This window comes from Hoplias malabaricus, chromosome Y (assembly GCF_029633855.1).
Source record: "Hoplias malabaricus isolate fHopMal1 chromosome Y, fHopMal1.hap1, whole genome shotgun sequence".
Taxonomy (NCBI): Eukaryota; Metazoa; Chordata; class Actinopteri; order Characiformes; family Erythrinidae; genus Hoplias; species Hoplias malabaricus.
The window spans coordinates 62456881-62593147 of record NC_089820.1 but is presented as its reverse complement, the minus strand read 5'-3'; the positions used below and the strand labels follow the sequence as shown (position 1 = coordinate 62593147).

General features: G+C 43.7%; 6 protein-coding genes across 7 annotated transcripts; 3 read left to right on the top strand and 3 right to left on the bottom strand.

Moving 5' to 3' along the window:
• Positions 1-18129: 18129 nt before the first annotated feature.
• LOC136678626 (E3 ubiquitin-protein ligase RNF31-like) lies at positions 18130-35193 on the bottom strand. Of its 2 annotated transcripts, none has more exons than XM_066656689.1 (23): positions 35152-35193; positions 33530-33729; positions 32990-33136; positions 32721-32876; positions 32542-32598; positions 32341-32464; positions 32021-32192; positions 31785-31930; positions 31456-31598; positions 30844-31077; positions 30202-30534; positions 29884-30069; positions 29431-29637; positions 27985-28158; positions 27739-27837; positions 25975-26064; positions 24556-24670; positions 22554-22666; positions 21907-22017; positions 20717-20765; positions 19102-19198; positions 18740-18905; positions 18130-18495 (listed from the first exon to the last, which is right to left on the bottom strand). In XM_066656689.1, the coding sequence occupies exons 2-23, from the start codon at positions 33725-33727 to the stop codon at positions 18445-18447; spliced, it is 3168 nt and encodes a 1055-aa protein (XP_066512786.1). In that variant the 5' UTR covers positions 33728-33729; positions 35152-35193; the 3' UTR covers positions 18130-18444. The 2 variants fall into 2 exon arrangements, with proteins under 2 accessions (XP_066512786.1, XP_066512787.1); XM_066656690.1 differs by having other exon boundaries at positions 32341-32461.
• Positions 35194-36338: 1145 nt separating this feature from the next.
• Positions 36339-40210, top strand: LOC136679587 (bucky ball-like). The gene is made up of 7 exons (XM_066658207.1): positions 36339-36404; positions 36530-36585; positions 36839-36994; positions 37081-38622; positions 38701-38817; positions 39576-39689; positions 39756-40210. Exons 2-7 carry the CDS (start codon positions 36579-36581, stop codon positions 39785-39787), a joined length of 1968 nt encoding a protein of 655 aa, XP_066514304.1. The 5' UTR covers positions 36339-36404; positions 36530-36578; the 3' UTR covers positions 39788-40210.
• Positions 40211-44522: 4312 nt separating this feature from the next.
• On the top strand, positions 44523-54459 carry LOC136679274 (E3 ubiquitin-protein ligase RNF152-like). Its single transcript, XM_066657711.1, has 2 exons — positions 44523-44632; positions 51858-54459. Exon 2 carries the CDS (start codon positions 52575-52577, stop codon positions 53154-53156), a length of 582 nt encoding a protein of 193 aa, XP_066513808.1. The 5' UTR covers positions 44523-44632; positions 51858-52574; the 3' UTR covers positions 53157-54459.
• Positions 54460-61130: 6671 nt separating this feature from the next.
• LOC136678109 (glutamate decarboxylase 1-like) lies at positions 61131-79284 on the bottom strand. The gene is made up of 15 exons (XM_066655957.1): positions 79206-79284; positions 75657-75798; positions 70815-71057; positions 70017-70107; positions 69789-69901; positions 68805-68920; positions 68495-68574; positions 68354-68408; positions 67038-67154; positions 66860-66924; positions 66452-66530; positions 66212-66361; positions 63794-63901; positions 62607-62696; positions 61131-62172 (listed from the first exon to the last, which is right to left on the bottom strand). The coding sequence occupies exons 2-15, from the start codon at positions 75781-75783 to the stop codon at positions 61993-61995; spliced, it is 1614 nt and encodes a 537-aa protein (XP_066512054.1). The 5' UTR covers positions 75784-75798; positions 79206-79284; the 3' UTR covers positions 61131-61992.
• Positions 79285-84683: 5399 nt separating this feature from the next.
• Positions 84684-85691, top strand: LOC136678386 (melanocortin receptor 4-like). Its single transcript, XM_066656439.1, has one exon. It carries the CDS (start codon positions 84684-84686, stop codon positions 85689-85691), a length of 1008 nt encoding a protein of 335 aa, XP_066512536.1.
• A 10925-nt stretch (positions 85692-96616) lies between these two features.
• LOC136679598 (UPF0489 protein C5orf22 homolog) lies at positions 96617-107515 on the bottom strand. Its single transcript, XM_066658224.1, has 9 exons — positions 107401-107515; positions 106560-106705; positions 105108-105257; positions 103895-104318; positions 103627-103689; positions 100953-101074; positions 100753-100819; positions 98714-98853; positions 96617-97115 (listed from the first exon to the last, which is right to left on the bottom strand). The coding sequence occupies exons 1-9, from the start codon at positions 107467-107469 to the stop codon at positions 96968-96970; spliced, it is 1329 nt and encodes a 442-aa protein (XP_066514321.1). The 5' UTR covers positions 107470-107515; the 3' UTR covers positions 96617-96967.
• Between the last annotated feature and the right edge of the window lie 28752 nt (positions 107516-136267).

The window sequence follows — 136267 nt, the reverse complement described above, 5'->3', positions numbered from 1 at the left end:
ACACACTCTATCAGATTAATACGTTGAAGCACGAGCATAGAAGGAACAGTGGCTTCAATTTCTCCTCAGTGCTTTGAGAAGAGCTTGGATGTGAATATTTTCTCTAATAAAACAATTTTGGTTTTGGTTCACAGCCGTTTCAGAAATGAAACGCGGTAGAAACCAGTTTCAGCACCACGAAACAGCTCTCCTCCATTCAGACAGGCGGAGAGACTGGGTTCAGCACCACAGACAGCTCCCACGCTGCCAAAGTGTGCAGCAAAACAAAGCACACCGCATTTAGACGCTCATGTGATCAGCGCTGGGGCTAACCTGCGTCATGATCAAATATATTGGCATCCCTGAGGAGCTATAGGACTCTGTGTGTTGTCGACACGCCCTCGTGCACGCGAGTACAGGCACACACACACACACACCATCGTTAGTGATTCGACTGCAAGAATAAACAGAGATGTTTTAATCTTAAACGATCATTGTTTTTGCAGGATCATCACCTCTGCTCTGAACCTCACTCTGAACCGTGAACAGTCGCACACTGCTAAATATGTTCCATATGGAAATTTGCATCCAACATTTATTTTGAACTCAAGGGCATTAATAGGCTGAATGTCCCCTATTTGTAGCATACGTTTCTGTTTTAAAAACAAATAAAACATTGTGTGAATGTGTGTGTGTATATGTGTGTGTGAGGGAGAGAGAGTGAGAGAGAGAGTGAGAGAGAGAGAGAGAGAGCTCAGTGTACAGTACCTAATATCCATGGTTCTCGATTGGCTCTTTTCCTCAGGCTGTCATTCTGTGCCACTGGTCAAGTTTCGGAGATGACACCATCTGTCATGATCAGCTGTGTCAGGCCCTGGCACTGTGGCTTGATTCGTGGGCTGGGCTTTGCTTTATCTATTTCAGGCCCCCGCTGGCATCCCACTCACTCAGACACACACACTCACACACATTGTTTTCATGCCAATACATCAATTATATGTATGTTATAAGTGAATGTCCTTTATTAGCTGTTTGCAGATCACTGTCCGGTTGAAAACATCATTTGAACACAGCAGGAATAAGCATCCATTCAGTTGTCTGCTTATTCCAGTTCAGGGCTGCGGTGGGTTCTGAGTCTATCTGGAATCACTGGGTGTCGGGCGACACACACTCACATGTATGGACACTTTTGAGTCTCCAATCACCTACCAACATGTGTTATTGGACCGTGGAAGGAAACCGGAGCACCCGGAGGAAACCCACACAGACACAGGGAGAACACACCACACTCCTCACAGACAGTCACCCGGAGGAAACCCACGCAGACACAGGGAGAACACACCACACTCCTCACAGACAGTCACCCGGAGGAAACCCACGCAGACACAAGGAGAACACACCACACTCCTCACAGGACAGTCACCCGGAGGAAACCCACGCAGACACAGGGAGAACACACCACACTCCTCACAGACAGTCACCGGAGAAACCCACGCAGACACAGGGAGAACACACACACTCCTCACAGACAGTCACCCGGAGGAAACCCACGCAGACACAGGAGAACACACCACACTCCTCACAGACAGTCACCCGGAGGAAACCCACGCAGACACAGGGAGAACACACCACACCCTCCTCACAGACAGTCACCCGGAGAAACCCACTGAGACACAGGGAGAACACACCACACTCCTCACAGACAGTCACCCGGAGGAAACCCACGCAGACACAGAGAGAACACACCACACTCCTCACAGACAGTCACCTGGAGCTGTGTGACTGCGACACTAACCTGCTGCACCACCGTACCCTATATTTGTATTACTATTGAAATATCATACGAACACATACAATTTAAAATATTTATATAATAGTTATATAAAACTTCTAAACATAACCTGATGATATGATTCATAACCAAAATAAATGTTTTATTCTTACAGTTATAATAAAAAAATCATAAGTAAATAAATAAATGATAAACATTTTCTGTAAATGTATTTTACAAAGTCAGAGCTGCTTCATCATCATCATTTTTATTTATGGTGCTGTTTCTATGCTCAAGGACGTTTGGCCAACTACGCTGAGCTTAGATCTACATTAACAACAATAAAGTCACGAAAGACTCGAAAGTCAGGGGGATTTACCAGTGAACACTGAACTGAAACACACACACACACAGAGAGAGAGAGAGAGAGAGAGAGAGAGAGAGAGAGAGAGAGAGAGAGAGAGAGAGAGAGAGGAGAGAGGGAGAGAGAGAGAGAGAGAGGAGAGTGAGAGAGAGACAGAAAAAAGGGAAAGAGAGGAGAGAGGGAGAGAGAGAGAGAGAGAGAGAAAAAAGGGAAAGGAGAGGAGAGAGGGAGAGAGAGAGAAAAAAGGGAAAGAGAGGAGAGAGAGAGAGAAAGAGACAGAAAAAAGGAAAGAGAGGAGAGAGAGAGAGTGTGTGTGAGAGAGAGAGAGAGAGACAGAAAAAAGGGAAAGGAGAGAGGAGAGAGGGAGAGAGAAGAGAGAGGAGAGTGAGAGAGAGAAAAAAAGGGAAAGAGAGAGGAGAGAGGGAGAGAGAAGAGACGAGAGTGAGAGAGAGAGACAGAAAAAAGGAAAGAGAGGAGAGAGAGAGAGAGAGAGGAGAGTGAGAGAGAGAGACAGAAAAAAGGGAAAGAGAGGAGAGAGGGAGAGAGAAAGAGAAAAAAGGGAAAGAGAGAGGAGAGAGAGAGACAGAAAAAAGGGAAAGAGAGGAGAGAGAGAGATAGAGAGAGAGAGTGTGTGAGAGAGAGAGAGAGAGGAGAGTGAGAGAGAGACAGAAAAAAGGGAAAGAGGAGAGAGGGAGAGAGAGAGAAAAAAGGGAAAGAGAGAGGAGAGAGAGAAAGAGACAGAAAAAAGGAAAGAGAGGAGAGAGAGATAGAGAGAGAGTGTGAGAGAGAGAGAGAGACAGAAAAAAGGGAAGAGAGAGGAGAGAGGGAGAGAGAAGAGAGAGGAGAGTGAGAGAGAAAAAAAAGGGAAAGAGAGAGGAGAGAGGAGAGAGGGAGAGAGAGAGAGAGAGAGAGAGAGAGAGAGAGAGAGAGAGAGAGAGAGAGAGACAGAGAGAGAGAGAGTATAGCATGGAGTATATACCCTCTCCACAGAAATGCATGGAATGAAATGGGGCACTTTGAAGCAGCTGTATAACATGTAATAACAGTATATGAACAGTGTATAACAGTGTAATTGAGTGATGGAGCACCATCCAATACAGTTGGAATGAGCTGAGACATCATCAATAATAGCGTGTCCCATAGGTATTACAAGTGTACATCAAGTACTTCTAGTACCAACATATACATAATAACATGTCTGACATGTATTACACACCGTAGCTTGTGGATGAGGCTCCATTCATGCGGCCTACCGGGGCTTGTGGGAAATATTTCAGCCTCTTAATTACAGGGTTCAGGCTTTTGGCTGGTGTTCTTTGCTGCGGTTTAAATTTGATTCAAATTAACACGAATATCCCTCCACAAATGCACATGATTTGAAAATGTTGGAGAGTATTGATGAACTTCCAGAACGATGAAGATAATGCCCTTCCATTGAAAAGTTAATGGGGGATAATTACAGAGACGCAGAAAGCCTCCTTTAATTCCCCACCAGCAATTAAGCCTCGGAAACACAATTATTATCCTAATTTACTTCCCTTTCGGAAACTGCCCGCTTCTGTCAAACCGTGGGCAACAGGCCATCCCTTATTTTTATTTAAGAATTTGCGCTCTACGATGATGAGCTGGGTTTTCGAAACTAAGTGTGTTAGCGATTCAGTGGAGCTGCTGCAGGCCTCCCACTGCAGCTGTAATATAATTACGGCTTCTTTTATTGATCTGAGCGTTTTATGACAGTGGGATTCACAACCCAACTGCCCTCATACACACAGACCTGTGTAGAACCATCTATAGCACAGACTCCATCAATCTACAGAACCCTTTCACTGGGCGAAGAACCGTTGAATTATGCAAGGGCTTCTTTGAGTGTTCAGGGTTCGATACAAATCCATTGTCTTTAGTTAATGCATCGTTAAAAGATTCCCCAGATTGATGGAAGATGTATTTTAAAACGGTAGATGGTTGAACACAGCACCAAACGTTTCTGCTGTTGTCAGGCTTTCTACCATTTTTTTAGAACCTTTTTTTTACAATACATGGTTATTTTACCAAGGAATCCTTGAAGAACCACGTTTTGTAAGAGTTTAATTCATGTAGACAGTCACCCGGAGGAAAACCACACAGACACAGGGAGAACACACCACACTCCTCACAGACAGTCACCCGGAGGAAAACCACACAGACACAGGGAGAACACACACCACTCCTCACAGACAGTCACCCGGAGGAAACCCACACAGACACAGAGAGAACACACCACACTCCTCACAGACAGTAACCCGGAGGAAACCCACACAGACACAGGGAGAACACACCACACTCCTCACAGACAGTCACCCAGAGGAAACCCTCACAGACACAGGGAGAACACACCACGCTCCTCACAGACAGTAACCCGGAGGAAACCCACACAGACACAGGGAGAACACACCACACTCCTCACAGACAGTCACCCAGAGGAAACCTTCACAGACACAGGGAGAACACACCACACTCCTCACAGACAGTCACCAGAGGAAACCCACGCAGACACAGGGAGAACACACCACGCTCCTCACAGACAGTAACCCGGAGGAAACCCACGCAGACACAGGGAGAACACACCACGCTCCTCACAGACAGTAACCCGGAGGAAACCCACGCAGACACAGGGAGAACACACCACGCTCCTCACAGACAGTCACCCGGAGGAAACCCACGCAGACACAGGGAGAACACACTCTATCAGATTACAGTCACCCGGAGGAAACCCACTCAGACACAGGGAGAACACACCACACTCCTCACAGAATGTCACCCGGAGGAAACCCATGCAGACACAGAGAGAACACACCACACTCCTCACAGACAGTCACCCAGAGGAAACCCTCACAGACACAGGGAGAACACACCACACTCCTCACAGACAGTCACCCGGAGGAAACCCATGCAGACACAGAGAGAACACACCACACTCCTCACAGACAGTCACCCAGAGGAAACCCATGCAGACACAGGGAGAACACACCACACTCCTCACAGACAGTAACCCGGAGGAAACCCACGCAGACACAGGGAGAACACACCACACTCCTCACAGACAGTCACCCAGAGGAAACCCACGCAGACACAGAGAGAACACACCACACTCCTCACAGACAGTCACCCGGAGGAAACCCACGCAGACACAGAGAGAACACACCACACTCCTCACAGACAGTCACCCGGAGGAAACCCATGCAGACACAGAGAGAACACACCCCCTCCTCACAGACAGTCACCCAGAGGAAACCCACGCAGACACAGGGAGAACACACCACACTCCTCACAGACAGTCACCCGGAGGAAACCCACGCAGACACAGAGAGAACACACCACACTCCTCACAGACAGTCACCCAGAGGAAACCCTCACAGACACAGGGAGAACACACCACACTCCTCACAGACAGTCACCCAGAGGAAACCCACGCAGACACAGAGAGAACACACCACACTCCTCACAGACAGTCACCCGGAGGAAACCCATGCAGACACAGAGAGAACACACCCCCTCCTCACAGACAGTCACCCAGAGGAAACCCACGCAGACACAGGGAGAACACACCACACTCCTCACAGACAGTCACCCGGAGGAAACCCACGCAGACACAGAGAGAACACACCACACTCCTCACAGACAGTCACCCAGAGGAAACCCTCACAGACACAGGGAGAACACACCACACTCCTCACAGACAGTCACCCGGAGGAAACCCACACAGACACAGAGAGAACACACCACACTCCTCACAGACAGTCACCTGGAGGAAACCCATGCAGACACAGAGAGAACACACCACACTCCTCACAGACAGTCACCTGGAGGAAACCCACGTAGACACAGAGAGAACACACCACACTCCTCACAGACAGTCACCTGGAGGAAACCCACACAGACATAGGGTGTCGTCTATGTAACGTACCAAAATGCTAACGACTATGCTTCTACCAAATGCTATGAGGTTTTATATCCTTCAAGGCTTCATTTGATTTTGACAGTGATTACAATATTGTGCTTTGGTTTTTAATTATAGGCTTCTAGGTCCCTTTCTCATTCAAAGAGATCGGAGCCTGGACTTGTACGAGGCAATGTAACCCTCCTGAACGCATCCCAGAGGTGGCTGCAAAGCAGACGGGTTTCTCTATAAGGACTCTGATGGAGCATCTCCTTTCTGGACATATTGTCTATAGCCGAGAAGCCTCCAGCTCCATCGGAGACGCAGGTGGTGGTTGCTCGGCAACCCAGCCGCATTTCTCCAGCTGTGTATGAAGTCCATGGGTGACAGACATAGGAAGTGATTCTCATGGGGGAGTTGGTCAAGCAGAATGTGGGACACGGTCCCCTCAAACAGACAGACAGGAACCGTGGAGCAGATAAAGTTACACATTAAAGCCTCTGCGACGGTCCAAATGCAGGCTGCCAGGAGAAAAAAAATGCCCAGTACATATATGAATATAGAGCTTTATGACTGACAAGGTTGTGGTGTGTTAATCTGCATTGTAATGGATGGGTGGATCAGACACAGCAGTAGCTCCTGGAGTTTTTAAACCCGGTGTCCACTCACTGTGGAGACACTCCTCCCTCGTTGGTAGATGTAAAGTCAGAGACAGTAGCTCATCTGTCGCTGCACAGTGTGTGTCGCTCGTCGTCTAGTCCTTCATCAGTGACACAGGACGCTGTCGGCTGGATGTTTTTGGTTCTTTGTTCAGCAGTGACACTGTGGGGTTTAAAAACTCCAGCAGCACTGCTGTGTCTGATCACACAGAACACACAGCGAGATTGATTGCAGCGGCTCTTGTCCTGGGTCAGCTTTTGATGTTTGGATGTTGGAAGCAGAAAAACGGGCGCGCACAAAGATCTGAGCCAATCGGAACAGGGCCTGTGTTGGTCATAATGTTTTGGTTGGAGCATATTCTTGTGAGGCGTCCAAAGCAGGAGCTCAGACATGCGAGAGGAGTGAAGGCTAACCCCCTGTAGCACAAACCGTGTGCCCATGCTGAGCCCTTAGGTCATTTACAGCCTTATGTAATACATATGGGACATATGTAAAATCTCCCTTACAGATATATGTCTTTCTAATAGACCCATGATTTTAATAAAAATACCTTCTAGTAAAAGTTATATAATAAAATATGAAATTAATCCATTTGCAAGAATGAGCGTTTTTTTTTCACGTCTGTCACTTTCATTCCATTTTGCCACCAATTATGATTTCTATTTCTGTCAATCTGTCACTCTGCTCTGTTTGTCTAACAAGTGTTGGCATGGAAACGGTCTGCAGGACTGGATGTGTGTGTGTGTGTGTGTATTAGTGTCATATGACCGTATTTGGGTATTTAAACATATGGGACGTATGACCTCATGCTGGAGTGTGTGTATAAGCCCCCGTCACGCTGAGACACCCTCCTCCAGCTCTGGGGCCCGATGTGTTGAGGCCAGTGGTCACTGAGCCAGGGGCTAGTTGTCACAGCGCCACTGGGGACAGCAGCGTCCAGCTGTCAGAGCCAGCTCAGCTTAAACCAGCACGACATTTCAAACCGAAACATCCTCCTCGTCTGCAGTGAATCATACACACACACACATATACACACACAGAAAGAGAGGCAGAGAGAGAAATGAGTGAGAAACTAAGAGACAAAGAGAGACAGAGAAACAGAGAGATAAAGAAAAAGAGGGAACGTATAATGGGTAACACCCCTACCCTCCTCATGATATGCTACACACTTAAAAATGATGGTTCTACAGGGCTTCTTTACTAAAGAAAACGGTTCTATACAGAACCCTGAACACTTGAAGAACCTTAGAACCTTTTGCATGATTAAAGCCTTCTTTGCATTGTGAAAGAGTTCTTCAGATCAATGGAGAATATGCTACAAATGGCTACAGATAGATCACCTTTCAGAAAATGGTTCCTCTACTGTTATGGTGTCATATAGGACACTTTTCTAAATAGGTGCTATATGTTGGACCATCTATAGCACATTCCCCATCAGTCTGAAGAACCCTGAAGTCATGCATAAAGTTCTCTGGGTGCTCAAGGTTCTGTAGAACCATTGTAGAACCTCCATTTTCAAGTGTGGGGCTTTTATTTCCAATTCAGACACAACAGACACTGCATGTTAAAGGCAACCACAGGCAAATCTACAGAACAACTAACTCCCGTCCTGTTTGTCGACCTTCAGAAGCTCTTCATCTTTTAAGGTGGAACCGTTTGTTTGAGTAAGACTCTGACTGCTGCACATGGCCGAGGTTTGACTTGCCTTTACATTTTTATTCACTGTTTGATTTACAACTTAATCTCGTTTGTAACCCGGGCCGTTTAGTTTTGTAGCGCTTTCGGTCTGTGTTTACTCTCAGCGCTGTCCTGATTTGGAGTCAGTTCCACCTTAAGTAGTCTCTGGTCTCGCATTGATACCAGACTCTCTACTGAGAGCATAACGTGGCCAAGAACCGCTTTCTACTGCTGGAAAAAAAAATTGACTGAAAAACCTGCCATTATGACATCATGTGTTAAACGAGGCTGCGAGCCAATCAGAATGCAGCTGACAGAATTCTGACAGTGAGGCCAATTAAATGCACTGAATGTATCAGTCAATCATTCTCTGTCAACTTTTTGCTGGAGCGTCTGTGGTTGAGAATGTACCTGTAAAAACAAGTCAATGTTGCCCACCCGAAGCAGAAATAGAGCAATACCTTCATCTCTTTTTTTTAATGCTTCTCAACATTTGGCGGTCTCTCCGCCATCTAAATGCCTCCGGATGCTGTTTCTAAGCCTTGGCTCCCCCAGCGACTCACAGAGGAAAAGCCAGTTTGGACAGAGACACTTTTATTTATTTTCCCAACTTACTGAGCTAGGGCTGCATACGAACACTGGAGCTTTTTCCCCAGTGTACAAACACACCAGTGAGGTTGCAAATCAAGAGAAAAAGAATCTATGTAGAATCTTTAATAGCTGCATGTGGGTTTGATACAGCCTGTGAGGTACTGGAGACCCTGGCCACTGCTTCCTGTGCGCACCATAAGCCATTTACTAATTGATTCTATTCTATTATGATACACACTTTCCTTACAATATCATGTCCTTGTGGGGCTTGTGTGTATAACCCATGTTTTGGGTACTGAACTGTTAAAGCCTATATTCAGACCCCGCTACGGGTGAGTTGAGAAGGTTCCGTAGTGAGAATGGTAATCCACAGAAGCTTAATTTAGTGGAAAATTAAATTGACATTGTGCAGACAGTCATAATAAGCAAGGCATTTGCATGTATTGCAGAACGAAGAGGGGAGAGTCACAACGTTCCAGGCAGCAGCTGTTAAAAACGTCAGGAGCTTCTGTCTGACGGAGGGAAAACAAACAAACGCAGTCGGAATTAAGCCCTGCTCACAAGGACATTTAGGAACGGTGAAAAAAAAAAAAAAAATCCTTAAATATAGACAGGTTATACATTTCAGGAGGCATTTCTGGGAAGAAGTAAGTGACACTTTATCCTGGTCAGGGCTGCAGTGGGTTCAGAAGCCTACCCGCAATCACTGGGTGCATGAGAGGAACACGCCAGTTCATCACACGGCACCACACACTCACCCAGTCACTCACACACTCAGCTGTGGGCAATTTCAACAGCCAATTCACCAACCAACGGTGAGAGGAAACCCACACGGACACAGGGAGAGCACCCTGCCCCCATCCCTCCACAGACAGTGACCCAAGGTGAGGATCAAACCCAGAGAAGAAGCAGGAATCTTCTAAACTGGTGTTGGGACTCAGCCGTCAGAGCTTTTATATTGGAGAGATGATAGAAGCAGGTGTGTGTTTATCCTTGTACTGTGAGAAGGCAGCTTAGCAACGTGGGTCTGAAAGGATGTGGAGCTAAAGACAAGCCTGCGCTGAGAGAAGGAACCTCGTGAAGTAAGCCGGCCACTATACCTCCCTCCAGCAGTGAGAGCTGAGGAGAGGAAGAAGAGGATTGATACGCCTGACTGGATCAGGGCCCTAGGGCAGGAGCAGGGTTCACGGAGGGCGAGAGACAGACAGAGAGAGAGAGAGAGAGAGTTTTACACATGACTCCATACCTCTCACACTCAGCACTACTGGAACACTTGGGAATGTGGGTCAGTTTACTGTTGGCAAAGAGAACTGTGACACACTACGTGGCCAAAAGTTTACGGACATCATCTCATCTGAAAATACCTCCTGAACATTAGCATGAGCATTAGCCCCCTTTTTGCTGCAGTAAAAACATCTATTCTTCGGTTAAGGCTTTACACTTGGATTTGGAAACATTGCTGTGAGCATCTGATTGCATTTGATGACCACTAATGAGGTCAGGACAGGTGCTAGACAGAGCTCCATCACTCCAGAAACTGGGGAAACTGTAGGAAACCACCCCAGTGACCGTCCCCTTGGCGTAGACTTCAAGACAGTGTTGTAAAAGTCAATAAAGCTCTGCAAATGCAGGAAAGCCAAGGAATAAGGCAAAAATTCCAAATATTACCTAGTGTTCCATTAAAGCTGAAGAACAGATGTCTATATTTCAACAGCAAATCTACCAGGTTAAGAGTTAACTGTGGGAACCCTGCAGCTTCTTTACAGGTTTTGAGGACTCCAGCATCTCCTAAGGGACTGGATGAAGCGCTCTCACTCGGATTAACTGCACCACTCTGTAAAGCTGGGGGACTTCATACCCCTCTATAGCCTCCACTTGGCCTCTGCAACAAATTGAAATCCCAAATTGAAATTACGCACCCAGAGAAATGAAAATGAACAAGTCGAGATAAATAATACAGAAACAAAGCCCTCTAACAGAAGTGGTGGATTTTTTATCCGCGTCAGAGATTCGGTTGCTAGTGGCAACATCCCCCCCGTTTATTCCTGCCTTGGCTTTGGCCAGCACTTGAGTGCATTGTGGGAAATAAGCATCCAGGACTGGCAGGCTGGGCTGAGAATAGTTACAGAGCAGCCTTTTAAATGAGCTGTTTAGAAAGCATCATTGTCAAGAAGAAACGCTTTTCATGTCCGGTGTTATCCAGAGAACGTCAGTCAGGAATCTAACAGGCGTGAAGCTGCCAGCCCTCCACAAGCCTTCCTATGAAAGTATTACAATTCATTTTCAGGTGCTGCACGTGCAGTAGAATGGTGGTTGAGTAATTAAAGGTAAGATACGTAGACGGTCCTCCACATTGGAGCAGGACCCTCACAAAGTATACCTCTAGGACCCCTCGACCTTAAATCCTTTTTTTAGTTGTCTGCAGTTCACCTGTCAGTTAGTTTCTCCTGGTCGTATCCCCCCTGGTCTCAGGAGGTTGGGGTGTAGCATGTGCCGCCTCTGAGACATGACACACACACAAACACTTGGGGGCAGTTAGGTAGGTGTTAGGTGCCTTATTCGAGAGCATCTTAGCTGTGAATGTTGAGGGAGGAGAAACACTGTTCTGAATCTGAATTTTGTGCATTTCAATTTAATTAGGGGCATCATGGTGGCACACACCATGCTCCAGGGACCTGCGGGTTGTGGGTTCGAGTCCTGCTCCGGGTGACTGTCTGTGAGGAGTGTGGTGTGTTCTCTCTGTGTCTGCGTGGGTTTCCTCCGGGTGACTGTCTGTGAGGAGTGTGGTGTGTTCTCCATGTGTCTGTGTGGGTTTCCTCCGGGTGACTGTCTGTGAGGAGTGTGGTGTGTTCTCCCTTTGTCTGCGTGGGTTTCCTCCGGGTGACTGTCTGTGAGGAGTGTGGTGTGTTCTCCCTGTATCTGCGTGGGTTTCCTCCGGGTGACTGTCTGTGAGGAGTGTGGTGTGTTCTCCCTGTGTCTGCGTGGGTTTCCTCCGAGTGACTGTCTGTGAGGAGTGTGGTGTGTTCTCCCTGTATCTGCGTGGGTTTCCTCCGAGTGACTGTCTGTGAGGAGTGTGGTGTGTTCTCCCTGTATCTGCGTGGGTTTCCTCCGAGTGACTGTCTGTGAGGAGTGTGGTGTGTTCTCCCTGTGTCTGCGTGGGTTTCCTCCGGGTGACTGTCTGTGAGGAGTGTGGTGTGTTCTCCCTGTGTCTGTGTGGTTTTCCTCCGGGTGACTGTCTGTGAGGAGTGTGGTGTGTTCTCCCTGTGTCTGCGTGGGTTTCCTCCGGGTGACTGTCTGTGAGGAGTGTGGTGTGTTCTCCCTGTGTCTGCGTGGGTTTCCTCTGGGTGACTGTCTGTGAGGAGTGTGGTGTGTTCTCCCTGTGTCTGCGTGGGTTTCCTCCGGGTGACTGTCTGTGAGGAGTGTGGTGTGTTCTCCCTGTGTCTGCGTGGGTTTCCTCTGGGTGACTGTCTGTGAGGAGTGTGGTGTGTTCTCCCTGTGTCTGCGTGGGTTTCCTCCGGGTGACTGTCTGTGAGGAGTGTGGTGTGTTCTCCCTGTGTCTGCGTGGGTTTCCTCCGGGTGACTGTCTGTGAGGAGTGTGGTGTGTTCTCCCTGTGTCTGCATGGGTTTCCTCCGAGTGACTGTCTGTGAGGAGTGTGGTGTGTTCTCTCTGTGTCTGCGTGGGTTTCCTCCGGGTGACTGTCTGTGAGGAGTGTGGTGTGTTCTCCCTGTGTCTGCGTGGTTAATTAATTAATTAATATATCGAAATTTTTTGTATTTACAATTTTCAAGTAAAACCTAGATAGTTGATTTCTGCCCTAAATCCTAACTCTTCCAATCTGAATTTGAAAAAAAAAATAAATTTAAGGATATGAACTGCTTTTAAATCTGAAAATATCACATTTTAAAATGCTATAAAAACATTATGTAAATAAAAATTCAGGAATTTAAATATAATTCAGATTTAAATAAGATAAATAACATTCAAATATACACCATTTAGATTCACATACATCTGTCTGTTATTTGGCTCCTTGTAGCAGCGTCATCATAAACACTCTGTACAGTCCTGGGGTTAAAATGCATCGCATGTAAAAGGTATATGGGGAATATGGAGAATTTACTGTATCAACATTTTGTGTTCCCAAGCCCACTTCTCTCACCTCTACGTCAATCAAATTTCTTCTATTTTCAACATCTGTGGTTTCCTGCAGTGTGCAAAACTCCATGGCGAAAGTAAAGCCTGTAAATGCAAAGTTTTCCAGTAGACTTGTATTGACATGAGACTTTGAAATCCACACATCGAGCAGTAGATTTGGTTCTGACGGACAATGAATACACTCGTCTTCGTTTGCCTGCAGGTGTCAATTTTATTTAGACACGCTCAGTTGCTCGGCCTTCCACTGACAGCTTTCGCCTTCCAGTTATGCAAGTCGATGAAGGTCAAAGGAGAGAGGGGCCGCATGTTAAAAAGCAGCGCTTCCTCCAGCCCTCACAGCCAGAGCCTTGACCCTCACCTGGGTCAAGCCGGACAGCTCTTCAAATAGCAGACTTGCATTAATAAAGGAAATAAATAAAATAAATAAAAGATTGGATGGTGTTTGCGATCCAGAACTGAAATATGCAACATCAGTACCTGCCCTCGCTGAAGCTCGCGGCTGGAGGCTGTCAGACCCTCGCAGAAATGTTCCAACTGTGGTGAAGCGTCCAGCTCCGAGAACAGTCTCCCTGATGTCGCTGCACTGAGGAGGATGGACAGTAGACACATCGCTGACCCCAGTGATATCTAACCCATTTCCTGGGGCCACTGCTGCCATCTGGCCACTCGGAGCATGCCACACACCCACACAGCAGAGGCATGGCGCCCGGCTTTGGCCAGTAGAGTCTCCAGATCCTGCGGGTTTCTCAGACACACCTTATGATCCTGAAGTCATTTACGTGTAACGTGGCATCGCAGACTGGGGATGTAGTTCCAAACCCATTCATAGATTAGCACTGGTCAGCAGAGTGTGTGTCTAGCGCTCTGGACTCCACCTCAGCCCCGTTCAGGATCTTCCCAAGAACAAGTCAAAAAATCCAAGAAGAAAATGAATAAATCAATTAATCAATTAACTAAAAGATAGAGATTTCCTTCTGATCTATTGGCAGCTTGATGATGCTAAACCCCAGTGATGTGAATAAGATTATCATTAGTGTGATTCATTTCAATCTGGGAGCGTTAATCACATTACAGTGAAACCTATTACGGCCAACACTACAGTTCAGTGTGAGAGCATTAGTCAGTCTAAGCCCTGGATATAAAGGAATATTCTACTGTTTTCCCCAAACAACCTGCGTGGAAATGAGAAGAAAACGTGTTGACTCAAAAACGTACTTATAATAGACGTCTATAGGCTGCTGCAAGTTCAGCATCTGTCCATTGCCTTCTATTACCAATTGATACCAAGAGCACAGCTTTATTTTTCAATGTATAAAGTTATGCATTGGGATTGCAGTCTGTTTGATTGTGTGTTAAAATGCAGCAGACATCGCAAAGTGTACCCCACTATTAACTGCTCGTAGCACCGGAGGCAGGGTCTCACAGACTGTGGAGAAAAAGAACTGCGATAACAAATAATGCCACTGTTGGAAGGCTCAACCTCCTTCAGTGTCCCAGCCAACAAGCCCAGTACATCCTCCCCAGAGACACACACACACACATAGTCAGCTGTCAAAACATGTTGGCTGTCATGTCTAGACCTGCTGCAGTAGCCTTGGTCAGAAACTGAAGGAATGGGAAAGAAAGAAGACGATGAAGAAGAAGAAAAAAAAAACACATTACCAAAGCACTTTACATAAGCCATAGCTAACTACAATAGAGTTATTACAGTGTTTACCGTGTCCACACTGTCTCTACTACAGCCAGGAGACTGCTTTTGTCTCTTTCAATGTATTCTGCAGCCTCACCTCCAAAGTTCAGTCTCCGAAGTTGCTCAGAGGTTGCATTCCCTGCTTCTCACGATTCCAAATCCCAAACACATCCAATGTCCATTTCCTTTTATTAGCAAGGGATTTATTCAGACAGCACACTGACATGTGAGGCAAACGTAGCTGAAACACACTAGTAACCACATGGAACAGTACCAACAAAAAAGGATCACCCTGGCAACCACCTTGGATACTGAAGCAGGAGGCTAAATGAACACATAGCAACAACCTAGCAACCACTTAATAACTTTACACTTAACAACAGCCTTAAACGTAGCAGTAACTAGGGCTGCACAATAAATCAATATCAATATTTATCACAATATAAAATGTTTCAATAACAATATGATTTTTAAACATATTGTCAACATTTCAATATACATCACTGATTGATGTTCATTAACATAATTTTAAAGTTAGAAGGTGATTGTGATGTCATAATGCTTTCAATTCTTGGCAGATTTTCGGTGGCATTTTTTTATTGTTCATATCGATATCGAAATTAAGAAATATATTGTGATATAAATTTTGCCTATATCGTCCAGTTTTAGCAATAACCTAGGAATACAGGTGAAACACCTACACCGTAAACCACTCCATATGTGGCAGCAAATGTGGTACTATATTAATCATTTTGCTACACCCTAGTAACCACAATAACCAGGCAACGAGCAAACAAGCAACCCCCTTGGATAACTTAGCAATGATCTAAAATACTAAAGCAACAGCTTAGCAATCACCTAGCACAATCACTTAGCAGCACCCTAAGAATGTGGCATAAAAATTGTTGAATTCATTTACACATTGTTTCTAAAATAAAGGGTTGTAAACGGGTTTCTGCTACATCTGTTTCCAGTGCCTCTGTCTCGGCTTTGATTTAGCCGTTCAGAAAGGTAAAATGTCAGATTCCTCCTTAAAAGTGAAGCAGTCATCTTCCAGCGAAAAAGGATGTGTGCGCTTGTGAGGAGTAAGTGCAAACGTAGCATGAAAATAATGCAAGCGGTGACATTTCTTGAGTCAAATGCATCTCTGCTGCCAAACACAGCATTTTGTCGAAATAATTGAAAAGAACTAAATGCCACTCTGTGGAAGCTCCCGGAACAACAGCAGCATGAACAACTGCAAGATTAAATGTTATCTTTTCTTTTAAGAGGGAGTACAACACAGCCGTCTCATTTCACAGCTCAGCTGACAGTGTTATGTTTTTGAAGACAAATAAATAGACATAAACTATGTTTCCAAAAGTATTTCCATCCAAATCATTGAACTCAGGTGTTCCAATCACTTTCATGGCCACAGGTGTATTACAGCAAGAACCTTGGCCTTCAGACTGCTTCTACAAACATTTGTGAAAGAACAGATTGCTCTCAAGAACTCAGTGAATTCCAGTATGGTACTGTGATAGGTTGCTGAGGGGCATAGTGCGCAGAGGCTGCCAACTTTCTGTAGAGTCAATCTCTACAGACCTCCAAACTTCATGTAGCCTTCAAATTAGTGCATAGAGAGCTGCATGGAACTGGTTTCCATAGCCGAGCAGCAGCATCCAAGCATTGCATCACCAAATGCGTTGCAAAGCGCCGAATGCCACGGTGCAAATCACGCTTCTCTTTGTGGCAATCCAATGGACAGGTCTGGGTTTTGGCAGGATGGTTGACAGGAGAACGGTACGCGTCCGACTGCATTGTGCTAATTGTAAAGTTTGGTGGAGGAGGCATTATGGTGTGGGGTTGTTTTTTTAGGTCCAACACGACTGTGCACCAGTGCACAAAGCAAGGTTTATAAAGACATGGATGAGCGAATTTGGGGTGGAGTCCTGACCTCAACCCGAAAGAAAATCTTTGGGATGAATCAGAGTGGCCTTCTCATCCAACATCAGTGTCTGACCTCATAGTTACGTTCATTCAAATGTTCTGTTGACCCCCACAGAACTTTACGTTCATTGGAACATTATGGAGCTGCCTCAACTACAACCAACACACCATGAAAAAAGTGACGGCAGCTGCTCCTCACAAGTAGCTATTAGGTAAAAATGCCCCAATATCCTTTATGTCCCACAGACCTCAGTTTGCCATCTCACCTGAAGGAAGACAACTGTACATGAGCCTACAGTCACCATGGCCAATGCCAAGGGTTTCCAAGAGAGGGACAAAGCCTCCCAGCCATGGGCTGTGGATCAGTGGAACTGGCATCTTTATTTGGAACCCTTGTGTGTGACTACACACCTTAAAGACTGTTACTATAAATACTTGCACTGCACTGACAGAAGCTACAACATCGTCAGACGTTTCAATAAAAGGCTGTTTAAATAGCAATTCAAAAGCCATCGAAAGGCTTTACTGAGATTGTGGACCTTCAATCAAGAATAAGTAAAGTGGCGCAGTTTGTACGTAACCTTTCCAACCCTGAATGCCATTGACTTGGCTGTTATTTCATCCTTTGTGGGTTTTATAGTTTTAGAAATTGATTCCTCTCTTGTGCGATTCTAAATGTCAAAGCACAAAATTCATACATTCAGGGAAATCTGTCTGTAAAGGCTGCTTTAGTCTAAAATAGTGTCCTAATCAGTGGTTTCCCTGACTACAGGCCCTCGGCGAAGCCAGCGTCAGCTCGGAGGAAAAGGAGCTGTGCTCAGAGGCATGTACGAAATGTGCTTTATTTATAATGCGCTCTCAACCACACGTTTTTCTCAGGCAACTACTGATACAATGGTAGGAGGTGCGACAGCAAGTGGTCAGCATTCGACCTGAAAGAGACGTGAGAACTGTACGGTCCAGTGACGTTTTTATTCACAAGTGATTTCACAGGTCTTAATTTCCCTCTCTCCATTTTCCATCTCTTTGTTTGGACTAATTTGCGTCATTGGACGCTGTGGTGCTTTGCCAAGAAACAAAGAACCTGCAGCAAGTGTGATGTTACAGAGTTCAGGAGTGTTGTATATTGGCACCGTAGGATCATAATCTTATATCGTCGTTATTCTCAGCTGTCTTGTCTTTTTTTTTCCATTAAAATTGCTTGCATTAAATACATACATATTTTTCCTTTTTCTCCTGCAAAGTTACCTCTTGGAGATACAAGGGTAATGTCTGACAGATCTATGTACAGAAGGATGCCATGCATTCTTGAACTGTTGTCATGCAGAAGGGGGCAGTTTAGGGCGACATTTGTTCTTCTTTTTTGAGCTGAAAGTAGAGTCAAGCGAAACAGACGTTCTCAAAACGTCTTCATTCAGTTGCATAGAAATCACAAGACATCAATCTGATTACCCACTGACACAATGACAGAATGCCTTCATTATTGATTACTGTTATGCCAACACACTGAAGATTAAATGTAAAGTGCACATAAAGATTGTCTGAGATGTCTCAGGAGGGTAAAACTCTTTTACATCTAAAACATATTAAAAATCAAACGATTCCTTCAAGTCTGTGCAAAAAGCAAGGGACTGGTTCACGATCCTCAGGCACACAGACAGTAACGATAATTAAAAGTCCAGGTAAAAGCAGTGCGGCATTATTGAATTTTTCACTTCTTTCTGGGCACCTTGTCACCCAGAGGAACGTCTTCTATTAGTTTCTGCCAAAACAAGAAAGAAAAGAACAATCAATAACTTCTAACTGCTCCCAGGGACTTCATAATGCCCACAGATATTTGGAGTACTTGAGTAACCCATGCAAATACACCACACTAACTAAAGAGGCCTTAAATCAAACTGTATGACACTGTAAAGAAGCACCACTATAACTTATAAAGTCATAGAACACCAAAGGCTGGGATTGCATCTAGTTGTAGCCTATATTTTCTGTTTTAAATCCTCAACCTTCAATAGACGAGTGAAGAACGGCCTGTCCTCCTCCCCTTCTCCCCGAGTGATGTTCACTTGGTATCTCTTGCAGGCCAGGACCAGCTCGTTTAAGCTGAACAGTGGGGCAGGGTCAATAGAGTGACCATTGATGAGGCTAACCAGGTACTCGCGGTAGTGTTTCCTATAAAACAAAACCAGATATTTACAGAGTCTTAGTGCCTAACTGAACTTATTTTAATGGGGAAAGAAAGTATCAAGACGTGATGTCATAGACAACAGAAGCCTGGAACATATTGATGTATCCTACTTTTAAATAAATAAATGTTTTTTTTATAAATAAGGTTATACATATACATTAAATGAAGGAAGTCACTCACTCGCAAAGTCCAGCTTGACCAGGCTGGGTTTGAGCTCCACATGCAGAATCTGTCTGATGAGCACCTTCATCCTTCTGTTCAATCACACCACACACACCTAACGCACAGGGAGAGAGAGAGTTGATGTGTGTGTTCGTAGAGAGAAATCAAAAAAGGAGGAGGAAAGAGTGGGATAATGTGTGAAAATAAGTGCTGTGAATCTGTAGGGTGTGTGTGAGAGAGAAAGAGAAAGAGAGAGAGAGAGAGAGCATGTTTATTTCAGAGAGTTTGTTTTTGTGGTCCTAATATAGCCTCCCATTCCGAGGGGGAATAATTGAACATCGGCTCTAAGTGGAAAACAGTGCTTCATTACGGCTTCTTTTAGACTTTCATTACAGGTGAAGTAATTTACTTCCGCTGTCCATGAAATGAACAAATAATACATGGCTGTAATGAGACACAGATTAGACAGACAGACAGACACGGACAGACACAGACAGACAGGCAAGTGAGCAGACAGATAAGAGGAGGAACAAACTGAAATGAATTTTCTTCCATGGACAGAAACACAAAAATGCTTGATTTCACAGAGAGAAGTTTGGAAATGCACAGAGAATCAGATTTAATTGTTTTACTTTTGTATTGTTATTGTTTTATAACAATAAAACTTATATAGCGACTTTCTAGACACCCAAGGACACTTTATAATCTACACTGCTCAGAACACTCAGTCCACACACACACACACACACACACACACACACACACACACACACACACACACACACACTGGTGAGAAACCGCATCCAAACGCACACAGAGTACTCTCGACCAGGAACGACCGTCCACCTGGAGGACTGCATCGGGCACTAGGGTTTAACCCAGGATAGAGCGCCAATCCATATCTGGGCACACACACATTCACACATTCATTCACATACACACCAGGATAGTTATTAGAGAAGCCAATTCACCTACCCTCCATGTTTTTGGACTGTGGGAGGAAACCGGAGACCCCGGAGGAAACCCACGCAGACACAGGGAGAACATGGAAACTCCACCCAGATGGGACTTGAACCATTTGATTCACTGATCCATTTGATTTAACGTTAAACGTTTGTGTGCTCGCTGCTACATAATGCTACCTGAATTGTTCTTAATTCCTAGTTTTGTTAATAATACCTACTTATATTTTTATATTCTCCGTACTCGTATTATAATTGTTTTGCAAATGCAAAAAATAAACAATATAAATTCCATACACTTCCATATAAACAAACAAAACACGCATTAATAGTTTCTAGGGAAAAAAAAAACATAATTACATTTGGGATGTGCACTTTTTAATTAAACGTCTCTCCAATAGCTGTCTCAAAAAGGTTTAAAATACTGGAGTCAGTCATCGCAATCTATTTTCCCCTCCTAATGGAATCTAATCCCCAAAGTAGTCAGTAACTCAAAGACAATCCCAGTCAAATGATGTGTTCTGTTGATTTTCTGTGTGAAATAAGCTCCTGTATCAACGTTAAGTGCACAGTTTCTACTTATTTGCCAAGCACAATTGCACACAACTGTAGCTGATTTGCAAAGGTTAACAGCAGCGGTGCGTGCATTCCTCCACCGCTGGAGTGCATACCTGTGTGCGTCCCTGGAGCTGTGTCAGTGTTAAAGGCCACCGCATTTTTCTGAAAAGAAACAAATGAAGCCACGAATAAGTGTGAAATCAAGATGCGAGTTTGCACCGAACAAAAACAGGCAGCTTTCCCAAGCTGTGAGTGGGAGGTTAACGCGTGTGTGTTGTTCTGAAGTGCCACATTCTTGTTCCTGCTTGTGTGCATGTATATGTTGAGTGGGTGAACCTGTCTGCAAAATGCACCTGTGTGTGAATACATCCCTGTTTACATGTGTGTATGAAGATACTCTCATGTGTCTGTGTTGGTTTGTACACATTCTCAGTATGTGATTGTATTATGATTATTAACAATTATAATGTAAACAATGATCTACAATAAATATGTATACATGAGTTTGGAAAAGTCATTTTTAATACATATACGTTTAATTTCCAGTGCTAGCAGTCAGTATGTTCAAGGCAGCTGAGGTGTGTGTGGGTAGTTGCTTAAATGAGTGAATGTCATAGTCTAAGGATCAGTGGCTCTGGGACCTGCTTTTGCTGTGATTGCCGGTCTTAGGATTGGTGACCTGTGCAAAAATTCATTCATTCATTATCTGTAACCCTTATCCAGTTCAGGGTCGTGGTGGGTCCAGAGCCTACCTGGAATCATTGCGCACAAGGCGGGAATACACCCTGGAGGGAGCACCAGTCCTTCACAGGGCAACACACACACACACACACATTCACACCTACGGACACATTTGAGTCACCAATCCACCTACCAACGTGTGTTTTTTGGACTGTGGGAGGAAACCGGAGCACCCGGAGTAAACCCACACAGAGAACACTGTGCAAAAATGACGGTACATTTTATATTATAATGTGTGTAGGTAAATTCTTCCTGGGTTTATTTGTTAAAATGAAAAAAGGAGGTTTTGATAAATAAATAAGAGTGTGTTCTCGTTTATTTGCACCTTATTTAAACACAAAAAGTTGTATATAAAACACATGGTGCATTATTAATATACACATTCAGTATTCATTTATAATATATTTCCTACAGGATATATGTATGACCCTTTGTTTTAGTATTATATACTCATATGTAGAGTGAAGGATTTGACTGGATATATGAACCTCTTTCCTAGTACTGTATTTAAAAAATAAATAAATAAAAGACAATGTTTGTGTGTGTTTAGGTGCATAAACACCTGCAGTAAAGCCTGGAGTCTGGCAGGTTCCCAGTCTCGGAGGTAGAAGAGGCAGTCTCTGGGGTGATGGGCATGGAGACCCGTCACACTGCACTGGGCCACTGCACACGTCTGCCACAGCCAGAGAGAGAGAGAGAATTAAAAAGAGAAAAAAAACAAGAAGAGGAAGATACATAAGAGAAGAAGAAAGAGAGAGAGAGGGAAAAATAAAACATGGACGCTCGTGTAATGGGTGCTGCTTTTAGCCGCTTTTAGTCAGTTCGGCCTAAATGTCTGATACACAAACAACCCAATACAGGGCCCAAAAATACACTCGCGAGAGCAAACAGGTGAAGTGGAAGAACAGAAATAAACACGGACCGGAGATGCAGGGGGAAAGTGTGGAGGAGACTAAAAGTGGGCGACGTGACGTTGCATAACGTGTTATTAGGGGGATAAAATTAATTCACTAAGCACTTTTCTGAGCATATGGTGGTCACTGTTGGTGCTTTCACAACACCCCTGACAGCAGGATTCAGTAAGGACAATGCATTGTCTGAAATGGTGCAGCATTTGTAGTTATTGATCGTATTTCCTAGGAGTGGCAGTACTGGGGAGTGTTTACCTCCTATGCGTTTCCCAGACTTCAGGTACTGAAGACAACTCACCGTGTGAAAAGGGTTGTTGCAGCCACTGCAGAACTGATATCGACACTGAGAGCAGCTGAAGTGCATACAGCCCCCACGGGCCAGCGCATACTGGAATCTACAGTTAGGACAGGCTGAGAGAGAAAGAGAATTAGAGGTAAGAAAAAGAGAGAGGCAAGAGACTTTAAATATAGTTCACAACAGTCAACAGACTGTAAAATAAGCTACGCTTTATATCTTAGTTACAGTGTGTCTTTATATATGTTTTTAAATGTTATCTGAAAGCAAATATCATTGGCAAATCAATTAGGATAATAAAATATAGTTCAGCACGTACACATATGTATATTACACAGCACACTGTCACCAAATCATACTAAAGAATGTATGCATGGAACATCTGATAAGTTATACTACATAATAATGTGTTGTTTTATTACACAGAGTGGGCCATTTATATGGATACACCTTAATAAAATGGGAATGGTTGGTGATATTAACTTCCTGTTTGTTGCACATTAGTATATGGGAGTGGGGAAACTTTTCAAGATGGGTGGTGACCATGGCGGCCATTTTGAAGTCCGCCATTTTGGATCCAACTTTTGTTTTTTCACTGGGAAGAGGGTCATGTGACACATCAAACTTATTGGGAATTTCACAAGAAAAACAATGGTGTAACTTTATTCTTTCATGAGTTATTTACAAGTTTCTGACCACTTGTGTTCAAAGTGCTGCCCATTGTGTTGGATTGTCAATGCGACCCTCTTCTCCCACTCTTCACACACTGATAGCAACACGGCAGGAGAAATGCTAGCACAGGCTTCCAGTATCCGTAGTTTCAGGTGCTGCACGTCTCGTATCTTCACAGCATAGACAATTGCCTTCAGATGACCCCAAAGATAAAAGTCTAAGGGGTCAGATGACCTTGGGGGCCATTCAACTGGCCCACGACAACCAATCGACTTTCCAGGAAACTGTTCATCTTGGAATGCTCGGACCTGACACCCATAATGTGGTGGTGCACCATCTTGCTGGAAAAACTCAGGGAACGTGCCAGCTTCAGTGCATAAAGAGGATATATCCACATATCCAGTGGCCTTGAGGTTTCCATTGATGAAGAATGGCCCCACTATCTTTGTACCACACCATACCATCAAGATGTGCAGCACCTGAAACTACGGATACTGGAAGCCTGTGCTAGCATTTCTCCTGAGGTGATGCCATCAGTGTGTGAAGAGTGGGAGAAGAGGGTTGAATTTTCAATACAACACAATGGGCAGCACTTTGAACACATTTGATAAGTGGTCAGAAACTTGTAAATAACTCATGAAAGAATAAAGTTACGTTAAAACTAAGCACACCATTGTTTTTCTTGTGAAATTCCCAATAAGTTTGATGTGTCACATGACCCTCTTCAAGTTGAAAAAACAAAAGTTGGATCCAAAATGGCCGACTTCAAAATGGCCACCATGGTCACCACCCATCTTGAAAAGTTTCCCCCCTCCCATATACTAATGAACCACAAACAGGAAGTTAATATCACCAACCATTCCCATTTTATTAAGGTGTATCCATATCAATGGCCCACCCTGTGTATTAATATATAACATCAAGTAAAATCAACTCTAATATTGCTACTACTCTGCAACAAAAAGTGCTAAACCCTACATTCCCCATAAAACTGTCACTGTTGTACTCTGAGGTACACACTCAGTACTGTTAACAAGGGAACATATTGGAACTTTAAAAAAAAAATGTACATTGACATGGTCTGTACCGTTATTGACCAAAATTGCACTTGTACAGGACCCTTTTATCCTGACAGTGAGGTTTAAAAGACCCTCCGCTATGGCACTGGGTTTCCCTTCAGCACCCAGTGCTCTGTTTGAACTGGGGTCTCCTCCAGGGCAGTGAGGGGGTTCTGAAGTGGAGGTCCCGCTGTTAGAATCATTAGAGCTGGATTATAGGAGTTTTAAAGCAGGTATGAGGGCAGCTCTGGCAGGTTAAAGAACAGAAGACTCACTGATGCCGTTATCGCGCAGGTATCCCGCCAAGCCCTGCCGCTGATACTCGGGGTCGTTCTCCCGCTTCCACAACTGGAACTGCTCACAGGACAGGCCTGTGTGCTGGGCCTCCCACTAAACAGACACAGCACAAAGTTTGCACTCACAAGTCTAGACGTTATCCTAAACAGATATGTATGTTATGGAGCTCATATAATGACCACATACATTTGATTTAGTCAGGTGTCAACTTGTAATGTGGATTCTAGGACTATGAAACAGATCAGTGTGAACTAATTTTAATCCTGTGCTCACACCTGCAGAAATGCCACGGGACAAAGCGAACAGTACTCACTCATTTTCAGGGAGTGCGAAAGTCAGGTCAATTTTATGCAAATTAGTAGCGAATCAATGTGTCAATAACCTCAGATGAAAATATAACATGCTGCAAATTACCCCATCCAGCTCCACTGCACGATAATGCTTTATTTGAGGCTCTGAGCTCTTTCTGGAGCTTCTTTAGCGTGATACGATGGCACTAAAGAACCTACTATTTGTTCCTGATAGAGATAGAAGAGAAGCTCACTGTCATGGTCCTAAACTTCCCTGTCCTGTATGATGAATTTATAATATAGCGAGACCTTTTCGTATGTATATTCGGAGTCCCACATTAAGAATTTTCAGTTTAGCCTAAAACACCACTGGAATCTAACATCATCAAACTGCAGTTCCTGCATTAGCCAGCAGTGCTCTGTACTCAGTTCAGGTCTCCGATATTTTTGTGCACCGTAATAGAGAAGTTGGCGCTGTTATCGCCATAAAAAGACAGCAGCAATTGACAATAACAAGCGCAGACGTCCTGTCATACTGACTGTACCTACAGTGGTGCCCTACACACAGATAGATTTCCCTGTAGAATTGTTATTTTCAGCAGGAACACTTTTGATTTGAGGTTTAAATCGGACGGGAAGGTGTGTGATTTGCTACACACTGTGAACCAACAAGAGCCGTAAAGTACTGAGTACTGCCATGGCATTTTATGACGTCAGTGAAACCATGGCAACGATAGATCGCCTCAAGCTTAGAAAAGCCCACAAGCGATGAGCGATCGGTGACTTGGGCGACAAGAGGCGAGGAATCGCTGCTGATGTGATTCTACAGTTAGGTGTCTGATGAAATGACACTCTAATATAAGACATTAATACGAGTCCAATATAGACACTACATTATACAAGTTTAGATTAATACCAACTGTGTAGGTTAGACTCTTCTCATATTTAATAACCACTCCAAATAACAACTGAACTGAGGAAGAAAAGGAGAAAGGGGTTAAACAGAAACAGCAGAAGTCAGCTACAGTGAAACAGAGCCGTGTAAACACTGACCTTCTCACCAGATGTGTGTGTGTGTGTGTGTTTCAACTCTGCACTGATACTCACAGGCTTCTTACACTGAGCACAGAAGCTGTTTCTGCACTGAAGACAAGTGACTTTGAGCTGATTACCATCGTAGATGAATCCATATGAGCACTGTGTGTGAGAAAGACAGAGAGGCATAAGAAAAGTTAATATTATTCCCTGCGCTCAGCACTTAGAAGGTCACTGTAACCCAGACTACAATTGCTCTGAAGTGTTGCCTTATATCTGATGGCATTAAAGCAGTGCATTAGGTTCAGAAAAGGCCAGCACGGTGCTGGATTTTTGAGACCATTTAGGTCTCAGGAGGAGCCCATTTTACCAGAACACCAAAGCCATCCAGGACATTATGACGTTACACTTTAACTAATATTTTTCCATCTGAGGGCTTTAAAGGCTTTTCCGCTCACTTAAAACGTATCTGTGATTATTAAAAACGCTAGAAAAGTTCCTGCACATTTATTTTTAAAACATGAAACTACATGTGCATTAATAGAAACTTATACAGTGGAACCTCTACTAACGAACTTTCCAAGATATGAACCGGGTATTTGAATATTTCTTGCCTCCACCAACGAACCACGACTCTAGAAACGAACCCGAGCCTCCGCCGGGAAATGGCCACTGACCCCAATAGGCGAGTCTCCCAGCGCCCCCCAGACTTGAGTGAGCTTTTAAGATTAGCACATTGTAGCCTTAGCAATTTAGCATTAGCGTAAATAGCAGACACTGAAATTCGTGCTAAGTTAAGCCGTATCTACGCTTCGTCTCCCCACATTCACCGCCTACTCTCCGTTATTCCACCCCCCCTCCTCCCGTCATACAGCCAGTGCCTGTGTTACTCCTCCAGCCAGTCGTCACGTCTTCAAGGTAGCGATGTGTAACCACTTACAACTTTATTATTTCTTTTTTATTACTGTTTCCACTGTATTTCTCTTTTATTTTTAGTAACGCTACATGTATTTTTTTTAATAATTTGAGAGTGTTGTAAACATATATCAGTGCAAAAAGGGTGACTTTCGGGGCGGGGGCTGGAACCCATTAATTGCTTTTCCATTATTTTAAATGGGGAAAATTGACTCGAGACTTTTCTACTTACGAACCGGGTCACGGAACGGATCAAGTTCGTAGGTAGAGGTTCCACTGTATTTTCATACAATGTTAATAGTTCCTTAAAATGGACTTGTTTTGTCTCTGACATGTTTTGGTCAAAATACCACAAGAGTTAAGCACCACAGCTCCATCCTTCCCCTGTCTGAACAGCCCTGTTCAAAAAGATCTGATTCAGCACTTGCTGAGAATGAGCCACTGTTCACCCAACTGTGAGTGCACAGGAATTACAAGTGAGCAAGAAGAAGCTCTGATGCTCGGCTCTCTTTATTCTCTGCACGTCTCTTTGCACTGTCACATAAACACAGGTCCAGTGCTGTGATCACATTTTATTCCGTGTTTTCCCACAATAAAAAACTGACTGGGTAAGTGGTATAATCACAGTTTGTGTGTTGGCAGGTGCTCAAGACTAGACCCAAACTAATGCACGTAACATGTCTTCTTTAAACCAACTCTAAATACTGTTTTCACTGTAAAGTCTTTAAAAAGCTCAAATAGAAAGTTGACAATTCATTAGTTAGTTTTTGCTGGTTCTACGTGTCAAAAAGCAGCAGGAATATTCCAATAATAAATCACCAAGACCCAAGAACACACTGTGATTAAAGCCTACTCTTCCTCAGACACTAGGAGATTAGAGCAGGGACATTATAAAAGAGCTTGAATGTAGTTCATACTCACATGGCTGCACCAGAGGAACTTAGGGTCTTTAATCAGAGCCTGTTCTGTCAGCTTCTTGTGGAAAAGCTCGTATACCTCTGGCTCCAGACACTCTCTCAGCTGGAAGTTCACACCCAAACACAAGCAACGTAAGATCCAGGCATGAGTTATCTCAAAAGGTACTGTGATAAACAGATTCTAAGACATTCGTGAAACATTCAGTTTCATGTGGTTTTGAAAAGACCTCCGGTCTCTGTGCCTCAGCACCTGAATATCCAATGTGGAGAAATAGCTGTTGAGATGCTCTGGGTCGTTGATGTCTGGCTCCCAGCAGACAGGGCACACCATGTCTCTGATGTGTTTGTCCCTGACGACGATGGTGAAGTGCTGCTTAAAGCAGCCGCTGCAGACAGAGCACTGACACGATGTCAAAGACTGCATCTGAGGCAAAGAGTAAGAGAGGAAGGACATCGGAAATAAATACTTTGTTCATTTCAGATATCCCAGACTGTGATGACCACCCTAACATTGATAATAAGAGATGGTGCACATCTGACATCAGGTTTTAATAGCAGGCCAGTACCAGCTGAAAATCTGGGACCCCCACAATACCAGCACATGTACAGGTTGTATACTCAGTCTAGTAGTGAGTGCAGAAACAAGGCGGTGGTCATAATGTTATGGCTGATCAGTGTATATATTCATTCATTCATTATCTGTAACCCTTATCCAATTCAGGGTCGCGGTGGGTCCAGAGCCTACCTGGAATCATTGGGCGCAAGGCGGGAACACACCCTGGAGGGGGCGCCAGTCCTTCACAGGGCAATACAGACACACACACACACCTACAGACACACACACACACACACACACCTACAGACACTTTGAGTCTCCAATCCACATACCAACGTGTGGTTTTGGACTGTGGGAGGAAACTGGAGCACCCTGGGTGACTGCCTCACAGACAGTCACCCAGAGGAAACCCACGCAGACACAGGGAGAACACACCACACTCCTCACAGACAGTCACCCAGAGGAAACCCACGCAGACACAGGGAGAACACACCACACTCCTCACAGACAGTCACCCGGAGGAAACCCGCGCAGACAAAGGGAGAACACACCACACTCCTCACAGACAGTCACCCGGAGGAAACCCACGCAGACACAGGGAGAACACACCACACTCCTCACAGACAGTCACCCGGAGGAAACTCACGCAGACACAGAGAGAACACACCACACTCCTCACAGACAGTCACCCAGAGGAAACCCACGCAGACACAGGGAGAACACACCACACTCCTCACAGACAGTCACCCGGAGGAAACCCACGCAGACACAGAGAGAACACACCACACTCCTCACAGACAGTCACCCGGAGGAAACCCACGCGGACACAGGGAGAACACACCACACTCCTCACAGACAGTCACCCGGAGGAAACCCACGCAGACACAGGGAGAACACACCACACTCCTCACAGACAGTCACCCGGAGAGGGAATCAAATAAATATATATATATATAGTTTAACAGCTTTTACAAAGTTAGAAATTCTATTTTATATATTATTAAGTCAAAAAAACTATAATCTGTATTTGTCACCACTTCCAAAAATCAAACTGGCCAACCCTTTTAAGGGTCCTGAGCTTCTGTGTCATTGTGCGGGTGTGTGTGTGTGTGTGTGTATCTGTGAGAGAGTGTGTGTTACCTTGCTGTGGGGAAAGACAGACAGGCAGATTGGACACTCTTTGGTCAGCACGCGGCGGATGAAGTCGCGGTCATGTGACTCCCGCACGGCCTGGACCACATCTTCCAGGGTGTAAGGGGCAGAGGGTTCACGAAGCAGAGACAAAACCAGCTCACAACGCCCCCAGCTGGGCAGATCATACACAGCAAGCAGTCTGCGACACACTCTCTGAAAGATATAGATTCAGTGAGTCAGGAAGGTGGGAGGAGGGGTTTGAAATATGTTAAACCCTGTTAACAATGAATGAAACCCAGGGGTTTCCACTACAACAAATGCTGCAAGTACGATCAGCTTTACCGTTACTATTAGCAACATTATCTTTGTTTTGGTCATTTGGATTCTCAGGGCACCGTCTCTAAAAATCCCACAAGCACATTCTCATTAACCACAGTTTTAAAGATTCTGAGCCCTCACCTGTTTGTCCGGGTGGTTGATGTCGATGGGTGGCTCGGGGTCTTCGCTCCACATGCGTTTGTGGAAGGGCTCCAGTAGGGGACGCTGCAGCAACACCAGTGCCCCTCTTACCTCACCCCCACTCTGCCTCAGTGCCTCTTCACAGGCAGCAGTATCAGTAAAGCCCAGAGAGGTCAGCTCCTTCACCTGCAATACCACACACACACACACACACGTCACAAAGTATTCAAATAATTTATCACAAATTTATATAAAGGCCTAAACAGGCATTTAAGCCTAAACTGAACTGTAATCTTCCAGCTTTACACCAAAACTCACTTTAATCCTGCGGTCTCTCAGGGCCTGCCTGGCAGCTTTCTCGCTGTCGCCCCCTACTGTCAGCCAGGCCTGCTTGGCCTCTGCTCTGGATATAGGCACAGAGCTGCTCTTCAGGCCCTCCAGGCCACCGTCCTGGCCAGTGCAGTTGAACAGTGCGGAGTGGAGCGGCTTGGGGCTGTGCTGGAAAGAGGCCGCTATGGCACAGATTTCATCCAGTCTGAGGGGCAGCTCAGTTTTCACCCAATCACAGGGGGTTCCGCTAACGTTACTGCTGCCTGAGACCCGCAGGCTCGTGTAAACCTCCTCTGGGCTCACACCCTTCATTTCACCCTCCTAAAAAAGTAAAAGAGGGATACGTTTGAAGAGAGGACGGTTATAAATAAACAAACAACAATAAAACATTTAAACAAGACATGCATCAGTTCCAGAAGGGATACAAAATAAAGAAACAACACGTATCGGGAACTTGACGCATGCTGGATGTGCTCAGGAGCTTCAAGGCTAATGTAGCTAACCAGTAATGGAAGCTTATAGCATAGCGACAGCTAGGGCTGAATGAGTTACAACATGGTATTAGGTGTACAAATGTATTTGTGTGATGTAAACACTGTAATTCAAACAATTAACTGGGGTAAGCCTTACTCTGATGAGCTGAATCAATTTAAGCCCCTCCTCTCGCATTAGTCTTTGTCTCTTCAGATCGGGGTCCTCTGAGGGTGTGAACTTGGGTTTGATTGACAGCGGATGGAACTGCTTGACCGGGGAAAGTGGGAGGACCTTGGAGGGTGAAGGGGCGGGGTCTGATCTCGCGAGGTCACATATTTCACAGCGTGAGGACGGCGTGTGGTTGGCGTATGTGCAGAACTGACAGACCCACTGACATGAGTGACATGAAAAAAAAAGAGAAATTTACATCTGGATGTTATATCTTCTTGCTTAAAGGATACTTATATTTATCTAACACGGTAAATCATTAAATGCATTTGGAAATGAGCGTAGGCTAAACATAAAACTGTATTGAAATTGTTTGTTTACAATAAATAAACCCACAAAATTTAAGTGAGAGGAACAAAGGCTCAAGTCAAAGGTTCTTCGTATCATGTTTTTAAAGACACCACAAAGTCATATCATCGTTGAAATACAATAATATCATATTAAGGAAGACACTTAAACCCCCAAACATGCAAAAAACGTGCTGCAACTGACAACACAAAAGCCATTTGTGAGTTCACTGTGGGCTCTTTGTGCAGGTACCTGACTGTCCAGCAGTCCTGCGGTGGAAGGGGAGGGGCGTGACGGTGTGACTGGAGGACGAGTCGCCAGACGAGGGCGCTCACACACCTCACACAGAACACTGCTGCCGGCATTCACCACAGTGCAGCTCTTACACTGCCACTCTGAGGAGAGCAGAAAGTCACAGCTCATGTAATAACAGCACACAACATGATGCTTCAGAAAATCAGTACTAAACATGGCCCGCTCTATGTGGCGGACCCATTTTATGAAAAAGGTTCTGGCTCATTCAAAGACTACAAAGTTTGTTTCTTCATCTCAGCAATGGTATGAACAACATGCTAACTGACCAGTTATGGTAGAGGGCTGTTGTGGCTCTTCCTGAACAGAGGGGGCAGCGGTGGCCAGACGAGGGCGTTCACAGGTTTCACACAAAACCTGCTTCATGGTGTTCACCGTAGTGCAGTACGAACACTGCCATGTGGCTAGTGACGCACTGCGACAGAACAAACATAGGAATGGGGGTATGTGAGACGACAGAACGTTTCTTCATTACTGCCACAGTTGTTAAGCCACGTTATTGTACCTGATTGACTTCGAAGGTCTGGAGGACGCCACCTGGATCCGGTTGTGCATGGCTCGTCCCGGGTGGGAGTGGTAGAGTCGATCACACTCAGAGCACAGGCGCTGGACACACGTGCTGCAGTGAGATGCTACCGGGAATATCCCACATATGCTACAGTTTTCTAAAGAGATACCTGAAAAAGCCATTGAGAAATTATCACCGTTCTATCAACATCCAAAACTGGTTCTATATTACTTCATATAACACATATAGATAGATTGTAAGGCTTAAATAAACTTACATCAGGACTAGGTTCCATCTTATCAACTGACACAACTCACCTGTTTGCTTTCCAAAGCTGAGGGAGGAGAGAGAGGCTATAGGCAGAGAAGGTCTGTCCCAGGGTATGTTACTGGATGGAGATATGACTGCTGCTGTATCAACGCAGCATTCCCCATCATCCTGCTGGAGCAGTATATAAAGTTTAAATAAAGAAAAGGACTTCCAGAGAAAATTGACAAGAAGCGCAAATCAGACGATACCTTACAACTGAGGGAGGGGACGATTCTCTCAAAGAATTCTGGGTGTGGGTGATCTTCCTATTAAAAAAGGCACAGTAACAAAAACGATTTGTTCAGGCGTGATGTTAAAAACCTACCTAAAAATATAACAATATTGTAGCATCTCTTATATTTTATATGATCAACGATGTATAACTAACCTTGATGAGCATGTCCAGTTCCATGCGCAGACTCATGACCTCGAGGGTCACTGACGCCACCTTTGCAATGTCTGGTTCTGTGACCTCATCGGGAAAGCTCAGGCCATCTGGCTGCTGATTGGTGTAGCCATAAAGACAGAGTACAGCTCGACCTCCCTGTTAGAGAGCAACATTTTTTTAAACACAACATAATTGCATATTATTAACAACACCCCCTTGTCTATACACAACTCAACATTTACATGCAAGCCCAGGAACCCATCACTCACATGAATAGCATCCACTGTAGCTCTGAACACAGGGTTGTTGTGTTTCACTGTGCGCCAGTACTTGGGTCTGTTAGAGCTAGTGAGATTGGAGCCATATTTTTCCAAGATGTTGAGGGCGGTGGACAGCTTCTGCAATGAGGCTAAAGTCTGACGACAAGAGGAAATAAAACCGACTTTAACTGACAGTGCATTGTATTTATTTACTTACTTACTTTTAAAATAAAAACACTGTGTGTGGATGAAGATTGTTCTTGAAATTGCAGATTTCAAGTTTCTGTTGAAAGTGTGTTTATGCGTATTATCAGATTTATTTTTTATGCGTATTATCAGATATCAGTGTCTTTGTTGATGCATTTGTCAGCCCCAGTAACCGCAGAACACATGGATGACGTGCCTCAATTCCTTTCAGTTCTATAGAACCGAAGCCTTGTTTTCTAGTCCTTGATCAGCCCTAACATACTGCTGCAAGCCTTTTATTTGCAAGTATCTATGCTGTGAGGATTTAATAAAAACGGTGGCACTTCCCATTCTTTATCTCACCTCTTTCCTGTTGTTTCCACCGCTATTTTCAATCACCATGACTTCAGCTGCAATGTGCTGGTATTTTGCTGATGGTGGGAGTGGGATGCTGGCCATAGTGGAAACACCTGTCCTGAGTTCTTGTGCAGAACCTGGAGAGGATAAACTCTTCTCTGCCTGGCTCCTCACTTCCTCCAGCTGCACTGACAGTGTGGCCATTGCTTAAACATTAAAAGACAAACAAAGAAGGACAGTTACCATATTTGAAGCTACCATGACTTACAGTGGCTACATTGTTACTAGGACTATGAATATTATCAAAGTTTAAGTCCAAACGTGCTGTTCAGTAGTTCTCAACTTATACGTATTATCAACTACATATATAACTTTTAATACATTTTTAATCCTTACTCAAGTGAGCAGTAACAAACCATTAACATTCAAAGAAATGAAAAATACGTTACGACCAGCTGAACTTCAAATATTCAGGGATTGCTTAATACTTAAACTTTTATTTATTTATTTATTTTTCCAATTAATATATATGGTGTTTTGTGAAATGCTAAAAACGTATTATCCGTTAAATAAGCTGTTACCACCACGGCTGAGAATTTTTACTTTGAAACTGCAGTCTCAAATTGACATCTCAAATGGGAGGAGTCAGAAAGCCAAGGTTTCTTACATCATAAAACTAAAGAAACCTTCGTGTGAAATTGTGAGCTTTCCAGCTGTTGAAAGGTGGTTGGGCGGGACTTATTCATATTCATAGATCCGCACGTACTGAAACCAAGGCAACAGCATAGAGTTCAATCTAACCCACTTTTTAAGGCATTAATGGATCATTTATTTATATTTTGGAATACATTTTTATTACGTAAATCTGCTCAATACAGATGAGTGTTTGGGGTTTAATTTTTGACCGAACGGGGACTTTAAATATTCATATAATTCCATTTAATTCAGTCCAGTCTGAAACTCTGTGGCATTAAGCTCTTTCAGTATCACATGTTAACAGTACACTGTCAAGCTACTTTAATTCATCAAATTATAAACACCACATTGCTTCAGTCGGTTCTCAGACGGTAGAAGTCAACAGAAACCGAAACTGTTGGCGCTGAGTTGTGACGTTTCATTTTTATAAGATTAAAAATCACTGAAAATGAACATGAGCATTAGATAATGGAGTCAGGTCCTCATACAACAGTAGGGGAAACACAGAGATGTCAGATTTGTAGGATGTAAACACACATAGAACAGGCTTAACAAGGTTTACTACACAATAACGAAGTAATGGCGATGTTTATAGTGACGAAACGAAATAAAACAATAATAATAAACACCAATAAATACGAACAACGATCTAGAATCACCAAAACATCATCTCTAATTTGTCATTTCAGTCATATTTTGGAATTTCCGGTTCCACCTTAAATCACGTAGCTGTTATACCATTTAAGGTGGAACGGGAAATTCAGAAAGTACCCAACTCCAGCTTCGTGTATTTAGATGCCGAAATAGCTTTAGTAACACGTAACCTGATACACTGACAGCTACACAAACGAGTAGAAATATTACTAATAACGACAAGTCACGCCGTAAATAGTTCGTATACCGCAGTTACATATATCTGTTTATATACTTACTGTCTGTGTTTAGATTCAGCCAGTGTTAGGCGTGTACTGAGAACAACTACGGTGGCCGTTAAAGTACCAATGCAGTCCGTGTTTTTTGGCGCCATCTTCTGAACGGTTCTGAAAATCGTCTGAAGGGGAATTCCACACATTTTATCCAGTCATTCATGTTATAGAAACTTCCAGACCCCCCACCCCCTTCTTTTAAAGAACATATACATCTTTTAAAGTTTATTTTTACCTTTAATGATATGTCTGAGTGGTGGTGTTAATGTTAGAAGAAATAATAACAATATTTTCATGTACATAATAATAATTAAACACCATTGTCATTACTGTTGTCTGCAGTTTTTGGCCCAAGGTTTATTAAGTCTCACCTGAAAAGTCTTCTTAATATTCCTTTGTCCAGATACAGTCATTTTCTGTACCCACTATCACTCAAACAAATCTTTAAATTTAAAAATATAACAGTATTGTTCACTTATTTGTTTCTAGCGTCTATTTGATCAGCTCCACTGTAAATGTAGGTGCACTGTGTATTTCTACAGTTACTAACTGTAGGCTATTTACGCTGTTAACCCCTTTTTCATCCAGTTGTTCAATTATAAATAGTACCACAGGACTATTTCTGTGGGGCATCACTCTCAGCGCTGCACTGACTCTCACTGATTGACTCTTTTGCTGTTACAAATGAGATGAGACACAGCAGTGCTGCTAGAGTTTTTAATTAAACGCTTTCCATTATTAGACACTCTGTCGTTGGTCTACTTTGTAGATGTAAAGTCAGCTCTATTTTCAGCGCAGCAGGAGGAGGAGGAGTGGCACAACATTGCAGGAGGAGCACATATAAATATAAAATAAGTAATTAATGTACTTTTTTGGTGCAGAAAACCACACAAACCCTGAAGAATGAAGAAAGAGGAATGAGGGAAGAAATAAAACAAGACAAATGCAAGACATGGGCTTTTTATCTTAATGTTTACAAATGAAACAGAGCTGCGTAGAATTTGCGCAGTTATGTCTCAGTGCCGCCCACACCCTGCGTCAAAGGACGCAGCCGGAGCTGTACAAAGGTACCAATTAAAGAGAGCGCGCGCTAATTGACTGCTGATTTTATGATGGCGCGCACCTGGTGACGTCACGCGACCTTGTGGCGCGTGTTGAGTTAATAAATGTGTTTGAGCGAGGGTGGTGTAGTAGTGTTTGTTGCTCTGACGCAGTGCACTTGTATTTCCACTTTGAACTGTCACTTTTTCACGTTTAAGGTTGGTATGTTTTTATGTTCTGATGTCTATAAATGTTTGGCTAATTTTTACTGGTGATTTTTGAGTTTCTGTCAAAACAAGGAGTGTCACATTTATTCCGTACCTTTTGTGTGTGTCTGTTGCAGTATTGCGGTGTTTTGTGTCCTGTGTTAAGGTACCTGTCCCTTCACTAAAATGGAAGGTTAGTGCCTGGTGTTATATGTTTAGTGTTTTATTGTACAGTGAAGTGAATGTCCTATAAAACATGTCTAGCTGTGTGAATGTTTATGATTAACTGTTTGTTTCCCATAAGTGTCATTTTTAATGCTTGTTTTCTTCATTCAATTGTTAAATGTGCTTCCAGCTACTTGGAACTTTGATTTGTCCTAACTTTAAGATTTGCTTGTTGTTGTTGTTTGAGCTGTTTCTCACTGAAATGCTTTTCCATTCTTCAGAAATGAACAATCCCTCACAACCAACAGATGTTGAGCAACCTCACCACCCAGCTAACCACAATAGACCATTTTTCTATGTTCAACCACCAACTCAACCTTATTTCATGTATCAATGGCCTATGGATCCCTTTGGACAGTATGGTTTCCCAGGGCCAGGTGAGACTCAGCCATGTAGGCCAGTCTTATTTGTTGCTTAGCTGTGTTGTCACAATCTGATATTGCTCTAATTTTGCTTTCCTTAGGTTTACCTTTTGGGCGCCCTTATCTGCCTCCATATCAGTTTATGCAGTACCCTAGCTATGTGGTTCCACATGCGCCCATGCAACCAACTGATTACAGAAGGGTAACACCCCTCTTTCCCTCTGTTAGTTCATATGACCTCCGTTTTCGTCAGCACTTCCAGCAGATGAGCGTCCACCGAGACACAACATCCTCTGAAGCCCAGACAGAGCCTGGAGATCCGGTCAGCAAATTCATAGACTGCTTTGATGGACACCAAGCCTGTGAAAAGTCTGGAGCTCTCAGAGAGTCCAAAGTAATGCTTTCCTCAACTCCTGGCATCATCTCCTATACCCATGAAGTGGAGGAGGTGAACTGTGGACATGCTAACCCTGCTTCGGAGCTTGCTAAGTCAGAGCAAGGTGAAAAGGGGAAGCCTGCAACCTTTGGAGACTCTGCTGTATATGATACAGAGGGAAGCCACGGTCAACTGGAAGAGTGTGCTCTGTCAGGTGTACTTCCCCTTGACACCTCTTCCGTCCATGAGGAAATTCAAAGTCGGGGAAGGGACAAACTGCAAGACAAAGATGTGCCACACTTCCAATGTGAGAAGCTTGATAGTAGTGGTTCTGCCAATGTTCTTGCCAATAAAAGCAGCGTGGGTGTAGCTGATGGCCAGGACTCGGGAGCTTGTATTTCTGATATAAGTGGGAAGTCTGATCCATGTGAAACCCAATTCTCTGACCAAGGCGAGCATGTTGATTTTTCTCCCAAGCCTGTAGAGGTTGCCGATCCTCTGATGCAGACAACCATAGACCAGGACCTTGCGTATCAAATCCTCCGCTTGCCTTGCAATAAGACCACCACGGGCTTAGCTCTTCAGAAAGAAGTCAATCCACTCATGTACATGGATGCTGCAGCTTCTCTGCTGCCTGGGACACGATACTCTTTTGGCAATTCATACTCGTATAGCTATTACCCTCAAGTTACCCAAGAGCGTCAAAGCGTCTTAAGCCCTTCCTTAGATGAACTTTCCTCCAGGGATGAGGTGTTCTCCACTGATGTGGAAGATGAACTGATGCCTGGGCAAGTTTACATAAGTGGTGGCAAACTGGCTGAAACCAGTGCTGTTCCCACTAGCTCCAAGAATGAGCACAGAGACAATGACTCTTCCTGCTCTATTTGTGCGAAAACCTGCGCTTGCTGTGGAGCAAGCCTGCCGGATGAAGACGAGACTGTCCTTACCGAGCGCTATGGATTTTCAGAGAAGAACGAGACACGGGATATGTCTGATCAAGACTGTGAATGTGAGTTGGTCGACGATAGCGTGCCAAGCCCCTGTGAATCTGAAAAGGCAGCATTGAGGAAACATGCTTCCAGGCATGTGCTGCCCTCTTGTGCTGCCAAGCGCTCAGGCAAAAAAATGCAAAAAGAGGGAGTGGAACTGAGTGAAAAGGACCAGAGCCATGGCAGAGGGGAATGTGGAGAGCAGCTGCATGTGGCTTTGAAAGCAGACCGAATCAGGGAAAAAGGCCCCAAGGGTGGACAGTCCAGGTCTTACATGGGTAAGTGGTCTTTGGCTGTTTAACGTTGTGGGGTATAGCCGCGTTCATCAGTCCTTTTGAACATGACTTGTTTTTCAGAACTTCAGTGGAGAGAAGGTCGACAAGGAGAGATGTTGTCCCAGGAAAGCTGGACCAGCTGCGGTGCCAAACAGAAGCCAAAGTTGTGTAGGTCAACAAATGGGAGTCAAGAAAAAGGTTAATTCTGTTGTTCCCTTTTTTCCCCCTCTACCTCTTCTTAAATAGGGACATACTATACCCCCTTTCCACAAGGTGACAAAAGTTCTGGCCTCTTAAAATGTATGTAAGATGCTTGGTCAAAATACCACTCAAACACCACAGCAACGTTCTCCAGCCTGGTTCAAAATGACCAGCTTCAGCACCTGTTCCTTTAAATGAGAATGAGCCACATCTTATTACGTGCGAGAGCCTAGGAGCAGAATCTTCACATCTTCTGTTCAGTACATGGTACTCTCTCTCTCAAGATGCAGAGCTAAATCAGAACGGAACCGTCCATGTTTTCTGACAGGGGTAGCCCACAAGAACCTCACTGGATGGTCTTACTTCACAGGTTGTGGCTTGTTAGATGCTCTAGATCCTTAAATCACTATGCTAATACTCTGGAAAACTGTCCATAACTTGTTCCCTTATAAAATTGTGCTTCATGTAGATGAAGGTCCCAGCTGGTTATGTCACAACTTGTAAACGTACAACATGGAACATGCCTGAGTTTACGAGTTGTTTATGATTTTCAGCCATTTGTGCGTCACTTCCTTGCAGATTTAAGAGTTTACAAGTTCAGAAAGTCCATGTGAGCACTGGCTCCTTCACTCGTGAGCATGTAATCACAACTTGCAGTGGACTAACCATCTAATGAGTCACACTGACAAAGAACAGAGCCTGGAAGTAGGGTGCATATAAGTCTCATGCCCGTCTTGGCTCTTGTACTTTTGAAGGGAGATCTGGACGTCGAAGGCCTTCCTGCAAGATGTTTGCGCCACAGAAACCCGGGAGAAATGCGTACGATGACAATGATGAAGCAGAGTTTTCCAACTGTCAAAGGGGCAGAGGTAAGGATGCGTTTGGTAGCCGTTCTTTCTAACATTTGAGTGTTTAATTATATCTTTCTTCACCAGGATCTGTGAAAAGAAGAGGCACAAGATACTAAAGCAAAGTTATGCACTGCATTAATACTTAAATGTATTATCTAATATTTAAGAACACTGTTGCACTATGGACCACACAAAGCACATTATAATAGAAGTGGACACTGGTGTTTGTGGATTGGTTGAACAGGTAATTTTGAGCACCTTGCCGCACACGACTGCCTTTCCAAAGCTCACCCTGCTTTATTTTGAGTGCTGTGCATTCATCTTAACTCGATCTGAGGACGGTGCCTCTGGGCCGTGTTTTGACATGCTCATTCATGCCTGTGTTCTCTTCTGTGGATCTGGGAGGTGTGGACCTCAGCCTCAGACGAGAGGGTCAAGGCATGGTTCAGTAGAAGCCGTTCTCAGTTTTCTTAAACCTCTGGGCTTGGGGAAAGGCAGCTTAAAATGTGATTTCAGAAGAGAAAAAAAGTGTGCGCTCTGGCCGGGCCTAGTTCAGACGCGTCTTATTTTTATTGTGCAAACCATTTTAACCTTGCAGTATAAATGTTGATGTGCATAAAATATGCATTTACTTGCACCGCGGTGTCATTAAAGAATTTGCATTGCACCTCAAGTCTGTGTTCTAATTATTTTTGGTGAAAAAAGAAAGTGGGGAAACACAATCGTATACAATATTTTTAAGCCATCATTTCATGCATGTGTTAAAGTTCAAAAATATATTAGTATTTCCCCTGTTAAAATGACTAATGTAAACATGAACTTAGTTTTACGTAACTCATTGCTACCACTAATGATTAGATGTACTTTAAAAAAAAAAAAAAAGGCCTAGGTGTGGCTCTTTTTAAACAGGCCATGGTCAGACTCTAGTTTTCCAGCAGATGGCGTGCTTTCGATTTCAAATTTAAAAGTAACTGCTGATCTCAATCTTTTGAATTCCCTACACCTTCACCTACACGGTGAAGTATAAAACCTCTTTAATAAAATATGAGCTCTAAATGTTAAGTTTAATCTTATCAGATTGTGTCCCAGACGCATAATGATCCCTAGTGCAGGGGAATGACGCATGCTGCTGTTGTGGGTGTAATTAGAAACTTAATAAAAGTCTTGGCCGAGGCAAATGCTTATCACTACAAGAGTTGAGTCATAAGTTGTAATGTTATCTGTGCAATTAAGTTAAGGACTTCAGTGCTGTCACTGTGGAGCCAAGAGGAAAGACCCGTGCTGTTGGTTTCTTTCAGAGCCGTGCTGTATGGGCAAAATAATTTTGCTGTGGTTATTAGCTCCTCATTGCTAGCAAATATAACACAAGCATACCACCAAGTAACCTCCATGGTCAAATACTGGCCACGTAAGTCACACACATCTCAGCATGTTGCTTTTCATAGCATGCAATGCTAATTAGCATAGCATGCAGTGTTAATATTGACAATATTAACTAACATATATAACTAAATACCTATAGTTTGAGGGTGGCCTTCCAAAGTCATGGTCCTGGATTTATTGTTGATGTCGTAATGTAAAGATGGCCGCTCTGTCATAGGAACTCAACCACAGGAGTCATGCTGTTTTGCTTCTTCATGCAAGAAGCACATTTGCATGAAGTTGAAGGTGTAAACACTGGGAGGTACCTGCACCACCGAGGCTCAAAACACAAGCTAGGAGTGCATGGCTGTCCCATCGTGTCATGTTTCAACATCACAGTATGTGGTGTGTCACTGTGAGCGACAGCTTCAACAGCTGGAGGATCTGTTTGACTGTTTTCTCTAAATATAATTGTCGTTTTGCTCCGAGGCTCCTGCTGCACAGAGTTGAGGAGCTGGAGAACTGTCTGAAATGTGTAGATGTTCTACAGGGAAACATGAGAAGGTGAGAAGGTAAAGTGTGGGTGAAGGCCAACTGAATTTGTGGGGGGTGGGTTATTTAGGAGAACAGTACATGTTTTAGATTGTAGATCAGACTTTTCGGTCTGATTTCAAGGCCTTTATCAAATACCGGATACAATTTTTAAAATATCTCCAGGTGGGGCCTTCACCTTGATTGCCCTGTGATGGACTCGCGGGTTGTACTTAGGCTAGGGTCAACTGAGAAGATGGACCTGCCCCCTTTTATTAGGGCCCAGACCTATTTTTTAATTTGTAAGTTGTTTAAAAAGTCATTTAAGGGCTTGCTTCATTAAAAGTGGATCAAAACTATGGAACTGGCTTGTAACTCACTTCCTACCCTCCTTGATAAGTTCCATAGTGCAGTTTCTGCTGTGCTGAGCCCAGATTAACTATTGTCCCAAGTCAGGAAAATATCACAATGGTTTTAAAGATGTAATTTTAAGGTAAAAATAATACCAAGTGATCTTTTAAAATAATCTGCCATATAGAATATATGCTGCACCTTTTTCCTTGACTGCTCTTCTATGCCATACATTGGACAAAGTACAAGGCTGGAGAGTCTATACGTGACAGCATATGATAACGTGTATTTTAAATATTAAAGAAGAAGTAATTTTTCCAGGTGAAATGTATTTTTATTGAGGCCTTAACGTTGCTGATTTTGTTCTTCAACCTTGTTCCTGGCTGAAATAGGTGTACGGTTCCACTGAATGAAATGCTGCTGTTTAGCAATGCCATTCTGACTGAGAGAAAATTGTGCTTGGCTTTAATGGTGTTTTTACAGCACACCGCACATGGGCACAATTAAAAGAGGCAATGCCAGATGTTTTGACCCTGTATTACACCTCCTCCGGTTTGGTTTACTCTAATCACCCTGTTGTTTTAGTTTCTACGTGTGAGTAAACAAGAGACTGGAGATGCAGAGGGTCAGGATTTCTCAGTTAGCCCAAATTACTGAAGTCCTCAATTGAAGATCGTCCAATAGGGATGTGCCTCAGCGCTTTCTCCTATTGGACAGATTTGACTTTGGGCTTAAAGGAACATTAAATAGTATTTTCATGACCTTAAAAATCATTGTGATGCTGCACTGCCCTGTAATATGGAAAATAGAGCCTCTGTGTTTGCTACTGCAGGCTCAGCACTGCAGAAACTACACTATGTAACTTTTGGAGGAGGGTAGGAAACCAACCCTCTTCCACCCCTCTCCCTCTTGATTTTAGGGCAGTGCTGTAAAATTGAATTACACTCTGCAACTTTAGGGGGAGCCCAAGAGCAAAAATACCAAATCTTATCTAGTGTTGTTTAACTAATCTGACAGATCTGAGAAATCCCCAGAGGATAGGAGGGTGAAGTTTGTGGTGGGCTGAGGACTAAAAAACAGACAATAATGTTAGTTTTAATAGTTAATAATAATAATAATAATAATAATAATAGGGCGGCACGGTGGTGCAGCAGTTAGTGTTGCAGTCACACAGCTCCAGGGACCTAGAGATTGTGAGTTCAAATCCCACTCCGGGTGACTGTCTGTGAGGAGTGTGTTGTGTTCTCCCTGTGTCTGTGTGGGTTTCCTCCGGGTGACTGTCTGTGAGGAGTGTGGTGTGTTCTCCCTGTGTCTGTGTGGGTTTCCTCCGGGTGACTGTCTGTGAGGAGTGTGGTGTGTTCTCTCTGTGTCTGCGTGGGTTTCCTCCGGGTGACTGTCTGTGAGGAGTGTGGTGTGTTCTCTCTGTGTCTGCGTGGGTTTCCTCCGGGTGACTGTCTGTGAGGAGTGTGGTGTGTTCTCCCTGTGTCTGTGTGGGTTTTCTCCGGGTGACTGTCTGTGAGGAGTGTGGTGTGTTCTCTCTGTGTCTGCGTGGGTTTCCTCCGGGTGACTGTCTGTGAGGAGTGTGGTGTGTTCTCTCTGTGTCTGCGTGGCTTTCCTCTGGGTGACTGCCTGTGAGGAGTGTGGTGTGTTCTCTCTGTGTCTGCGTGGCTTTCCTCCGGGTGCTCCCGTTTCCTCCCACGGTCCAAAAACACACATTGGTAGGTGGATTGGCGACTCAAAAACGTTCTTAGGTGTGAATGTGTAAGTGTGTGTCACCCTGTGAAGGATGGCGCCCACTCCAGGGTGTGTTGCTGCCTTGTGCCCAGTGATTCCGGGTAGGCTCCGGAACCACCGCGACCCTGAACTGGATAAGGGTTACAGACAATGAATGAATGAATAATAATAGCTTATGAGTTGCCAATAAAAGGGCCTTGCACAAGAAAACTGCAGTTGTGGAAATTGAGGGCACTGTCCCTTCACTTCCCCAACCACAAATTTTCCTGTCTTTCTTTTAATCTTTAGACCACAGCTGACCCCACAGGATAACTATAAACAAATTTTTTAGTGACCCTAATGGTGATGACTATGAATATTGGCATAATGTGTTGCCAATAATAATTTCCACTGAGTGATCTAATTACTTACGGTCACTTTTATGACTAATAAATATTAAATATTTCTTGACTTGACTATCATTAGGTGAAACAGCCATTGTGCATCGGGTGCATGATCCCCGGCTTATAATCCTTATGATAATAACGTCTAGGCTATGGCTACTATGACTACTATTGACTATAGCTATTTGCTATTAGAATATTCTACTGATTTTGTCTGGCATATTTGTCTAGCTGTTGGTCATTGTTTTTTTGGCTAATGGTTATGCTATTTTCCATTAGTTACATCCTGCTGATTACTGGGTATTAAGCACATCTATTATTGTTATTTATTAGTTACATTATTTGATGATTATTTGGATATTGGTCATTTTGAACGGTTATGATGCTATTAGTTATCCTATTGGCTTTTGGTTGATCACAGGAATGTGTGTGTGTGTGTGTGTGCGTGTAAAAGTGTGTGTAATAGGGCGGTGGGCGGTGCTTGACTGAACTGTCAGAGCACTCGGCACACGCTGCGAGAAGAAAGCGAGACCACGCACCCCTCTTTGGGGGGATACGTAGCGCGAGACGGAGACGCGCGACATCACTGCGCGAGACCAGGTGAGTTTACCTCAGAAACGGCTTGTGTGCTGGAATTCTTTTGTTTACTTCGGTTTTTCACGAAGTTTGAGCGTCTTTTCCCAGCTCTTTCGCATTATTTATCACACCCTGTAACTAAATCTTGATAGAAAACGCAGTGGTGAGGTGATATAAGGTGGTATTTTCGCTTTTTAACAATTGTCAATAACTTTGTTCGCGTTTGGTGTGGCGTTGCGTAAGTAGAGCGTGTAGCATGTTTCCACACGGCGTTGTAAACCAGTTTATGGCGTATTATTAACGCCCGAGGGAAAGACTGGCAGATAAAAGGTTGTAACGATGACTTATGGTCTTTTTTTGTCCAGTTTACCGCCCAGATACGCAACTGGAATTAACTTTGCAGCTAAAGAGGAGCGTTTAACAGATAAGGAAGTTTAACTCGATTCATAACACAACGAGAAAATAAATAAATAAATAAATAAATAAATAGATAGATATTCCATATTATTTAGAGCTTGTTGATGTCCTAGTCTACAAGCTTGTATTGTTAAGCAGGACTTTGCACTCAGGTGACGGGGATTAGAAAGATATCCAGCCCTCAGACCGGATTGGATTTATAAAAGCATTTGAATTTGGACTGATTTGGAGAAGCCTTAAAAACCCATCCAAAATAAATGCAGACAAACAGGACTGGGTGCAGCAGGAATGTTATCACTAGTTTCAATTTAAAGTAGTACCTAGACCTTCAGCTCTGTGCGCTGTAAATTAAGGCGTAGAATAATTGTGCTGCAAGGAAAGGTTCTTTTAAACCCACATTGTGGCTCCATTAAAGACCCCCTGAGGTGAAAGCCTGGCTTATAACCTTGTTAGCATGTCTGAGTGGTGTTGTTAATGGTAGAAGAGGTACCACGGCCAAATAAAGCGGTCACCACCATGGCTGAGCTAACTGCAGTGTTCCAAAATATGGATTAATGTAGCCAGGTTTACTTACGTCACAAACCTAAGGGATAAATATCATCAGTTTGAGGGGGTGGGGCTTTATAGCTGCAGGCAACAGATGAGTAGGTGGTGACTAATAGCTAAGACTAATACCTTAGATCTGAGCTGACACACGGAATGAAGGCATTTAATGGTTTTGTTCTTGAAAAATACTGTGTAATTCTGGTTAACGGAGTTGGATTTTTGTGGATTTATACAGTGACCAGTGTGGGACCTTTTGTGTGACTCTTGTTTGTAAAGCAAACAAATCATAGCTCATTCACTGCACAAAATGCTTATCTCATGTCTTTATTTTTCCTCTCATCCACTAATAACTTGTGTGTGAAACCATCCTGGTTTGTTTTCCCATGACTGATATTCAACCTCTCTTCACAACTCAGAGTTATATATATTTTTTCTTTTACTGTAACTTTAAGACTAGGGCTAACGTTTCTGTAGCTCTTCTGTTGTTAATATCCAGGTGGTGTATGATACAAGAACCCTTTTTGGTGCTCTATAGAACCATACACAACACACACTCCTTCAGTCTGAACAGATCTATAAAATCTATCATTGCTTTTACCAAAAAACTCTTGTAGAACCCTTGTTCTTACAGTTTTCTGAATTCAATATCAGCTGAATGTTGCAGGATTTACAGATGAAAAATAGGAAAAGTCAGGCTGATAACGTGTTAAAACAATAGAACTACTCAATAACTAGTCACTAGAACCTTGATATTTAAGGCTAGTTGTGCCCTTGGGGTTTACCCTGTGAATTCCATGGATATTAACATGTACTATCTCTGTTGAAATTCATATTATCAGATGCCGATTGACAAACTCAGCACTTTTGGCAGAGTGTGATCAGCCAGGGTTTGTTTAACAGCTCTGCTGTCACCGAGGTAATGATGAGGGCTGTATACTCTGTAATCTGTATCCGTAGTGCACCTCTGGAATGATAAATCCTGATCAAAGTTAAGGAACAGATAGCTATTCAGTTGCATAAGAGTTTTTAAGTACATTCCCAGCTGATGTGTGTTCTTTATTTGGAAGTTTAAAGACTGGAAGACCTGCTGTTTTGCTTGTGTTTGTAACTTGGTGTGTGTGCTCTTTTAAAAGGGTCGCAGGGCTTTGTTGTATGGAAATGAGGAGTGTGTTCCTAACACACTTACCAGCTCCCCTGATCCTCCAGGGACAGCCTCTATATTTTCACTGCCCTCGTCCGGCGCTCTCCCAGGGTCTTTCTTCTCATTCAGGAAGAACGTTGTCTTCCTTTAAACACTGTCTACGGCGTGAAGCTAATCACGATTGTATCAGGAGAGGAAAGCCGCTTCAAGTTGAACGTCAAGGTCACTACATGCGTTTATGTAACGAGGTCAGAGCAGCTGCTTTGATGGTCTGGAGGAATAAAGCCTAGGAGGGGCAGGAAACGGTGCTGGGGTAAACAACAAGAAAGAAATGATCTGATCAACACAGCATTTTCAGTACGCACAGTTCTGCAGTGTAAGCCTCCACCAATCACACACAGGGCCACCACATGTCAGAGTGAAGAACATGCTTCCAATGAAACGTGTGAACCCAGCCACTGCTTCTTTTCAAGAGCAGCAACTGCCCAGATCTGTGACATCAGCTTAAGATGCTCTGATTTAAGGTAAATTCACAGGCTAATGTCAAACTGAGCTAAACTGATTCATACAGATTTGACTACATATCCATTCCAAGAAATACGCTTCACCCTTGTGCAGTGTGTACAAAATACAGTGCTGATGAGACAACACACCCTTAATCCTACCCCTATCCCAGCCTAAGCCTGGTCTCAAAAAGCATACATGCTTTACTAAAAGAGCATTTCCAGGATTTGTAACTTGTGTATGAATATCTGGCAACCCGGCATGGAAAACAAGCCTTAAACTTTCCCCAACACTGTCCTCCAAAGACTAGAAATGGCACCATTTGAGTGGACTAAACCCTATCGCAGACACCTAACCCTACACTTAACCCCACAGAATATTTATGTACAGTAGAGCAAGTTAATAGTTGGTGGCTAATTCAGTTAAAACGTCTTATTAAAAAGTGATTAAACATACTTTCTACATTTTTATACATGGGCATGACCTTTGCCGACCTGTAATAGGGAGAATGGTGCTTCTGTCGTTGCTACTCTAGGCTCAGTACGGCAGAATCTGCACTATGTAAATGAAGTGTGTGTTAATGGTCCTGGTTCTTCTGGCTCTTGAATGAAAAGCCCATGTCACCAAAGACATTCATGAGTAAACCCCATCCCCCGGCTCAGCACCCCCACCCATCTTTTACACTTCCACCCCCCTGACCCCCATCCATCGCCCTTGAGGATGCACATGTTTTTAAGTGACTTTTCCCCCCATTTCACCCCTTCCCTTCTCATCTGGTGTTGACAAATCCCCCGCTGCCGCTTCATTTATCCAGCTGATGGGCTCTTACCACATACAGCTGATAGTCTGCGAGCTGTTTTATTGTCTTTTGCACCAGTTCTATCAGGATGACAAATAACACTTGATATATTTGCGGAATATTCACACCCTGCCCCCACTCTCCCAAAGCCCAGTTTGGTGAATGGCCTCCCACACATTCACTGTTATTTAAAACAAGGCCTAGTCTCGCAACGTGACATCGGTTCTGCACTTTTAGGAACCAATTAATAGAGTAATTCCACGGTGAATGCCTTTCATTAGCTGCGTGTCTGGCGTTACCGGTGCTTTTCACAGATGGCGAGGGAGGAAAAAAAGAAAAAACACGTGCAGAAATTACCATAATGGCGAACCGCTCCGGAGGGTTTCAGTAGCGGGCCGCTGATGAGTCCAGGGCGAGGCAAAGAAAGACAGCAGGCCCCTTGCGCTGAAAGCTGCCTTACTCAGCATAAAAACTAGAGATTGATGTGGGTGGGAACCAGAGAGAACTCCAAGGGCGGTTTGTCAAGGTTAGCCCCTTGTCAAAGATTCGGAGTGATTTAGTAAGTTTACTCGCAGGTCTCTAGACGGACCACGGTACTTTGTCCTCCCCCACGCTTTGTGTGCAGTATCAAAGGAAGAGATTGAATGTGATCAGAAAATAAGAGGTTCATACATCATCATAAACGCGCTCAGTGAGTCCCGATACTTCATCAGATCTGAATAGATGAGACTTGTAAATCATAGGAACGAAATGAGGTAACACTCATGTCTGAGGTGGGGCTTTCTGCTGTTGCCTTTTGATGGAGAAACTCAATGAAAAGTAGTTTATTTCTGCTTCCTTTTCCGCTAACCGCTCCGTATCTAATAACCAGCAGCTCCTCGGGGGAGTTTGTAAATTCACGAGACAATCGCAGGTTTAATTACATTATTAATTACTTTTCTCTCCGGGGACGAGAGCAGAATAATTCTTGATGAAGTGCCACTCCCTCGGTTCGATTGCCCAAGAGGAGAACGCAGTTTATGGACTGTTATTAGAGCAACAGCTCTTTCAGCTTCTCTTTTCTTTTCTCATTATATTATGTCACGGCTATTTGAGCATGTTATTATATAGAGTTGACTGTACATAACGCCCACAGATGAAGCACAACAACATGACGCGGAAGACATGACGGCTTCTAATTTGCGGCAGAGCCACACGAGACAAATGCTAACACTGTGGTCATCCCGGATGGACGTTTGTGTCACCGGCGGACCTCAGTTTGCACGGATAATCATCCTGACTTGACATGCATTAAGCTAAGCAATTAACATTCATAATAGTGAGGCGGCTCCTCGGGGCCTGCTGTGACCTTAAATCAAATTTACATGGAGCAGAGAAATAGCTGTAACCCTGTTTGAGGTTCACGGAATGGGGCTGTGGTCCACAGTGAAGAGGTGCACAATGACTGGTTGTGTACGTATTCATTGGTTTAGTTCTTGGGGGAAACATCATAAACCAATGGTTCCATGTGCTAGTGCTGGTCTAGTGCTGTCAAAAGCTTCACTCAGAAAGTGTCAGGAGTACATCCTCACTAAGATATCATTATTCATAGTGTATTGTTGCATTTTCTCCCCTAAGTTTACAGTGAGAATGGTTCCCGACCCAAAAATATCCAACAAAGTGTGGCTCCGCACTCGGAAACGTTTTGCCCCAGGGAAATATGTATTTCTCAACCAGCTTTTAACCTCAGAGGAATTACAGCAGTTCTCAGCATTGTGTTACTAGAGGACCACTCATTTCCCCCTTAAGAGGAAAGATGAGATTTATATAAGCCCTTAACAGACAAATGAGTTGGAGACAAATGGAATAGAAAATAAAAGGATCATTTAAAATTAGTATTTAGTTATTTTTCAGCTAAAGGTTAATCCAGTGGAATTAAGTCATTTTGATTTGGAAGGCGGCACGGTGGCACAGCAGGTAGTGTACCGGTCACACAGCTCCAGGGTCCTGGAGGTAGTGGGTCCGGTTCCTGCTCCGGGTGACTGTCTGTGAGGAGTGTGGTGTGTTCTCCCTGTGTCTGCGTGGGTTTCCTCCGGGTGACTGTCTGTGAGGAGTGTGGTGTGTTCTCCCTGTGTCTGCGTGGGTTTCCTCCGGGTGACTATCTGTGAGGAGTGTGGTGTGTTCTCCCTGTGTCTGTGTGGGATTCCTCCGGGTGACTGTCTGTGAGGAGTGTGGTGTGTTCTCCCTGTGTCTGCGTGGGTTTCCTCCGGGTGACTGTCTGTGAGGAGTGTGGTGTGTTCTCCCTGTGTCTGCGTGGGTTTCCTCCGGGTGACTGTCTGTGAGGAGTGTGGTGTGTTCTCCCTGTGTCTGCGTGGGTTTCCTCCGGGTGACTGTCTGTGAGGAGTGTGGTGTGTTCTCCCTGTGTCTGCGTGGGTTTCCTCCGGGTGACTGTCTGTGAGGAGTGTGGTGTGTTCTCCCTGTGTCTGCGTGGGTTTCCTCCGGGTTACTGTCTGTGAGGAGTGTGGTGTGTTCTACCTGTGTCTGCGTGGGTTTCCTCCGGGTGCTCCGGTTTCCTCCCACAGTCCAAAAACACACGATGCAGGTGGATTGGTGACTCAAGTGTCTGTAGGTGTGTATGTGTCTGTGTTGCCCTGTGAAGGACTGGCGCCCCCTCCAGGGTGTATTCCCACCTTGCGCCCAATGATTTCAGGTAGGCTCTGGACCCACCGCAACACTGAACTGCATAAGCACTTACAGATAATGAATGAATGAATGTTTCTTTGGAGATTAAGAAATGGGGAAATCGATTAATGGAAAAGCAAATAATATTATCACAGAATAGCAGTGAACCATATTTATATTTATCTAAGCGATGCTTTTTAGTCCCTGACAGAACTAGGTGATGCTCCCAATTATGGAGGATGACTGTATTAAAATACATGCAGGCCACTAGGTGTCAGTATATTGATTTCTTCATAATCTGATGAAGAATGAAAATGACAGCTCCTTCAAATAACACCCTGAGTTCAAACTGTGCTTAATATGTTGGGGAGGAAGGTTCATTTCTCAGAGGAAGGGTAACTGTTTGTGCAGCAGTACTCTCCACAGTCACTGTTCAATAAGGTGGTGCTACAAAGTAACTGTTTCTGATAAATTGGCCAGAGAGCGTACAGCCAGGGAAGTCGTCATTGGACTAACTTTTCAATGTTTTTTTTATTTGCTGAAATCTAAACAGCTGTCACTTCAGCCCAGATCTTTTTATCCTTTATTTAGGGTCGACACACTGTGTGAAAAACTCTCATGTTGACATGCGAATCAAAGCCCAGAAGAAAAGACATTTGCCTTGAGCATTTCACTGTGCTGTCTCCGGTGTCATGTTAGAACCTACGCTGCAAAGCCTTAGATCACAGCACATATAAAATACACCGTCTATCTCCGGCTCTCATCCTGATCAGGGTCACGGTGAGTCCAGAGCTGATCTGGAATCATGGGACAGGGAATGTTACACTAGCCGTGTAGCTGCTTCCTGTACTGAGCCTGTTGGAGTAAGGCACTAATGATGTCTGTTTGATTATTTTTCTTGATTCTTTTGACCTCTTTTGTTTGGCACTCTCATGGTAGTCTAGTTACTTCCTGTGCCATTTTAGCTGGAGGTGAATTGACACACAGCTTTAATCCCTGCCAGTTGTGTTTACATAGCCTGAACTCGAGTGTGTGACAAGAGGCAGATAGTGTTCACACTTCCTAATAAATAGCGTCCCCCTCCCCCCCATCCCTCTATATGCAAGGCCGTGTGAGGTTTAGATTGGATTAAATAATGACAGTTTGTTTTGACACTAACCTTCTTCCCCTTCATTCCACAGATCCAGCCAGATATGGATTAAAAGATCAAGATATCAGCCCCTTAGCACTCAACAGGGAGAGAGAGATAACGGCTCCACACTGATGATCATCAGAAGACTGGGCCACTGGAGATTCTAGCATAAATTATTTGGAGCCAGTCGGCTTTGTTGTTTTTGGGAGAAATTTTGCACGGAAGGAAAAGTTTGGAAGGTGACGGAAGGAAGAACTAGAGATGAAAAATTGTGAGAGTGAAAGAGCTAAATAGTGTCACTGGCCCAAAACACTGAAGATATCTAAGTACAGATAGCACCCCCTTGTGGAGAATTTTCTTCCTGCTAAATGTGACTGAGTGAGTGAGTTATAGACCAGGTTGTTTATATCATCTATGAACGATCGACATCAACGTAAGATTCACCGTGGAGGCAGTAAAGCTGAACAAGTAATACATGTTCTCCAGTAGAACTTTAGAACTTTTAGAACCCTCCTCTTAACAAGTAACCCCTCAAACAGCCCTTGTAGTATTGCCCAAATAACCCCAAAAAGACTTAGTGTGAATTTGGGAATGCCCAAAGCTCTGCCTATTCTCCTACATTCTTAGTTGCTTTTTACATTTGGATGCAGTTTTAAAACCACTTCAATTTATTACCCATTCCAAATAAAACTAGCTAACAACAACAACAACAACAACAAACCCCAGGAGCTACTGGCTTTGTTGAAGTGGGCACCATCAGTCCACCATGGAGACGCTGTCCCAGAGTTCCAAGCTGGAGTGCCAGATCTGCTTCAACCCTTACAGCCCCCAGCGAAGAAGACCCAAGATGCTGCAGTGTCGGCACACCTGCTGCTCCGTGTGCCTGGGCCAGATGAGGCTGAACCACCGGGAGATTCGCTGCCCCTGGTGCCGGAGCGTCACTCACCTTCCCAGCAGCCTTTCCGTGTCCCAGCTGCCTGACGACCCAGAGATGCTGTCCGTAATCTCCCTGACACACCCCTCCCAGCATGCCCCCGTTTTCGTCCGGTTGCCTGGCAACAGTTGCTACCTGCTGTCTCTTCCTGGAGACGCGGAGCAGGCCCTGTTGTCCGGGGAGTCTTCGTACCGCTTTGACTTCAAAGCTCCTAATGAGTCGGGACTCCACGAGCGGGATCTGGAGGTGGAGGTGGTGGAGGAGGAGGAGGAAGAGGGGGCGCTAAAGAGCTCGGCCTGGACCGGCTTCTGCACCGTCCTCCTGGTGGCGGTTATTCTCATTTTTCTGCTGGGCATCGTCCTTCACAACATGTCCTGCGTCTCCAAGCGGTTCAGCATCATTTCTTGCGGATGAAAGACCTACGTCCATACTTGGTTTACTTATTGTTTTTGCTCTGGTTTGAAGGAAACTTAGGGAGGAACGGTCTGAAAGAAATGACTGAGGACTGGGACAACTGGATCACCAGATTTTGACCTGCTAAGAAAGGACAATTGTTCTAGAACAGTTCTGCTACTTTACGAGGGCTATATACTCTCCTTAGAAAAGCATTGACCAATAGAACAGGCCCCTCTGAGGTCATCATGCCTAATGCTGGGTGTCAGAGAAAGGAGTTTTCGATTCAAATCTTCCAGCTTTTGGGCTCTGGGGCAGACTTTGAGATACGTTATGATGCCGTTTGTGATCCAGAGCTCATCATTCACCTTCAGTACCTGACTTTCCTGATGCTCTTTTTGCTTGCTGCCATCAAATGCTCACAGCATTGTTCCAATATTGACTGAAGAAGGTTTCCAAGAAGAGTGCAAATGAGAAACGAGAAATGTCTTACAGACTGCAACTGATGTGAATGAGAACGGACGTGGACACGTGAAGATGCATATATTCAGTATATGGTTTTTCTTTTTTCTTTTCTTTTTTCTAAAGATGAATGACCCATCATTTGCCAATCAGTAGATAAATGTTTAAAAATATAATTCGAATTTAAAATTGTTTTTATGAAAAAATGCAAACGGTTTCTATGGGAAACGGGAATTAAATTTGATTTTCTGATTTTGAAATTCGTATCTTAAGTAGGAAAAGTGTAAAATAGTTATTTTCACCAAATTTTGTCATTGCTTTTTTTGTTCGTTTTTATAAATTTTTTTTTTTTTTTTTATAAATAGAACTCACAACGTAAAAACAAACCCAAAATGCTAATAAATCTGTTTATACTTCATGGAGAGGGCCCCTCACATGTGAGTGGGGATGTTTTAAACTAATGTTAATAGGAAATCTCTAAAACGTCAGGCCAGGGTCCATGGGTTTGTAAACTGCGCTGCTGCTGAGAGGTTTCCAATTAGAAATAGCAATATATGATTGTTTATTTATGGTTTCTAGTGGTGTAAATAGTAGCTGGGCAGCAGTGGAAACTATGCAATATTGAAAACACACAGAGTACACTGACTTACCAATTCAACAAATAGAATTTAGAGGAACTGTGTTATGAATGCGTGCAGTGTGAGAGTGTGCTGTGAAAGTACAGCACTGGGCTTTTGAAATTGTGACTAATCTACAGTTTTGGGTAGAACAATGTTAATGGTTAATTGTTGTGTTGTAGCAGTGACTAGGTAATGATTACTGATCAAGTTTAACCTTAAAACAAAATGCATTACTGTTAGAATATGACAATGCCAGTGCTTTTTAATTAAACATTTGATATGTTTTTCTGTCGTCTTTAATGAAGAAAATGCTCAGATGTGAGTTGGATTATCTCTGCTGACTTTTCTGGAGCATAGACTAAACGTATCCTTCTAAATACACTGTCCCTGCAGTCCATGAGCATGTTCTGAAGTGTGTGACTACAGCAGCTGAAGGTCAGGCACGAGCCGAGGTCAAGTTTCAGTCCCAGCAGGACGTCTCGGTGCTGAAACGTTCAATTAAATGTCATCGCGTTGCATCGCCGTGTCCAAGGCGATATTAAAGATGCTATCAGCAGCCCGTCTGACCACTGATCAAAGTCAGATTACGCTGTGCTCTTACAAACGGAGATTGTTTAGACAGAGAGCGCGCACTCACCCTTTTAACCCAAGGCTGAAGCTCCCGCTCTGCGGTGTTCTCCTCTAACAGCAGATTCAGAGCGTGACGGGCTGGAGGGGTAGAACTGGTTGTAGCGGCCGTGCTGAAGAATACGTTTGACTGGGCTTTTTTTTTTTCCGTGAATGTGTGTGGTGTGGTGATTTAGGTCTGCAGTTAGATGAACACAGCTTACAGTCCGGAGGGTTCTGTCCTCTCAGAAAAGAGGGAGGGAAAGTCACTGCGGTGGTAGCTTTGACTGTTAGCGGAATATTTTACATATACATCAACTTTCCTTCTGGAGAAGACTAGGGTTAGATCCCCAGGATTCGGAAAACACAGGCTAGATTCATGGAATTGTGGAATAAAGATAAAGTCTTGTTTACAAACACACAATCTACCACACGTTTTGAAAGACGTGGCCATGTGAGCAGCGCTATTCACTGTTAGCATTAGAGCAGTCTGGTATGCTGCTTACCCCAATTCTGTTTACGTTCACATGCCCATCACCTGCGTCTTCCGGTCTGAGGTGAAGCTGTGGTCAGCTGCTGGCCTCTGGGTCGACCAAGGTCCAGATCGGCAAACGCTACATTGGCTAGTGTTTACTGATGTATAGAAATGCTTGGCTTTCACACACTGGCCAGACTTTGTTAAATGCTAATAGTTCAGTTTGCTGTTGCTAAATTATAACAGAAAACTCCAGTTAATACAAATGGGCAATTTTGCTATTGTTTGTGTAATTGCTGTAATGTACCTTTAAGGTAAACAACTGCACTTTAAGAACCATGCTGTAGCTTTAAGAAACAAAACACACGTACAGGACAATATTATCTGATTAATTGTTAGCTACGTTAACTGTGAAACAATGTCACTGACTACAATTTGAAATTACTTAACACCTGCACACAGTTTGTATTGCGTTAGGAGTCTTGCCCAAGGGCTCTATACTGGTATACAGCAGTGTTCCTACCCAAATTGAGACCTGAACCCTTGTGTATTAGTTAAGGGAGGCGGCCTTATCCACTACACTCCTCCGGCTACTGTAGCCCAGCCGTTCTCTCATGGTCTCAGATGGAAGATATGATCAACACTGGATTTAATTTCTCTTCAGTCTTTCCAAACATATGAGTCAAATCTGAATCTAATGAATCATGACTCTGTGTCCCAGTTCATACAGCTACATTATTCTTGTTGATTCAGGTCTGTCTTTAGACCCAAAACTTGGCTATTTGGCCATATTTGGAGTAATTGTGTTGGAATAATATTGAATGACATGTATACTAGTTTATATTAACCTCATGTTGTTGTTTTTTTAGATATAGCCCCTCCCTCCCCAGCATCAGGAGCTGTCAGTAGCTTCATGTGATGTACACTCTAGGCCCTGCTTTCACATTCAGACACTGGCTGGGATTCTAAAGGGAAATTTCATGCAAAATTTGTCCCGCTGGAGCACTGTAAAAATAGCCCTTTCTCTATTACACTGCGCTGGTGCAATCTCCACAGACATTTTTATTATTTTTTTTTTTCAGAACAAACTTGATCTAGACAAATGAAAAAGTCGGAACAGTAACGGATGAATTTCTTTGCAATTCTCCAGTGGTTTGAGTGAAAAAAATTGAAGAGTGTCTGATTCTAAATCTCATGTTTCCCTTAGAACAGTGCACAGAGACGAGTCAATGGGACGCCTCAAGGTCTCTTTCTGTTCATCTCTACATCTAAGGAAGGGACAGACTAAAAACAATCAAACAAACAACAAACAAATAATAAGAAAAGGCATTTGTGTCTTAAATGCATTCATTTTATTATAGTCCAATAAAACAAGATATTTGTTTTTGTAAAGAATTAGACTTTACCCCAATCTCTCCAGAGCCAAGGAAGTGTCAGTTAGTCCAGTGTACCTCATTCATCCATCCATCCATCCATTATCTGTAAGCGCTTATCCAGTTCACAGTCACGGTGGGTCCAGAGCCTACCTGGAATCATTGGCTGTAAGGCGGGAATACACCCTGGAGGGGGCGCCAGTCCTTCACAGGGCAACACAGACACACACACATTCACTCACACACTCACACCTACGGACACTTTTGAGTCGCCAATCCACCTACCAATGTGTGTTTTTGGACTGTTGGAGGAAACCGGAGCACCCGGAGGAAACCCACGCAGACACAGAGAGAACACACCACACTCCTCACAGACAGTCACCCGGAGGAAACCCACACAGACACAGGGAGAACACACCAACTCCTCACAGACAATCACCCGGAGGAAACCCCACAGACACAGAGAGAACACACCACACTCCTCACAGACAGTAACCCGGAGGAAACCCATGCAGACACAGAGAGAACACACCACACTCCTCACAGACAGTAACCCGGAGGAAACCCACGCAGACACAGGGAGAACACACCACACTCCTCACAGACAGTCACCCGGAGGAAACCCACACAGACACAGGGAGAACACACCACACTCCTCACAGACAGTCACCCGGAGGAAACCCATGCAGACACAGAGAGAACACACCACACTCCTCACAGACAGTAACCCGGAGGAAACCCATGCAGACACAGAGAGAACACACCACACTCCTCACAGACAGTAACCCGGAGGAAACCCACACAGACACAGGGAGAACACACCAACTCCTCACAGACAATCACCCGGAGGAAACCCCACAGACACAGAGAGAACACACCACACTCCTCACAGACAGTAACCCGGAGGAAACCCATGCAGACACAGAGAGAACACACCACACTCCTCACAGACAGTAACCCGGAGGAAACCCATGCAGACACAGGGAGAACACACCACACTCCTCACAGACAGTCACCCGGAGGAAACCCATGCAGACACGGAGAACACACCACACTCCTCACAGACAGTCACCCGGAGGAAACCCACGCAGACACAGAGAGAACACACCACACTCCTCACAGACAGTCACCCGGAGGAAACCCACTCAGACACAGAGAGAACACACCACACTCCTCACAGACAGTCACCCGGAGGAAACCCACTCAGACACAGAGAGAACACACCACACTCCTCACAGACAGTCACCCGGAGGAAACCCACTCAGACACGGGGAGAACACACCACACTCCTCACAGACAGTCACCCGGAGGAAACCCACTCAGACACGGGGAGAACACACCACACTCCTCACAGACAGTCACCCGGAGCGGGAATCGAACCCACAACCTCCAGGTCCCTGGAGCTGTGTGACTGCGACATTAACCTGCTGCGCAGCGTACCTCATCAGATTGGTAATTAGTGTTCTCCTCCAAGTGTGTTGACCCTTTTAGTGATGTCACATCAGCAGCAGATGAGTATTTATTTGACAAATATTGTATTGACACATTAAAAAAAATAAATAAACATATTTTTAAATTGTACCACTGCCACACAGCTCCAGGGTCTTAGTGTCCTGGGTTCAATCCTTACCTTGGGTCACTGTTTCTTGTGTTGAGTGTGGTGTGTTCTTTCTGTGTCTTCATGGGTTTCCTCCCACAGCCTAAAACACTCTGGTAGGTGAATTGGCTGTGTGAGTGCTTATGTAAGTGACTGGGTGAATGTGTGAAGGCCCGTGATGGGCAGGCACTCAATGATCCCAGGACGGCCCCAGAACAACTGCAAACTTGAAAAAGATTAAACGTGTAAAGAGATCTGATGGATGGATGGATTATGAATCCAGGAATGGAGTCAGGAGACATCATCAGTCTGAAATGCAGGTGTCTCATCCGAGCTGTGTGTGTGTGTGTCATCTGTACCTGCAGACCTGTGTGTCCACTGTCATGAGTCCACCACAGCTCATTAATCTGCATATGTTTTCCACATGCAACAAAACTGCACACAATTGCAGAAATTCTCCCTCAGCCGAGTTGGGAACGGCGGAGTGATGGATGATGTTGTCTGGGAGCAGGAGCATGTGTCATTTTCTGAGCTAACGTTGCTACATCACCTGTACGAAGGCTGCTTAAACAGATCATTAACATTACACCGAAAACAAACAGTCCTCCTGGAAAATACCGCACCTTGGTCCTCAACAGTGTGTTTTATTAGAATTCAGTATTAACACATTGAGTACAGTGTACAGCACTGGTGTCTATATCCTTTTCTCCTTTCAGCTCCTTAAACAAGATCAACGGCTTCAGGAAGTGAACAAGACGTCGCAGCCAACAACCCTCAAACAATGTGAACGATTGTACCCCTTTTTCCCAGGTAAACACAGTTCTGGTTTGTTCAAAACACCACAAGGATCAAACACTGCAGCGGAGTTCTCCCTCTAAATGGCTGGTTTCAGCGCCTGTTCCTTTAAATGATAATGAGCCACTCACTGTTCACCCCGACCCCTAGCGCACAGCAGGAAGGAATGAGAAGAAGAATATCTCTTTTTTTTTTAGCTGTTTTCACTTGGTTCTGCTCTGTTTTCCTTTTCTCTGTTTTTACTCAGTGCTCTTTTTTCTCTGCAGTTGTTGCAGGTGTCTGTGATTGGAGACATTCAGACAAGGGGGCGGGGAATAGTTTAGTCTCTGCAGTCAATGTAAAAGAAAGAACACAATCGGAACTTGTTTTATCCTGTGATTTATGACTTGGAAGTCTTGTTTCACAGTTTGTGGGTTGGTAGATTCCATGTTTTTTCACACAGGCACTGAAAAAAGTTGGAAATGAGCTCAATTTCAGATAATCATCTGAGTTCTCGCCTTATTATTTTATCCAGAACGGATGAAGCTCAGTATTAAACCTAAGAACTGATAACATCGAATTACAAGACTTTGGAGAAACGCCTTTATACTTTAGACTTTTATAAAAAAAGGATGAGCGTTTATTAAACAAATGTGTGCCTTTGGTCAGATGAGAGTTTACCAAGGGTTCCATCTGCTGGCCAAGCTCTAGAAGTGCATCATCAACAAGGAAGTTAAATACAATCATAGAAACAACGCCACCTCCGTTTCTACATTCATAGTCCATTTTACCAGCTCCACTGACCATTCAGGTGCACTCTGTAGTTCACCTGTTGCTCTGCATACTGTGTTTCTTCAATGGTCAGGATCCTCACAGGACCACCTCAGAGTAGGGATGATTTAGGTGGTTGGTCATTCTCAGATCATGTGCTACAGTGACACTGACATGGTGGTGTTGGAGTGGATCAGACACAGCAGTGGCTGCTGGAGTTTTTAAACCCTGTGTCCACTGTCCACTCCCTGAGAAACTCCTCCCTCATTGGTCCACCTTGTAGATGTAAAGTCAGAGAGAGTAGCTCATCTGTCGCTGCACAGTTTGTGTCGGTCGTCCACTAGTCCTTCATCAGTGGACACAGGACGCCACTGCAGCTGAGGATCATACACCACTCAAATCAAACCTGCTCTGTTGTGAGAAGCAGAAGTGTCTGTATATTTTTGGACAATTAATGTAGATGTGCACTGCATACAACACAGAAACTACTGATCAGTATTATAAATAATTAGATTTATTTGTATTATATTAACTATTATTAAACAATATGACACATAGTAGTGCACACACATCTGGTACATCTCATGTTACATTTCCTATCTCTAACAGCAGGTGGCAGTTTTAAGCTAAAAAAGACACTACTGAAGCTGCCACCAGGACTTTTGTAAACTTCTGCCTTCACTTTTACACTACTTGGCCAAAAGTCTGTAGACACCCCTTATAATCTGGACATAATTTACATTAAAGTGAACCTGTGTGGACCCTGATGTTCAACAGAGCACTTGTTTTGTGTCCGCTCCCAAAAAAACAAAGCATGAAAGGAGAGTAGCACATCAGCGTACAGTGGTGCCTAGTGTTGGTTAGAAGGGTTTCTGCATTTTCTGATGGTGATGGAGCTCCGCCCACTACTTTGGGATGATTAGGAGTGGGATTTGTTATCCAGACATTCCATTATCAGTACCTCACCCTGCGGCTGAACGCCACCAAATCCTCGCAGCAATGTTCAAGCCTTCCCTGGAGAGCAGAAGCTTCTGCTGCAGTGAAGTCAGACAGCCGCCCAGTTAACTCCCCAGGCTGTAGAAATATTGTGTGCCTGAAAACCTTTGGCACTGTGTGGAGGTTTAAAATTCAATAACTGAGGCATTGGTTTAAACATTGATGAGTGAAGAGAACCAATCATTCTCATATTTGAGTAATTTTAATAATAACAAAACATTCAAATATATATCATAGATTTATTTCCTTAATTTCTAAACATAAATAAAACAGAACAATAAGCTAATGCTGAAAAACTAAAAACACTGATTGAAACCGTTCAACACACTATAGAGAATGATGTATATCTCCTGTATATATAGGAATTACATTTGATCCTACTTTATATTACTTTATTATAATAAACGTATTTATAACTATGGTATAACCAATGTTTTTTAAACTCTGATGTGTAAAAACACACACAAGTATTTAATTCAATATGGTGCATGTGTATTAACAATCCAGTTGTAACCAACCATGCATCACTTGTAATTACATTAGTTAGCGTTAGTTGTTATAACATAATTATAATTATGTAGTAATTACAAAGATATAATTTTTTAATGAAACGCAATAATTAGCGCATTAACCATCGATCTATAAACATCACTTATAGTTACAGTGGGATAGATGCTGTCTTTAGTTGCCAGGGCGACCTGTATGGATTTTGCAGTTTAGGGGATGATTGACTGCGCAGGTGCAGCACAGTGGGTAAAGGTGTTTTTGATATAATGGGTAAAATCCCCATGGATCTAGTGGCACTGGGCATTCATTAACTGTGCCAATGGGGCTAGGAATGACCTTTCAAACCTGTGTGGTCATGGTCGTTTAGGGATATTAGAACGTAGCTGAATGTATTATGTGCTGGGTGTTTGTTATCTTATCCTGTATATGTTTATTAATGCGTAATTACAGTGTTACTACATACATAATATAAAGTGGGACCAACATGTCATTATTCACATCAATGCTTTATCAAGTCCTTGCCAATAAAGAACAGGGATAGACTAAATCAACATGTGATGCCCAGTCTTAGGGACAACAGAAATGTCTTCAACTGACCTATACACCAGGGTGGACATCCTATTGAAGTCTATAGAAAGTGCAGTACAGGAAGGATAGACACTTAGGTTCATATATTTCAGCTGTCAATCTCTGACCCAAGGCGGGAGATTTCCTCCAGGAGAAAGTCCACGTCTTCCTTCTTTGTGGCCGGGTTTGAGAACACACAGCGGAAGAAATTCACTTTGTCCCCGAGCGGCTGGTAGCTGATCATAGTCACGCCTTCCTCCATCATCTTTGCCTTGATCTTTGGAGCCACCTTAAGAGAAAGGGTGATGTGTTTTAATAAACAAAGAGCAGTCGATGGTGGCCATCTGTGTCCCAGCAGAGATCAGCCCCAAATTCAGTCTAATTCAGGCTGTGGATGGTATTATAGGGCGTATATGACTCAGTCCTCTCAACTCACACCAATGTACAGCAGCCAATGGCAAGACTATGGCACAAATAAAGTAGGATCACACCCAGGGCCCCGAGACCCTGATGTGTGAGGCGGCAAAACTAATGTTTCAACATTCAGTGAAATTCCACTGTCTAAAGATGCAGACATTAACCAAAACAAAGCCCTTTGTTATATACAAAACAGTTGATGTGAAACTGGGGTCAGCTCTTAATTCTAGACTCCACAGCTGTCAGGGTGTGGTGTGGTTTTTGTTTTTTTCTTGACACTTTTGCGAGTAGTCAGTTAGTCATTACCATGTGAAGCTCTCTGTCCCTCTCTGGACCCAGGGGCATGTTCCTCACTCGGTTTGGGAGATACCAGAAGCAGACGTTACTGTGCTCCGGCTAAAGTGACGTTGGAGATGAAGGTAGTTAGGACATGATTGAAGAAGTGCAGGAAACCAATTACAATAAACTAATAAGGCATTACATTTGTAACAAAACCATGTACTGTACTGTGCAGTAGTCAGAGACCGTCTTTGATTTAGCGTCCAGTCAAAGGAGTTACTCAAAGGTTCTAGAGCAATGCCATAGAAGAACCACTTTCGGTTCCATAAAGAACCATGTTTGTTTAAGAAATGCATGTGTGAAGAGAACCTTTTGACGTTTATAAATCCATGACTCAGTCTTAAGGTTCTTTACCCATTTAAACATGACCCGCTAAAATGGTTCTTTATGGAATCAAAAGTGGTTCTTCTATAGCATCACTCACAGATCCTGTAGCACCTTTATATTGACGAGTGTAAGGAAGAACAAAAAAACTGGAGAGGGCAGTTTCGGGCGAAACTACAAGGGTGTTGTGGTGGCTGCCAAAGTTAACTGTCGACTGCAGCAGAGACGCACCTTTCAGACACCGTCTTAGAAAAGCAGAAGCACACTATTCAGTAATAACTATGATCCTGGAAAGTTTGGTGCTTCCAGCTTAAAGGCTGTAGGAGCAGAAAACACTGTATCTAAGTTTGTTTTTATGGAATCTATGTTATTATGAAAGAACTTCAGATGTGTGTCAAACATTCGGCCAGTTGTATCCTAAGGGGAACCCTATTATATTGGAATGAATGCAGGCCAAATCCTGTGTATGGATTAAGAAGTGATGTGACGGGTCCCAGGGTACTTCAGTCTGATCAATCAATTTTGTTGGGCACAGCTTGAATGAAGACCAACTTCATTCATTCAATAGAACAATATTTTGTTGCTCACAGCAACACAGTAATCACTGATATGGGACTCTTAAGAAGCATCCATGGCTTGCTAGAGAATGAATGTGGAGCTCTCAAGAAGCCCTCACTGAGAAAAGGAAATAGACACAAAAGAAGCTGAGGGGTTCTGAACTATGGACCGGCCTTTGACTTTTGCACAGTAGTTCCTCAATGGTAACTTTATAATTAAACCCGAACAAAGAAACAAACCAAGACATATTTTCAGAACGCAAGGTCACTTACTTTGCTTTGGAAAACCAGCTGAAAGTCCTTTCTGCTCTTCAGTTTGTAGTAAAGGTACTCTGCATTGTCCAAGCAGTGATTGACCTGAGATTCAAAACCTTCAGAGCCCTGGAAAACATTCATTCAGATGTGGGTCAGTTATAACTATAGTCTGGCCATCTTTGTGTGGTGGCTATTAACTGTCACTAATTCCAGAGCTTTGGTTATAAGATGTCTGGGCATTTTATCAGAAACTTCTCTCTTGTACACTGTACATCTATCCTACTAAATGTCAAAACGTCAGGGCACTAGTGTTACCCACAGGATATACATTTAAATACCATAAATTCATATCATTGGGGCGGCACGGTGGCGCAGCAGGTAGTGTCACCGTCACACAGCTTTAGGGACTTGGAGGTTGTGGGTTCGAGTCCCGCTCCGGGTGACTGTCTGTGAGGAGTGTGGTGTGTTCTCCCTGTGTCTGCGTGGGTTTCCTCCAGGTGACTGTCTGTGAGGAGTGTGGTGTGTTCTCCCTGTGTCTGCGTGGGTTTCCTCCGGGTGACTGTCTGTGAGGAGTGTGGTGTGTTCTCTCTGTGTCTGCGTGGGTTTTCTCCAGGTGACTGTCTGTGAGGAGTTGATGTGTTCTCCCTGTGTCTGCGTGGGTTTCCTCCGGGTGACTGTCTGTGAGGAGTGTGGTGTGTTCTCCCTGTGTCTGCGTGGGTTTCCTCCGGGTGACTGTCTGTGAGGAGTGTGGTGTGTTCTCTCTGTGTCTGCGTGGGTTTTCTCCAGGTGACTGTCTGTGAGGAGTTGGTGTGTTCTCCCTGTTTCTGCGTGGGTTTCCTCCGGGTGACTGTCTGTGAGGAGTCTGGTGTGTTCTCCCTGTGTCTGCGTGGGTTTTCTCCAGGTGACTGTCTGTGAGGAGTGTGGTGTGTTCTCTCTGTGTCTGCATGGGTTTCCTCCGGGTGACCGTCTGTGAGGAGTTGGTGTGTTCTCCCTGTTTCTGCATGGGTTTCCTCCGGGTGACTGTCTGTGAGGAGTTGGTAGGTGGATTGGCGACTCAAAAGTGTCCGTAGATGTGAGTGTGTGAATGAATGTGTGAGTGTATGAGTGATTGTGTGAGTGTGTGTTGCCCTGTGAAGGACTGGTGCCCCCTCCAGGGTGTATTCCCACCTCGCGCCCAATGATTCTTGGTAGGCTCTGGACCCACTGTGACCCTGAACTGGATAAGCACTTACAGGTAATGGATGGATGGAAATTCATATCATCTCTGTCCAGTTCAAAAAACATTTCACAAAATAGTAACTTTATAGAAGAAGGAAAAACACTTTCTTAACTTTTAATGAAATTCAATGTAAAAAGATTATATTCCAAGTCATTTTGGAGCATTTCTATTGGTTCATTCATCATGAAATTTCCACGCTATGTGAAGGACAGCTGCTGTGTTCAAATGTTGTAGTAAACTGAAATTTGACAAAAAGTGACAAAATATTTGTTTTAATTGGAAGGCGACGTTATGCAAAATAAAACAAATATCATTATCTTTAGCATTTTCCCGTGTACAAAATTCAAATTTCAGACATGACACGTCTTCAGTGTATGAACACCACCACTTTTTCACAGTACAACTCCATCTTGCTGGTGTACAGGTAAAGAATGAAACTCCTCAGAACCTGTACTCACTAATGCTTTCATAGCTGAATGCAATCAAATCATCACAGCAGTGTTCTGACATTAAAGTAGCCTTATACCTGTAGAGGCTGTAACTGCACCAAAGTGGGACAAACTACTTATGAATATCCTGGATTGTTTCTGAAGGACGGACGATCTATGGAACAGTACAAGTTTCAATGTGGGCTTTCAGTGGAAATGCACAATATTTGCATGTCTTTGCATGGTACATGTTTACTGTACAGTCATGATGAGTACTATACAAAGCTCCCACTTTTATGCAAATTTTTCATGGGCTCTATGTAAAACCATTATTAAGTTAGTGTTGAATTAAACTGAATATAAACATAATCATATGCATTTTATTATACACATTAAATATTTCATTATATTAGTATCTACTTAAGAAGGCAGCTGTGGCCTAAATGCTTGAGAAGTAGCAAATCTTTCTCCTCCCTAAACATCCATGGCTGCACAACCAATTGCTCCAGAGGTGCTAATGTGATGCTTTGTGTGTGTGTGTTCACTGTTTCTAATCAGTAGTATGTGTGTGTTTACTGCCACTGTTAACTTTGGCGTCTAAATTGCATTATACTGCTGTGCAATGTCGAATAAGGTGTTACATTTAGGTAGGTAATATGACATGTAAGTTCTCCTGAAGGCCTAATTAAAATACCCTGTGTCTATGGGCCTCTTAAGATTTTATCCCTTTCGTTTCCAACCAATACTTCAGAGTTAAATATAACTATAATTAGAAAAGGCTTGTTGTACCTTAGCTTTCCACATGAGCCACAGTTTGAAGACGTCTACGTGTCTCCCACACTGGATGCTCTTGTCTCCGGTGTCGTAGGACATGTCGTAGTGCTTATCCGGTTGGAAGAGATACTCGGCACGCAGCTGATTGCACTCCTGAAGTAAACCCTGACAGCAACACAAACACAGGTTCATTTAGAGTTGGGCAAAGGTTGTAATCCACATGCGCAAGTTTTGAGCTGTCGAGATTTGACTGACCTTCTTTCGCACCAGAATGGCTGAACACTGCAGTGGGACACCCATCATCTTGTGAGGATTCCAGGTGATGGATGAAGCTCTAGAGTGGATTGGAAATGAAAGCTGTCTTGATTAATGGGTTTCTTCTCTACCAAAAGGCCTAGCCTGGTAAGACCTACAAGCAATTAGCCTCACCACTGTAACTGAGGGAAGAACACCCCCCAAGGAAATATGGGACCTTTCTTTACTTATATATACAAATATATATATTTAAAATGGCCGGCTGGTGTGACTGTCAGATACATTATCAGGCAGCTATAATGTCATACGGTCCAGTCATTTTAAAATCCTGGCCTTGAATCTCAATCAAAGTTCTGGATTTGAAGAGATCAGCTCTATGAAGATTTTATTATTAGTAGTAGTTTTTACCTATCGATGCCCTGTAGTTTGACCCTGTGCTTCTTGGACAACAGCAGGCCTCCTCCCCACGCTGCCTGAAAGAGGAAGACCACCTCTGTTTACCTACACACCCGTTTCTACTCTTCAGTTTTAAATATAAACAATGAAGAATATAAAGTATGGAGAAAGGTATCAAATGAGTAAATACATCGACATGCATCCACAGGCCGTATCGCTCACAGAGGTCAGCGATGTCGTTCAGAGGGTCAATTGCTCCGTAAACAGTGGTTCCAGCTGAGGCATTTACATAGAAGGGAACCAGACCCTGAGGACACAAGAAGATGGTTCTTCAGCTGAAATATTTTGGTTGAATCACCAGAAATGTTAGTGACTTTTTAAAAATGTACTGCAAAATAATGCAACTAAATACACAGTAGCATTTGGAATAGTGGACTGTCTTACAAACAGCCACCTGGGCTTCAGTCCTTGGTAAGACTCCTAACACTGTATGAACCTGTCACATGATTAAAATCTCATTCCCTTTTCTCACACACAGATGTTAAACAGATGTCGATATTTACACAGGTCCATGTGTTAAATCAGGCTTATGTTAAACCCAGCTTAAGTATGAGCAGACACACTCGCACTATGGAAATATTTTAACCACCTTAATGACCACCTTCTAGAACAGGAGAGTGACAGCACATCAACACACCATTCTCTTGTACAGTCTACTGCACTGAATGCTTCTGGAATGGAGTGAATCTGTACGTATACGAGGGGCATTCAATACGTTCAGTGTATCAATATAATCCACTAATCCTGACAGATATAAGAAAGCTATAGAAGTTAAATGTGGTTACACAAAAATTATATATATATTTATTTATTTACGGACTGCCCTTAGTGGTCCACTAATGTCCCTAGTTTCCCAATGTCTGTACAATAGGAACTAAATATAATTCGAACTTGTAAAATGAATACTAAATATATTCATGAGTGTTCATGGGAATTTGGGGGTTGTCCAATTAGAAAAATCAGCCTTGAAACCTCCCCCTAAATCCTAACACTAACCCCTAACACTCCAACAGATTACAGCACTGTTTCTGAAGCACTTTTCCAGAACCATAACAAAGAGTTAAAGTGTATTTAGCAAAACAGCGCCACAAGTGGATTGGAGCTCATTTAATATTACAAACCTATGAATAACAAACCCCAACCAAGAAAGGTTAGACATATGACTGGCTGCCATTTGGTTGGCATGGATTAATATTATGTTTCACCTCACTGAGTCATATACAGAATGTGCTTCTGTTAATTTATACATTCATCATGTGACAACCAATTAATTCGTCCTGATCAGGGTCACAGTGGGTCCAGAAGCCCACAAGGCACGAGGGAGTCCATGTTGTTTATATACTGGCATGGTAAATGATCGCTAACTGGACTTTAAAGTGTGGTACAGTGTGGGTGCAGCAGCTGAAAGATGGATCTAATAAACTGTAAAATAGATATTTGACTGACCTTGTCCTCCACCTTTCTGATACAGGACTCCAGTTCTCCTGGAATCATTTTGCCCCTTTATAAAGAGACATAAGCAGTACATTAGCATTAATAAAGCGACCCCAAAGGACAGAACATCACAATCACTGGCTTCATTCTTACCTTTCATCACACCTCACTAAAATAACATTCTCAGAGCCAATCCCCAGCACGGCTGCAGCCTTCTTGATAGAATAATGACTCTGGGGTGGGGTAATTGAAAACAGGGCAGACATCAAAAAGTGTTCTTCAGCTGGGAATTCTTAATATAGCCACTCATAGAAAAGCACGTTTCACACCAGAGGATGAAGACTAATGTAGGCTAATATTTAAATAAAAGGCACAGATATATAATATGGCTCATTTGTGGATGAGCAGGGTTAAGATAATTGCATATGAGCAAGGGAGAGAGTGAGAGAGGGAGTGAACTCACGTGGGCAGAGGTAAAGAGAGCGAGAGGAGGCAGGGCATGCATCCCGGCTGTTTTCACCTCTGGAAAGAAGTGATATCTGGCCAGCAACAGGCTGTAAAGGTTAGACATCGAGCCTCCTGAATAAAATAATGCAGTTAAGGGTGAAATAGAATGTTTCCCACAATGCAGCCAAGAAGCCAAATACCTTTAACCCATGCTTTTTTTGTGAGTGTATTTTGTTTATCGTATGCTACAGTGTCAACTCTTGTCTGCTGCAGGGGCATCCAAACCCAGTGTAACCTCAGGAGTTTTTACTACTATTAAACTGCTTTACTATATAAATATTTTATTAGTTTTAGCACGAGTGAATATTAATTCTGTAGTGTAACTTTAAAAGTAACATAAATATTGATATATTATGAGTGGCTTTAATTTTATATTTATTTATATAATGTTTTGAGGCTATAGTAGGCTGTAACCTGCATGGCTAAGTCATAACACATTTTTGTGTTTTGGAGCCTAGTATTTCCTACAAAACAGAACAAAATAAGTCTGGAGTTAAAATTTATTCATGAGCAATTCAACTAAAAAATTTACAATTTCAATAAATAATGTACAATTAATTCCTGAATTAAAGATGCCACATATTTTACAGGAGTGTGTACTACTGAAACAGTGCATGCCCCTTTATCAACTTTGAGAAGTTCAGATTTGAAGCAAAAATGGGTAGTAACAACAGGAAAGAAAACAGTGATAATTTAACAGGGTAAGCCAAATTATTCTTAACTTTTATCACTAGTTAATGCAAAGAGATGTAATTTCAAGTCATTTTGGTGCATTTCTCTTGGTCCACCCATGATATAGGGAGTTGCTGACCTGCTGGATCAGCTTGGAGTAAGAACTAATTTCTTTGGACAGTGGTAATATTTTGTCTGGTTAATTGCATATGAAATAAGAGGGCAAACATGTATCATTAGATATGGGATGTAGATATGGGTTTATTACCAGGGCAGAAGATTCCATCTCCTTCTTCTTGAGACCAACCAATAATAGAGTGCATTTTCTTCAGGATCACGTCTTCCATGAGGATAAACACTGGTGCTATCTCATAGGTGAACCTGCCAGAAACATGCCATACTCACTGATGTCTGCTACCTTTGATTCTAGATTTTTCCCTTAGTCAGTGTCATTGATATCCGAACTATTCCAAGTAATGGACAGAAATGTACTTACATGTTTGTATTTGCAGTTGAAGTGACCCATTCCCCTGCCAGTCCAATGATGTCCAGTCCAGTGGAGAGCTGGTTGAGGAAGCGTGGATGACCTGGGGGGTAAAAATAACATCAGCACAGGAGTCCACTATGAGTTTTTGATACTACATTTTCTGTGTATCTAATGTAACAATAAAAGTTAAAGTTTATGTAAATTAACTGTATTTTGATTAGCTTTCATGTCTCCTTCATAAAGACGTCCCAATATCTAAGCTTTTTTTCCTCTCGTTCAGTTACGTGTACAAAAACAAACAAAGAAACAAACAAAAAAATGTAATGTATAATGTTAATTCAAACTTCAAACTTTATCCTGTTCTAATTCAGGAAAAATAACCTAAAAATTAGTAGAATTTATACATCACTGGATTTGTTATGAGTTTCATCAGGAAAAATTGCTGCAAAAGTATGTGATCAGTTTGTTTGTTTCAGTTTGTTTGTTGATGATATTTTATCCAAAAGTACCTGAAAGTTTAGATGGTTTAGATAATTAAAAAATGTTAATTCTGATATTTGTGATCAATGAACATAATGCATTAATACTCAACATTTAGTTATTTGTTAAAATAACAAAGAAAAAACAGTGGGAAAATGTTTGAATTTTGAATTACAATTGTACATCACAGAAACATTACAGGAATGTGTTGTAAATCATACAGAAACGGTTAGGAATAGACATCAGTTTCTGATTATATTTTTTACATGTCGTATTTAAAATAAAATGTAAGCCATTGTAAAAATTCTACTGTAACTTATTGCAAACCTGTTTTGACTCCATACTTAAGGGTGTCCCGACAGTCTCCCAGGAGCTGCTCCAGGTTGTCAGGGTGCTCAGGTAAGTCCAGGCTGAAGCCTTCTAGACCCTCCTTCAGCTGGTGAGGGTGGTGGAAGTCCAGCACTTTAGAGTTGCGGTTCACGGACTTCTGGATGTATGCAAGAAGGATATTCAGCAGCTCCTGCAGGAAGTGTTTGGTCACCTCTTCGCCATTCTCAGCTGGCAGCAGATCTGACCAGAGAAAAGCCTGGATTAGATGGGATTCTTTATGTTTGTAATGAATCAACTTCAATTCCTTATGATCTCACTCTTTGTGGCTTGAATAAACAGATGGAGTCAACAATGTTTATAAAGTTGACCCCTGTGGTTTTCATGATAAAGGATGGAGATTATGAATTTGAATCTCCAGTAGAGAGCAGACTGGAAGAGTCATGGTGCAAATCTTAAACAGCAACTTGCATATATTTGTGCATATGAGTCACTAGATTGAATACAAGCCAAACAGCAATGAAATTATAGTGACAGTTCAAAACAGCAAGAGCATCCAGACTTGATTATCTCTGAGATGATGTCCTTTGACAGTAAAGTATAATTCCATTGAAACGATATGTTACACACTGTACCAACAGAATGCCTAATTCCATGCTGAGGTATTAAGTAATCATAAATACTTGCTATGGGTTTCCTGACTCAAAATGTTCGACATCACCATAAACCTGTCATTCCATGAACATAGCACATTTTGAAGCCATTTACAGCATATTTATGTAAATATGTAAAAATAGACACCAGAGATTGAGGACATCCCACAGGACTATTTTGCTACAACAGATTGGGATGTGTTTAAAGCTGCAGCCACTATGGAGGACTATAGTGTTAATATACAGGACTATGCTGAGCACGTGTCTGGTTACATCAGCACTTGTGTGAACAACATCCTGCCCACCATACAGGTGAAGAGGTTCCCCAACCAGAAGCCCTGGATCAACAGTCAGGTACGACACATGCTGCGGGCACGCTCTCTGGCATTCAAATCAGGCAATGAGTACAAAGCTGCGAAGTACAGACTGAGGAAAGCCATCACAGCAGCCAAGAGGCAGTACAGGGAGAATCTGGACAGCTTCCACTCCACTGCTGACTCCAGGCAGATATGGCAAGGCCTGCAGCATATCAGAGACTACAGGACCCCCACCCATCAGCTTCACAGACAGCCTACCGGATGACCTCAACATCTTCTACACGTGCTTTGCGACCTCCAGCAGCAGCACTGAGAGGCATGCACACACCCAGTCCTTACCAGCCCTCTCCTCCCCACCTTCAGTATCATCAGGCGAGGTATGCAGAGCTCTGAGAAGGATTAACATTCGCAAAAAAGCGGCAGGACCAGACAACATTCCGGGGCGAGTCCTCAGAGCATGTGCCAACGAGTTAGCTGATATTCTCACCTCCATTTTCAACCTGTCCCTCAGCCAGAGCATCGTTCCAACCTGCTACAAAACCACAACCATCATCCCCCTCCCCAAGAACCCCCCCCCCACCTGCCTGAATGACTACAGGCCAGTGGCACTCATTATGAAGTGCTTTGAGAGAGTGTTGCTGACCCACATCCAGCGCAGTATACCGGATACCCTTGACCCCCTGCAGTACGCCTACCGTGCCAACAGATCCACCTCGGATTGGATCGCTGCTGCCCTCCACTATTCTCTCTCTCACCTGGAAACTAAAGACTCCCATGTCAGGATGCTCTTTGTGGATAATGGTCCCCCCTTTAACACGGTCATCCCTCACAAATTTACCCACAAACTGTCCACACTCGGCCTGCACCCCACCCTCTGCCACTGGCTTTTGGGCTTCATGACTGGCAGGCCCCAGTCCGTCAGGGTTGGCAACAGGACTTCAGCCAGTATACCACCTACACTGGGGTTCCACAGGGATGTGTCCTCAGCCCCATCCTCTACACCCTGTTCACCAATGACTGTGTCGCCTATCACAAGGATACATCATCCTCAAGTTCGCAGATGACTCTGCAGTGATAGGACGCATCACTGATGGAGATGAAGAGGCCTACAGGAGGGAGGTGACCAGGCTGGTAGCATGGTGTGATGACAACAACCTCACCCTCAACACAGACAAGACGAAGGAGCTGATAGTGGACATGAGGAAGAAGAAAAGACCTCATCAGCCACTGTTCATTCGGGAGCTTGAAGTAGAGAGGGTGAGCAGCTTTAAATACCTAGACATCCACATCAGTGAGGACTTTGCATGGACATTGAACACCATGCAGCTGGTCAAAAAGGCTCAGCAGCGGTTGTATTTCCTGAGGAGGCTGAGAAAATTTGGGATGTCACCCAGAATCCTTAGAAATTTTTATAGCTGTGTCATTGAGAGCCTCCTGACCAGCTGTATCACCGTGTGGTATGGCAGTACAACTGTGATGGACCAAAAACGCTTGCAGAGAGTAGTGAAGACTGCTGAGAAGATCACCAGTACTCCACTACTCTCTCTGCAAAGCATCTACCACCAGAGAGTCTGCTTAAGAGCTGCCTCCATCTTTAAAGACCCCATCCACCCCCAGAATGGATTGTTCACACTTCTGCCCTCAGGCCGGAGGTACAGAAGTGTCAAATGCAAGACCACTAGGTTAAAGAACTCTTTCTTCCCCACTGCCCTCAGACTCCTGAACCTGCTTCAGAAATAACTCTGCACTTTACTGTCAACATGTTTACATGCCTCTGTCATTTAATGTCACACAACTGTTTCTACTTATTGCTGTTTTTTGATTGTAGCACTCGTTCCCTTTACCGTTCACCTATGTATATAATCTCAGTGAACTTTGCACTTTATTAGTTATCTAGTTATTCGTTGTATTTTCTCTTCCATTTGGCATTCCTGGTGAGGGGCAAAAGAAAGAATTTCATTGTAAACAGAACCTGTTCCTTACTGTGCAAATGACAATAAACTCTTTGAACTTTGAAGAAATGTAGTGCTTCTCAGCATTTGCTCTGTTTGATCTTAGGGAGGTTTCTGAATTTGAGCATTGGGTTCTCTCTCTTGGTTCTCAGTGGTTATTGTTTATAGAGGCATTGTCTTTGATATGATGTTGTTCTCACTGGTCCCTCCCATGCTTTTAGGCGGTTTCTCAGTTTCTCATCTTGGTTTCTCCCAGGAGTCTTTTCTCATGATCTTAGAGAGCTTTCTGATTTTGAGTCTTGATTCCCGTAAGTCCCGTATTATCTTTCAGTCTTGGTTCTTCTTCATATTTTTTTAGACAGTTTCCTATTTTGAGTCTTAGATCCTCCCTGTAGCTGTTTCTCATAAAGTTTTATCTTTAAATCCTGATTCTTCTCTGTGGAAAGTCCTCATGATTCTACAGAGGCTTCTCATTTTGAGTCTTGGTTCTTTTCAGTTATTTCATTTTCCATTTCACGATGTTAATGAGATTTTGTAAAATTCATTCATTTTTTTTCTTTTGATAAAACTTCTCAGGAGTTCTAGCTTTATTATTATTATAGGTATTATATTTAAGTCTTTTGTTCTTTGCGTTTTTCATGATGAATCTTGATTTCAGCGGTTCTTCATATTTTTAGGCATTTTTAATTTTTTTGTCATGCTTATTCTTACTTTATTTCTTATATTCTAGGAGCTACTTACCCTCAAGTTTTGTTTCTACTGTTTTGGGGCAAAAACTCAATTGAACTGAATTGAAACAGACTGATTTTTGGACCAGAAGACGTTGTATATTGCTGTCATTTAACACCCCCACTGCTATGGAAGACAGTCACTTTGTGTTTTTTTTTTTTTTTTTTTTTGTTAAATCTTGGTGGTAAAAGCCTCAGGTGCATGCAGCTCAAAATGGTGAAAGCAACAAAGGCAGCAGAGGAATTGTCTTTTGTTTTTGGGAAGAAATATATGTTTTTATCAAACACTTAGGTTTTATGTGTGCTGAATAAACAAGAGCTCCCCCTTATACTCCTACAAGCATAAACAAAAGTTCAAAAATTGGGTACCCCTCGTCAAACAAAACTTTGTTGATTGTTTAAGAAAACAGAAAAAAAACATCCTCTCCAGGGAAAAGTGCTGGTTTGATGGAAAATGAATAAGACATCAAATATAGCCTGTGCAATCATGATGGCATATTTTATATTACATGTTTTACATTTTTCCAGCAAATACATGGAAATAGTTCTATAAAATAAGTAGAAAATCACCATGTGTGTATTAGGAATGTATCGGTACACAAAATGTTATAGTTCAGTTTGCACCACATATTGGAATTCATGGTTCGGTTCAGTTTGGTACAATGGGAAAAAAAGCAAAATAAACAAAATGAAACAAAGCAAAACATAAAAATAACCCAAGTTTTTTAATATAATTCAAACTGACAGTTGTGCAAGTAACTGTTTACACACAGTTAATTCCAACACAATTCCATGAGTTGAAATAGGACGCTAAAATCCAGAATATCAGTGAAATACATATTTAATTGTGTCAATTTGAAAGGTGAGAGATAATGAATAAAGGAAACAAGCATATGAGTCTCTTCATTCAGCAGTGAGAGGGAGAGAGATGAGATAGAGGAGGAGAAGGAGAGGTGGAAGACTACACTTAGGCAAAGTAAAACCCCAAAACCGCTAGAGTTCCCACAATACCTTACCAGTCCAGCAGCTTACAGGTAGATTCTGAGTGACATTACCTTATTTCCACTAATTGCCTAATATTCTCTGTGTGACTACAAAGACTGTTTTTCTGCTCAGCTGCCATTTTACAATGAACAGGGAAACTCTGAGATTTCAACACCTCTTTTTCTCAGCTTCCAGCTCAGTGCCTCACCTTTGCTGTGGATGCAGCTGAAGTCACTGGCCACTCGTTGTTCATCAGACTCCTCTGCGTTTTCAAAAGAGCCTCTGTCTTGTTTGCTCCAGCTCATGAGCTGACCGATGTCCTGTTTGATTTCCATAGTGTTCACGGAGTTCTGCAAACAAACATACACCCAGAGATCACGCAACCTTTTATGTCTGGTCTACTGTATACAGCATTGTGCATAACTCAGAGACCGCCTACCATGTATTTCTAGGCAAAAGTGCCATCAACTATGAATGACATTTATACCTAACCTATTTTTTTAATAAGAATATGATAATTATTTGTCCTAAAAGAAATGCTGTAGAGTATATATACTAAAATAAATGTCATAAATCAAAACATTACATTTTATTTTCTGATACATGTAGACAATCTGTTACAACACTAATTTCATGTTTTAAACAAATTATTAGGAGAATTTTGAGACACAGGAAATGGGACTTTTGCAACACCTGGTGTCATCATCAGAAAAGTGAATCCAGTCAAAGTTTTTGTAAGTTCTATTTCCTTACCTCATGTTTTTATACTTTGTTCTTTTAAACATTAAATCTACAGGACGTAAGCCTTCAGTTGGCCTTGAGGCTTGAGGGTGTTTTATAATGAAAGCCTCAAAGGTTGTTGGAAGCCATTTTGTTTCACTCAATTCTCAGTATCAACCCAGCCTCATGACTGGACTCTGACTCACATGACAAGGCTTGTAATCATGTCTGGTAAGAGCATTTAACAAAGATCTAGCACATTGTCATAAAACCCATGTCCTGTTTATGTGTTATGATACTTTGTATCTGTTTCTGCAACCTGCTATTACAGCTGACATGTAATAAACAGGTTTGTCAACTTGTACCAACAGATCATAAGTTTGTGCAACTAAAGTACCAAATGCATATGGTGCTACTTAAAGTACCTCTGTTGTTTATTGCCTGGGTTATATATATGGCGTGTTATGGTAAGGATTAGGGTTAGGGTCATGCCCCGTGTTAGTGTTTGGGTTGGGGTTAGGATAAGGCCTATAGTTTACAGTTAGTCTGAACCAACAAACCTGTGACATATGTGGCCAATGTTCTTTACCTGCTCTTGTATCCTTTTACAACTACAATCATAAAGACCACAACAAACAAAGCAATGAATGTGTCTTCTGACTTTGTTTCCACACTCTTAAAAATAAAAGGTTCTTCTTTGCAATGCCATTTTTGGTTTAATAAAGAACTATACATTTTTCAAGACCAATGAACTTGAGTTCAAATAATAGGTTTTTAAACCTTTAAAAAGGTTCTGCATACTCACAAATCTGTTAAACAACATGGTTCTTTATGGAACCAAAAGTGGTTGTTCTATGGCAACCCTTAACAGGACCCAGCACCTATATTTCTAAAAGTGCAGATTAGCGAACATTCAAACCCAGTTTACCTGCCCCAGTAAAATGTTGCCATGCCCCACTAAAATCACAGCAGTAAAAAATCTATTTTTTTGTTGAGAACGACAGGACACGCAAAATACATTTACTATAGGAACTGCATTTCCCATAATGCCCCAGGGTCTTTCAAAAAGCTTTCAGTCAGAGCCAATTAATGTCATGCAGTGACTTGTATTCAGTAACTGACATACATAAATATTTAAAAGTAAGTCAACCATGCAAAAGACAGCTCATAACCCACGTGGTCATGGGAAGAACACACCAACTCACAGACAGTCACCCGGAGCGGGAATTGAACCCACAACCTCCAGGTCCCTGGAGCTGTGTGACTGTGACACTACCTGTTGCGCCACCATGCCACCCCCCCATTGAGATACCTAAATGTAATATTCTCAATATATCATAGGGATCAGGACCTGCTCCAGCACCTGCACGTTGGTGGCTGTCCAGTGGTATGAATGGACCTTTCCTTTCTCTGGCTTTAAATTGGCCCTGCCTTTTCCCGTTTGTACATGTGACTAGCTTATTACCCGAGAAGCTATCCCTATGCCTTGTTTCAGTGTGTGCTTTCTGGTGTTGCCAGTATTATTGAATGTCTTAGCCTTGGTTGCAGTTTTTCTGGTTCTGCAATTGACCGGTTTCTATCCTTATCTCTGTGATCTTTTTAGCAGTCATCCTTTCTTCTTGAGTTTCAGATTTCTGTGGATTATGCTTGAACAAACACAAGCTCCATACACTTGATCTTTTTGTAACTACTTCTGCAAGGTTACGCAAGCTTTACCAGGCAGCAGCAAAGATCCCATTCAACCAAACCCAACCTAGTAACTTTTTTGTCTTTGACATAGTTTGGAATCACCAAATGTTAATGATGAATTGGCCAACAGAAAAGGTCAGAAACCTCTATAAAAGTGACTGTTTTGGAGATGCTAACATGCACACAGCATTGAGCGCTCCCAGTGCCATCCCAGCACCCATGAAGCAGTTTGCCTTGCTCAAGGGACACCTATAACATCTCAGCTGTGGATGTTGATGGAGGAGACAGCGCCATTTCTTCATTCGATTCTCTTAACCCCTAATTTTTCCTGTCAGTCAAGGGGACTGATCTGATGACCCTTTGGTTCCAAGCTCGCGTCTTTAAATTACTTGACACAGCTGCCCAATAAGTGTAAAATATTTGTCTGACAGTGACCATATGCAAATGGTTAAACATTGCAGAGCCAAGTTCAGCTAAAACCACTGAAGTGAAAACCCTTTATAAATGATCTTCTTTCACTTTTCACTTCAAAAATGTATTTTAAACTCAGAATCCAATCACAGCTATGGTCTTGGATCTGACCACTCTGTCCAACACGAGAGTTATAACGAACGGAGACGAAAACCCATTTTCATTATAAATTATATGAATGGTCCACCTGTGTCTCTGCAGCACTTTCAAATCAAACTTGGTGGAGGCATTAGAGTTCACATTAATGCTTCATCGCAGAGGTGCATTGCTTTTAAGGTCAGCTGATTGGTCTGAAAAGTACGTTTGGCTCCAAGATCCATTATTAAACCTCAACATCCATTTACATTTTGAGAAGTTCTCCTGACCAATGGAAATGACAAAAACCTCCACAAAAACTGCATTAACTTCCCTCTGAGGTTTTTGCTTCCTCCTGCAAAATGACTCTTACTCTTACTCAACTCTTATCAGTCCACTTGGTGTGTTTTGAAACTACACGACAATATTTAACATTAGTTTTGTTACTTGTTTAAACAAACATCTTTTGTCAATGCAGGATTAATGTTTATTTGAAATACAATTGTTTATAGCAATGAAAATAATATGTAACAAATAGGTAATTACAAAATATTTAACAGAATAGCAACATTTATAATGTAGACAAAACAGACAAAATAAAATAAACTGAATGTAAAGATGTAGCATCTCATTATAAATACTATGTAATTATTATTGTTATGATTAATTAACATGCAATGACATATTATTATCTCATAACAATAATAACTCAATGCTTTATAGTGTTATCTAATCATGAGTTACAGAATAGTTCATGTTAGTGAATGAATAGCCAACATTAAGCTTAAAGAATGCTGCTTACCTGAGTAGACAATGCTGGCTAATGCTGTTTTTCCGTTTATTGTGAGGTGATGTTACAAGTCAGTATAGCTCTCCGTGCTTGCTGCTTTATACCTGAAATGAACCTAAGTCTTAGGCCAGTAGCAGAAAGGGGCGTGATCTCCACCTGGAATGTAATGCTCATATACACGTTCTTATGCAACAGCGAAAAACATCCCTGCGCATCTATTTACTGCTTTTGTTCACCTGCTGGGTTTGTGTACATATTTGGTCCCGCATCATTGCAGAGTGGTGAAAAGAATGTCTGTCATACTGTGTCAAAAGCTTTTCTCTGATCTTTTATTCCCTGGTAGCATCAAAGAGTTCTCTCTTCATTATCCAGAATTACTTTTTGCATAAATGACATTGTGTTTCACGAAGAAAAGAGAAAAGAAAACCATTCAAAGATTTGTTTACAGAGATGTTGGGAGTGGCGTGTTGACTTTTAACAGCCCATTGGAGAACAGTGGAAAAAATATCAGTAAGGTAAACAGTGAACGATCCTGATTAATAAACATCAGACTTTCTGTCCTGTTACTATAGAGAACACCAGCTTTAAAAATGTGTTTCTTAATGTATGCAATGCTTTTAAAAGACAATAGCTCATATATAAGTTTCTGACACATATTCCATAATAGTTTCTCAGACTGGTCCACCACAACTCAGCAGGGTGCTGTAGCCTGGGGCTGTGTAGGTGTCACTTTACATAGAAACGTGTCAAAACATCTGATATGTTATGAGGTATGCTGGGGGCACAGGTGGGTGTGAATCATAAAGGTGTCATAACTGTTGCACAAGCCACGTTTTAAAAATACAATAAATTCTACAAATGAAGGGTGAATGGAAAAGTACACCATCATTAGAGCGAGAGAGAATGAGAGTGCAATGAGACAGAGAGAGGGAAGAGAGAGAGAGAGAGAGAGAGAGAGAGAGAGAGAGAGAGAGAGAGAGAGAGAAACTGAAGTAAAACTGAAGAGTGAAGGTGAGGGTGTGGATGGGTTCATTTTCTCGATTCGGTCCAAGGATCATTAATTTGTCTGTTTGTTTGCTTAACGTAACTGTCATGAGCCCCCAATTAGATACGTGATATTACCTCTAATACTAAAGCTACCACTGCTACAACAACTGCTACTACGACTACTACTAAATAATAATAATAATAATAATAATAATAATAATAATAATAACCAAAGTACATTCCATTTGAAGTCATTGCTGACTTGTGATTTTTGTTGTTTCCAAAGCACAGCATGATAAGATCAATTCACAATAAGATCAAATCTACTCTTGTTTACTAAACAGAATAGAAGGAGGTCACCACACCTTCACAACTACAATTAACAGATTTTCTCTTATTCACTGCAGTGTCAGCCCCTATCAGTGACAGCTCCATCATTCCAGAGAACACCGTTCCACTGTTCCTCAGCCCAAATCATTATTATGTATAACAAGCAGAACAAGCTAAATAACTATATATATATATATATATATATATATATATATATATATATATATATATATATATATATCAGTTCAGAATATCAATTCCCGCCAGAACACAGGCAATAAACTGACTTCTAGTGGTCTAGATGTATCAGAGCTTCAGTACTAAGCCTGGTTCAGTACTAAATATGGCTGCCCCCAGGTGAGGGATCTGCTCAGTGGAAAACAAACTGGTTCATGCAAGTTTCTTTGAATGTGCTCAGTGAATGTCCCTCAAAATAAGACATTCCTGGATTAACAACATTCCTTTTAACAAGTAATGTGCATGTGATGTCATCAGTGTGGTCCTTCTGAGCACCCTGAGGCTGATTTGATTTGACATGCTCTGGTCTGTTTCTGCATTTCAGCTCAGAAACTTTCAACAGTTTAAGACCAGCGTCCTAAAACCCAAGTGATTCCGTGGTTGTGGACACACAGACTGGACAAAATCGTGCATAAGGAATCTAGTTCACATCACATTGTGTGGAAAGCTTCCTGAGTCTCAGAAATGCTGTGATATTTGCTAAAAATTGGTACGTATTCATTTTTAAACACACGTTTGTTGCTAAAATGAATTGAATTTGTTTTATTCAATTTGTATTTTTTTAATAATATTGTTGTATATTAATGCAATTACGTGCTTCTTGTGATTTGACTTTTTTAATATTTAGAACCCTATTTTGACTGCTACATAAATAATAAGGCATTGACATTATTATTATTATTATTATTATTATTATTATTATTATTATTATTGATAATAGTCATTATTGTGAATTCTTAAAATCGTATTGGGGACCCTTACATGACGGCTGACAAAATTCTATATCCACAGCCAATGGAAATGGAAACAAAACAGTTACAAGACACTTTTTTATTAATTAGTAGTCATTTGCATATGAACCTGTTCATAATAAATATTGAATATTCTAACAATGTTTTTCATAATTTGTTCATCACTAAGATTTATGAGCCTTTTATCTGTGGGATTTTCACAGACGTAGGTTGCAAGTGGAGACTAATTTGTCTAAAATGTTTGTAAACACCTATTCTGAGTGAAGATGTAACCACTGTTACAAAAGAATAAAATACACTCGATTAGTCACACAGGAGCCTAAGGTCATGTGTACTGTCAAGTGTCATCTAGAAAGGTACAAAGCCCTCAAGCACTGGGCTGTGGCACAGTGGGGCTGCACACTCAGGAGTGACAAGGCATTCGTAATCTACAACTAATCAGTCAACATCAGTAGAGAACTGAGGCAAATTTTCACAGCAGTGTTTCAGAAGGAGCTTGGGCTCTGTGGGTTTCCACACCCAGTCTGTCTACTATTAGTAATATGTTTTAGATCCAATTAGAAAAAAAAACATGGATTAAAAATCTCAGAGGAATGAAGTAACACTCGGTATGAATAAAAAACCACATGCACCTTGTGCTTTTACTGTGAAACAGACGTTTCTCTTTTATACTGTTCTTATACAACTTGCTGTCTGGTCTTTTGGGACAAGATCTCCAAAAACGAGTAGATATTTTACTAAAAAGTGCATCCCAGATTTTTGCTTTATTATAATTCATAGTTATTTTTTACATTCATGAAGTGGCCTCCCATCCACCGGTGGTGCTGTTGTATGTCTCCTATGTATCAGCATCATTTTCTGTTAGCGACATGTAACAGACACAAAACACTGCAATTTGAGTTTGTATTTAGGTTTTCAATTAAGTTTATGGTTAGGGTAGAATTTAAGGTTAGATTTAGGTTTAGGATTAAGACTAGGATTAAGACTTAACTGCATAAATATGTACAGTTTCTAAACGTCTGGAGCTTAGTGTTAGGTTTACAGTTAGATTAAAGGTTATGGTGAGGTTTAGGGTTAGATTAAGTTGTTAGCAATAGTTATATTTATGTAAAGGTTAAAATTTTTCATACACAACTTAGAAATCCTAGGAATGGTTTATTAGTAAAATATCACTTTGAGACCACTCTGACATTTGCAACTGTTTGGTTTCTCATACCTTCCTAAGTGAATGGACATTACAGGTCTCTTCTATGCACTTAATCTGATTTGTTCTTCCTTTAAACAAACAGGGAAGGCACTAGAAATCAAGTCTGCCCACGTATTTGTCTGAGGACAGTGGGGACCGACGAGGTAATCACATCCCCTCCCTGCCGGCTCAGTGACGACTTAGCTGCGTGATCAATGAGAGAGAGACAGAAAGAGCCAGGCTGGGTGGGGTTGGAGAGAGAGAGAGAGTTGGGACAGTCAAAGCACAACATCAAGCAACAATGATAATGAGGTAATTTATCGAATGCAAAAGGACAAGTGGACTCATGAGTACAAACGGCCATTAAAATGCGTGGGGCTAAATGGAATTACTGATTAATGCAGTAGGTGCGTCCTCTTGGAGTTGATAATTAACATCCGTATAATGGAGTACCGGTTTGGCTCACCATTTACCACTTGCTATCTCCCGGCCCTTAATGGAAGACCCACTCTTGTTGAAATGGGCAAGAATACATGCCTCTCAGACCAGACTCTGAGTGGATGCTGGAGCTGGGGGAGGAGTCAGTGATCAGAGAGCAGAACAGTGCCTAAAGGAGGTGGGATGTGAGGGGGGGGGGGTGTGGGGGGGTGGATGCTACTTGTGGGTCTGGCGAGGGATGCCCTGTCAGAAGGCTGTTTCCCTTGGATTCCTGCATCTGTGCTCCTTTTTTTCCGCTGGCTTCTTGATTCTGAAACCAGATTGCTATAGACTTGGACCAGCTCTCGCTCATGTGCCAGTGCTCTGTTGAGGATGATACAGTTTAACGAGGAAAAATGAAAGCTTGCCAGTGGTGGTGACACAACTGCAGAGAGACAAGCTCTTTTGGCACCACAGGGGAAAATATCTCAACTCAACTGTCCCACCTATGGGAGGACAGAGCTGGCTTGGTGAAGAGCTCAGGACACACACTAAGGTGAGGAGATCAGCTGCTGTAGAAATGACAGAGTGAGGGAAACCAGTATTAAAAGACTTTTGCTTACTTTTGGAACATATACATACTATTCATATTCATTCACATAATATTTATATATTAGTTTATTTACATTGTGACATATAATTGTAACCGCATTTGAACATTCTCACACACATTTTATTAAAAAACTAAAAATAAATGTTTTGAAAATGGCAAGTGATCAGAATGTATTTGTCACATCATTAATTATGAATTCCATCAACATCATTGATCCATTGATTTGTTCTTTTCTTGTGGACAATATTGTATCCAAATGTATGTGTGAGTTTGATTTAGACATTTTAAAGTTGGTGATTTATATTTAAATGTTAGCTGATTAGAAAGTAGCAGTTTAATTTGAATACTTTTTTAGTTTATTGATTTATATATTAAAAGACAATTGTGATTTAACATAAATTGAATTTTGAATTAAAAGTATACATTACACAACGCTGACTGGGGGAGGTACCTACCTGAAGACCCCTGTGAAGAACTGGTGATAAAGTACACATTGTGATAAGGGCACATTGTATTTGTATATAATCACAATGTACATCTAATAAATGTTGGCCAGAAGATTATGCCTTAATGAGTTTGAACTATGGGAATGTTTTAAAAAGTGATATTGATGTAAAGTAATTTGCTCCAAAGTTGTTTTTGTAGTTACCATTTATTTGGCACTACAATGTTCTCCACCTCTAAGGTTTCAACAAGACTTACACTGAAATCTAACTTCATAAATGTTTACTGTTTAGTCTGTTCACCTCTTTATGTTTGCCTTCTGTACTCTAGATCCACCATTCAGTGCAGCCCAAGAGAGGATGGTATTCATTTATAGAGACTCATAACCCGTTGATATTATGGACATCTACATCTACCTGCCATCTCCACGCTTGACCTGTTCACTAGAAGTCTAGGAAACCGATCTTGAAAAGTCCCTTTGGACCAAGACTATCAAACAGTTATACCATTGCTCAAACCTGAAGATGAACATCTCACAGCAACATGGATTACACCACATCCACCAGAACCACAGCCTGATCACTCAGGCCAACAACAAGCCTGAGAGGGGATCCAGCTCAGGATGCTATGAGCAACTGTTGGTCTCCAGTGAGGTGTTTCTTATCCTGGGACTGGTCAGCCTGCTGGAGAACGTCCTCGTAATCGCAGCCATCATCAAAAATAAGAACTTTCATTCACCCATGTACTTCTTTATCTGTAGTTTGGCAGCAGCCGACCTTCTGGTCAGTGTCTCTAATGCCACAGAGACAGCAGTCATGGCACTCATTACTAGTGGCAAACTTAGCGTCTCAGGGGGTGTAGCTAAGACCATGGACAATGTGTTTGACTCCATGATCTGCAGCTCCCTTTTGGCATCTATCTGGAGCTTGCTAGCCATCGCCATTGACCGCTACATCACCATCTTTTATGGTCTTCGCTACCACAACATTATGACCCAGAAACGGGCAGCTACGGTCATCTCCTGCATCTGGGCCTTTTGCACGATGTCCGGTGTCCTCTTCATCATCTACTCAGAGAGTCCCATGGTCCTCATCTGCCTCATCAGCATGTTCTTTGCAATGCTGGCCCTCATGGCATCGCTGTACGTCCACATGTTCCTCCTGGCCAGGCTACACATGAAGCGAATCGCTGCCCTACCTGGAAATGGGCCCATCCCTCAGGCGGCTAACATGAAGGGGGCCATGACCCTGACCATACTGCTGGGTGTGTTTGTGGTGTGCTGGGCCCCCTTCTTCCTGCACCTCATTCTCATGATCTCATGCCCCAGAAACCCTTACTGCATCTGCTTCATGTCACACTTCAACATGTACCTCATCCTCATCATGTGCAACTCGATCATCGACCCGCTCATCTACGCTTTCCGCAGCCAGGAGATGAGGAAGACCTTCAGGGAGATTTGTTGCGGCTGGGCCTCAGGTGTGAGCTGTTCATGGACTTGTGGCGGCTATGTGTTAGGGTCTGACTGTGTGTGAGCTGTGGAAATCCAGTGGAAAATGTGGCAGCAACAAGTGTCGCAGATGTGCCAAGTCCGAGAGTTTCAAGGACAGCATTGATATAATGTAATTGAGGCATATGGACATTTTCTGTGTGCAGACTACATTGATCCCTGCATGTGTAGACACATACAGCCTTGATATAGTCTAGGTTCCTCATGGATGTCTTTGGACGTTCTATAAGATCATTCTAGGACCCACTGTGAAGTTGAACATAGTAAATTGGTTACAGGAAATGAATGAATGAATGAAGCAAGTTTATAACATCATAGTTTCATTGTCATCTTCATCTTCAAATGGTTTCATCCTGATCAGGGTTGCAAGGGTTCCAGAGCCTGCCTGGTATCATTGGGTAGAAGGCAGGAACACACCTTGGAGAGGTCATTCAGTTTGCACAATGCCAATCAGTGATGTATTAGCTCCAATACTTGCTAGTTCTATTACCTTCATAGCTAACTTCAGTTCAACCCAACCTTGGCTGGAATGGACCTCAGTAAAAGGAAGAACTGTGGATGACCTTTCACTTAATGGTTTAGCCTTCTGGAGAATTTAACACATTGCCCTGTTGCTTCAACAGGTGGTTGATCATTGCTGTTAAGGAGGTCACATTTTATGCTGCACTGCTTGATGGCAGAATGATCAAATTGAGCACAAGACAAATGCAAGTCCTGAAATGACCAGTGGGAAAGAACCATCAATATTGAAATGGTAATGTAATGAGGTAATTAATGTTAATGACAAAGGTAGTCCAAAGAACATGAAGGTCATTTTCATTTCAAAGAGTGATCCCGGCTTCCTGGACAAGCAAACCTCATTAAATATCCATCTGTTCAGTGTTATTTGTTCACCTCCTGTCGTCGTGTGATGTGATGTTTATATGATGAAATGCAGTGGTTGTTGCCTTCTTTTCCAGCAGATGATTTGCATTGTTTAGTTGGCTTCATGTTTTCTGTGATGAGCTCATAAAGGATCAACCCAGTAGGTGACAAGAAAGAAGGACGTCAATGCAGCATGGTTACGGTCCATTTCTCCCAGGATTTGAATTTATAAATATTTATGAGGTCAAACACAGCAGGTACCTAGTGATACCAACCATACCGTATCAAGGGGGGCTTGCTTCTATGGTAGAGGACCTGCTTCTTCACATTCTGGTTTGAAGATGAGCTTAGTTTTGTCTGGTGTTTCATGTAAAATTATGTTTGTTGTGTCTTGTAAATTATAACCCAAATAATAAAGTAATTTTAACCAATCCATGGGGTAATCTTTCATTAACGTCACTCAAAATAAACAGAGTACACTCCCCTCCTTTTGAGGACCTTGTATTATGCATCCAACAGGTTGTGGGGACCCTCTACGGATATAAATTGAACTACTTTATGGTTAACCCCTTGGTTCCCAAACTTTTTCTGCAGTATCTCTACCGTTTGTAAATAAGAATATCTCAAGGCAAACCCATGCCATAAAATACCCACGGCAATGTTCAGAACCCCTGGCTAAAGCCTTCCCAGAAGAGAAGAGGCAGTTACGTAATCTTCAGACAGCTTCTACACTAATGATGCTGATTCTAAAACTGTTTTTTATTCTTAGACCCTACTTCATCATTTGTACTCCTGGCTGTTTGTGGATCAGAACATTGTGTCAGAATAAACAGATTAGGGTGTTTGTACGTAACAACATCCGACTCTTCAGCTAAAAGTGAGCCCAGGAAGCATGGACAGGAAGATTCAATTTCAGCATGGTTATTATTAGTGTGGATGTAGGAAAATGCTTCATTATTTTCCAATGCACCTACTGCTTTCATTTCAGAGCTGTCCCACAAGCAGCTGCAAATCTCATTAAAGGAGCTGTAACACTCCAGACTCTGCGGCAGTTCTTCACTACCCTGGGAAATGAATGAACTGTGTCTAAAAGTCCTTAGAAACCTCTTATATTTCATGGATTCAGCTAAAGGGACACTCACTATGAATACAGATATCCAAATGTGTATTAGCAGTTTGTGTAATATTGCAGGGAGTGGCATGGAATGAAAGAAGATTTTCTGGAGCACCTGCACATGAGAACCTGACATCAGAAACCAGAAACTATCAAATCCTCGCAGAAATGTTCCAGCATCTAGAACAGAACACGATGTAACTGCAGCAAATTGGAAACAAACCAGTTACTTACAGGTAGCACTTAGTATTGTGTTTTACAGATGTAATAGGTGTGTAATGTCATAGTAAATATTATTGTAAAAAGTTGTATTTAAGTTATTAATAAACAATAATACAGTAACCAAAAGGAACCCAATGCAGAACAATCAATGAAACAGGGACAAGCTCAAACTAAGGGGTCAGCCACATCCCCACACACAACAAACGGTGATGGGTGTGAGTTCTGACACATTTCTATCTGAGACAGCATTGATATTTTCAGCAGGTTTTGCTGCAGTAACTCTTCTGGTTTTATCTTCTGGTAACTCTTTTCTTTTGGTAGGTACTAACCACTGTATACTAGGAACCACCTGCAAGACATGCCATTTTGGAGATGTTCTATCACGGTCTTGTTCTTGTAAAAGTGCATCAGATGCTTACCCTCGATCAATGACATTGTTAAAATGTCACTGTGTGCCATACAATTATTTTATTCCAGATTGCTGTGCAGAACAACAGGACACAACATGCAAATACACAAATACACTACATGAACTACGTATCCCATAATGTCCCAACATCTTTTGAAAAGCTTTCAGTGTGTACAATTTTTAAAATTCTTTTGTGTATTGTTTATAGCCAATAATAACCATATAAAATACCAAAATATATTACAGCACTAAAAATGTATATTATCTTGTAAAATTGAGGGATTATCTTGAATTATCTAGAATGATCTTGTTAATTGCTTTTTTTTGTGTTCATTTATTCTTAATTTCTTAATCCTTGGTTAAATAAGGCACACTTTAGTGCTGAATCAATTAGTCTATGTAACAGGAATGTTAATAGATGCATGATTTTGCCACTACAACTGAATGGTAAGCAGAAGGGTACAGCTGTGGCCCTCTAAACTCAACCTTAGGAAATGCCCGTTTACTTTTCTGATACCTTCCACCCTTAAACAGAGGGCACCTTTCCTAAAAAAGTAAGTGTTAGTCCACTGTGTTCACAACGTCTAACATCGAAATCACCTTCAGAACTTATTCCATGTTGGAACTCATTATGAATGCAGTGACTAATAAATTCTTGTCTCTTGCAATTGTCAAACTACTTAAAGTTTAGGTTATATTTTTGTGTAATAAACTGACAATTGTCATTTTTTATTACTACACAACATTTAAAATAAAATTACAAGAATGTTTGAATTTTGAATTACAGGAGGTCCTCGGGTTACGTCAGTCTCGAGTTACGATGTTTCGTGGTTACGACACATCTCCCATTTACTGTATAAAGCCTTGTTTTGACTTAAGTGGTTTTGCGTCATAAACGTTGTAACGTGAACTTCGTGTGTGGTGTGCGCGGCGCGGTGGAAGAATACGCGGTTACGCGGCTCGGGACCGAGGAGGATAGGTATTAGGATAGGATAAGTGCTTACAGTATGTTAATTACAGTATATTCCGACTTACACCGAAAATCAGTTTACGACATGACGTAGGAACGGATCAACATCGTAAGTTGAGGACCCCCTGTATTTTATAAGTTACACAAACTGCTTTCAGACAAATTTGCAGATCTAAAATGTAAGTGTGGCTATATGTGGTAAAAATCAGTTTGAGATTTTTGGACTAAACAAGCTTTTGTAAACAAACAAACAACTAAATAAATGTACTTGAAAGTTAATGTACGCATTCAAAAACACACACCTACAACCTGCCCTGTATTCACTGAAGACCAACTTCTAAAGTCTGGGAATTAGCAAGAGTGCACTGACCTGCCTGGTCGGTCCTGAATGACCTACCACCTTCTACACGACCCGCACTGACCTCCCATCTCCTCCGGCCATAACGAGAAACATCACAGTAACAAAAGGCCAAAGTTCCATCAACTGTCTGATCAACATCTGGCACCTGAGGCTGAACCTGTTCTAACAGAGGTTTGTGATGCTCCATCTAATAAATCCATAAGAAAAAAACTGTCTCTCTAACATTCTGATGCACATGAGAGTAAGTTAGAGATATTCACCCAATCACACACCCCGATTCGTCCAGAATTTTCATTGTGCATATATATGAGGTTTCTTTCCTCATCCAGGGGTCCATAATTAGCCTACACACCTTTCTCAGTTGACACTAAGGTTGAATGCGGAGGAAACCCACACAGACACAGGGAGAACACACCAAACTCCTCACAGACAATGACCCAAGGCAGGGGTTTAACCTGCAACCCCTGGACCCTGGAGCTGACTGATGGCGACACTATGTTGTGTCACTGTGCCAACCCATTAACTGAATTAGAATGTGAAAAAAATTAAACAAAATATGAAATTAAAACTAGTTTTATGACAAATTTTCAATCTCACCTCTCACTCATGCCCCTCAGTTTAAATTCCTCTGGCCTAAGTTCACCATGCTCAAGGCTAAGTGTTGGCAAGAGGAGTGTAAATCCAAGCAGGACTTGGAGCAGTGGTAGTGTGTCCTCTGAAGTGATGGAGTAACACCTTCAAATCCTCACAGCAGTCTTCCAACATCTAGAAAAGTGGAAGTTGTCAATCCTTATTGCCTGTGATTTCAGAAGAAATGCTTGGCCATATTCTAACTACAAGTTTAGTTTGGAAAGAGCCACAGAACCACAGATCTTCATGCTACAGCAGAGTGGTCAGCGCCCACTAGCATAACTCAGGAAAATGGACAGTAAGTACAAGCAGTGCTTTTAAAGTCATAATGCAGTTTAGAGCTAAAGAAGCATTGGACTGTCAATTATTCAGCTCTCCTGTATGATCTGCCCACCCCACATCACCATGCTCCTGCCAGTGATTTGCAGTAAGTGCTGTAGATTACATTGTTTCTGTAACGCATGGCAACCTTTCATGTGTTGCGAAAGTGGAGAGAGCTCAGTCTATTACACAAGCTCCTACATAAAAAGACATATTGACTTGATGGAAGCATGGAGGGCGGTGCAATAATAGGATGCCATGTATAAAAAGCTCCATTTGCTGAAGGAGATGTGTAATTGGCATGTGAGTATGTGCACTCGTGTGTTTTCATAGGCTCTTTTCCTTTGAACCTTCCCATTTGATTAGGGCTCATAATCGCTCTTCCCCATGACAACTGCTGGTGTATACATCACCCTCGCCATGCTGTACCAAGTCTTATAGGATATGACCAAAGGTTTATATTAATACTAATAATGCCAAAACAGAGATAATTAAACAAAACACAGCAAGGGCTGGAGCCCAGTTTTAAAAGGAATATTCTCTGCTTTTCCACAAGGGAACATATTTCTGGGGTCTTAATGACATGACCATGACCTGCTTTGGGCAAAATCCTAAAAGAGATTAGGACACAACAGCTGCATTTTCCCCATCTTAACGGCTTTGTTTAGTGAGAAGCAAGGAGCAGAAGCTGTAGTTTTTAGCCAATTTTGCTGGGTTCTCTTTCTTCTCTATTCTCGTTTTCATAGTTTCAGATCCATCGTTGCTGCGATTGAATACAGCACCAGAGGAAAACCCATAGAGCCATGACAGAGTCATGGTAAATCCACTGTTTACAGTGGGTTCAGATCAGAGTGAGGTATTATACACGTCTGTAAATGTTGCTGTGTTCTGAGCCGTCCTACTGAGCTTGTGCATACATAATTGACAGTGTCCAGTTCTACTGCTAACTCTTACTCTTTATTTGAGGCCCTGTGCTCTTTCTGGAGCTTCTTTATCTCGGTAAACCCATGCGCGACATCACGGTTCACACTCAGTAACTTACTCTTCTCTTCTTTGCGAGTGTGTGAGTGACTGGCTGAATGTTAAAAAGCTTCACTTCCTGCCAACTCAGTGTGTAACTAAGCCTTAATGCAACTATTATCCCTTCCATTCCAAGAGAGCATCAGCAGCAGAATGAACCCATTACAGCAGTTCCATACCGATTGAAGCCTAATTTCAATTACTAGCGGAAGATAACTCCAGCTCTGTAGTGGAGCGATATTCAGCATCACGGCGTCTCGGTTGGCGGGTGGTCCGCTGCTATTCTCGTCTCGTGTGATTAATTAGAAGCCAATGCTGTGTGAGGTTTGAATGAAATTCAGCCATTAGAGTGTGACTGTCTCTGGAGCCAAGAGAGAATGAGGTGTTCCAGGCCATTATCAGCTGCTTACCATCTCCCTGGGTCTCTCTGGCATTTATTACCAATCAGAAGAGTCTCCTCCGCTCAACACCAGCAGCTTAGCGGCAACCCACTGGTAAACCAGCTGTGCCTCACCACGTCACACCAGTGTGAGGAATGAGATATTAGTCACATTCTGCAGAAACACATCAAACTGCGGTAACAAAACAAACTGAACTGAATAAGCTGTTGTAAAAATGACAGCTGTGATGGACTGGACATGTCCGTACCTTGTGTCCAATGATTGTGGTTAGGCTCAGGACATGCAGCAACTCTGAACAGGATGAGGTGGTTACAGATGAATAAATGAACCATTGAATGAATGAATGAAAGCAGCAAATACAACAGTTTCGAGTAAAATTACAGATCGTTTTCATGTCAATTACTAAATTTCTAATACATTTTCTAATTAAACTATCAAACAAACTTACTTTTAAAAACATAAAACGGTAGTAAAAAGACAACCTACCTCAGAGGTGAAGGTCAGTGTGTTCCTGCCATAATTCTTTTCTAGCTCCTTGTTAATTAGCATGAAGTTGTTTTGATTGGTTTCTGAATTGAAAATTGCATCACCGTAATGCACTGGAAGTTGGGTTTTGGTGAATACTGGCTGCTTAGCAACTTAATCAGGGATGCAGTCTGGATACAGAAGGTAAATAGCCAGTATTTACATGATTTAAGCATGTAAAGGAAGTTCAAACATCTAGATGCTTTAGCCTCATGAAATGCCTTTTCATGAGTTCAACAAGGTCAATACAAGGATTGTTTGTGTCTGCATCAGCTGAGGGGAGTGTGTGCAATGTGTAACAGAGGCTGGTGGGAATGTGAGTGTGTGTGTGTGTGTGTGTGAATAGGGTGGGGAGTGGGACTTGAACAAAGGCTTATATGGACCGGTCAATAACATTTGTTCAGAATCTAATATCAGACAAAATGGAAATTCTAAATGAAACAATTAACTCTTTCCAGCAGCTGTTTCAACTTAACGAAGGGTGAAATAACCATCAAATGTGTTAAAGGCCACAGGCACTGGAACTAAAATGATCACAGAAATATATAGACTAACAAAACTAGTTAAACAGCTTTAAACAACACTTCAAACGTTTTGCACAAATGTATAACATGACACAACATAGGTCTCAAAACAGAGCTTTCTGATTGGCTGAGAGTTTGAGACAGAGGGTGAGAGACACTGGAGAAAAGTAGTGAAGAAAAGAAAAATCAGTTGTTTATTACTATTTATTATTGATAAAATAAGTAGAAAAGGAAGATTAAGAAGAAGATGAATAAAACCTGTAGAGACCAGTCAGACCCATGACCTACATTCGACTGAAATGATGGGTTCTCTGTTAGCCATTAGTTTAATGACATGTGTGTATGTGTACACAGAGATTCAGAGAAGGAGTGTGAGCAAGTGAGCGAGTGAGAGAGAGAGAGAAAGAGAACGAGTGTGAGTGAGCGAGAGAGAGAGAGAGAGAGAGAGAGAGAGAACGAGTGTGAGCGAGCGAGCGAGAGAGAGAGAGAGAGAGAAAGAGAGAGAGAGACAGAGAATGAGTGTGAGCGAGCGAGAGAGAGAGAGAGAGAGAGAGAGAGAGAGAGAGAGAGAGAATGAGTGTGAGCGAGCGAGCGAGAGAGGAGAGAGAAAGAGAGAGAACGAGTGTGAGCGAGTGAAAGAGAAAGAGAGAGAGAGAGAGAAAGAGAGAGAGAGTGAGAGAGCGAGAGAGAGAGAAAGAAAGAGAATGAGTGTGAGCGAACGAGGAAGAGAGAGAAAGAGAGAGAGAGAGGGAGAAAGAGAGAGAGAATGAGTGTGAGCGAGCGAGCGAGAGAGAAGGAGAGAGAAAGAGATAGAACGAGTGTGAGCGAGTGAGCGAGAGAGAGAGAGAGAGAGAGAAAGAGTGAATGAGTGTGAGCGAGCGAGCGAGAGAGAAGAAGAGAGAAAGAGAGAGAACGAGTGTGAGAGAGTGAGCGAGAGAAAGAGAAAGAGAAAGAGAGAGAGTGAGAGAGCGAGAGAGAGAAAGAAAGAGAATGAGTGTGAGCGAGCGAGGGAGAGAAAGAGAGAGAGAGAGAGAGGGAGAAAGAGAGAGAGGGAGAGAGGGAGAAAGAGAGAGAGAGAGAGAGAGAGAGAGAGGGAGAAAGAGAGAGAGAGAGTGAATGAGTGTGAGTGAGCGAGCGAGAGAGAAGGAGAGAGAAAGAGAGAGAACGAGTGTGAGCGAGAGAGAGAGAGAGAATGAGTGTGAGCGAGCGAGCGAGAGGGAGAGGGAGAAAGAGAGAGAGAGAGAGAGAGAGAAAGAGAGAGAGAGAAAGAGAGAGAGAGAGTGAATGAGTGTGAGCGAGCGAGCGAGAGAGGAGAGAGAAAGAGAGAGAACGAGTGTGAGCGAGTGAGCGAGAGAGAGAGAGAGAGAGAGAGAGAGAGAGAGAGAGAGAGAGAGAGAGAGAGAGAATGAGTGTGAGCGAGCGAGCGAGCGAGAGGGAGAGGGAGAAAGAGAGAGAGAGAGAGAGAGAAAGAGAGAGAGAGAAAGAGAGAGAGAGAGTGAATGAGTGTGAGCGAGCGAGCGAGAGAGGAGAGAGAAAGAGAGAGAACGAGTGTGAGCGAGTGAGCGAGAGAGAGAGAGAGAGAGAGAGAGAGAGAGAGAGAGAGTGTATTTGGGGACTTTGGTTCTGAGTGTAATCTGACAGTACCATTTACAGATATTAATATCACTATCTGCATGAGTCTGGGATTACAGCTGATGAGACGTTTGCTAAAGAAGCAAAGACCTACTGATTGGATCCAAATTCTAAGGTCAGAGAACAGTGAGTAGACAAGGATGGAACTGCTGCAGTCATTTTCCTTTGTGGAGCCCAATGCTTTTGTATTTATCCATCTACATTCATGACATATTTGCCTAAACCAGTCTGTCTGTTTGAATCATTTCCAGCAGATGGTGCAGGGATCCTATGACATTATGCTTGGGCACAATGAATCTTTTTTTTTTTTCTATAGCAAACAATGATTGGCTGGATTAGCACTGACATAATGACCAGTTTGGAGGGAACGTGGAGTAAACTCCCAGAGGCTTGGTTCGCGGAAACGCGAGGGCCACAGCGAACTCAGTGCACCATGTGGCAATAATGTGACCATGAAGTTGCTAGGCAACTAAACATAACTTTCTTTAGACGACTGAAACCATGGCATTGGTTGGGTGTCATCAGCACGTTCAGAACCCCAGTCTGTAAGTTTATTCATCACAGCACGATTAGATTGGAAGTCAGTGTGAACTCCAGAGCCTCGCTTCTTTTTCCCCTCGTCCACAATCAATACATGTTCAAACCTGTCTCAGTCGAAACATGCCAGAGAGGAAACATTTAACCAACAGACTCCAGTGGAAGGAATTGGCAAAACATAACAAACTTTCCTCACAAATTAGTTTTATGTCGTCGCTCATCAAGTCTAGCTCCTGTGTGCAAACTGAAAGCCGACTCGTGGTCAAGTCCAGCTGCTAGGACATTGGAAATTGAGAAGTCCAAGCACACACAATCAATAACACCTCCCAGGCTTTGTTTTACAGACGAAAGCTGAGAAGAGAGAGCGGACAGAACTGTTGATCAGTTGTATATGCCCAAAGATGATTGAGGAATATCTTTCAGAAGAACGGCTTTCCAAACTTCCAGGAGTTCCAGGAAACTGAAGAATCCTGTTCCAACATCCTTAGTAAAACAACTTATGTGGGTTTATACTTTAATTCATTTACAGGGGACATACCTGTTTTATATCATTCATTCATTATCTGTAAGCGCTTATCCAATTCAGGGTCGCGGTGGGTCCAGAGCCTATGTGGAATCATTGGGCGCAAGGTGGGAATACATGCTGGAGGGGGCGCCAGTCCTTCACAGGGCAAAACAGACACACACACACACACACACATTCACACCTACTGACACTTTTGAAACTACGGAAACCCGCGTGGACACGGGGAGAACACACCACACTCCTCACAGACAGTCACCCGGAGGAAACCCACACGGACATGGGGAGAACACACCACACTCCTCACAGACAGTCACCCGGTGGAAACCCACAAAGACACAGAGAGAACACACCACACTCCTCACAGACAGTCACCCAGAGGAAACCCACGCAGACACAGGGAGAACACACCACACTCCTCACAGACAGTCACCCGGAGGAAACCCACGCAGACACAGGGAGAACACACCACACTCCTCACAGACAGTCACCCGGAGGAAATCCACACAGACACTGGGAGAACACACCACACTCCTCACAGACAGTCACCCAGAGGAAACCCACACAGACACAGGGAGAACACACCACACTCCTCACAGACAGTCACCCGGAGGAAATCCACACAGACACTGGGAGAACACACCACACTCCTCACAGACAGTCACCCAGAGGAAACCCACACAGACACAGAGAGAACACACCACACTCTTCACAGACAGTCACCCGGAGCAGGAATCAAACTCACAACCTCCAGGCCCCTGCGACACTAACCTGTTGCGCCACCATGCCGCCCCTTGTTTAGATTATGCACTTATATAAATGTCTTGTATTAAGAAGGTTTTGTAAATGACACAAAACATTACATTAAAACTAATAATTTATTTTATTTTCGTTACAAACTACACAAACTTACACAGAACTCATTTCAAGCAGTGATCTCTTGATACACTTTTCTTCTTTCAGAAAGTGCTGGATGCTGACGCATGAGAAATGTTCTTCTGTTTGTTTGGCTTCAATCCATGCTCCCAGAAGCATGATACAATATATATGTGTTTTACCAGCTTTTATATTCGCCTGAAAACATATTCAGCAGCCATATGAAGATCCATTTATCTGACATCACTTACTCACAACAAACAAACACTGCAGTAATCCCTCAGCTAAAATAAAAACAAAAAAAAAACCCAGAGGAAAGCACTAAAGACGGGTCCATCTCTCACAAAAGCAGCATAGAAATATCCCCCATGTTTATGAGTGCTGTGATGTACATTCCTCAGAAGCTGATTCATACTCCTTATGAACATCTAAAGAACCAAAAAGGGCTTCAAGAACACCCAACGTGCGGCTCTGAATAGCCTCCACCTGTTCAGCTGGGCAGTATTCATCCAAACTGGATCTGTGGAAAAATATGTACAGAGGGAACACAACCTTTTGTAAGTATTTCTTACTTCCCTTTCATCATGAGCAGGGCTAATAATATCTGAGGCACGGTCATAAATACGACCAGCATCTGTTTCTGCAGCTTTTACAAGAAGTCTTCCAGGGCTTGAAGTAGGACACTAGAACACAACACAGAGGCGAGCTGCTGAAAGCTCAGCTCAGAACCACTCTGATGAGGTAAAAATAAATGCCTCCGTACAGGTGTCCAGCCTCCCTCAAATGGCAACTTTTCACTGCATGGGACCTAATTTACTCGACTCTTTCTGTGAACCGGTACCTGGTTTGTTTTCTACTATAACGGCTCCCCCCATCAAAATGTAGCCAGTGATGTCACAAAACACAATTACATGTTGTTTACTCATCATGTATTTGTGTTGTTGTTGTTGTTTGGGACTGAACACAGCTCAGTACATCACTTCAGACAGAACAGGAGGGTTTTTTTTCGTTCCATGTTGCACCATCCAGCTTTCCCTGAAGTTTTTCTTTGGCCATTGAGGCCAAGGAGCGTTTGAACTTCTTCTAAAGAGCTGAGAGTTTGAAAGAGCCGGGTAAAAACAAATAAGATCTCTGCTGTAACTTGAAGATTTTCCATACTGCTAATTTGTGCTGGATGTCTGCATTTCATAGTGACTGACAAATCTTTCGGGCCAATCAGAGCTCTCCAAGGTTTACATGTCAAATTGAGTCCCTATACAGCTCGCTGGGAGTGAGCAGGTACTACAAAAAAAAAAAAAAAAAAGAATATATATATATATATATATATATATACACACACACAGGAGGTCCTCGGGTTACGTCAGTCCAGAGTTACGATGTTTCGTGGTTACGACACATCTCCCATTTACTGTATAAAGCCTTGTTTCAACTTAAGTGGTTTTGCGTCGTAAATGTCGTAACGCGAACTTCGTGTGTGGTGTGCGCGGCGGAAGAATACGCGGTTACGCGGCTCGGGACTGAGGAGGATAGGTGTTAGGATAGGATAAGTGCTTACAGTACGTTATTTACGTACAGTATGTTCCGACTTAAACCGAAAATCGGTTTACGACGCAACGTAGGAACGGATCAACATTGTAAGTCTAGGACCCCCTCTGTATGTATATATATTAACCATATTAAGCCATTATTTGCTATTACTGCAATTATATTTAATGAAGATAAAACAAAAGGGCAGGATATTGTGAGGCTGGCTTTATACAACTAATGTGCACAGCTGCAGCAGAGACAGCCAGAGCACCCTTTTAAAGCAACCCTAGGTTGTATTTGTTTTTACCTTAAATTAAAATTACAAAAAAAAACTTGCGATGCTTCACTGAGCTGTAAAAGGAAGCATAGAGTCTCTACTGTTGCTACTACAGGCTCAGAACTGCAGAAACTGCACTATGTAACTTTCAAAGCAAAGCAGGACACCACCACTCCCCTCACTTTCCCCCTTTATTTAAGGGCAGTGTTGTAAATGTGATTTACACTATGAAACTCTAGGGGGAGCCCAGAAGCAAATATTCCAAATCTTCCTAGCGTTCCTTTACATTGTTGACGGTGTAGATGCTGGATTACCTTGATATGGTCACTATCGTGGGTTTGGGCAGTGACTGTAACACAAGCTTCACTGCCAGCAGGAGCTGTTGGATCTCCTCTTCACTGCTGATGTGGTGTGGAAGCTCAGAGTAATCACAGGTCAGACCTGCCTGGTGCACCTGCAGAGAAAACCAAAGCCATTTCTTCTCACATCATTAAAAACAAACTTCTCACAGAACTTTTCCCACAATTTGGTTTTGTACGAAAGAAAACAGAATTAATGAGCGAGAAAGACACTAAAGCACACATGTTGACCAAAGCTTTTTCCTTTTATCCCTCTCAGTAGGCCCTATTCAGTCATTTGTCTACATGGGCCTAATGTCCTTGCATTCCCTGGAGAGTTGGAGCACAAATGGCTTTTCACATATTTCACATAGCTCCTTTAAATTAATAGAATATCTGTTTACAAAATAATTAACCTTCTCTTTTAAAGTTAACACATGTATATTGGGGTTTATATCTAACATGGACCTTAGAGGTGCATTTTCACAGTTCCCTGGGGTCTTAAAGTATTGTTGGTGACATGCTTTGTTCAAAATACCACAAGGATCAAGCACCACAGCACCATCCTTCCCATCAACAGCCCTGTACAAAACGATTCCAGCACATATCCCTTTGTAAATAAAAATGTGCCAAACACAGCTCTGCATTTAACAAAGTACACAGAGGCTCTTTTTAATAAGCTTTTCTAGCTCACTATCCTTTCTTGTATTTTTGCTGTTTTGGCTCTGTTCTCTCATTTCTCAGCTCTCGGTTTAGCTTTTGTTGTCTCATTTCTCCACTCTCCTGTCTGTTGGGGGCAGCTAAGGCCTTAAAGGCTAAGCACCAGCTCTATGAAAGTGTCAATCAAATAAATACAGTGGAATTTGAGTTCCTAACTTGTGTTTATTGATAGTCAGAAAACATGTTATTTCTTACTAATTCAAGGAATAAGGTTTAAAAGACCGTTGTCCCCCCCCCAACGGTGCTTGGAAACTCTAATAGGCGTCTTGCCTGTGACGTAGATGGTGTACAACAACTCTAGAAGCTGCACTTAATTTAATGCAAAATGAGGAAAAGGTGTGTTGTTTTTGGCTGCAATCATTCAATGTACAGTGGGACATCTGTGAACAAATGGCCCAAAGATCCCAAAATATCCAGAAAATGGACTAAATTTGTCCACTTTAAACGGGCACTTTGGAAAGGACCCTCCGCTCACTCCGTTATCTGTAGCTCATTTCACTGGCGCTTTTCCAACAATATGGGCATGTAAGGACACCAACGAAAGGTGTTGAAGAGCCTCTGTAACATGGAGGTAAACAGGGTAAGGACACTCACTTCGCCTGTTTTAGTTGGTGTTAGTTAACGTTAGCTTGACTCGCTAAACTCGGTGGCTCAGATTATACTCGGCTACGTAGCTGCATTACGGAGGTTTATAGTGTCGGATGAATTCGAGTTCGACTTCGATCACATTTACAAGAATAACGGTACCTCTACATTTGAGTTTAGCTTATTGCTAGGCTATTGTCATGAATAATGTTGGTTATTTAGCTAGATACTGTCATAACAGTCGGTCATAACGGTGTTTTACCGCGGCGTTGTTCGGCTGTTGTCCACCAGTGACGTCACGGTCGCGTTCGAGAATTTCCGTAGCGAGGTCGGGTTTTTCCGTCAATTTAATAAATTTGTCAGTTTTAAAGCAAATTAAGCTGCTATTTTCATTTTAATTCATACTTATATCTGTCAGTAACTACAATAATGTGGAATGTTCATGGAGGTCCATTAAGTGGTGCTTGTTTGTGCTCCATAGGCAGGTTTAATGCAGAGAAGCATTACCCTTTGGGTATCAATAAAAGGTGATTATTCTTCTGTTTGCCACAGTTTAACCCCACTTTTGTGCTCTCACAGAAACACAGGTCCAGTACTCTGTGGCTTAACAGGCTTGGCATCCCCAAATGAATGTGGACATGTACAGAACACATACAACGTGCAGAAAACGTATTGCAAAATGACATGAGATATAGAAAAAACGCAGCTACCATTTCATAGTCTGGCGTCTGGTTTCGATTCTTCAGGCTGGACACCAGCTTGATCAGAGAGTTCATCCTGCAAAAGCAAATAGGCATTCCAGCATTACAGCCAATCATTTTCCACACCCAACTGTGTGTGTGGAGGACTGTGGTCAAGCAGCTGTGTGAGATAGCACCATGCAATCAGAAAGCACACAGGGAGCGCGTACCCAGGGTTCGTGGCCAATCGGTCAACAGTGTCCTGCCCATCGTCCTCCAGCAGGTCAGCAAATGCAGCCTCAAGGTCCTCCAGCTGCCGGGTTCTTCTCTCCACACACTCCAGCAGCTCCTCCTTAGACCGAGAGAAGGAAAACCAGACTTTTATTGGGCAAAGAAACAGCAGGATTGATATAAACAAGAACTAACCGACTCAGCTCTGAATGAGGTACTTGTAAGAAATGGGTGATTACTGATATAAATTCCTTATGGGTAAACATTAATTTATACCCAATATACAATGCACAACCCCTTATTTTATGACCTACACTGTGCCCTACAGAGGGTGCAAGGAGACATCTTAGATTCAGCCTTAGCTCCACTGTGGTCTGAAACATCATTCACTTATCATCTAAACAATTTAGACAGACTAAACATTACCCTCCAGGAATCTGCTGCACTCTGCAAGCAGGGTAAGGGTAATCAGATTATTTGCCTTGTAAACTGTGTGAAAAGTCTAAGACAAAACAATACATGGATTGTGCTAGTGGCTGAAACAATACAAAAGTGAAATAACATAATTTCTGAAGTTTGTATGCAGTTTGTGTATGAATATCTCTAACAGAGTAGGTCACAAGAGCAGAGAAATGCACTGGATGCTAAAGTGCTAACACTTTTCCATCCTTGATCCTATTGTTACCCATATTAGCGAAAATGCTAATATGGGTAACAGACTATAATGGCCTTGTCCTCATTATAAAACACAGTCTGATAATTTACAGCCCTGATGTGAAGAGGCAGTAGGCTTAGGTGCTTTTTAAAGTTTTTAAAGTTGGTAGTGGGTTTGATGGGTTTGTGTTAAAGGAGGTTGTGGGTTTGATTCCTGCTCCGTGGAGTGTGGTGTGTTCTCCCTGAGTCTGCGTGGGTTTCCTCTGAGGGACTGTCTGTGAGGAGTGTGGTGTAATCTCCCTGTGTCTGCGTGGGTTTCCTCCGGGTGACTGTCTGTGAGGAGTGTGGTGTGTTCTCCCTGTGTCTGTGTGGGTTTCCTCCGGGTGACTGTCTGTGAGGAGTGTGGTGTGTTCTCCCTGTGTCTGTGTGGGTTTCCTCCGGGTGACTGTCTGTGAGGAGTGTGGTGTGTTCTCCCTGTTTCTGCGTGGGTTTCCTCTGGGTGACTGTCTGTGAGGAGTGTGGTGTGTTCTCCCTGTGTCTGCGTGGGTTTCCTCCGGGTGACTGTCTGTGAGGAGTGTGGTGTGTTCTCTCTGTGTCTGCGTGGGTTTCCTCCGGGTGACTGTCTGTGAGGAGTATGGTGTGTTCTCTCTGTGTCTGTGTGGGTTTCCTCCGGGTGACTGTCTGTGAGGAGTGTGGTGTGTTCTCTCTGTGTCTGCGTGGGTTTCCTCCGGGTGACTGTCTGTGAGGAGTATGGTGTGTTCTCTCTGTGTCTGTGTGGGTTTCCTCCGGGTGACTGTCTGTGAGGAGTGTGGTGTGTTCTCCCTGTGTCCGCGTGGGTTTCCACAGGGTGACTGTCTGTGAGGAGTGTGGTGTAATCTCCCTGTGTCTGTGTGGGTTTCCTCCGGGTGACTGTCTGTGAGGAGTGTGGTGTGTTCTCCCTGTGTCTGTGTGGGTTTCCTCCGGGTGACTGTCTGTGAGGAGTGTGGTGTGTTCTCCCTGTTTCTGCGTGGGTTTCCTCCGGGTGACTGTCTGTGAGGAGTGTGGTGTGTTCTCCCTGTGTCTGCGTGGGTTTCCTCCGGGTGACTGTCTGTGAGGAGTGTGGTGTGTTCTCTCTGTGTCTGCGTGGGTTTCCTCCGGGTGACTGTCTGTGAGGAGTGTGGTGTGTTCTCTCTGTGTCTGCGTGGGTTTCCACAGGGTGACTGTCTGTGAGGAGTATGGTGTGTTCTCTCTGTGTCTGTGTGGGTTTCCTCCGGGTGACTGTCTGTGAGGAGTGTGGTGTGTTCTCCCTGTGTCTGCGTGGGTTTCCTCCGGGTGACTGTCTGTGAGGAGTGTGGTGTGTTCTCCCTGTGTCCGCGTGGGTTTCCACAGGGTGACTGTCTGTGAGGAGTGTGGTGTGTTCTCCCTGTGTCCGCGTGGGTTTCCACAGGGTGACTGTCTGTGAGGAGTATGGTGTGTTCTCTCTGTGTCTGCGTGGGTTTCCTCCGGGTGCTCCGGTTTCCTCCCACAGTCCAAAAACACACGTTGGTAGGTGGATGGGCGACTCAAAAGTGTCCGTAGGTGTGAGTGTGTTGCCCTGTGAAGGACTGGCGCCCCCTCCAGGGTGTGTTCCCGACTTGTGCCCAATGATTCCAGGTAGGCTCTGGACCCACCGTGACCCTGAACTGGATAAGGGTTACAGATAATGAATGAACATTAGGATTGCACTACAGAACCAGACCATTAGTATGCAATATGGTAACTGTAATGTAAATGTTTCACATGAATTACTGTTATTATTTTGAACAATATAAATATAAAGATCTATATGAAAGTCATTGTGTCTCCTTAATATCTGAGATATTTTGCTCAAAGCTTTGATAATTTTTCCACATCACAGAGGAGCTCCATACGTTGACGTGGAAATGATCCATCCACTCCAGAAAACATCAAGCCCTGGCTTAAAACTGGCTCTCAACAGGGCAGGCAATTCATGTACCACCACAGATTGTTAGTGTTCATTTGATTAAAAGCTTCCATTACCTCGTCCGCATCCTCTCTGGGCCTCTTGAAACTGTACAGTTCCTGCAAGATGGAGTACTCTTCCTGAGAGGAACATGGAAAAATAAGGCATCTGTTAAATCTGTTCGTAAGGCTTTAGAGCATAGACTACCACCATAAAAACACTAATATATAAACCTTCTTAAAGGGTTTAAAAAGTACAGAAATAGGCAGGACTATAGTTATCGGTATAGAGCCGGTTAAACTAGTGAAAAGAGATTTAATTTCCAAAAAAGGACTTTTTTAATACCTTTGTGTACATATCTTTGAATGGATTCTTACAAGAGAAAAAATCCAGGTCAATGTCAAGGATGTAGGCATCATTCTGCTCAATTAAACTGAGCAGATTGCTCACAATAGCCCCAGATGAGCCCTCATCAGCGTTCTGGGCTTCTGTACTGTTTCCTGGCGCACTGCTGCCACCAGGAGGTTGATATTGGGAAGTGCAAGACACATTGCTCTCAGGTTGACGATCCTCCTCTTTATTTAGTTCTCCATTTGAGTCAGTTCTGAGTCTCTTACAAGTGCTGGGGTTATTCTGACTCTGGGTGTTGTGTGACATTTCCACTGGATCCACCTGGATGACTCTTAAATGCAAGGGCTTGGCGTCCTCCAGCTGCTCTGCGGGAAGGTAGAGGGCATCGCTCAGAAAGTAGTCGTCAGTGCTCGTGACCCTGAACGAGAGAAGGGCTGATTAAAAAAGGCCATAGACGCCATCAAAGTAACACATTCTAAGTAGCACAAATTAGGGGCTTATTAAAGTCTTCTGTGCTCAATAAAGCATTAATTAGACGTTTATAAAAATGTATTAACTATGCAATAAGCTTTATTCATAGTGTATTTTTCCTCCGGGTGCTCCGATTCCTCACACAGTCCAAAAACACACGTTGTTATTGGTGGATTGGCTGCTCCAAAGTGCCCATAGGTGTGAATGTGTGAGTGTGTGTCGCCCTCCAGGGTGTGCTCCCACCTTGCGCCCATTGATTCCGGGCAGGCTCCGAACCCACCGTGACCCTGAACTGGATAAACGCTTACAGACAATGAATGAATGAATGAATTCACTAATAGCTCAAGAAGTGTTTCATATTCTAAAGTCAGCTTCTACTAAATATCACCAATTAGAGACTAAAAAGCACTGAATAAATATTTAATGAGTGAATCTGCTTCGTTAATTCAGTATCTATTTATGATATTCATGACCTTAATAAGCCCCTGCTTTCTTTTCCTTAAAAATAAAGTGTTAAAGCCTTCAGTAGCAAAGACACAACCAGCCAGTGTTAGTTGAAGTGGACCTGAATGCATGATCCCTCCTAAAGGGAGGGTCCATTTGTGGTGCCATGTTTCTGACCTTGTTTTGGTCTATTTTACACCTTACAGGAAGTGTCCATCCACATGGCAAGTAACCATATTATTTAGAATAACAGAATTTTACAAAAGCAGGGAAAGGGATAAAAGCTCCCCACCTGATGGTGGTTGTGGACTTGTCTTGGCCAACACACATATAATGCTCCCCGTCTTTGATCTGCCGAGCCCAGGGCGGATGCAGCCAGGCGACATGGGACACGTGTCCTGCGAAGACCATGGGCATGATCCAGTTCTCGATGCTCAGCTCGCTGCAGGACAGAACAGCCTATAAGCCCAGGGCAGACGTCAAGTGAGTCAACAGGGGTCTGTTGACCAAAGCATTGCTCCATTTCATAGCTGCATCCTGCCTCTCTCTCTCTCTCTCTCTCTCTCTCTCTCTCTCTCTCTCTCTCTCTCACACACACACACACACATAGTTATCTTATATTACGAATTAAAAACCAGAGGTGAGCCATAAGTGTAACAAGGTAAAAATGCACCTGGATTATTCTGCTGTAAATGACTGACATTCTCTTTATTTATTAACTACCGAAAAGGTCGAATTGTTATAAAACTCTTTAGACGCCCCATAGAGACTCAGCTGAGCAATCTCTTACACGATAAATAAATTGTCTTTATTTACTGTAAGGCTTTGTGAGATATGAGCACTACAAACAGACACAGTGCAGAGATCTCAAACCTAGTCGAACTGTCAGACAAAAACCATGCATCTCCAAATTCGTAGCTTTAATGGAGAAGGAAATAAAAAAAAGTAAATATTCCAAACATTTTAACCATTTCCACTGCCTCATTTATTATGACATTTTCCCCACAGTAAAAACCACTGGTGTTTTACATGAAGTGAAATGGCGATGAAGATTGAAATGTGATTCAAAAGCTGAGAACATGAGAAGAAAAAAAAAACTCCAGCTGGACATTTGACATCGCTTTGTACATTTCTGACATAGAGTCTGGTGACAGGCCTTCTCCTTTCAGCAAAGGTGACACACAGTGTTAGGAAAGGAAAAGTTCCCAGTGCCATGTCTCTCACCATTTCTCTCTCTCTCTCTCTCTCTCTCTCTCTCTCTCTCTCTCTCTCTCTCTCTCTCACACACACACACACACACACACATTTTCTTTTCTTTTCCATCACATATTCCAACAGACCACTACTCTGCTAACACTTATCTTCTCATGTCTGTCAAACACATCTATATGAAGAAAGAGAGAGAGAGAGAGAGAGAGAGAGAGAGAGAGAGAGAGAGAGAGAGAGAGAGAGAGAGAGAGAGAGCATGAGAAGTGAGAAAAATAGAGAGTTATACGAGAGGGACACTAAGACAGTAAGAGAAGGAGAGAAACCAAGACCAAGTGTGAGGCAGTGAGACAGAACAGAAGCACGAAAAACAGAATTTGACAGACACAGACAGATAATATGAGAGAGAGAGAGAGAGAGAGAGAGAGAGAGAGAGAGAGAGAGAGAGAGAGAGAGAGAGAGAGAGAGAGAGAGAGAGCACTCTATTGTCCCCCTGCAGAATACAATGCTGCAACTAAGCTGTCAGAGCTCCTCTCACCTGAACAGTCTCTCTTTATCGAACACGGCTGTGGCTGGCATGTTGACCGGGATCAGCAAATCTGGGTGAGAGTCCAGATGAACCATTTTAACTCCACTCATAGGAACATAGCGAGAGGCGATGGACCGATAGATGTGAGGCACAACCTGCAGGACAGTCATACAGTTTCATCAAAAACTGTTATTATTACTACTATATTTTCAATTTTCAATTTCAAGTAAAAGCCCAAATTATAATTGCTCTGTGGTGGCCCTGTGTGGGTCCTGACCATTGAAGAATGTGGGTTAATAAAGTACCCTAAAAATTGTTAAATAAAGTAGGAAGCTAAACAGATTGACAAAGTCTGTGATTACAGAAATACAAAGTGCTCAGATGTGGTCAGTGGAGAATGGACAGTGAATGGAAGTGAAACAAAGAGATGGTCATAATATTGTGGCTGATAAGATTTTTAAATTCATTGATTAGTGTTTATTTCAATACAAATTTCATTTATGTAACAAATAAATTTAGATTTTTTTATTTTTTTACATTTATATTGGTCAGTGTCACTTAAATATCCCACATTAATATTAATAAAATATATTAATACTTTACGTTTGCGTATACTTACGTATACAATACGTATATCTTACTATATTACGTATTTAAATGAGTAATTAAGTTATGATAAAATTACCTTACATTGAAATTCTATACACCATTTTTTTATTTATAGAATTCTCCGTTCCACCTTAAATGGCGCGGCTGTACTGTATCGCCTTCAACGCCATAAAGTTAACCAGGCACCATTTAAGGTGGAAGGGCAATTTTGAAAAAAGATTGAGCTTCACACAAGACTCACATCATGATGGTCTTCCACAATCCACACGGGCAGTTTAGTATAAGTCCGTTTCACTGGTGCTTTGTTCATTTCGAGAAATAGCTGAAAATGTATTTATATTTTTGGAACATAAGCTGTCATAAAGGCATTGTTATACAGTGCTAACTAGCCGCTAACACAAACACAGGGACTTATATCGGTGAAACACTGTGTAGCCCTGTTTATTGTTCGTGTTGGAACGGCATTCTGAAGCACAGTTTCTAAGTTCCTTATCGAATTTTATAACAACTTTTTACAAAGACTGGTGTATAAACAGTTCATTTAAATAAACCATTTACACGGAATTGAATTAAAGCGGTTTAATTGAGTTTACAAATTTCAAAGTGATCTCTACAGCCTCAAATTAGTGGCAACCTTTTTTGAGGATAAAAATTTCATACTCAGGGCACTTGTCCATCACACTTTTATCCAGTCACTCACACCCACACATGTGGACAACTACACACACTCACAACTGTGGATAATTTATTACACTCACCCAGACACTCACACAATTACACCCTTAGAGAATTTCACAAACTCAACCAGTAACGGACACACTTAAACTTAAAGACAATTTCATACACTCATAACACAAACACATTTAAATACATTTTTAAGTTTGTGTTTTTGGACTGTGGACGGTTACTGTAGTACATGAAAGAAACCCATGCAGACATGAAAAAAACACACCACACTCCTCACAGTCAGTGACCCAAGACAGCAGTACTCCCTGTTATGCCTCCGTAAGGCCATACAGCTGGACTCATAACCAAGAAGTCAAAATTAGTAAATGAGGGCACTATTATTATTTATTCATTTATTATCTGTAACCGCTTATCCAGTCCAGGGTCGCGGTGGGTCCAGAGCCTACCTGGAATCATTGGGCGCAAGGCAGGGATACACCCTGTAGGGGGCGCCAGTCCTTCACAGGGCAACACAGACATACACACACACACACATACCTACGGACACTTTTGAGTCACCAATCCACCTACCAAGGGGTGTTTTTGGACTGTGGGAGGAAACCGGAGCACCCGGAGGAAACCCACGCAGACACAGGGAGAACACACCAACTCCTCACAGACAGTCACCCGGAGCAGGAATCAAACCCACAACCTCCAGGCCCCTGGAGCTGTGTGACTATGACACTACCTGCTGCACCACCGTGCCGCCCTGCACTATTATTATATTTATGTTTATGTATTCAGCCATTAATTGTGTTTTACCTTAATAATGAACTTTTATGATTCAGTTATGCACATGTTGCAATCTATGAAAAAAACATGACATGCATGTTTTACCCTGATTTGACATTAGGTGGGACCTACTGGAAAAATTAAAGCAATATGAAATATGATCCACCCAAAAAAAAAAAAAAAAAGCTTTACCTTTACCCTGATTGTCAATTTTAGCCAATCAAATTAGTCCTCTGGGCTCATGATTAGTTTAGGCAACGAAACTTCCACATGCTTCTCCACCAAGTACATTACAAAACTAATAAACAATAGAACTGTTGTTATTTTCAATACACTTTACATGAGAAGAATATGTTCTGAGAAATGTGAGAAGTTGAATGAACATGAAGTCAGCAATTGGGGAATAATAATAATAATCTTATTTGCCTAATGCTACTTAGAGTGCTGTACAGAAAACTAAATTAATAAAATATATGAAAACTTTTTTTCCCCCCTATTATTTTTTATTTAAACGCACACAGAGCCAGACTCACCTTACCTTCCATTCCACTTAATCCGGACTCAGGGTTTCTGTACTGCAACAAGCACTACGCTATTTTAAGTTGCACACAGCTGAACTATCTTCATTTGGAAGAACTGTAAGTAAAATCCAGTGACTGTAGCTGTGTGTGAGGGATATACACAAAAGGTGCTCTATTCAGTCAGAAGTGTTGGGAGAACTGGAGCATTAAAGATGCATTCGTGCCATCATGTTTTATTCAGTTTTATTCAGACAGAGTTCCACTGTCTACTGTGTAGCTCTATCACTGCCTGCTTGTTGTAAAGACAAGTCAATTGTGCTTAGACATGAGTTTTCATAGCCTTTCATGCCCTGTTCCCAACGAAGAGTAATAGTCATTTTCTGTGGCTTGCAGCTTGTTAGAGCCTGGCTTTGTATCGTATGTAGTCATGCTTTCTTTGGAACTGGGGTTCGCCGTGCAAAGATCATCTCAAGACGTTGAAGCAAGCATCATTTCCAGCACGCGCTCTAATAGCTATGATGACCTTATCATCACTGTGCTTTCAGAGAATGGAGTTCTATTTAAATGTATTATCTATGGACGATGGAGGTCAGGCTTTTAAAAGGAGAGTGTGGCCAAAGATCAAACACACAATTTTCTTTTTACCACAAATGTATTTGATCAGCCGAGATATGTTTAGTGTCTGAAGTTCTTTAGTTCTGCGTTTGTAGCAACAGAAGTTTATGTACAAAATTATACAAACTAGTGATGTTCCTTTTTTTTGGCCCCCTCCTAATCCTATCCCACCTTACAGTTATGTACTCTATTATCAAAGGGAATGGGGTGCATCAGTGCCTATGCCATGGGTGATTCACATATTTGTGGAAGTAACATTGATGTAGAGGCACATATTGGAAAATTAGAGATGCTACTATCAAGGCGACATCTTTTTTTTTTTCTGGGAAGTCCATGGTTATTTCAGCATGGCAATGTCAGGCCTTATTCTGCACGTGCTGCAACAGTGTGATGGAATATGTACCTTCAATTTGTTCCTTCCATGTTTCTATTTCACACTCTTCTGACAACCTTGGTTTAGAGTGGCCTTTTTAACCCATTGTTGCTACACCAGTAACTTACATCCTATACAAGGAACTATCCATAATTTCATAAAGTGGATAATTCTGGTCCTGAGCCATGTTTGAAGCTGCTGTAAAATACACAACATACCCACACCTAAGACCCACTCACCACATCCCAGTTCCATAGTAATGCACCACTGTAGTAAACTCTCCTTTAGAGTCGCTTCAGAAAGAGGAACACAATCTATGTTTTCTATTCAACAAATACATGAACAGATTTGGTTTCATGGAGTGGCTCCACCACATTAATATAGTTCAACTTTGTGCTCATGTTGCCTATCAACAATGCTAAATAGACTACATTGTGTGGCGAAAATAAATAGTTTATTGTGAATTAATCTATGAATGTATGTATTTATAATAAATACACTGATGTATTGATGTGTATTTTATATTGACTGGCATTTTATAAAAGCAATAAGCCACTTTTTTTATGGTGAAGGATGGTTTAGTCACTTCGCTTTGTGTTGTACTTTGGGCTTATTGCTATATCACACCATGAACAACTACATGATGTTTGAGGTGGCCATGTGGAGTCAGATTGTTGGTATTCTCAGCCACGGATGCTCCACCCACAAGTAGTGGTCTTTCAGGATTCTACCAGTTGCATACTTATCGGCTCTCAGTTTATCTGTGTATTGTTTTGTACTGGCTCTGGTATTGGTCCAACGTGAATCAGACTGCCTCCTTCTACACGTCATGCCAAAACAGCAGACTTGTGATTGGTCTATTGTGTGTCAGTCAAATTTCTTTTCCTGCAGTAGTAGTAGGTGGAGTCTGCCAGTGGCAATGTTTTCATTGATGCAGAAATACACAGGACATACTGTAATATTCTCACTAGATAATAACAGGGCAATTGAGGATGTGATATAATTTGGGCCAGCCTTTGCATCTACAAAACACTTCCTTTACTTGTAGTGTTAGCTTTATTAGCTTAGCAGAACCATAAAAAATGTTCAAACAGCAAACCTGCCTTGACTGTTCATCTGTACTAAAGGGGAATTGATTCCTTGTAAATGTGATTCCGCGCCAATAACCCGGTTCCAGCGCTGAGGTCTCTGGCGTCTCGTTTAATTGGGTGCTCCGAGAGCCGTCCAGCCCATCGGACAGACGCACCATGTGTTCTGACACCTCGTCTATGATTAATGCCACGGCCTTCTTTGACCCGGGCCTGACAATGAAGATCTCGCTGAGAGTGCTGCCACTCTTCATCATCATCCTCCTCCTCCAAAGAGTGTGTCGAGCAGGTGGCTCCCTGTGTGTTTCGGCTGCCCCGAGTTTGTTAGCATGGGCGCTAGCAGTGTGGAAGAAGAAGGGGATAAAAAAGGAGGAGGAGGAAGAGGAGGAGGGAAGGGGGTAGGCTGGAGATCTTTTGTTGAATTATTTCTCGTGTTTGGCTGGATGACTTCCTGGCCCCGTCTTTTTCGAGCTCGAGAAGTTGGCAGAGGAAAGAGGCAGGTAGGAAAAAAAGAAACGGGGAGGAAAAGGAGGAAACTTTCTTTGTACGGCCAGTCAGACAAGTCAGCTGGGCTGAGGCTTAGCGCTGTGATCTGTGGGCCACTCGTGGCTGGGGATAGTGGAGGAGGATGGAGCTTCTTCTTCAGCAGCGATCAGGACACATGGAGGCTTCATTTCAATGCCAATGGATTATTAGTTCTGACTCTCTGTCAGGACCATGGTGAATAAATAATGACAGACTGATGGGTTTCCATGTTTTCTCTCTTTCTCTTTTCTCTTTCTCTCTCTGTCTCTCTTTCTGACTCCCTATAAACTCTCTGCTTTGTTCCTCTCTCTCACTCTCTCTCTCTCACTCTCTCTCCTCTCTCTCTCTCTCTCTCTCTCTCTCTCTCTCTTCTCTCTCTTTCTCTCTCTCTTTCTCTCTCTCTGTCTCTCTTTCTGACTCCCTATAAACTCTCTGCTTTGTTCCTCTCTCTCTCTCTCTCTCTCTCTCTCTCTCTCTCTCTCTCTCTCTCTACCCCCAATTTCCTCTGTCTTCTGCCCTTTTTCCAGTCCCTCTGTTCCCTCTCTCTCTCACCCTCTCTCTTTATTTCTCTCTGTTCTCTGTCTGTGTAAAATGAAAGAGAGAAAGACAGAGAGAGAGAGAGAGAGAGAGAGAGAGAGAGAGAGAGAGAGAGAGCCTGGTCCTTGTGGCATCATTCCGTCATCTTACTGCTCTCCTCCATTGTGCCAGAGGCTTCAATTTGCTGTGTGTTGCAAACTTGTGTTCTCCTGCGGGTGGCCGTGCTCTTTACTATCTCTCTCTCTCTCTCTCTCTCTCTCTCTCTCTCTCTCTCTCTCTCATCTCAGTGCACCATAGTCCTAAATATAACAGACCCATGGTTAAACTGACTGAATTATAGTGAATGTTAGGGTTTTCTATCACATCAGTTTTAAGAAGCTGATTTGATTGGAGGCGGCACGGTGGTGCAGCAGGTAGGTGTCACAGTCACACAGCTCCAGGGACCTGGAGGTTGTGGGTTCGAGTCCTGCACCGGGTGACTGTCTGTGAGGACTATGGTGTGTTCTCCCTGTGTCTGTGTGGGTTTCCTCCGGGTGACTGTCTGTGAGGAGTGTGGTGTGTTCTCCCTGTGTCTGCGTGGGTTTCCTCCGGGTGACTGTCTGTGAGGAGTGTGGTGTGTTCTCCCTGTGTCTGCGTGGGTTTCCTCTGGGTGACTGTCTGTGAGGAGTGTGGTGTGTTCTCCCTGTTTCTGCGTGGGTTTCCTCCGGGTGACTGTGTGTGAGGAGTGTGGTGTGTTCTCCCTGTGTCTGTGTGGGTTTCCTCCGGGTGACTGTCTGTGAGGAGTGTGGTGTGTTCTCCCTGTGTCTGCGTGGGTTTCCTCCGGGTGACTGTCTGTGAGGAGTGTGGTGTGTTCTCCCTGTGTCTGCGTGGGTTTCCTCCGGGTGACTGTCTGTGAGGAGTGTGGTGTGTTCTCCCTGTGTCTGCGTGGGTTTCCTCTGGGTGACTGTCTGTGAGGAGTGTGGTGTGTTCTCCCTGTTTCTGCGTGGGTTTCCTCCGGGTGACTGTGTGTGAGGAGTGTGGTGTGTTCTCCCTGTTTCTGCGTGGGTTTCCTCCGGGTGACTGTCTGTGAGGACTGTGGTGTGTTCTCCCTGTGTCTGTGTGGGTTTCCTCCGGGTGACTGTCTGTGAGGAGTGTGGTGTGTTCTCCCTGTGTCCGCGTGGGCTTCCTCCGGGTGACTGTCTGTGAGGAGTGTGGTGTGTTCTCCCTGTTTCTGCGTGGGTTTCCTCTGAGTGACTGTCTGTGAGGAGTGTGGTGTGTTCTCCCTGTGTCTGCGTGGGTTTCCTCCGGGTGACTGTCTGTGAGGAATGTGGCGTGTTCTCCCTATGTCTGCATGGGTTTCCTCTGGGTGACTGTCTGTGAGGAGTGTGGTGTGTTCTCCCTGTGTCTGCGTGGGTTTCCTCCGGGTGACTGTCTGTGAGGAATGTGGTGTGTTCTCCCTATGTCTGCATGGGTTTCCTCAGGGTGACTGTCTGTGAGGAGTGTGGTGTGTTCTCCCTGTGTCTGCGTGGGTTTCCTCCGGGTGACTGTCTGTGAGGAGTGTGGTGTGTTCTCCCTGTGTCTGCGTGGGTTTCCTCCGGGTGACTGTCTGTGAGGAGTGTGGTGTGTTCTCTCTGTGTCTGCGTGGGTTTCCTCCGGGTGACTCTCTGTGAGGAGTGTGGTGTGTTCTCCCTGTGTCTGTGTGGGTTTCCTCCGGGTGACTGTCTGTGAGGAGTGTGGTGTGTTCTCTCTGTGTCTGCGTGGGTTTCCTCCGGGTGACTGTCTGTGAGGAGTGTGGTGTGTTCTCCCTGTGTCTGCGTGGGTTTCCTCCGGGTGACTGTCTGTGAGGAATGTGGTGTGTTCTCCCTATGTCTGCATGGGTTTCCTCAGGGTGACTGTCTGTGAGGAGTGTGGTGTGTTCTCCCTGTGTCTGCGTGGGTTTCCTCCGGGTGACTGTCTGTGAGGAGTGTGGTGTGTTCTCCCTGTGTCTGTGTGGGTTTCCTCCGGGTGACTGTCTGTGAGGAATGTGGTGTGTTCTCTCTGTGTCTGCGTGGGTTTCCTCCGGGTGACTGTCTGTGAGGAGTGTGGTGTGTTCTCTCTGTGTCTGCGTGGGTTTCCTCCGGGTGACTGTCTGTGAGGAGTGTGGTGTGTTCTCCCTGTGTCTGTGTGGGTTTCCTCCGGGTGACTGTCTGTGAGGAGTGTGGTGTGTTCTCTCTGTGTCTGCGTGGGTTTCCTCCGGGTGACTGTCTGTGAGGAGTGTGGTGTGTTCTCTCTGTGTCTGTGTGGGTTTCCTCCAGGTGACTGTCTGTGAGGAGTGTGGTGTGTTCTCCCTGTTTCTGCGTGGACTTCCTCCGGGTGACTGTCTGTGAGGAATGTGGTGTGTTCTCCCTATGTCTGCATGGGTTTCCTCCTGGTGACTGTCTGTGAGGAGTGTGGTGTGTTCTCCCTGTTTCTGCGTGGGCTTCCTCCGGGTGACTGTCTGTGAGGATTGTGGTGTGTTCTCCCTGTTTCTGCGTGGGTTTCCTCTGGGTGACTGTCTGTGAGGAGTGTGGTGTGTTCTCCCTGTGTCTGCGTGGGTTTCCTCTGGGTGACTGTCTGTGAGGAGTGTGGTGTGTTCTCCCTGTGTCTGCGTGGGTTTCCTCTGGGTGACTGTCTGTGAGGAGTGTGGTGTGTTCTCCCTGTGTCTGCGTGGGTTTCCTCCGGGTGACTGTCTGTGAGAAATGTGGTGTGTTCTCCCTTTTTCTGCGTGGGCTTCCTCCGGGTAACTGTCTGTGAGGAGTGTGGTGTGTTCTCCCTGTGTCTGCGTGGGTTTCCTCTGGGTGACTGTCTGTGAGGAGTGTGGTGTGTTCTCCCTGTTTCTGCGTGGGTTTCCTCCGGGTGACTGTCTGTGAGGAGTGTGGTGTGTTCTCCCTGTGTCTGCGTGGGTTTCCTCCGGGTGACTGTCTGTGAGGAGTGTGGTGTGTTCTCCCTGTTTCTGCGTGGGTTTCCTCCGGGTGACTGTCTGTGAGGACTGTGGTGTGTTCTCCCTGTGTCTGCGTGGGTTTCCTCCGGGTGACTGTCTGTGAGGAGTGTGGTGTGTTCTCCCTGTTTCTGCGTGGGCTTCCTCCGGGTGACTGTCTGTGAGGAGTGTGGTGTGTTCTCCCTGTGTCTGCGTGGGTTTCCTCCGGGTGACTGTCTGTGAGGAGTGTGGTGTGTTCTCCCTGTGTCCGCGTGGGCTTCCTCCGGGTGACTGTCTGTGAGGAGTGTGGTGTGTTCTCCCTGTTTCTGCGTGGGTTTCCTCTGAGTGACTGTCTGTGAGGAGTGTGGTGTGTTCTCCCTGTGTCTGCGTGGGTTTCCTCCGGGTGACTGTCTGTGAGGAATGTGGTGTGTTCTCCCTATGTCTGCATGGGTTTCCTCAGGGTGACTGTCTGTGAGGAGTGTGGTGTGTTCTCCCTGTGTCTGCGTGGGTTTCCTCTGGGTGACTGTCTGTGAGGAGTGTGGTGTGTTCTCCCTGTTTCTGCGTGGGCTTCCTCCGGGTGACTGTGTGTGAGGAGTGTGGTGTGTTCTCCCTATGTCTGTGTGGGTTTCCTCCGGGTGACTGTCTGTGAGGAGTGTGGTGTGTTCTCCCTGTGTCTGCGTGGGTTTCCTCCGGGTGACTGTCTGTGAGGAGTGTGGTGTGTTCTCCCTGTTTCTGCGTGGGTTTCCTCCGGGTGACTGTCTGTGAGGACTGTGGTGTGTTCTCCCTGTGTCTGTGTGGGTTTTCTCCGGGTGACTGTCTGTGAGGAGTGTGGTGTGTTCTCCCTGTGTCCGCGTGGGCTTCCTCCGGGTGACTGTCTGTGAGGAGTGTGGTGTGTTCTCCCTGTTTCTGCGTGGGTTTCCTCTGAGTGACTGTCTGTGAGGAGTGTGGTGTGTTCTCCCTGTGTCTGCGTGGGTTTCCTCCGGGTGACTGTCTGTGAGGAATGTGGCGTGTTCTCCCTATGTCTGCATGGGTTTCCTCAGGGTGACTGTCTGTGAGGAGTGTGGTGTGTTCTCCCTGTGTCTGCGTGGGTTTCCTCTGGGTGACTGTCTGTGAGGAGTGTGGTGTGTTCTCCCTGTTTCTGCGTGGGTTTCCTCCGGGTGACTGTGTGTGAGGACTGTGGTGTGTTCTCCCTGTGTCTGTGTGGGTTTCCTCCGGGTGACTGTCTGTGAGGAGTGTGGTGTGTTCTCCCTGTGTCTGCGTGGGTTTCCTCCGGGTGACTGTCTGTGAGGAGTGTGGTGTGTTCTCCCTGTTTCTGCGTGGGTTTCCTCCGGGTGACTGTCTGTGAGGACTGTGGTGTGTTCTCCCTGTGTCTGTGTGGGTTTCCTCTGGGTGACTGTCTGTGAGGAGTGTGGTGTGTTCTCCCTGTGTCTGCGTGGGTTTCCTCTGGGTGACTGTCTGTGAGGACTGTGGTGTGTTCTCCCTGTGTCTGCGTGGGTTTCCTCTGGGTGACTGTCTGTGAGGAGTGTGGTGTGTTCTCCCTGTTTCTGCGTGGGTTTCCTCCGGGTGTCTGTGTGTGAGGACTGTGGTGTGTTCTCCCTGTGTCTGTGTGGGTTTCCTCCGGGTGACTGTCTGTGAGGAGTGTGGTGTGTTCTCCCTGTGTCTGCGTGGGTTTCCTCCGGGTGACTGTCTGTGAGGAGTGTGGTGTGTTCTCCCTGTTTCTGCGTGGGTTTCCTCCGGGTGACTGTCTGTGAGGACTGTGGTGTGTTCTCCCTGTGTCTGTGTGGGTTTCCTCCGGGTGACTGTCTATGAGGAGTGCTCCCATGCTCCAAAATCACATGTCCGTAGGTGTGAATGTGTGAGTGTGTGTTGCCCTGTGAAAGACTGGCGCCCCCTCCAGGGTGTTTTCCTGCCTTGCGCCCAATGATTGCAGGTAGGCTCTGGACCCACCGCGACCCAGAACTGGATAACGGTTACAGATAATGAATGAATGATTTGATTGTTTTACTGTTTACTGTTTGAGATCAATTTGTTGATAACACATTGTTAATGTTTATGTTTGTGTTGGCTGTAGGTAGGTGACATTTGGCATGACATGGTTGTTTCTGGTTGTTGATCTTGAGTAGTTGATTATAGGTGGGTGATTGTGGGTGTTTGAGTGCAGTTAGTTGATCTGAGGTGGAAAATAGTAGGTGTGGATTTTTCAGCCACTGAATATAGGGGTTGATTGTGGATAGCTGATTTTCAGTAACTAATTGTAGGGGTTTGATTGTAGGTGTGTGTCAGTGTGTGGACCCTGTGAGCACGGAGCCTGCTGCATAGAGTCCACAAGCCGGAGAGAACTGTGGCCTTTTACAGAGAAGGGAGAATTTATCAATGTCAAAGTGCTCCTAGAATCTGTGCAGGTTTGGCCTATTTTTGGAAGAGAAGTGAGGTGCTGAAAGAAGAAGAATGCTCAGTGGCATCTCCCTCTCTCTCTCTCTCTCTCTCTCTCTCTCCCTCTCTCTGTTTTTTTCCTTCTTTTTTCTGTCTTCTCTGTCTTTTTATCTCCTCCCCACCCACCACTTTCTCCACCTTCACCTTTTCTCTCTCTATTTATTGCTTTATGCTTAGATTCGTCTCTGCTTCTTTTTCCTTTTTTCTACTCCTCTTTTTATTCACTGTCTTCCTCTATCAATCTTCTTCTTCATTTATATTTCTCTCGGGATATTCCTCTCCTCTTTTCTCATTTTGTTCCTCCCTCTCTCATATCTGTTTATCGCGTCATTCTCTTTATGTATATCTCTTATCTGCCATTTTTTCTTCCTTTCCAATTTTCTCCTTCCATTGTTCTTTCCTCTTTTCTGTCCTCCTCTCTGTTCTTTTTTGTCTGTCTTTCCTTCTACTATTTTTCACATTTTACCTTTGTTTCTGTCTCTTTGGCTTCTTACATACATCATATCTCTGCATTCGTCTCTCTCTGTCTCTCTCTCTCTCTCTCTCTCTGTCTCTCTCTCTCTCTCTCTCTGTCTCTCTCTCTCTCTCTCTCTCTCTCTCTCTCTCTCTGTCTCTCTCTCTCTCTCTCTCTCTCTCCCTCTCTCTCTCTCTCCCTCTCTCTACTCCTGTCCTCTGCTCTGAAACATGTCCCACATTGCACCAGTGCCCCTGTCACCCTCCCCCTCCCCCTTCATTCCCCCAAGGCCTGCTGATGGGCTGAGGCTTCAAAGCCCAGTGAGGGTCCAACGCAGGTGAGTAGGCGTCCAGCTCTGACCGGAGGGACTGCGACAGCTTTTTTTTTTTTTTTTTTGCAGCAGAGCACTGGAGCTGTGAGGTGGGAAAAAGTCTCTTTTCTCTTTTCACCTCCACAATAATCAGGTGCATCTTCAACCTCAGCCTCCTCCTCCTCCTTCTCCTTCCTATACTCTTCAACCAACCCCCTTATCATCTTCCTCCTCATCCTCCTCCTCCTCTTACTCCTCCTCCTTCTCATTTATTTTCATCCTCCTTATCTCTCTTTTACCCCATGTCCCACTCCTCTTCATCTTTTTCCTCTGACTCCCCTCCACACCCTCCTCCTCTTTCTTACCCTCCTCTTCCTCCTCATCTTCATAATCATTGTTGTCTAGTTCCTTTTCTCATTAACAGTTTGACAGCTCCACGTCCTTTCAGACCCATCATCACAGCATTTGTTTTTTTTAAAGCAGAGCATGCAACCAAATTTTTGGACTGATGTTGGGAGGTTTGGAACGCGTCCCTGTGGTTGTCTGTGGGCACTACCGCTGTGTAACGTAAATATAGCACAAGTAGCTGTTTTATGACACGTCTCCAGCAAGGTCAGTGTAATGCTGAGGGGATGTGGCAGGTGCGAACGGAGGATGGATGTGAAAAATGTGGAAACTCATGGGCTTAAAATAAAAATAAAAAGTGTAACAAAGCATGACGTACATATGTACACAGTGGAACACATAGACGTGCTGCTTCTAATTCTTAGAACAAACAAAGGGCAGCTTTAACAAAGGGCAGTTAGTCACATCACCACAGAAGACTTACAGGTGTGGGGCGTGGCAGCTGGATCAGCTGGATCAAAGCCCAATAAAGACATTCATTCATTCATTCATTCATTATCTGTAAGTGCTTATCCAGTTCAGGGTCACGGTGGGTCCAGAGCCTACCTGTAATCATTGGGCGCAGGCGGGAATACACCCTGGAGGGGGCGCCAGTCCTTCACAGGGCAACACACACTCACACATTCACTCACACCTACGGACACTTTCGAGTCACCAATCCACCTACCAATGTGTGTTTTTGGACTGTGGGAGGAAACCGGAGCACCGGAGGAAACCCATGCGGACACAGGGACAACACACCACACTCCTCACAGACAGTCACCCGGAGGAAATCCACGCAGACACAGGGAAAACACACCACACTCCTCACAGACAGTCACCCGGAGGAAACCCACGCAGACACAGGGAGAACACACTCCTCACAGACAGTCACCCGGAGGAAAGCCACGCAGACACAGGGAGAACACACCACACTCCTCACAGACAGTCACCCGGAGGAAACCCATGCAGACACAGGGAGAACACACCAACTCCTCACAGACAGTCACCCGGAGGAAACCCACGCAGACACAGTGAGAACACACCACACTCCTCACAGACAGTCACCCAGAGGAAACCCACGCAGACACAGGGAGAACACACCACACTCCTCACAGACAGTCACCCAGAGGAAACCCACGCAGACACAGGGAGAACACACCACACTCCTCACAGACAGTCACCCAGAGGAAACCCACGCAGACACAGGGAGAACACACCACACTCCTCACAGACAGTCACCCAGAGCAGGAATCGAACCCGCTGGAGGTCCCTGGAGCTGTGTGACTGCGACACTACCTGCTGCACCACCGTGCCGCCCCCAATAAAGACATGACAAATTAAACAAAGAGACACAAAGCACAAGACGGGGGCAGAATGTGACAGTCAGAGGGTCAGAATGCATTTCCAGCTCCATCTACTGCTCCGGCAGCTGGGGAAGTGTGGGAGAGAGACTTTTCCCACTACTTTTGTGGAGTTTTATGAGCTCTGAAGAAACAGATTTGACTATATTACTGTCAGTCTCGGACCGGAAAAAAGAGCCAGAGGAAAAAAAAAAAAAGCTAGAATCCTTTTTGCTAAGATTCTCTCTTCTCTGGTTTCTGCTTGTGCATGCTTAACTTTGCACTTTAGTTTTTCAGTGCATAGAAATCCCTACGGTTCCTAAATAATTCAGCCTTACAACTTTATCCTATGATGAAGTCTAGGCCTGGTACAAAAGAGGACGTTATATCTGTGTAGCACTCTGCTGCCAAAATGCTCCGCTGCTAAAGTCTGAATAATAGTGGTTTTGGGCCGGATTTTTATGTTTATTTTTTATTTGAAACCCCCCAGTCACCTCTCTGTGAAATATAGTGGACACACAGGTGTCTCTTTGATTTATGTTATGTTATGAATGCCATAAGGATGTATTATAGCCTTAGATGCCATTTCCTTTCAAGCTGATGGATGATGCTTGAATAACAAACAAAGGGAGAAGAACCTCCACTAATCCATTTCCTCTCAAACTAATACATTCCACATAAACACAGGAAATAAAATCACCATCCAGAATATGAGGCATTTGTTTCTGATTCACAGTTTATTGGGAGTTCACTTAATTAATGCCCAGAATGCACCATGTAATACATCACACAACAGCTGGCAATCCCTGTGGTATGGGGCTAATCCTGAACGCTACGAGGCAGACACCAGTCAAATCACTAAAGACCAATTTATGCGTCTGAATCAAATCTATGCTCTATAAGCTTAAAAAAAGAAATAGCATAAATATCCTCTCCTCTACAGCACAAAGACTTCCAGACGGCAGCAAATTCATGGTGAGATTTTCCTCAAGTGTTGGTTTAGACGTCACAGAACAAATGGGAAAAAGAGATGTGGGGGAAAAAGTGCCAGCGTTGAATTCGGTTCTTTCCCGTCAGTGCAGAAACCCTCTGTTCCCAATCACACCCTACTCCCTAAGTATTACACTTCACAAATAATAAAACGAATACAACTGCACACAGAGAGTGCTCTAAATTATAGACAGGAAACGCTGAAGGTTAAAGCCCATTATAAATTACTTTATTATATGACTTATATTATGCAGAAACCATTATTATATGACTTATATTATGCACTATATAGGGTGGAAGAAGATATTTGAGATTCAGCTGTAGTGTTTTGGTGGTGTAAATGCAGACACACCAACGCACAAGTATAACTGCATAAGACACTTGTGCAGTCTTCTAGCTGTCCCAATTCAAAGACACCTTAAATACGCTGCCTACTGAGATACCTTAATCTGGACAGATTGTATGGCAGCACCGAACCCTTCCTTAGCCGTAAAGGAAGTCCCATGATGCAGCAAGAGCACGTCTCCTGTCTGTTTCGCACTTCTCCCAGAGCAAAAAACATTAAAATTGTGATAAAATGAGAACGCGGAATCCGTCCACTGGTTGCATTCATTCACAGCCGTGATGCAATCGATCTCTAACTACAGCTTCTCATTCAGACATTGGTTAGAACGCTGCCGACGACGTAGTCAGAGCCTACCTAGGCAGCTCACTAGGTTTAGGGACAGGCCTCATGTGAATGGCTCAACTGTTCTACTGTAGTTTTCAGTGATGCTTTTGAGAAACACTCCTCTGATCAGTATTTTTACAGTGGTCTTATTTCTTTGCTCTTCTTGTGTTTGTTTCGCTCTGTTTATCCTTTTCTCTGCACACACACACACACACACACAAACATAAACGTGTGTCCAGGGCTGTGATTGGAGAGACTCCGACAAGGAGTCATTATTATCATTATGTTGTCATTATTATTATTTTATCCCATGTTTTCATTCATTTATTCATACATTATCTGTAAGCGCTTATCCAGTTCAGGGTTGTGGTGGGTCCAGAGTCTACCTGGAATCATTTGAGTGACCAATCCACCTACCAACGTGTGTTTTTGGACCGTGGGAGGAAACCGGAGCACCCGGAGTAAACCCACGCAGACACAGGGAGAACACACCACACTCCTCACAGACAGTCACCCGGAGGAAACCCACGTGGACACAGGGAGAACACACCACACTCCTCACAGACAGTCACCCGGAGGAAACCCACGCAGACACAGGGAGAACACACCACACTCCTCACAGACAGTCACCCGGAGGAAACCCACGCAGACACAGGGAGAACACACCACACTCCTCACAGACAGTCACCCGGAGGAAACCCACGCAGACACAGGGAGAACACACCACACTCCTCACAGACAGTCACCCGGAGGAAACCCACGCAGACACAGAGAGAACTCACCACACTCCTCACAGACAGTCACCTGGAGGAAACCCACGCAGACACAGAGAGAACACACCACACTCCTCACAGACAGTCACCCGGAGCGGGACCCGGACCCATGTTTTCAGACATAGGTAGTCCACAGAAAACCGACAGGGTGGTCTTATTTCACAGGTCTTAGGTTGGTAGTCACATCAGAACCCCACTTTAAAGCTCCCATGCACTGAACAAGTGATAGCTTTCATAATATGTCCCATTTAAGGCCAAGTGTAAACAGGGCCTCGGTTTACCCTAAGGCCATGGACCCATAATGTCTGTAAATATACTGCAATATAAAAATTGCGAGTTGAATATCAGTTGGGTTTTATAGCTCTACACCACGAGCCACTCTAGAAAACCCAGCACTAGTCAGAGGACGGCCTTGGTGCTGCTTTGGCACATGGTAATTGGGCCATAAATCTTTCAAGGTTTAAATCTTTAAATTTTTAAATCTTTAATTCAGTCTTCAAGTGTCCAGCTGAGCCGAGACAGCTGTGAGAGGGTGAAAAGAAATCAAAAAAATCTTCCCATCGAAGAGAAACTTTGAAAATCTTTGATAGGTAAATGCATAGAGGAGAAGCGGAGGAGTCTTCTGAAGGCAGGTGTCAGCCCCGTTGCGTCCGATCTGGCCACAGGGCACGAGGAATAAGACACAGAGCGGCTGCAAGTCACAGAAACTAAGTCCGAGGCTCTGTTCCTTCCTCTCCCCCTCCCCCTCCTCCTCCTCCTCCTCCTCCTCCTATTCCATAACCCTGGATTTGATCAAGTCAGACACACTCTCCAGGTAGATCAATCATTTCTGAGCAGCCAAAGCCGTGTTTCAGGATTTGATGGATTTGCTATTGTTGAAAGGAGCATATCCATTGCTGGAAGAACCCAGGACTGTGTAGATGTCTGTAGCTGTCTGACTGTATGTTTATCACCGTGGGCTGAGGTGTAGATGTTCTGCGGTTCATTTTACGCTGGGTTTTTGTGATGTTTATCTGCCAGTTTCTTTAAGAAAACCCTATACTTGCAAACTTGACAGCACTTTTTTATCTACGCATCAACTGGCATCAATATATACTGATGCTGAATGAAAAAAATGAAGGGAAGAGTTTTAATAAAAAGTACTTGGATGGTGTAGTTGTGGCCCATAGGAGGCAGTCGAGGCAGAGGCGGGGCAGCCTTAGTTGTGGCATTGGGGTAGTCATTGCCCATATGAGGCAGCTGTGGTCCATTGGGGGCTGCTGTGGCTCATAGAGGTCAACCTTGTCTCACCCTTGTGATTTATACAATGTACATGTGGCCTATAGGGGGCAGCCTTGAACCACAGGGGACAGTTGTGTCCCACAGGTGTCAGTCATGGGCTATAGGGGGTTCATGGTGTATAGCAGACAGTCATTGCCCATATGAGGCAGTCAGCTGTAGCACATAGGAGGCACCTATAGGGGGAATCATTGCCCATATGAGGCTCTTGTGGTCCACATGTTTTAGTCATGTTCCATAAGTGGCCTACAGGGGGCAGTCTTTGGTCATAGGTGCAGTCGTGGATTATACGATTCATTTGTGTGTCCATAGGGGACAGTTGTTGAATATAGGGGGGCAGTTGTGGCCCATAAGATATGGCCCATAGGGGGCAGTCGTGTTCTAAAGCTTAGAAAAGAAGGCTTGGGTCTGAAGTGTCTCCACTTCTACTCAAGCAGGAGGAGCATTTGTCTGTTTTGGGGGGTGCAGATACAGTTCCATCTTCTCCTCAACATTCCCCTGAACCCCTACTGCTCCCCGGGCGCTGAGATGGCTGCTCGCCGCTCTGTGTGTGTGTGCTTGTGTGTGTTTGTGTTCACTGCCAGGAATGGATTAAATGTAGTGGCACGTCTGCACTGACAGTAAAACCGTGTTTGTGTTTATGTTTGGAACATTTCTACTGGTCCATCATTGGTGAATGTTTCACACTGCTGATCTGTTCACACTCTGTAGAAAAATAGAGAGACATGGTTTTGTTTGGAGAGCGACTGTTTGGAGCCTAATAACAGCACTGAACTGCACCGTATCTACCTCGGTGCTGCAGCTCACTGGTGTACAGCTCTGCTGGTTCTCTACCAAACGGTGTGGTGTATGATTTATTTGACAATAAGAGCACCATAATGTATGATGCTCAAGATGTCATATCCTTCAGATCTGATGGATGATACCTGGCTAAAAACAAACACAGGGAGAAGGACCTTGAGTAATGCATTCAAACTCATATAAATACATTATCCATAAAATGAGGATCCAGAAATCCAGAAATCCAAAGACAATAGAAATCCGAAGAAAATAATATTAATAATAATAATAATAATAATAATAATAATAATATTAATAATAATAATAATAATAATAATAATAATAATAATATACATAATGGTAACACTACATAAAGGATACATAATTCACAATGCTTAGGACCATAATAAGCCTCACTAACTGGTTAGATAATGTCACAATTAATCATTAAGTAATAGGAAGAAACAAGAACTAGCATTAATTAGCATTATTTTAGGATTTTATACAATTCTAAAATAAGGTCATTTCTTGTTTTAATCTTTACTTCATGTTTTTTTTTTTTTTCATTTTTTCATTCATTCATTATCTGTAACCCTTATCCAGTTCAGGGTCACGGTGGGTCCAGAGCCTACCTGGAATCATTGGGCACAAGGCAGGAACACACCCTGGAGGGGGCACCAGTCCTTCACAGGGCGAAGCAGACACACATTCACTCACACACTCACACCTACGGACACTTTTGAGTTGCCAATCCATCTACCAATGTGTGTTTTTGGAGGAAACCGGAGCACACAGAGGAAACCCGCGCAGACACAGGAAGAACACACCACACTCCTCACAGACAGTCACCCGGAGGAAACCCATGCAGACACAGGGAGAACACACCACACTCCTCAGTCACCCGGAGGAAACCCACGCAGACACAGGGAGAACACACCACATTCCTCACAGACAGTCACCCGGAGGAAACCCACGCAGATACAGGGAGAACACACCACACTCCTCAGTCACCCGGAGGAAACCCACGCAGACACAGCGAGAACACACCACACTCCTCACAGACAGTCACCCAGAGCAGGAAACCCACGCAGACACAGAGAGAACACACCATACTCCTCACAGACAGTCACCCGGAGGAAACCCACGCAGACACAGGGAGAACACACCACACTCCTCACAGACAGTCATCCGGAGGAAACCCACGCAGACACAGAGAGAACACACCAAACTCCTCACAGACAGTCATCCGGAGCGGGACTCAAACCCACAACCTCCAGGTCCCTGGAGCTGTGTGACTGTGACAGCTACCTGCTGCACCACCATGCTGCTCCAATTTACCATTATTCTATAATCTTATCATACCACTACAACTATTACTATTACTACTACTACTAATAATAATAATTCCTATTATTTTTATTATATAGTACTCAGAATATAAAGGTACTGTATATGTGCTTTATCACTAAAAGTACAAACAATGTAAATGTACCTTTAAAACGTGTTAACGTCTAGTTGTGTTCCCTAAAGGTACATTACATTCGCTTGAAATCTCTAAAATAAAAAATAATATAAATACTGAAGGTGAAATGGGGCATTAACAGCTTTAAAAGCTACGGTTATAGATTACGGTACTATTATGTTCTCTAACTAAAAGTACTGATTAGCACTGAGGGTACCACCACAGGGACAGTTTTTCTGAGAGTGTTTGAAGAAGATGCCATCATTGCCATTGCAGAGTGTCCCATACTGTACCTGAGTACCCATGCTGTGTTTGATCACCTTTATTTCTAGGGCAGCGAGCACGAAATACTGGGATATATAAGAGGCAACAAGGGATTGGACAAACACACGGGGCTTTATTAGTGTCTGGCTCTCATAACTGATCAAAACCCAAATACATTCTGGCTGGATATTATGGGATACAGACCACTCTCAATTTTATGTGTTTACCTATACATGGCAGATCAGAGGTTTCTAAGAAGTTGGATATTGTTGTGGGTGTTTGCTGCACCTGAAATCTGCTTTCTCACCAGCAGAGGACAGCGTTCATCATGTATTTAAACCCTGTCAGTAAACGTGTCTCTCACACCCAACTTCAAGAGGAGAGAGATCAGACATCCAAAGCTTTCTACCTGTGATCTCAAAAAGCCGTCCATCTATCAGCATATTCCTATACTCTAAAAATATCTAGGGCACAGGGAGACGTCCGCTAATGGAGGAGCTAGTGCATCCGTCAGTGCATTAGATTTGGCCGTGACTCAAGAGACCGTGAAGGCTAAAGGCTAGTGACACTCTGCCCTTGAGCGTAGCACTTAACCTTGTTCTTTCAAGGAAGCAATCTCAACAGTTGGTTAATGTGTCACGCTGGGGATGCGCCAGTGAAATGACAAAATGTCCAAACCGCACATATATGAAAGCAAATGGTTGAATCCTAAACCTGTTTTCAGCTGTGATAGTCAACTTAGAAGTTATACACGGAATGATCACTGGATTAGGAACACCTAACACCTTGTATCTCCACTCGGTGTCCATTTTGTCAGTTAATATGCGTATTAATGGTACGACTGGATCAGGCACAGCAGTGCTACTCAAGTTTTCAAAAGTGTCCTGTAGGTGACGTCCTGTATCCAATGATGAAGGACCAGAGGATGATCAACTGAGCTACCGACTCTGACTTTACATCTACAAGGTGGACCAATCAGGTAAGTGTTTCTAACAGAGGACAGTGAGTGGACACAATGTTAAAAACTCGAGCAGCAACTGATGTGTCTGATCCACTCGTGCCAGCGCAAGACACACTGAAGAACTGGAACTGGAGAATGGTATTCCTAAAACTTGATATGCTCTCTGTACACACTTTAAAGGAACATCAGGTACTTTTTGTTTTGCTTCTGGGGCTCCCCCAGTGTAATTAAAGCCCTCTACTGGATTCAATGGGTTTTCTACCCTCCTCCACAGGTTACATAGAGTTGCAGTCCTATTACAGGCAGTGAAGCATCACAATGATTTTGATGCTGTAAATTTAAGGTATAAATAATATATAGTGTTCCTTTAATAAGAAAACAGAGTGAGAGATGTAACATATTCTTAGCTTTAACAGCTTCATACACTTAGCAGAAGGAAACAATGCACTCTAAGAGATAAATTTAGTTGAAGCATTCATCGAATGCTATTTTACAGCTCTCCACTTGGCCACAGTCCATTTCCTCAGACTGTAATGTTTGTCGCTCCGCTCTTTGAGCACTTTATGAGGGGGTCAGACCTGTAACGTGACCCCTGGGTCTTTTTAAGGAGCGAGCCGCAGGCGTTGGTACGCTTGCCATTTTAAAACTGACTCATTTGCATCAGCTCGCCCATGCTTGAAAGCTACGTTTTTATACATGTCAACAACCCCTGCCGGGGGTCGCTCGTTATGTTCGGGATGACGTTTTTTTGGGCTCGGATTCTCCGGCATTACAGTGAGAGCTTGCACCTCAGTCATGTGCGCTTGCGGAGAAATTTTCCTCCATCCTTGGCCCTGGCTTTTCAGTGGCGTGGTCAGCCAGGCATGCAGGACACAGTAGCGGGCGGCGCATGCCGCTTTATCTCTACCTCAGTGCCTCTATGAATAATAAGCAGTCATGTCATCCTATAGAGGAGCGAGCTGGAAGGCCTCTCCTGATAGCTGGACGAGTCGCCGAGGCTCTGGAGCCTTAGCCAGAGGGCGGTGATTCCTCCTGATCCCCCTCCTCTACCCCCTTCCTGTCTGGCTCGGGCCGTCTCGCGTTTGCCGTCCCTCTTTTGGCTGCGAGGAACAGTTTGGGTAGCAAACAGTGTCAACCTGTCTCTCCATCTCCCCCACTGCCTCCTCCCTCCCCCCACCCCCCCGGCCTCGATAAGCAAGCATGCTGTTCCATTGACACCGAAGGGAGGGAGGAGGTATACGCTGGAGCCAGAAGGCAGAGACTGATATTGAAATGCTATTCAGGGCCGGTCACAAAGGGGGTGCCTTCACCTTCTCTGGCTGGATCTTGTGAGTGTGTATTTTCTGTTTGTGTGGGTCTCGTAGGTAGATGCTATGGATATGAAGCATGCACTCGGCAGATCCCAGTCTTATTCGTGGCAAGGTGGCGTGACCTTTCGACTGAGAGCCTCCTGAGGAGCCCAGGGGTTTATCAGAGGAGATAAGTCTCTTCCATCCGCCCAGCAGGACGGATACATATCAGAGCTTTACCGAGGAGAAGCAATGATGGGGCTAGCCATCACTCAACCACCTGCCAGTGGCTATAGCACCAGGCCACAACAATATTAGCATGCTAAAAGAGCACCTGGCCAAGCTTTTACAATTCCACCGTGGTAGTGAGAGGATGCTAGTGCTAGTGCGGTTTGTTACTGAGTACACGGAACGATCACTGGATTAGGAACCGTGTATCTACACTCATTGTCTATTTCATCAACTCCACTGATCACACAGGAGCACTTAGTAGCTCTTCAGTGATCAGCACCCTCATAGGACCACCACAGAGCAGGTATGACCTGAGTGGTGGGTTTAAAAACTCTAGCAGCTCTGCTGTCTCTGATCCACTCCTACACACATTACATAAAAACCTCTACCACCAGGTTATTAACAGAAATTGTATTTATTTCTCGAAATAACATTTTCAAACCGTTGTATCCTTTAAAATGTACACAGAAAATGGCCTAAAACATTGGATAAACGATGAAGCTTATTTAAAATGTATGTATATTTTTTAGTCTTAGATAAGCACTTGTTTTCATTCATTCATTCATTCATTGTCTGTAACCCTTATCCAGTTCAGGGTCACGGTGGGTCCAGAGCCAACCTGGAATCATTGGGCGCAAGGCGGGAATACACCCTGGAGGGGGCGCCAGTCCTTCACAGGGAAACACACACACACTTACGGACACTTTTGAGTCTCCAATCCACCTACCAATGTGTGTTTTTGGACTCTGGGAGAAAACCGGAGCACCCGGAGGAAACCCACGCAGACACAGGGAGAACACACCACACTCCTCACAGACAGTCACCCGGAGGAAACCCACGCAGACACAGGGAGAACACACCACACTCCTCACAGACAGTCACCCGGAGGAAACCCACGCAGACACAGGGAGAACACACCACACTCCTCAGAGACAGTCACCCGGAGGAAACCCACGCAGACACAGGGAGAACACATCACACTCCTCACAGACAGTCACCCGGAGGAAACCCACGCAGACACAGGGAGAACACACCACACTCCTCACAGACAGTCACCCGGAGGAAACCCACGCAGACACAGAGAGAACACACCACACTCCTCACAGACAGTCACTCGGAGGAAACCCACGCAGACACAGAGAGAACACACCACACTCCTCACAGACAGTCACCCGGAGGAAACCCACTCAGACACGGGGAGAACACACCACACTCCTCACAGACAGTCACCCGGAGGAAACCCACGCAGACACAGGGAGAACACACCACACTCCTCACAGATAGTCACCCGGAGGAAACCCACGCAGACACAGGGAGAACACACCACACTCCTCACAGATAGTCACCCGGAGGAAACCCACACAGACACTGAAATATATGAAATTTTCTGTACTTTTCCACTGCAGTTTCGTCAAGTGAAAAGATGCCCACTGCTGACAAGGATACGTTTGGAAGGAAGTGTAGATTGGCTTCTTCCAATTTAATCCATCAACTGTTTCTCAAGCTCCATTTAAAACGTAACTTGAGTGCGCTCTACCATCATGAGGCATTCTGTCTTACTGGATTTAAAAAATTCAACAGTTTTATTCAGAAAGAAGTAAACAATCACAAATAAACCTCATTTAAAATCAGGTCGCTATCATTGCCTTTAAACCAGACACAAAAATTGGTTGTATTTATTACTCTGTAATTAGCTTCCGATACATTTTACCACATTGATTCCAACACGGACTCTTTCCACGGCTGCGTATTCAGGTTGATAGTTGTCTTCCCTGTGATAATTGTATTGTGTGATATTCAGAAGAACCGGTGCTCAGAAGCATATTAGGATTCAGAGTGAAGCACGTTCAGCTTTTGGGATCGAATCAATGGCCGAGCATTCTAAAGCGATTATGTCAACTCTCGTATGTCTCAGTTGAGGCTCGCCATTCAGTGCAGATGCACAAAAAGAGCCCAATCAAGTGCCGGAGCGTTATTACGCCCAAAAGGCGAGATTGAATGACAACGCAAGCCTCTGTGCCATCAACACTTTCCCTCAGCTCCACAGATTCATGTAAATGGATGAAACCTCTCATTAGCTTGTCATGGCTGGATGGATTTCACCGAAAGGGGGGTCTCAAACCTCTTGGGCCCTCCAGCTCCAATTGAAAAAAAAGATAGCTTTCTTTTGGTGGATGTTTAACTGAACTGCTGAACTCATCTCAGAGCTTTTTTTTTTTTTCATTCAGTTTGCGGCAATCTCGACCTAAGAAGCCGCTCCCTGATAAGCTCTCATTTTCATTTCCACCGAACAGGGACAGGAGAGGGACAGAAAAGCTCACTCTGTCTCTTCTTTATGGCCCTAATTTCCATGTGCAGTTGATCTGTGGATTATAGTCCAGCAGAGGCAGCCACTATTGGAGAGCAGATGGTGCTGTTTTGTGTGCCATTCTAAGCTTCTCCTATTAAAGAGACCAGAGAAAGGATTATCTCCCTGATGCTGAATATTATTACAATATTTTTTCATTCCAAGTCGAGCGCTCTTTCTCTGACTCGTGCGGCGCTCTACTGTAGAAACCAAAGGAAGACCCGCTCGGCTTTGATGATGAAAAGGGACGAAACCTTGTTGCGAGGTCGCAAAAGAAGAAGAAGAAGAAGAAGAGATAAAGGAAAAAAGTGCGAAGCGTCACACTTTAAAGACAAAAAAAGTGACCAGTATGTCAAGCCTTTAATGTGAGCCACACGCAAAAGAACAGCTATGAATTTGCCCGTTGCCAGGCCACACTCTGATTAGCGCCAATAAGGTGGGTGCTTCGTGGGCAACGGGAACTCTTTGAAATGTTCCCGTACATTCACGCAGGCTTTTGTTTGTAAAAGCTGCCGTAATATGAGGGGTGGGGGGGGGGGGGGCGAAGAGGAAGAATGAAAGCAAAGACCATTGGAGACATTCTTTCTTCCTAATGCTGGGGCTATTTCAAAGCCCGTTCCAAGAAGAAACAGGGGGGGCAGATTTCTCCAAATCAGTGCAATTAGCCGCCTTTGTGCATTACGCCTTGGAGACCCCCACCCCACCTCCTCCACCCCCCCACGAAGTGAAATCGTTTCCCCTCATTGGCTCTTTTAAAGCACTACTTCTGGAGCACTTCCTGGGCTCCATCTTTTCAGAGGGATGCCGAACCATTGACCCAAATGACCCAAATTACCGAGAGCTAAAAGTGCTAATTTGAAAGAGAACAAACTTTCCATTTGCCTAATGGGATGGTATTTGAAAAAGTCAGGTTCTCTCTCTTCATGGGAGTGATGTGGAGTGATTTGGGGAAATTTTGGAGCCATTCTAGTGCTAGAGCAGTGAAGTATTTGTGAAAAAAAAAATTCATTTAATGTATTTACTCTTGAAATATTTCTGTTTTTCTGCCACTTCATTTTAATTTTCATATCTTCAATAATAAACAAACAAACAATCAAAATAATCAATACATGTTCTGTGCTCATTAGGGCCCCCTAGTGGCTCAGTAGTGCAAATGGCGTTTAGATTTGCACTGTTACTCATGGGGTAAGGACTCCCTGTTTGGCTGGTGACCTTTTGACCTACTTAATGTGGGCTAGAATACAGTTGTGTGAAAATGTGGACAACAATGTTTTTTTTTTGATGTTTTCTTAATTTTCAAGGTGACAATAAGTCAACATATCGTTGCTGTTAAAAACACGTATCTCCAAAAAGCTAACTTTTCCTTTCTCTGAAGGTAACAGTATAAAACCCCACAGATGTTTATATCCATTACAGCTCAGAAATAAATATCTTTATTGGGAGCATGTCCTAAATGTGTTTTTAAGACAGCAAATATTGTCAAATGCGAATTTCTTTTAGTGAATTCCAACGAGCGCCGTCCACCTCCGTGGGGCTGCAGCCTGCAGCGTGTTCTCCTTAAACACTGCAGCTATGAACCCATGCTTTAGCAAACAGTCCTATACTTGATTAAAATCAACATATTTCATCCTTATTGTGATTAATTATAGCCGCGCCTCTCTAATATTTAACGTGATCCTAATTTAATTAGTTGTTAACTTTAGCACAGACACTCAGTACCGGGAGAATGGGGGAGGCGGGAGATACGTGGTTTTAATCACTGTGTGATTTTTCAGCTTCTCATTGGTCATTTTGATAATAGCTATGAACAGACAGAGATTAATGCCCACATATAACACATGTAAAAAAGTGAATACTGCTAATAATGGTGATATGTATTTTTAATCAGACAGTGACCATATGCTCTTACATATTTTCATTCATTCATTCATTCATTATCTATAACCGCTTATCCAATTTAGGGTCGCAGTGGGTCCAGGGTCTACCTGGAATCATTGGGTGCAAGACAGGAATACACCCTGGAGGGGGAGCCAGTCCTTCACCGGGCAACACAGACACACACTCACACATTCACTCACACCGACGGACACTTTTGAGTCGCCAATCCACCTACCAACGTGTGTTTTTTTTGGACTGTGGGAAAAAAACGGAGCACACGGAGGAAACCCACATAGGCACAGGGAGAACACACCACACTCCTCACAGACAGTCACCCGGAGGAAACCCACGCAGACACAGAGAGAACACACCACACTCCTCACAGACAGTCACCCGGAGGAAACCCACGCATACACAGGGAGAACACACCACACTCCTCACAGACAGTCACCCGGAGGAAACCCACGCATACACAGGGAGAACACACCACACTCCTCACAGACAGTCACCCGGAGGAAACCCACGCAGACACAGAGAGAACACACCACACTCCTCACAGACAGTCACCCGGAGGAAACCCATGCAGACACAGAGAGAACACACCACACTCCTCACAGACAGTCACCCGGAGGAAACCCACGCAGACACAGAGAGAACACACCACACTCCTCACAGACAGTCACCCGGAGGAAACCCACGCAGACACAGAGAGAACACACCACACTCCTCACAGACAGTCATCCGGAGGAAACCCACGCAGACACAGGGAGAACACACCACACTCATCACAGACAGTCACCCGGAGGAAACCCACGCAGACACAGAGAGAACACACCACACTCCTCACAGACAGTCACCCGGAGGAAACCCACGCAGACAAAGGGAGAACACACCACACTCCTCACAGACAGTCACCCGGAGGAAACCCATGCAGACACAGGGAGAACACACCACACTCCTCACAGACAGTCACCCGGAGGAAACCCATGCAGACACAGAGAGAACACACCACACTCCTCACAGACAGTCACCCGGAGGAAACCCACGCAGACAAAGGGAGAACACACCACACTCCTCACAGACAGTCACCCGGAGGAAACCCACTCAGACACAGGGAGAACACACCACACTCCTCACAGACAGTCATCCGGAGCGGGAATTGAACCAACAACCTCCAGGTCTCTAGAGCTGTGTGACTGCGACACCTACCTGCTGCACCACCGTGCCGCCCTCTTACGTGGCAGTGTTTTAAGTTCCATGATTTTACCAGCTGATGACATTGCCCTAATATATAATATCTTCAACTGAACTTGAAATGTCAGGATTGTAAAGCAGTTGGCATGCAAATAAGCACCTCAAATCTCCTAGAGGAGGATGGGATGCTCCCTTCAGGTAAGTGTTAAGAACCTATCCCCTGTTGAGGAGTATCTCAGGTGGTTGTCCATAGGTACCATCGACCATACATAAGTTATGGCAGCTGCCGTAATGCTGTTATCTGACTGCACTGGTGAAGAGGTATCATACTGAGAAGCAAGGCAAAGCTCCGTCCACTCTCACCAGTGGTGATGAGGAAGATCCACATCAACAGGAGCCCGCTGAGGTGGCTAGGGCATCTGATAAGTGTACCCCGTAGTTATCTCCCTGTGGGAAACCCCCGAAGTAAACCCAGGACCTTCTGGATGGACTAAGCCTCCTGGCTGGCCTCACAATGCTGGGATCCCCCAGGAAGGGCTGGTGGAAGTAGATGGGAGTACTACCTCCACGACCATGAACTGGTCTAATCTGGAAAGAAAAGAGCCGATCATTTTTTTTCTACAACGTATTCATTTAATAATAAAGCAAATAAACAACGATCTGTCGAGGATACGCTAACACTCACCTGTGGCCCATCCAGTTCTTTCTGCTCTGTTGCGTAACATTTCCGAGCACTGCTCTTTATGCAGAGAAATGAAAGGTTAAGAGTGTATCTCTGCTCTCACACTGAGGCTGAACTTCAGAACTCAATGGCTCTCCATGGCATTTGGTCAGCCACTATTCTCCTGGACAGATGGAATTACACAATACTGACTGTCTGAAGGTTAAAGGAAAATTATAGGCATGGCTTTTATTTATTTATTATTTATTATTTACTCTGTGCTCTGTGGTTTGTCCTTCAGTTTGGCCGTTGTTACGTGGGCAGTAAAATATATGAATGGTTCTGGAGAGGCTCTGCCACTTGTGGGGTTTTTCGGTTTAAATTCCCTACTTGGAATTTGGAAATTTAAACAAAAGGAACACAACATGCGATGATGCATTGCATATGGAAGGGGCATTTTTTGGAAGCAGAAGAAAATAACAGAAGAACGTAATATAATTTATTTGGAGTGTAACGTAAATATCGGGCCGCACGGTGGTGCAGTCTGTGAGGAGTGTGGTGTGTTCTCCCTGTGTCTGTGTGGGTTTCGTCCGGATGACTGTCTGTGAGGAGTGTGGTGTGTTCTCCCTGTGTCTGCGTGGGTTTCCTCCGGGTGACTGTCTGTGAGGAGTGTGGTGTGTTCTCCCTGTGTCTGCGTGGGATTCGTCCGGGTGACTGTCTGTGAGGAGTGTGGTGTGTTCTCCCTGTGTCTGCGTGGGTTTCCTCCAGGTGACTGTCTGTGAGGAGTGTGGTGTGTTCTCCCTGTGTTTATGTGGGTTTCCTCCGGGTGACTGTCTGTGAGGAGTGTGGTGTGTTCTCCCTGTGTCTGCGTGGGTTTCGTCCGGGTGACTGTCTGTGAGGAGTGTGGTGTGTTCTCCCTGTGTCTGCGTGGGTTTCGTCCGGGTGACTGTCTGTGAGGAGTGTGGTGTGTTCTCCCTGTGTCTGCGTGGGTTTCCTCCAGGTGACTGTCTGTGAGGAGTGTGGTGTGTTCTCCCTGTGTCCACGTGGGTTTCGTCCGGATGACTGTCTGTGAGGAGTGCGGTGTGTTCTCCCTGTGTCTGCGTGGGTTTCCTCCAGGTGACTGTCTGTGAGGAGTGTGGTGTGTTCTCTCTGTGTCTGTGTGGGTTTCCTCCAGGTGATTGTCTGTGAGGAGTGTGGTGTGTTCTCTCTGTGTCTGTGTGGGTTTCCTCCAGGTGACTGTCTGTGAGGAGTGTGGTGTGTTCTCCCTGTGTCTGCGTGGGTTTCCTCCAGGTGACTGTCTGTGAGGAGTGTGGTGTGTTCTCCCTGTGTCCACGTGGGTTTCGTCCGGGTGACTGTCTGTGAGGAGTGCGGTGTG

Bases quoted from the DNA above. Each gene is read 5' to 3' on its own strand.
- LOC136679274 (XM_066657711.1), top strand. From the start codon at position 52,575: ATGGAGACGCTGTCCCAGAGTTCCAAGCTGGAGTGCCAGATCTGCTTC.
- LOC136678386 (XM_066656439.1), top strand. From the start codon at position 84,684: ATGAACATCTCACAGCAACATGGATTACACCACATCCACCAGAACCAC.
- LOC136678109 (XM_066655957.1), bottom strand. From the start codon at position 75,783: ATGGAAATCAAACAGGACATCGGTCAGCTCATGAGCTGGAGCAAACAA. The intron at 69,902-70,016 runs GTAAGTACATTT...TGTTTCTGGCAG, and splicing joins TCAACTGCAAATACAAACAT to GTTCACCTATGAGATAGCAC. The intron at 66,362-66,451 runs GTCAGTCAAATC...TGTTGCTGTCAG, and splicing joins CCATTCTGGTGCGAAAGAAG to GGTTTACTTCAGGAGTGCAA.
- LOC136679587 (XM_066658207.1), top strand. The intron at 38,623-38,700 runs GTAAGTGGTCTT...CTTGTTTTTCAG, and splicing joins ACAGTCCAGGTCTTACATGG to AACTTCAGTGGAGAGAAGGT. The intron at 39,690-39,755 runs GTAAGGATGCGT...TTTCTTCACCAG, and splicing joins CAACTGTCAAAGGGGCAGAG to GATCTGTGAAAAGAAGAGGC.
- LOC136679598 (XM_066658224.1), bottom strand. From the start codon at position 107,469: ATGAACAAAGCACCAGTGAAACGGACTTATACTAAACTGCCCGTGTGG. The intron at 101,075-103,626 runs GTAATGGAAGCT...TCTCGGTCTAAG, and splicing joins CCAGAGAGGATGCGGACGAG to GAGGAGCTGCTGGAGTGTGT. The intron at 100,820-100,952 runs GTACGCGCTCCC...TTGCTTTTGCAG, and splicing joins CGATTGGCCACGAACCCTGG to GATGAACTCTCTGATCAAGC.
- LOC136678626 (XM_066656689.1), bottom strand. From the start codon at position 33,727: ATGGCCACACTGTCAGTGCAGCTGGAGGAAGTGAGGAGCCAGGCAGAG. The intron at 28,159-29,430 runs GTAACACACACT...TCTTTGCCTCAG, and splicing joins CTGTCTTTCCCCACAGCAAG to ATGCAGTCTTTGACATCGTG. The intron at 20,766-21,906 runs GTGTTTATGCAC...GTTTCTTTTCAG, and splicing joins GACTCCAGGCTTTACTGCAG to AAAAATGCGGTGGCCTTTAA.